General features: G+C 39.6%; 4 protein-coding genes across 8 annotated transcripts; all 4 read left to right on the forward strand.

The window, feature by feature from the left end:
* The first annotated feature begins 323 nt into the window (after window positions 1–323).
* gpr158a (G protein-coupled receptor 158a) lies at window positions 324–76,320 on the forward strand. 2 transcript variants are annotated; one of them, XM_042399908.1, is made up of 12 exons: window positions 324–1,681; window positions 16,423–16,528; window positions 36,465–36,567; window positions 40,315–40,541; window positions 43,407–43,475; window positions 59,742–59,851; window positions 63,250–63,488; window positions 66,419–66,557; window positions 68,969–69,074; window positions 69,449–69,595; window positions 69,701–69,784; window positions 70,265–76,320. In XM_042399908.1, exons 1-12 carry the CDS (start codon window positions 807–809, stop codon window positions 72,143–72,145), a joined length of 4,086 nt encoding a protein of 1,361 aa, XP_042255842.1. In that variant the 5' UTR covers window positions 324–806; the 3' UTR covers window positions 72,146–76,320. The 2 variants fall into 2 exon arrangements, with proteins under 2 accessions (XP_042255842.1, XP_042255843.1); XM_042399909.1 differs by lacking the exon at window positions 69,701–69,784.
* Window positions 76,321–85,437: 9,117 nt separating this feature from the next.
* LOC121888225 lies at window positions 85,438–95,686 on the forward strand. Of its 2 annotated transcripts, none has more exons than XM_042399648.1 (11): window positions 85,438–85,640; window positions 86,373–86,438; window positions 86,902–87,038; window positions 87,285–87,390; window positions 87,547–87,601; window positions 89,693–89,733; window positions 91,788–91,886; window positions 91,974–92,075; window positions 92,226–92,348; window positions 93,127–93,229; window positions 93,371–95,686. In XM_042399648.1, the coding sequence occupies exons 2-11, from the start codon at window positions 86,379–86,381 to the stop codon at window positions 93,391–93,393; spliced, it is 849 nt and encodes a 282-aa protein (XP_042255582.1). In that variant the 5' UTR covers window positions 85,438–85,640; window positions 86,373–86,378; the 3' UTR covers window positions 93,394–95,686. The 2 variants fall into 2 exon arrangements, with proteins under 2 accessions (XP_042255582.1, XP_042255583.1); XM_042399649.1 differs by having other exon boundaries at window positions 85,443–85,640; window positions 91,788–91,874.
* Window positions 95,687–96,110: 424 nt separating this feature from the next.
* anxa13 (annexin A13) lies at window positions 96,111–106,452 on the forward strand. 2 transcript variants are annotated; one of them, XM_042399646.1, is made up of 11 exons: window positions 96,111–96,227; window positions 98,196–98,271; window positions 98,389–98,483; window positions 98,634–98,804; window positions 98,968–99,001; window positions 101,329–101,408; window positions 101,646–101,714; window positions 101,796–101,897; window positions 102,197–102,272; window positions 102,635–102,747; window positions 105,009–106,452. In XM_042399646.1, exons 1-11 carry the CDS (start codon window positions 96,213–96,215, stop codon window positions 105,126–105,128), a joined length of 951 nt encoding a protein of 316 aa, XP_042255580.1. In that variant the 5' UTR covers window positions 96,111–96,212; the 3' UTR covers window positions 105,129–106,452. The 2 variants fall into 2 exon arrangements, with proteins under 2 accessions (XP_042255580.1, XP_042255581.1); XM_042399647.1 differs by having other exon boundaries at window positions 98,637–98,804.
* Window positions 106,453–106,779: 327 nt separating this feature from the next.
* LOC121888089 (coiled-coil domain-containing protein 106-like) lies at window positions 106,780–114,529 on the forward strand. 2 transcript variants are annotated; one of them, XM_042399401.1, is made up of 5 exons: window positions 106,780–106,957; window positions 112,052–112,269; window positions 112,765–112,977; window positions 113,078–113,284; window positions 113,530–114,529. In XM_042399401.1, exons 2-5 carry the CDS (start codon window positions 112,062–112,064, stop codon window positions 113,907–113,909), a joined length of 1,008 nt encoding a protein of 335 aa, XP_042255335.1. In that variant the 5' UTR covers window positions 106,780–106,957; window positions 112,052–112,061; the 3' UTR covers window positions 113,910–114,529. The 2 variants fall into 2 exon arrangements, with proteins under 2 accessions (XP_042255335.1, XP_042255334.1); XM_042399400.1 differs by lacking the exon at window positions 106,780–106,957 and adding an exon at window positions 107,285–107,462.
* The last annotated feature ends 17,353 nt before the right edge of the window (window positions 114,530–131,882 follow it).

Consider the following 131,882-nt stretch of genomic DNA (forward strand, 5'->3'; position numbering starts at 1 on the left):
AAAAACCCATTCTTAATCAATAACGTGAGAGGAAATCTCGATCAATTGATCCAAATTAAGTTCTTGATTTTGATAAATCAGCCGAGGCTTATACTTGATGTGTTTCAGCACCGGACAGCTCCCTCACCGCTCCACCAAACACTGCGCCGTGATTGACAGAAGAAGCGGCCATACGCGGATCAATGGCGCTTCTGGAGCCCTATGAGATGATGAAGAAGACGGGCTTTAAGAGCGCACAGCTCCTGATGTGTCTCGTCGTGGCTTTTATAGGCCTACTTAATGCTTGTTGTGGTCGGAAGAGGGCGGAGTGCGTTTGTCATCCAAGTGAGAAGCTCCCTGACTCGGTGCCTCCTAAAAAAATATATAAATATAATAATAACCTACCCCCTTACCCCTCCCTTCCTCCTCGCTTTGATTCAGTCTATGTAGCCTACACGCAGGAGGAGAACGTCCACCGCAAAGCCAAGACAGTCTAGTGAGGGAGAGAGAGAGAGAGAGAGAGAGGTGGGGGGAAACAGCTGCAAGCGGATACTCAACATCAACAAGCTGTATGAAGCATCTGTAAAGAAGAATAAGGGATTTGGCGAGGACAGCGAAGGGGGTTCCTTACGTTTTCCCCTCTTCTCTGCTTTTTTGATTTCAAGAACAGAGGCGTGGAGCTTGCGAGAATATCCTACAAGTGGTGAAGCGATGGTTTAGCGGAGCAATTTGGCAGATTTTTTTTTTTTACAGCACGACCGCCCGACGACACTGTAATTCCGAGCAGCAATCCCCCAAACATCTGTGGACGCTTTTCTGGTGGGGAGATGGCTGTTTTCCGGCTGTCGTTGCTGCTGCAAGTGGGATTTGTGATCGGATCAAACCACGAATACGCGGAATGGTCAGCGCATGGGAAAGATATCAGAGCACAAGAGGCGATTTACGGCGCTCAGACGCACCGTCGGCAGCTGGCGCATCTCCGTGCGCCTCATCCTCCCGTGGAGACGGCGAAGCTGCCGCAGAAAATAGAGGAGTATCTCCCCAGGGTGGTCACGGCGTTTCTGCACACGGGGGACTCGACCACCTTAAAGCACGCCAACTGCTCTCGGAGGTACGAGCTCACCTCTCTGCGGGGAAGGTCACACGCCACCCCGCATTACTCCATGAGCAGCGTGCTGGATACGGTGCTGCACGCCACAAACTTCCTCAACATGATCTTGCAAGCCAACAGGTCCAGGGAGCAGAGTCTCCGGCGAGACATTGAGTGGTACCATGCCCTCGTCAGGAGTATACTGGAGGGAGACGCCAAGATACACCGGGCGGTTGTCACTTTCAGCGCGGATCCGTCCGTGGAGGGGCCCTCGGTGCTTCTTCAAGCCACCAGGGCCGGTGGAGAGATAGTCCTCCAAGACCTCTCCAGCGTGGCCCACCACCATCTGCACAACCGCACTGAAGACGCAGAGTGGTACCACGATGTCAAAGACAGGAAGAAGCCCAGTTTCCATAAGAGGGTGCTGAGCCAAGATTTCAGATCAGTTGACAATTCCATAAAAAGAGGAGAAAGTTTTATCCCGGACAAGACGCATGTCAAATGGTCTGCACCATACCTGGAGTGTGAAAATGGGAATTTTCTTCCCCGTTGGCTTTTGACGTTATCTGCTGCTTTCTATGGCCTGAAGCCCAACTTGGCCCCAGAATTCAGGTAGGCACACAGATGGTTGAAATCTGAGCAGTGATGAGGTGTTAAAAAGGCTAAACATGATAAAAAAACACATTCTACAACAAGCTCAGCGTATCATCACTTTTACCCTTTTGCAATGAAAGCTGTTCATAAAGCTTGACCTGTGATGAACCTTACTTCTATTGTACTTACTTGACCTTATGTTGTAAAACTATGTGAGAAAGATTTTCAACCGAAAAAGTGAGTTCAGGTGCATTTAATCACCACTACATTCCCAATCCTCATACATAAACCTGGATATGACCCAATAATGTGCAATCTCTTTCTTCCCAAAACAAACCATAGCTTCCCAATGGCCTCCTCTTGTTATACAAGGGGGGTTTTCTTCTCTCCTCCAGTCTCATAAGGCGGCGAGATGCTAAAAATAACCCTGGATGTGACTGGATGTAGCAATGGAGGAAACCTCTGGCTACAGGCCTAATTCATTTTTTAAACTCGCTCGGCTTCATGCCTTACTACTACTGCCCTTTATTTTCCCTTCTTCAAGGAGGAGGCTGCTAAATCTGCGATGAGTCAGATCCTCCCTGAGATGAGAGACAGGCAATTTGAAAAAAAAAAAAAGTGAGGCAGCAGGCAGCATCAGTAGATGCAAAAAAAAAAGAAGCTGAAATATGTCTGATGTTTGGATGTTTTGTACAATCCATGTCCTAAAGCCACCCCTGCTGCAGCCTGCTGGTGTAATGTGCCATGTTTGCGGTCCTGATATGCACTTGAGTAGTCAAGTGTTAAGGCTCCATAGGATCCTGACCAACATCTTCTCAATGAATATTTAATCTGGATCGTTAGTTGTGTGTGTTCTGCCTTCAATGAATCATTAATTGATACACTCGAGTCGCTCACAGGCAGGCACGGATTGCAAATGAGTCAAAACCTGCAGTGATTATACTGTAATAGGCTATCAGCTACCTGGTGTTATCCCAGACCTAAAGCCTCTCAGAGCAGCTTCATACATTTAGTTTCCCACTGAAGCAATCTGATTGTAAATTAGCCTGCACACTCAACTGATAAATAGTCAAAGCTGTTTTACACCAGAATTCAAGTTGACAGCTTATTTGTGAAGCCAAAATGAGCTTTTTTTTCCAAAGGAATTGTCTTAGAGAAGCTTTGCCATCATTGCTAAAGGAGCAGTTATGTTGTCCCCTTTTCAACTGTGGCCTCCTCCATAAGATCGAAGGTGTGACACGCGTTGGCGTTTTGTATTGTTTAATGTCCCCGGAGAGTGGCCTGTTCAGTGGCACTGAAAGGAACATCCCACTGTGCTTCAAGGAGCAGGAGAGCAGAATAGTTGATTGTTGCATCAGTCAAAATAAGGACATTATCGCATTTTATCATCACTCCTAGTAACCATATACAGTAAATAATACAGTAGGGGTAGTATATAGATTTTATGGATTGCTTGTGGAGCTATCAAGGAAATATGAGGAAATGATGGCGCTGCACCTTTAAGACCAACAGAGCTGCCAACTCTCACACATTGACTGTGAGACTCACGCAATTGACACTTTTCACACACTCTCATGCCACACGTCCAATTTTCTCACGCAGTGAAAATCAAATTCATAACTGATAACATTACGGCACGAAAAGAGGACACTGACAGCGCACAGACAGACAAGACAGAGCAGCACAGCGTAACAGCAGTGGGGGAAAGTGAGAAATATAAATATGAAGGTAAATATGAAGCCACCACCAGCAGCCAGTTAGCTTAGCTTAGCATAGCCTGGCTTGTTTTTGTTTAACAAACAAGACGCAACGTGTTAATCAGTGAGCTTTAGAGGTGCTGGTTGGCGGATTTTGTTACTTTTAGACAGTCCCAGCCTAACTGTTTCCTCTTGTTTTGAGTTATGCTAAGCTAAGCTAAGCAGCTGCTGGTGGTAATTTCATATTACCTGACTGATTCATGACAGTGGTATCAATTTCCTTTTCTTAGTCTTTGCAACAAAGTGAATAAGAGTATTTCCCAAAATATCAAAACTATTCATTTAATAATAAAGCCAAGCTTCTGGTTACTAGAAAAAGTATGTTCGACCAAAGCTTATAAAGGACGTCATATAAAGAACACCTGTACCTTTTCATGCAAGTACACAAGGGAAATGGAGTTCACAACTGTAGTTTCCAAGATCCAAATACATATGAAGCTCCACAGATACGACATATCACCAAAACTGGAGGATAAATCAATACAGAAAGCAATCAAAATCAAAATAATTTAAAATACAAAGGCAAGGAAATATTGCAGAAACATTCAGAAAGCCATCATAAAGTGCAGCACCTGCAACCCTCAAAAACATTAGTAATACTAAAAAATCATTTTTACAAATTTTAACAAAGAACACATGGTCCTTTTAATAACCATCCATCGAAGTGGATCGTCATGCAATTTCGGTGCCCTACAATTTTAAAACCTTGATAGTTATTGTGTACATGCCTTCTGAAATGATTAGTCTATCAACAAAAAAAAGAATCTGCAACTATTTTGATGATCAGTTAATTGTTTAATGTCATTTATCAAGCTAAAGTGCCAAATATTCACTAATTCAAGCTACTCAAATGTCAGGGTTTTAATCATTTGTTTGTCATATGTGATTGTAAACTCAATGTCTTTGGCTTTTGGACTGATGGTTGGATAAAACGAGTCATTTGAATACACCGCCTTGGGCATTTTATGCAACTTTCTGACATTTTTTGGATATAATTAATCATGAAAATAATTGCAGATAGTAGATAATAAAAATACTTGCCAATATAACCCTAATTTCAGGCCACATGAAACATCTTTTGCTTCTTAGATTATTTCTTGACAGCCATCTTTCAGACGCTCATATCAAAGTAGCAGGCGGCTCATCATGCTTCCTCTCAGTGCCTCAGCACCCTGTCAGATAAAAAACCAGGACAGGAGGGGAAACGCTGGCTAATGTAGCCGCCTCAGACATCAGCTCTCCTCCGTTTCCCCTCTAGATGAATACACAATCAATACAACAATGAATTAATAATGAAAGATGTAGAACAACAACCCTGCATGGGCCATCTTGATGGGCCAGCCTTCTAATGCTTCAGTCACTTCCTGTTCGGTGTGATGATGCTGCAAGAAGAAGAATGACTCGTTTTGAGTTTATCATGCATCTGGCATATGGAAATGAACATAAGTTGAGCCCTTTTTCACACTTCTCCTTTTTGTTTTTTGTGCTAAACAACTAATGTGACTTGTTAGAGCAGGAGTGTGTGGACATGTGTTTGTGATAGATCGACCTGTTGTTTCTGTGAAGGTGTAAGAAATCGCACCTCTCACACTTCATCTCGTCTCTTGCCGTCTGTCTCTTCAGCTGCACTCGAGGCACAGGGGAGGCAGCTTAGACCACACAGAGAGGACTGGCTGTTTTCAAGCGTGCAGTGTGTGTGTGTGTGTGCGTACCGGCGTGTATGAGCGTGTGCATGCCATTGTTGGAGGGTGAGACATTCTTCAAGAAGATACTGTACCATTCTAATTGGCAGATCACTCGACCTTCAGATACTAGTGACTGCCCAGACACACAAATGCTAAAAACAGTTTGAACAAACACACAAACTGAGAATAAGCAGGAGAGAAAGGAAAGGAATGGGATGCAGGAGGTGGATGTGCTGGGTGAACACACACAAACTCACCTTTCACAATACAGACTGTAATTGCTGTGAGGCTGAAGCTCAGGCAGCAGTGGCAGTATAATAAGGCAAAGTAATTGAAACTTTCTAAAAAGTACAATAAAACGGTTAAGATGTTTTTTTTTTTTCCAGCACGTTTCTCTAAAGGTGGAACTAGGTTCTAATTAGGTGGCAGAATCCTCTCCATTTACGCTTGGCTTTGCTTTCCATTTTGCTGTACAAGCAGCTCGAGTCTGGGCAGCCTGAGTGCTGTGGGACGCCCAGCCGACTGCAGAGCGGGAGGCCTCGAGCTCCAGGAGGAGCCGGCAGCATCTGCTTAGATGGACACCATCCAGAAACAAACAGGATGGAAACCCCACAGTTCCCAGGGCTAAACGCGATAATATTTGATGCTAAGCTGAGATGAAAGAGAGGAAGAGAAAAAAAAAAAAAAAAAATTGCATCCAGCAGGAAAATTAGTGGCTAAGCATAACAGCAAGAACGCTGATCTCAGAGCAAGATCTTTTAAGGACACTAAAATTATAAGTGCACCTGAGATGAGTCTAACCTTGTAGGTTTTCCACAACCTGAAGCATGCAGGGGTGAAAGATCCCTAAGGTGCTCCTTCTCTCCCTGCTGACGTCACTGGGACTCCACCGCTCAGTAAGGTGGCCTGTCAATACGATGCCTTCAGCCAGTAAATGTCAGCGTTATGGAAAGAAAATCCAACCACCCAGCCTTCCTGACATGCTGTAAAGAGATATTTTCCTAATAATACTGCTAATGAAGGGAATAATCTGGGTGATTTTGATAGTATTACAGTACGCTGGTGTAATTCAGTTGCCCCTCAAAGGATTATGAATCTGTAATATTGTTACTGTAGGTTTATCCTTTAGTAATCTGGTGTGAGAGAAATAGAGCTGCGGTATAATAGAGGAGACCTCAGAGTGGAAAACTGCTTTGTTGGGTTTGACGAGTATGCAGAGTTATGGGAGAGGAGTTAAGGAAAATTTAGGTTTAAAAAAAAAAAGAAAGTTGACCAAAAGGTTCTGCAAAATACCAGCTAATGTGCAACTGTGCAAAACTTACTTATTCCTTCAATAAAGTATACTGATTATAGTAGATGTCTCATAATAAATGTATGAAGGAGGATATACCAGTAAGGGAAGTAGACGTGTAACTCAGTATAACACAGATGTCACGTTGTCCTTTTGTTCATTCAGTGTATCTTGCTTATCATATTTCCACACATGGATCATTACAGTTTCATCCTGTTTCATCCTGAAAATATCAGCGGCACTGGACATTTTTCAAATCCAGGGAAAAACTAAGGTTTAGTCAAAATTTGGGATTTTACTATGGAAAGTGGGCGCAAACACTGTGTTAAGATAAAGTTGGATATCGCTTGTTGTATGAATTGTAAGATGAAGTTATCAACATTGAGGATATAATCGGATGGTAAAGGTGGAAATGATTAAGAGCATTAGTTTTCAATCAGAATTAGACAAGAACTATTTTTTTCTGACGTGAGCTGTCACCAGCTACAATCAAACTATCAATCAGTCGACTGACTCCAGCCCTCACAACTGTCAGGTTGCTTTTGTCAGCGGCTCAAATTTATTGAACGATTGTCCGACGTTGGCGTTCGGTCTCCAGAAGACAACTTTTAATGACGAGAGTGTCAAGAGTCCAGAACTATGACCAAAAAAAAAAAAAAAAAAAAGAGAGAAGTCTTTGTTCGCTTTCTGTGACAGCTGCTTCGCCATGGGCGCCATGTCTTTTTTAATGACCAGCGACAGAACTCAATAAAACGACCCAGGTCACCGGGGACGTGCGGAGGATGTTAGAGGGGTAGTAGCCCAAAGTCATAAAAGGCGATTTTTGCAAATAATTAAATAAATTTTGCCTGGAGTGACTACTTGTCACTGTTAAAGGGATATTAAAATGTATGTCTGAGGGTGTTTCAAACACTACTACATGATAGTAAATCAATGATACAGTACATGCAAAGAAAGTGTATTTCAGTAAATTTTCCTCACACATTAAGCAGCCCAACACTTACCTACTGTAGCCCTCTAACTGACATCCTCACTTATGGAAGCTTAATACTGCTGACAAAGATGCACTTTCTCTGACTGCCTCTCTGGCCTCCATATTCGTCTCTTATCACCTCTCTATAGAAGACATAATTGCTTCACTAATAACGGGCAAAGAGAAGATGCTGATATTGTATGGCTCAGATACCAGTACCAGTGCCAACAAATTAGTTTAATATAATTTACATATTATATCATAATACTGAGGTTTGAGGACATCATGTATTTAAGCCACAATTCTAAAAAGCAACACATATGCCTTAGATAAGGTTTTTTTGACACTGGTTTATTTTTGTTGATTTAACGTAAAGATTTTAACAGTTAACATTCCTTCATCTCTTCCCTCCCTCCGTCCAAAATTCCTGAAAAAATACTGAAAAAAAGTGTGAACTTAAACCTGCTGTGTGGAACTATTACATATAAATGAATGTCCGTAACATTCAAGTGTTGCCAAACGGGTTCACGCAATGATGATTAAGCCGATCACCGCTAGATAAATCTCTCTGTATTTCACAGTATACAGAGTTTTTAAATCTGTTGTCAGTGGTGAAATTCCCGCACTGGCCGGATGAATGCATACTGTGCAATTTATTAACTATTTGCATAAATACATAATGACATTTTGTAAACAGTTAACATTCAATATTCATGTAAATGTAGCTGCATTCACTCCTTATACTCATATACACTTGTTGAGCAAACATAATACAAAGAAAGGACATATTTATGCTTACTGTACATATAATCGTACATTAGGCGTTACTTTAATGTCTGACCTTAATAACACAAACACAATCACTGCTGACTATAGTTAATGCAGATCAATTTGACGCTAGAAACTTAGCTTTCATTGAACGCACCTCATTGACTGCTTTTAAAACCAACTGTTTGTGGTCTCAAGTTACAGACAGGAGGAAAACGTCCTTAATTTCACTGTATTTCTTAAGTGTATCATATCGTCATCTTCTATCTTGTGGCTTGTGGAGGATAATGATGCGTACAACTTCGAGAAACGTGTTACGTGACAGTATCCATGCACTCTTTGAATAGGATGTACAATGACAATAATAGTCCCCCCAAACGTTAGTGCACTACTGAGTTCTGTCAACGAAAGTCATTTTACCTCACGGTAAACCATTAAGACTAACATATACTAATATAAATTCTCCACCAGCTACACTCAGAAACAAGATAAGCTGGATGTAGCAGGAATAACAGGAATTTATTTATATATTTGAAGAATACACCCCAGAAAAAGGGCACTTTCTCTATAGGAGGCCAAATGGGCAGGTGCTCAAGACCCCTTTGAGGTCTATCTATGCACGTGCCTACAGATCGCATTGAAACGCTGGTAGACAAGCAGCAACCTGCCCAGCGGCTAGACTCACATTAGCTTCTGTTCCTCCTGTCAGCTTAATGCATTTCCATCATATAAGAGACATTTTCCTTGGGGGGGTGGGGGGTGGGAAGGGGTTGCACGGTTTTCACATTGTGATTGTTTCATGACATAATGCACAAACTGTGCCCTTCTAAAAAGGAAAGTAATGTGTTCTTGTCAAAGCTGAGGCAGGAGAAATGTACATATGGGTTCAACTAGGCATGCAGGTCTTCTGGCTACATGGATATGCCAAAGGAGAATGATGAAGCTTGTGCCAGTCTTCCATGTTCACTTCTCCTTTACATTATTCCTGGTTTATCTGCATAGTCATTGTAGCTGGAGATGCCAAGGCTTATTTTTAAGAACCTGGTTGATGCACTTACCTTGCGAGGCAGCTGGATTCACGCCAATCAGGATTCTTGCATGATCTTGCAAATCTAGCTGCCTCACAAGGTAAGACGGTGATAGACAGATGATTCATCCAATCACCTGCCAAGTATTGTTTTGAAAGTGCCTGCTCTTTTCCAAACAGTTTCCAAGGACAACTTTGCAGATGGTTCTCTGTAACTGTTGGTCAGTTCTGTTAGTACTGAACCAGTGTTGGGCAGCTTACTCAAAAAATTGAATTACTTATTACTGATTGAAAGAATAATTACATTTATTTGATAATTACCTACAGTAAAAGCAAAAGTAAGAAGTGTCACATCTTCTGTAATTAACATAATGTAGTCATAAAAAACGAGACTTTGTGGTTAGCTAGCCCACAGTTTGAAAGTATTTACTAACCATAAACAGCTAACTTAGCTTCACCTCTGTGACTCCGTCGCAAACTTCTGTCCTCACAGTGAAGCTATGTGGCGAACAAACCCAGATTTCAGTGGCTAGCTAAAGGCAAAAAAGAAACAACATGTAAAAACAACTTTAGACTTACAGGAAGGTGTAACGTTATTCCTCCATTTTAGTAGAGGCTAGCTGCCTCTTTCTCACCTCTTGTCCCTGCGCCAAACTAGCTAACATGTCTTGGACCAGTCTCTCCCCCGTACATTGATTTTTTGTATTCAAAAACCATATAAACTGAATCCCTTAATTTTTTACCTCAAAATTCCATTAATTTGCCCATTAATAATGATGGAATTAAGATATTTATTAATGGATTTTGAGGGGATAGTTAAGGGTTGAATTAATGGACTGAAATAAATTAAGGATTTTTTAAAGGATTATTTGCAGGGGTAAAAATCCCTTAAAATGTTGCAAAAACCATGAAAACCAACCTCTTAATTTATACCTTAAAATACCTTAATTTTCAATTTGTTTTGTTTTATTTTTGTCGGGGTAAATGAGGGAGTAATTAATGGTATTTTAAGGTATTCTTGTTTCATAAATGACAGCCTCATGTAATTATTTAACCTTGTATGAGATATCTTATAATTGCTGTTAATAGATTAGAGTTATTAGATTAGATTAGAGTTTAGATTTTTACTAGGTTTAATCTATTCACTGTGCCTCACTATTTTACCACAACATTTTTCCAGACCAATTGATTTAATTTATTTAACTATGACAAAAAAACATATGAGTCTCTTCACAGAACTTTTAGATATCTCTTCAATGCCACGATTAGTGGAAATTCAGACTTTACCACGCCTCTCTTTGCCACACAGAGAGGCTAAATGGGCTAATCAATCTCAGAGACCATTTTCTGGGCCTGAATAGAGACATACAGCACAAAGCGCATCGGCCTGACATTCGGTATTCATTCACGAATACATCAAAGACTGACTTGTAACAAAGAGGGCACGTGAAGGCCTTCATTGCGAGCATGTTTTCATGAATATCCTTTTGTAGGCCTATAAAGAATTACCAAGATATATCTACAGTCAACTTCATAATGCTGGGGCTAACATTAGAACAGTCTGACTGGTCTGTCAGGAAAACCAGAGCCCCTGCTGGTGGGATGCTCCGCTCTTTGCTGGCCTGGCCTTTAGACCCACAAAGAATGGAGGATGAAAGGAGAGAGTGCTCTGTTTCCTGGGGCACCACCATCTCCTGCTCCCTGTGATAATCCTGTCTTTATGCCCGAGGGCCTTGATGGCCACCATGATGCCTCTGCTCATGCTCCTCTGCTTTTGAATTACGACCCGGTCTTTGTGCTGCACGTATATATTCAGTCGACAACTCTGTTTCAAACCCTGCATACTTTTTTTTTCTCAAGCTATTCTGTACGCCATATGTCCACTTCAGCTGGGATACTAAAGATTGCTCAGGGAGCTGGAAGCTGATGAAAATAATAGGTGATTGTTGGGGGAAAAAAGGAGAAAACAAGCAGGAGAAAACATTCTTTCTTTGTACAGGCTCTCAATTTGAGCTGCCATTGAAGCGGACATTTTGATGAATCCTGCATCATAAAGAAACGGTCATATTCTGTGTGCATCGGTGGACTGTTGTATTTGTGTGTTTCCTCCCCTTATTACATAACGGTGAATTGAAACAGAGGTAATTTCTCAGCAAAACAACCAGCAGTGCAGTGGAATACAGCGGGGTCAGTTTGCCCCGAGGCAAGACCGGAGCAGCAGTTATTAATAACAGAAGTGCAGGCAAAGAGAACGTTGCGCTCGCCCGGCGTCCACTGGGAGCCGAGTATAGTAAACCACCTCCTATACACCTGGAGAACATGCCACACCAGCAGTATTTGTAGATGTGTGTGGGTGAGTGCATATGCCTGAGAAAGAGAGCAAGACAGACATAGAGAATATTGGCCTCTCAGCGATGTCAATTATATTTTATGTCATGTTTTAAATATGAATAGATTTTAGCATATTCTTGAAAAAAGATGATTTTTACATGTTTAGCAGTAAGATCTCATTGCTGTAGTGGGTTTATTTACATTCACATTAATATTCCTACCAATAGCCTTGGAACCAATTTACTCACATATTTATATCCACGTAATTAAGATTTTCTTCATTTTCGTCTGCTTGTTGTCACCAAGGAGCTTTTGTTTACCCTGCTGAGAAAGCAATAATAGTCAAGGCATGATTACCAACTGGGCAAAGCGAGCCTTTACTTGTCCCAGATCATGTGTCAGTTGATTGTGATTTTGTTTGGGAATATGCATCACTAAAGCACAATATTAGATGAAATCCTTAAGGTAGATCCTGCTTTACCTGACTTGTGTAATGTACATGGTGCATTTACCAAACTAAATTTGTGTTTAACTGAAGTTAGAGGCCTCCATAATGGGTTAATTTATACATAATAAGCTCCGAAATCTACTGATATGAAAATAATGGAAAAGTAGAGTTAGAGAAAGATATCTTAGCACACCTGAATGTTTGACAGGTGTGTCAAAGGGCATCAGAACTTGAATAAAATTTACCATTTACCGCAGACAAAAGAAAAAGGAGTTGTGTTTGTATTGTCACCCATGTTTTAAAGTTTCTAACTCATGGTTGGCAAAAGTACTGTTGGTTACCTGGGGTTTGATAGACAAACTGTAGACTGGAACCATGTTTGAGAGTTGCTGTTATACATTTTTAAAGGGAGATTTAGTATTGAAGTGGGGGACTTGCAAGAGACAGATAAAAAAAAAAAGCTAAAATCAAAACAGCGAAGGCTAAGAGATCCTGATTTTTAGTCCCTAGTATGGATCCAGCTCTAAAAATACTGTATCCTAAATTTCCTATAGTGTAAATTATGATATTATTATGGTTCATGTCATCTCGGAATGACTGTAATTACAAGATTCCGACTTATAAATAATAATAATTATGACTAAGAACCTCAGATTTTTCTGAAAGCTCAGATGTATCCAACTTTTTGGGCTTCATAATATGACAGTGCCTGAAAATCAAGAAAATAGGGACACGTCACATCAGCCAAAGTCCATCGTTCAAAAAGATTAAACCTATATTTACTTGATATTATTTATTGTCAATGCACACTATATTAAACCCTCATTCGATCAACTTTGTAATCATACAACTTGTCATGAGTCTTGTGAGGTGAATGTGGCATTAAACCATATAAGATCCATATTATACACTTCCTAACAAGGAAAAGTGACACAGCCAGTCATAAACAAACATTTATCATAGTTATTTAAAAAAAAAACCATAAGACTGTGCAAGATCAGACCTTTTTCACGGCAGAAATGTTGACACGTCATTGCAGGAAATGCACAGGTGTAACCAATAACACTGATCATGGCTCCATTCTATTTCAGCCATGCCAATTAGCGAGTGTCCATGATAGCGTGCTTGCTCAGGGCTCAGTGATTAACGTTATTAATCACACCTGTGCTCTTCCTGCTATGACACGTAAAAAATGTCTGCCGTTAAAAAGGCCTATTATAGATCAGTAGTGAGTTTAAACTATCCTTTGGTACCCACCGCTTCTCGCAGTCTCACAGTTTGTCACAGTCACAGTTTTTTCCGTGCTTCATGTCGTCTCTCCTTTTAATTATAGAAAGCATGAGCGGTGTCTCTTCTTCTTCCTCCTCTTCCCAAAAGCAACATTGACAACATCCTCTGCCGCTGTCTGTTTTATGTGTTGTTTAGCTAAGTTACCACAAGAGATGGCTTGACTAAGGTGTTACTATGGAAACAACACTTTCCTTGTTCACAAAACCCAGCAGTAGACGGGACGAGGTGTTTACATGCCTCACTGTCCCAGCTAATATCAGCATACTGTATCCCAGTTGTCAGATATTATTATGTTACAGATATTACTCACTACACAGATATTCAGCGTCATTCTCAGACGTCACATTGAACTCTGTTTTATTTTATGGTTTTGTGTCCTGCTAGTCAGTGATATGATGGAAAACCAAAGGACTGTATCATTCCCATAGTAGTTTATCCAGTGTGAAAACCTGTAAATCAATCAAAACTGTATAGAAAGAGGTGTGAATAGGGTTGTTCAATTTAAGAACATTTGCCAGATAATAGTATAACTTGCTGAGATCACTAAGGGCTCTTTAACAAAGTAGCACTGGGGGCAAAATGCATTAATAATACAAATTATAGCACTTGAACTGAAGCCTTATTAGCCAATGATCACTTGTAGAAACTTGCACAGTCTAAAGGGGAAATCAATCAAGAAACAGAATTGAAATATATCTTTCCTATTGTTCTTGATAGAAATCTAAACAAAGCCAAATAAATAAATGTAACAAAGTCTGGAAATTTGAAGACCAATTTGAAGTTAGTGGTGAATCCAAGTGAATGTCAAAGTGAGAGTTAAAGGTCATGACAAAACCAGTATAACAGATTACTGCACGGATTCTTCATGTTCATGCTAGCTTTGCCAGAAGTTTTCTATTCTTTTCATACTGGTCAAACTTTACTGGATTTAGCCATTCATAAGTTCAAACTTATCCTTGTCATAACATAAGAGTTTAATAAGTAGCTAGAGATTTACGTATCACTAAATTAAAACCGGTTGCACCACACAAACTAGTTCTTATGTAGAGATTAGTTATCACTAAATATTTACACCCGCTAACTGCCAGGTGGAACTGTTGCGTTAGCTTTCTGAATGAACCAACTGACAAAACTAACGTTAGCTTGCTAAAATGTGGTTGAAGAGTAAAAGTGGAATATGGTTGACATATCTGACTTGACACTTTACATTTCACAGAAAAAAAGACACTTAACCTCAAATTACAAAACATTATTCCAATATAATTTAACTAAATTAGCAAATAACAAAAGTTAGCTTAGCATAATAGGATATTTCCCTCTCACTGTAAACTGTGTGAATACGACTAATTCTAAAATGCACATATTTTTCCAGGTAAAAACATAAATAAAACAAAGTCAGAGCTACATTCACAAAAGATTGGTATTTAAGTTTATTTCATCTTTTGGCCCCAAAAACTGTTAATTTTGGAAATTATGTTACAGCTTCAGATGCTACAGACTTCCTGTTTAACATTGTTGGTTGCCTCTACAGATGTTTCCTACCAACTGATTTACACACTACTGAAGTGTTTACTAGTGAAGACATTGATTTTAATAGTGAAACCTGATTTAATAAATCACTAGTAGTTTCTAACAAAATAGGACTTGTCACGAATATAGTGATGGCTTTACGAACAGCTGGTGCAACCCTGTCCTGCAGTTTTACTTCTATTTACAGGTTTTCTCTTCCTCTTGTGCCAGTTGTCTTAATGCAAATGATGCACATCTGTATGTGAGTGTGTTCTGTATTAAGAAATCTGTACATACTGAAAGCTGGAGCAGACAAACTTACTTTTTTCATCGATGAACATTATGGTGTCATGACATACATCCTGCTGAGCTTTGTAACTCTCGAGTGTCAGGCACCTTGTATTCCACAAAGTTTAAAGTCAGTATAGATTTTCTAACAACACGAGGCCTCGGGCTGTGCTCCATTTATGTGTTTGCCAGGAGGGAAAGCCAGTACGTGGGCTGAGGTTGCCAAGAGACTGTTCAGGGCTTCTTGTTGAATGTTGCATATGTCTGAAATGTATACTTTCTTGCATTAAACAAACAGAATAAAGAAGGGATTGCTTGTTTTCCTGTTAGTTGTGTGCTGCAGCTGTCAGCAAGAAAAGACATATGCCACACCTTTGAAAAGAAGCAGAATCAGAGAAGCTGACCTTCAAAATCAGAGGCTGACCTTCTCTTCATAGAGCTTTAGGCAGCTAAGTAAGTGTAAATCCTCTGCAGCCCCGTTATAACTTCCTCGCTGGCTCAGCTGGCTGAAATGGAGCAAAGACTGCAGCCTTTCCGAGCTAGTTTTGTTGTTTTTTGCGATCTATCAGCAGTTTCTTGTCTCTGTGTCAGACTGACTTTCAGCTGAGCAGGAAGTGAGGATATTAAGGTGTGGATGAATTGTCAGTTTTTCTAAAAAAGCACATTTGTTTTACAGTTTTCACGTTACTTAGCAATTCCTGAATTTTGCCTGGGTGCGCCTGTGTGGCCTCCGTAGTCAGTAGCAGCTTCAGTTCATTATAATGGACGCGCTCATGCTGCACCACGTCCATGCCTGGTGTATTTTGGCAGGAACATGATTTTGTGTGTGTAGTATCAATCTTTTACATTTGTATACATAAATACTTTAATACATATCTTCCACTGTGGCATGAAAATGGCAAAAAAAAGCCAGTGTCTCTACACAAATAGAAACATGGAGTTACTAAATTTGCGCACAGCTAAACATGGTTTATTGACCCTAAAATGAAACTAGATACAGTACGCTGATGGGCTTTTTTCCATCGTAACTGGACTCATTTCTGGGTTTAATTGCACCACTAGTTCAATAAGTAGTTCTTGTGTATATTATCAGTAATGCTTGAAGTTGTAGTAGAGCTATTATTGTCAATTTGGGGATTTTATGTTTTATTGGTTGCTTGTTTCTGAGGTGATATCACTATTTTTGGCCATTTTTTATGATTTACTATCTCAAGATTTACATCAATTTATTTTTTTTCTCTTGAACCTGACAAATTATTGGTATACTTTTAGGGAATACAATCTGTAAAAATGCATATTGTAAATCTTTTTTCCCCCATACATGCTCAGTATACATGTAACATGTTTTCAATTCCTCAACAGTCAGGTTAATGGTGTCCTCCTGTCTTGCAGGGGCGTGGTGAGAGTGGACATTAATCTACAGGATGTTGATATCGACCAGTGCTCCACTGACGGCTGGTTTGCTGGAACCCATCGCTGCAACCTGACCACTATGGAGGTGAGTGTGCCGAACACGCGGATTAGACAGAAGATGGATTTGCTCTGTGAAACTGAACTGTAATGTACACACATTCTGTCACATCTCCACGAGGCACTAAATGGAAAAGCACTAAATCCGGACGTCTCGTGATAAATGGATGGTGATGTGATTCTTCTTTAATGATACTTTTACAACCAACTACCACTAAACACTACAGGCTATCTTTTAGATATATGAATGTGTGCTAATGTCCCTCTTAACATCTCACCCCACCCCACATATCAACATATATATATATATATATATATATATATAATAACAGCTGTGATAGTAGAAAGAATCACTTGATATTTATCCTTATAAATGTATCCTTCAGTATATCAAGGTTACAGCGAAGAAATATGTTTCGGTCACACACGCTTTGTTAAACTCACCTGCACCTCGTCTGGGTTATTACCTCTATCAAGGTTATGCTATGAAGTATGATGTGTTTATCTTTTAAAGCTGAATGCACAGCTGTGGGTGAAACTGTATGGATTCATCGGCCCAACATGAGCAAGGTCCACTTAATTGTACTGGTGATCCAGACAACCATCTTTTTAAAAATTTTTTAGCCATTTGTCCACTAACAAAGACATAGAGACTTGACTCCAAATCTTCAGGGTCTGTTTACAGGGTCAAGAAATACATTAAACTTAAATTTTGAGTGATGAGAATGGGATTGGAGAGTTGTTCAGCATCGACAGAGGAGAAAATAGCCCCGGCCGTTTTTATACTGATGAAAAATAAGTGCAAGGCCTTGGAACATGTGGGCAGAGGTCTTGGACAATATGATAAAACTCTCAGCACTATGCTTTTTTTAAGAGAATGTCATATACATGTACTCACATCCTCCATTTTGAAATGAGGCAAATATCAAAATGAAATTATTAAGTTTGACTTTCTGCAGATGCCTCATTTTCAACCTTTCTGTAATTGAGAATATTGGTAGATGAAGCACTCAAAACTTTAAACAAATTAATACCACACTAAACATAGTATGTTAACAGTATTCCTGCATTCAAAAATGTACTTAAGTAAAAGTGAAGTGAGTATTATTAGCACAATGTAGCTAAATTTACGTAGCGTATGTTTCAGGGGGAGCAACTGAACAGCAGATTACGTTTTGGAGTTTTACAATGATTGCTTTACTTTTCCTCTTTGCTTTTTTCTTTTGAAATGCGCACTGTGATAACTCTGTTTCACTGTTTCATGTTGTGTTGAATCACATGTTACCTTGAGGAGTCTGCGTTCGTAGCGATTAGTGGAGAGGTGTGCAGTGGTCCATCAGCTGTTTCAGTGATGGAATAGTCCATTTATCTGTAGAGCGCGGGGGGGTCCTACACTGACAATTTTTTTTTTTAAAGTGCTTTAGGGGCCTTTTGTAAGTAATTACAAGGTATAATGAGTTAGAATAGCAACATAATTTTATATGTTTTATATCTAAACATCATAATAAATCTATAGTAGTTAGGGGCCCCTATTAGTTGGGGGCCCCAAGCAGTTGCCTACCTTGTCTAATGGTAAAGTCCGCCCCTGATTATAGCAGCTTTGAATCACTACAACAGGAAAGAAGAGCAAAGCCTTATGACTTACTCTTACACCACAGAAACAACTCACAATTAATTATGCTGTGTTATATGCATATTAGAAGCACAATTGACTAAAACTTTATATATTATCACCACATATTCATTACTGACTGCTTTCATTTGAGTCTTTCAATTGCCGAGTGCCGCGCTGTCTAGCTAGCAGCTAGTCTCCTGGTCGATGCGCCCCGATGCTTCCTTACCTTCCGTTTCACTCTCATCGTTAAGAGTGATAGATTTTAAAGAGATGCTGTAGATCAGACTGCTTCATAATTCATGTAATGGATTGCATTGAGCCTCTTTGAATAATTAATCACTCTTTTTGTCTGAGTACTTCCACCTCTCTATGGACAGTCAATGCCAGAGACATTTGACATAGTGTGTGTGTGTGTGTGTGTATACGTGTGCATGTGCGCGTGTGTGTAAACTGGCTAAAAGGAGAGAAATACATTGTTGCTGTTATAGATTTTAGCTGGGTTTGCAAAATAATGATCTCTGTGTGTTTACAGTGCAGGGGTGTGTGTGTGGAGTATGCTTGCTTACAGCTGAATGATGAAAGCTGTTGTGGTCATAGCGTGTTGCAGGATGCGCCTTGTCTTGCATGACAGGTTCATCATGCAGGAGTGTGCTCATTATCGTCATATCTGCTATATAAACAACATAGATAGAGAGAGGTGTAGAGGTAGAAATATACATATGGAGGTAAATTTAACGAGCCGCAGTGATTTCAACAACCTCATTATCTCAGGGGAATTTGTATCGCAAAGGTTGTGTCACAATCCATAAATTACACAAGATCCCCTCACAAAATACTAGTCTCGTGCATACAGGAATTACAGCGTGGCATATTTATATCTATTACAGCTAACAATCTGCCTAGATGGTCCTGAAATGCATGACCAGGTAAATAAGAGGTGACGTGGGAGGCAGATGTCTCTCCAGCTATGAATAGAAAGCACGACTGCAGTGTAATCAAGTCTTGTAGAGCCGTGTGTGTGTGTGTGTGAGTGTGTGGTAATGTGATAAAAACAGAATTGGGAGGGATGCCCCGTATTTGCAAACAGGGATTCATTTTGTTTTATTGCTGTATTTTTTTTTTTTTACCATGCAGGTATTCCCTCTGCATGTGCAGCAATTTGTTGTTTAATGGGTTCTTTGGGGCCATTTAAATAAAAAAAGACAATCATTTCAGGCTGCTATAGATCTATGTAAGGGGTATTTTCTTAGTTTTATTGGAAACAAAACAGTTGGTTCAGTTGGTGTTAGAGCAGTTTATCTACTCAAGTGTTTCATTGACGTAGTCGCATTTCCATATCACCCTCAGATGCTCTTTATAACAGCATTTACAGCAGCACTGTGCTACTACTGAAGACTCCACATTCTGTTTTGCATGCACCGCTCTGACAGGATTTATCCAACATCTATGAGTTCCTTTCATCACACATTCACTGTTGTTGTTCTTCTGCTTCTTACTGTAGCCCCGTTTTAAGTGCCACCATTCCAGCTATTGAATTTGACAAAATGCTGTCGTTCCAGCCAGCCAGCCAGTCAGTCAGTCAGCCAGCCAGCCAGCCAGCCAGCCAGCCAGCCAGCCGGCTCCCTGGCCTCCCCGCACATCCTGCCTCTCAAGCTGCTGTTTGCCCAGCCAAGCATGTAGGCAGTCCAAACTCAGATGGAGGCAGATGCTATGGATGACTGATTCACCAGGCAAGCGAAGGCTAAACAAAACGAGGCTCTCGGACTGTTGACAAGAAAAAATACAATAACCCAACAGCTTCAAAAACTTATGGTGATTTGAAGGAAGGAAATGCTATTTTAAAATCTAACCAGTGTTCCTTGATTCCTCACTGATCATTTTTCACAAAAAACCTACCTTCATTTGTTTTTCCTGTGGCGCCGCATTTGACCTGAGCTTTAGAAAAGTCCTACCTAAACCCAGCAGGATGTGTGTGTATTTGGGTGTTTGTAATGCTTACAAGCCTGGGAGTGTGTCTGTGTCGTGAAAAAAAGACAAATCACTGCATTAAAATCAAGTAAAATGTGGATCAAATTAATTTTTATTGAGAACAAGTTTAAATATTCTTAATCTAATGGTAGGATTTTTCAATAGCTTTTTTTAAAAAAGAAACTTCTTGGACTTAATTATGGATAAAAAATACTTGGTAACATGCTGCAGTGTAGGAATGGAAGTATTCACCATTTCCCTATTGTTGTAAATCAATTTTTTATGTAATTTATGCCATATACTGTATATCAACGTTGAATGGAAGGAACGTGCCACAGAGAAAATCAACCAGACTACTTTGGCCAACGCCAACGCTGCTGTCAAGCACAATGTATAGCAATCACATTTATTATAAACTCCGACTGCAGACCAGTCGCTGCATGCGTTAAGCCGAGAGCAAACATTGTATTTCCTTTGATTAAGGATGCAGCTCTGACTTCTACCAATCACAGTGAAACAGGATGAATCATTACAGAGCCACGCATGGAGCCCAAAGATTATCAGCTACAATCTCGACTTAATATCCTGCTGAAAAGGTGTATACATGCTGTTTGAGGTTGACGTTTCCTCGTCTTTTTTTCTACCTCTATTCTCTCACTAATTGCACTTCCATTAGTGTGTTTCACCGTTCTTCAAAAGTCTAGGACTTTGCCGCCCTGGGGGCACCTTTCATATGAGAACGTGGCTGTGGATGATAATGAATGTTTCAATCAATTAGCTTATTGCTCAGAACAAGTGGTGGGGCCCTGAGGGACTGTAGCCTGTGAAAGGCAGTGACACATAACCTGAATGATTACTCCAGCCGGCACGTCAAGGACTCCTGACTGTGCGCTGTTGAGAGTGGGGGCTGCTGGTTAGAAATGCACATTCATAGACCAAGAATGATATGAAGACCGATGTTGAGTTTTGACCATAAATACAAGAACGTATTATGCGCTTAAGATATTATTGATTTTAGATTATTTATTGTGTCAATTAGTCCTATTTTAAATCTAAAAAATCAATACATTGATTTTGTTTAAATATCAATAAACGGTGTCTATCCTCAATAAAGTCTGTAGACCACCACTGCTGCTCTGAAGTCTAACATCACAACATCTGTTTTGTACCTATTTTCTGAAAATGGTAGCTGTTGGTCCACCACTTTGGTCCAGACTGAAATATCTCAAAAACTATCAAGTGGATTTCCATAAAAACAAAATTCATGCTACCCCACAGGATTAAGCCTGTAGATTTTGGTGATCTCTTGATTTTTTTTTGTCTATTGCCACCATGAGGCTGACATTTTTGGTTTTTAGTAAAATGTCTCAAAACTATTGGTTGGACTGCCATGAAATCTGGTACAGATATCCACCAGAGGAAGAATCCTAATGGCTTTGACAACCTTTTTTTCACATAGTAGCACCACTAGCAGGTCTAAATTTTAACGAATTTGAAGACATATCAGAGAATCTACCAGAGATTAATTTCCAAAAGAAAAAAAGAAAGAAAAACTACAAATGATGAATCCTAATGACATTGGTGATTCTTGATGTTTCCTCTTGCACTACCATGAGGTTATTTGTCTTTTTGAGTGAAATATCTCGACAACTATAAGATGGATTACCATGAAATTTGGTACAGAAAATCATTTTTCCCCGAGGATGTATTGTAATAACTTTGGTCATAACCTGATTTTTATTTAGAACCATCATGAGGTCAACATTTCAGTTTGTCCAATACATTGGTTTGGGACCAAATACCAAAACAAATGTCATTCCCATCAGCCTCAGTTGTACTTTCTGTTTAGTGCTAATTAGCAAGTGATAGCATGTTAACTTGCTAAACTAAGATGGTAATAACTATACCTGCGTAACATCAGCATCGTGATTGTCATGCATGTTAGCATCGCGCTTAAAGGACCAGTGTGTAAGATTTAGTGGCATTTAGTGGAACAAACATGGAATATAATATAATGGAATATAAGTATGTATATAATCACCTGAAAATAAGAATAATTGTTTTTGTTACCTTAGAAAGAGCCCTTTATATCTACAGAGGGAGCGGGTCCCCTTTCACGGAGGCCACCCTGTTGCATGTTGCCATGTTTCTACAGTAGCCCAGAATGGACAAACCAAACACTGGCTCTAGAGAGGGCCTTTTGTGATTTTCGCAAGTTTCGTGGCCATTGTAGGTTCTGCTACATGCTTTGATGGGGAGGATGAGGGGAGAGGTATTCATCTGGTTGCAGTCTGCAACCTCACTGCTAGATGCCACTAAATCTTACACACTGGTCCTTTAAAGCACTACTAGTTTACGGGTTGAGTGTTGGTCTCATTAGTTAGTTAATCATCTTGTTAGCCACTTTAGATGAGCTAGAATCCGATTCATGTAGTGAATGACTACAGTGTAGAACCTGATAGTAAAACTATGATGTCCTTTGTTAAGTTTTCTTCTTCATTTTCTGTCTTTACCTCCTTTTCTTGCTATTCCAGTCCACATATTCACACCAGTTTAACTACAATCGAAATTCTAGTCATTCTAGCACTAAATCTAACAACCCAAAGGCTGCAAAAGCCTGACTCTCCACACCAAAATACCAAAAATACAACCGCCCAAACATCCACATGGTGTCAAACCACCGCAGTGGCAGGGGACATTTGATGGTGTTGATGTTTCGTACACTCAACAGCATGTGTGGTTTATTTTTGCCCTTCTGTGTTGCTCTTTCTGTTGCAAACTGAGGTGGATATTCCAGCTCTGTGTGTTGAATCCCTTTTACATCTTGACCTTGGTTCACAAGGTTGTCCTGGCCCAGCCTGCTATCATCTCAATCACACGCTAATTTCTCCGCCGTGTACCTTGTGCTGCTGAATTAATAACACCATCAGTGTTAAACAACTGCTGCTTGCCTCCTGGTCTCTCTGCTCTAACCTTCTGTCTCTCTCTGGTTTCCTGCCTCTCTCTCTCTGCTGTACTTGCAAACAGGCGAGTACACAATACAGACACTTGTTTTGCCACTTGTGAGGACATTTTATTGACTTAAACTCAGTGCCTGGAGGCTTACCTTAGCCCATGGGGTTTTCAAGATCTGACTCTGGGGGTTCCTCCTCAGTCAAGATCGAGACATCTTCTTTGCCCAGACTTATTGAGTTTCTGTCCCCAAAATGTGACTGAACAGATTTACATTTTTGCCCGTACAGTGACTACTGTATGTATTTGTCCCAACAATGCAAAAAGAGACAGTACACACAGTCATAACAGGGAGAAAAAAATCAGTTCCTCCATCCATTGACAGAGGTCTTTTACATTGATTGAGACAATAGTTGGATCAAATAATGAAAGAAAGAAAAACAGCTGATTGGCGTTGACCCCCAGCGGTGACCCTAGCTATCCGTGTCACACACTGTGTCTGTGATTTACATTTTCATTGTCTCTTGTCCTGCAATCTTTACTAGCAGCTGCCTATAACTTACAAAGATCACACAAAGGTCATGTATGTATTAGCAGCTATGATAACAAATCCTTTATCTACAAAGCGGGGGAGCGGCTGCAGACAAACATACATTTCGAGGATCCTGGCACAAGAGGGTAATGTAAACATTAGCTAAATACCAGTGCTTGTTTTGAATGAATTGAGTGCTCAAGTATATGGTTCCCTTATTTTGGTTACTCCATTCATTCAGCCTGAGAAAGACATATGACAGGTTGAATTGATGAGGTTCACTTTAAAACACTTGATTGCCAACTGAAATTCATTAATCAGTGTGTCACAAATAAGATTGAGTTGTTCATCAAAAATGTTGCTTCATTTGCATGCAAAGGTTTTAGGCCTCATTCTGTCCCATAATGAGTTGTCTTTTGTGCTAGCAATCATTTTCTATGAGACATTGCCATTTTTTTTCCCCCAACTGGTGCATATATTGTGAATAAAACGCTTGGGTGAAACTGTTGAAATGCACTCTGAACACAACATAAAAAGCAATGAAACATGAAATTAAATGTTATTTTCATATTTAATTCACTTAGTTTAATAACTCTCTTAAGCAGCTCTCAAAGGTAGGATTTTAAAAGTGTTTTTTAAGGGTTTTACTGAATTAAATTTTCTGCCATTTTGTAAAAAAAAACACGATTGCAAAACTCATCTTTCTTCCAGATAAACACCGAACAATCAGGAATCAGTTTATTTAATGCACCATTTGGTCATGGTCTCTTATAGTCAGGCACAAATGCCTAAGATATTTCATCACTGTATTTCACATCCAAATATGACATTCTTTGCTGCGACTTGATTTTTCACTTGACATGCTGCATGCTCTGTAAACTCCCCGAGTCCCCTTTGTGACTGTGATACACATTAGTTGAGCAACGGTGAGTAACGTTTATATGCTTGTCTCTCTGACAGCTTTCCCCGTCCAAGTGTTCCCTCTACACTCATTCAACAAAAATGCTTACCCCGTCATCTGCAGGCCCAGACGCGTATTGTAAGATAAAAATAGCAGTCTTTTTAGCATCTTGGGAATTCCCCCTGCTGTTAAACACGGCATTATAGTGGGGCAGGGATTCCCACAAGGGACCCATGTCAAGAGCAGTTTCACACCAGGCCACGGCCCCTTTTCAACCTGCTGATCTTGTTTCAGCAATTTGGGTGGAGAGAAAGGCCTTGAAGCATCCTAATTAACTACGTTCATTGCTATGTTGCCTATTAGAGTATGTTCACGAGCCTATAAATAGGGTAATTGCTAATTATCTACAGTGATCTCACCAAAGCTGTGATTATGCTTCAGAGTTGATAAGGGTGCTTGATAGGAAGGAAATAGAATACCGCTGTGCAGCAGCAGATTTAAATTCACCCTTTAATTTTAGCAAATCCTTTTGTGCTGGGTGAATTACGCAGCATGGTAGTAAGGTAGTAGAGAGACCAGGATGTAAAATTTAACAGCCAACAGCGTTTCACACAAACAAGCTCTAGGTCAAAATACTTGAATATACATGCAATATTTTCTGTGGGAAAATGTAACATTTCATCATTCAACATGCCGAAAATATATTATAATTCAATTTGATCCATGATGTCATCCAAGGATAAATGTTATTCATCTTATAGGACATTTTTGTTTATCCAGTAAATTAAAAATAATATTTATAGAGCACTTTTCAAAAACTCACAAGGGCAGCAAAATTAAACATCATAAAATCCTTAGATTTAAAAACAAACAAACAGATAAAACCAATTCAGTGTAAGATAAAATGAGATAAAATTTAAAAGAAAAAAAACAGTTAAAAGAAAATACAAATTCAAGTAAAATCAGGAAAAACTTAAAAGAAATATGTTTAAACCACTGATATAGAAAATGTATATCTCACATTGGACAGCACTAAGATGCTATGTATCCTGCAGTCCTATGTCCTCGGGGGTGTTGCCGATGAAAACATCAAGGTTGAGGGCTGTTGGCCATAACGCAGTAGGACGAGATATCACAAGACACTTCTGGTTTTAACTCTGGCCTCTGGCCCTTGGCAGTGCAGCCCTTCCTTAAACCACTGTTCCCGCTAATTGGCTCTGTGGATAATGCTGGAACTCAGAATTTACATGGAAACACTTTGAAGACTTGAATACACTCGCCCCCGGGTGCAGTCTTACATCCGCTCTGCCCAGCCTTGGCGGCACACCGTAAACCGAGGCAGAAAGCAAACATTCGGTCCAGGGAGGACAGGAAAAGAGTGGAATATAGAGGTAACATTTGTCTAGGGACCCATGAGATTGGATGGGAAATCAGTACAGCCTCATGCTTACAAAGGACCAAAATAGACAAAAAAAAAGAGTGAGCGATAGAAAGAAAGGGATGGAGAGACAGCAGCTACATTTACATGCACAGAAATGTCCTCTAGTTTAGGCTTTACTTTACTGTTAGCATTAACCTTATCCTGCAAATTGGTGTTTCCATAAGTAAACTATCTAATAGCAAATTGCTGTCTGCCCGACAGAGATGAAATTCAACAATCAATCATTTTTTGGGACCGTTCATCCATTTTCCATTACTCATGGTGGGAGGCACAAACTCCAGCTCCCAGACCATTTGGGATTTGTAATTCCTCTGGTGTGTTCTGGGCTGCTGCTGGTTATGATTTACAGTCCATTTAAGCAGGACTGATTCATTGACAGAAGAAACCTGGACTTGACTGATCCTCCTGAAATTCTGTTGCTGCTGGTTATGATTTACAGTCCACATAAACAGAACTGAGTCATTGACAGAAGAAACCTGGACTCAACGGATCCTCCTGAAGTTCTGTTGCTGACGTGAGAGTCGCCAAGTAAAGAGGGTGCCCACCCGATGACCCCAGTGAAGCGTTTACCCTTACAGCTGCCGATTACAGTACGGGATTGTAAAACCAAGTCCTGTGAGCTCAGGAATACTTCCACAAGGAGGCATCCAGAAGAACCAGATGGTCAAAACATCTCACCTGGGTCTTTTCAACATGAAAGAGCAGCAGTTCTAGTTTGAGCTTCTTCCAGATGTCGGAGCTACTCTCCCCGTCCGTAAAGGGGCCGGTATGTTTCAAAAGAAAAGCTTGTCAGATGGTCTAAGAGAGTCTGAAACTCCCTCGCCCCAAATCTTTCTGACAATGGAATAGGGAGGGGATGCATCTGAAAACCAACAATCTGATATAGCCAGATGTGCGGAGATAGAGACAGTAGGAAGGGGTTGTTCTTCACACAGCTTTTTCTGTTACTTTTCATGTGTACAACCGAGAGTAACACTATGAACGCCTTCCAGGAGAGACAGTCTGAAAGAATACGCCGTTATTCCCATATGTGATTATCGCATGATGATTTTCACTCCACCTTTGAGCGTGGCTGTTCAGAACAGCTATAAACACTGTCTGTTGTCGTCGGGCGACACGTACATACAAATTATTTTCGAATGTACTCTGGATCCTAGAAACCCTGCGAAGGAAACTGATTTTGACCACTTGCTTACAATTTCTTTCATAAAGTCAATTTTTGTATCGCCCAATATCACAAATAAAGGGGACATAACATTCTGATTTTCTATCATTTATATGTTATAATATTAGGTGTCTATGTTAAACATAGTCAAAATTCAAAATGAGGTTAACATATAGTACCAGTCTAAAGTTTGGACAGTGTCTCCAAACTTTGGAGTTAACCAACCAGAACAGAGAGGGCTCATCAGGAGGGCAGCTTTAATGAGACAGGAGCTACAACGATTAGACAGAGGCTGAACTGAGGGGCCACATAAAGGAACAGTATAAGATAAATTAAGTAAATCATGCAAAAATATATTAGTAGAGCCCTAAAATAAAAATATACGCCTGGCAATGCATGCAGTGCCTTCTTTAAGGTGACCAGAGCTAATGAACATACAGTAAGCTACTGACTCAGTAGTTGCCTGCTACTGCAACCGTTCTGATATGGGAAAACTTAAAAAAACAAGAAAATATGGGTAGCTGGAGTTACTAATCACTCCCACGGTAAGAAAGCTACAGATTAGAATGATTGCTTGTAAGTAAGAGCTGCTACTGTTTCACAAGTATGAGGAGAGAGGAAGTGTAGGGTGAGTGGAAAGCAGAGGCAGATTTCGTTGCCCTTCATTACCCATGACACTATCTGTGCCTGTTGTCCAAGGAAGCTGCTGCAAGGCTGTCAGAAAACTTTGTGCACGCCCGATCTCTTTTTGTCAGTGCTCATTGTCCCTCTTTGTGCCCGAATGTGCTCATGTATTGTACGTAAGTGTGTATATATGCTGTGTGTACTTGAAGGACTGTCTGTTGCAAGTTGCAAGAGTCAACATTACTGTGCATTTGACCATGTACACATGGAATAAATATGTGCCCGGCCAGCTTACTTACACTTACATAAGCTCTGAATGTGATTATGAGAGCAATATCCCCATAGTGTCTGTTGTGTGGAGCTCTGAGGAGCAGTATGTATTTACTAGTCCTAGCCTGATGGCAATGTTAAGCTCCCTCTAGGCCAGAGTGTTTATCTAGCTGGTGTTTAGTCTTTGGTCTTTGGACGGCACCCAGAGCAAGGCCCTGCTGTCCGGGCAGCTCTGCTGTGGATAACTCCTGCTAGTTGACCCCGTTTAAAGGCCTGGCTGGCTGTCTAACTGTCCCTCTGAGCGCCGAGGCTCAGCCATCCAGCACTCTGCTGTGTCTCTGTGACTGAGTACTGAGTAATTCACAGGACTGAAATTTTGGTCTGAGCCAGACCCAGCACCGATTTATTTAGCCCAGTCCCTGCCTGACAGCTAAAAAAAAAAAAAAAATTCAGCACAATCCCAGCCTGAAGCGATATATTGACGTCAAAACTCTCTCTTCTCACTCACCATCTCCCATCTCAGTCTCTTGCTCTCTCTCGTACACAGACAGATGTTGGTACACTCGTCACTGTCTTGCTGCTTTGTCCATCATGAAGCATTAGGTAACCAGTGAACGGACTTTACCTCTCAACCCAGTCTCACATCAAAATGTGTGATAGTTATGTTGGTCCACAGTGCAAAACATATTAGTTTTACAATAACGACTCTAAAATTTTGAGATACCTACGTATTTTTGGCTTATTCTTATCTATTGGCTTGTGTCCACGTCACATGACTGTCAAGTTTGCGAAACAGACAAAATGGCTGACTTTACTTTTATTTTCAGTGGTAAATGAAATCTTTAAGATGGTTTCGGCATTAAAATGCATTTTGATAACATTTTGTAGCGAGAAATGTGCTTTTTACTTTTATAATCTTGGTTCAGTGAATGTATATGATGTTTAGTTTGTCAGTTATTACAAAGATTGTTTCAGGTCCCGCCAGAGAATTGTTGGAATGCAACGTTTTCTATCGTTGACATGGTGGTTGATGTTGCTATAGCTGAAAACATGTAGCTTGCATGTTGTTTGAATCATTGTCTTTGCGTTGTGAAGTTATGTGAGCTGTTATGTTATTTATGTTATTTTATGTAACTGTTTGATGATGCTTTTTCAATAAAAAACATAGATTTTAGAGCGCCCCAGGAATGACGCATTTCGTCTTTAGATTTCCAACAGACCACATCAGTCCGGTGGGCAGAGGTGGCCATTAAGTAGCCCATTTTCCTCACTGTCTGTTTTAATGATATCTCCTACATTTCTCGAAACAAAATACAACAATACAATAGGTTAATGTTAAGGCCATCCGTTTTAATTATTTCACCTATTATATCGGCTATTTACTTTTAATTACTGAATTTATTCCAAACTGATTAAGATTTTCGTGTGCAGCTGGTTCAGCCCCCCCCCACCCACCCACCTGCACCTGCGCCTGCAAATCTGCACTCTCCAAACCCAACGGGGAGGTAACCCTGGTGACATCATCAGGGTTGGGTTGTTTTTTTAGACCTGATAAAGCTTCTCCCAAGCCACAGAAAACATTATACAACAGTTTCCAAAGGCTGAATAGTTCTCTCGATTAAAAATAAACTGATCTTTATGTATAAAATTGGTGGATTCCTCTTTAATATTTATCTATATATGCATTTATTTTATTTTTGTGTGTCTAAGTGTCACAAAAAACATTGCATGATGCTGCAATGTTTAACAGAGCATGTACAACTCCAATGTTTTTCTTCCTTTAAAACAAACACCGGCTCATCGTCTAATTTCCCTGGTGCCTGAGCTGGCAGTTCACAGCACGTGCAAACACACACAACTGTACTGTACAGTATATGCGCAGAGTAAACTGTCTTCTCCTCTTTACCTCCTTTCAGTGCATTCTATAGTTCAATCCTTAATTATTGGATGATAAGCTTTCCTCAGGGTTTATGTTGCACTCTGAAGGATCATTACAAATATCTACAGAGGCCTATTAGCGGTTGATTAGGCACTGTGCTGGACCGGAAGAGCGTGGGCTTATTTCAAGAAGACGGAGAGTCCTCGGCAGGCCCTAATTAGCCTGCAGAATTGAGCTACTCCCTGATTTCCTGGTCAGGTGGAAGACGCCTGGCCTCCACATCAATTAGTGCGACTCTCAGAGTTGGTTTTATTCCCCTGTTTCATGTCACAGAGAGGTGACGGAGAAGAACTGTTGTGTTTGATGTCAGGAGAAAGCTCATGTAGTGTGCCACAGTCTAATGTATATTAATGCAATGATCTACAGTAGAACTATATTTATAGTCGGAATTCGTTTGTAAAGTTATCATTGTCTTGTTTGCACAGGATTTCTCTTTTATGCAGCTTAAAACAAACATATTTTTTATGCTCTTCTCATTTTGGAATTTAAATTTTATTTTTATCTTATTCTGTAACTTTGTGTGCAGAAAATTTAAATTTAAAACATCTCTGCTAAGGCATACAGCATGACTTTTATTTAACATCTGTCAGACATGAATAAAGCTCAATTTTGTATTATAGGAAATGTATTTAACAAAAAAGAAATGTAGCGGTAGTAAAAATTGTAGTTCCAGTACTGCAAAACCATTCAAGGCCATTATCAACCACAATAATTCTGTTAACTTACTTGTAAATGCCTTTTGAAATCTGAAGTGGTCTTAACTGAATCACAGCTGCAAGTGGCCTTATCATCTGGCACTGCTTCACCAATATGAATAAAACCTTTTAGGCGTCTCCATGCTCGATGCAGATCAACATTCACTGTCAATGTGCAGTTCAGAGGTCACGCACAATATAAGTTGGTCTTCCAAAGCGAGGTCGGGGTCAACAGTACAGCTCCCAAAGTCATAAAAACAAAAAGCCAAGCCAGTAATTAGAATCTGCATAACTCATGCTTCTCACAGCACCACCACTAAATATGTCTGTCAGCTGGTCTCTTTTGAAATTTCTAGTGTCAGGCAGGGTCAGGCAAATGCATTCTGGGAAATGTAGTATATAGAGTGAATTAATTAAAAAATTTAAGAAAAGTCCTTAAAATGTACATGAACTGAAGGGCTGCATAATGAGCCAGTAAAACATTTTGAACTGTAAATCATGCAAAGATATTCCAGTAGAGCCATCCATACATCCATCCATCCATTTTCTGCCACTTATCGGGTGCGGACCGGGTCGTGGTGGCATTAGACTGAGTAAGCAAACCCAGACATTCTTCTCGCCGGCAATGCCCTCCAGCTCCTCCTGGGGGATCCCAAGGCGTTCCCAGGCCAGGAGAGATATGTAATCCCTCCACTGTGTTCTGAGTCTGCCTCAGGGTCTCCTACCAGTTGGACGTGCCCAGAACACCTCCAGAGGGAGTCGTCCAGGAGGCATCCTAAACAGGTGCCCAAACCACCTCAGCTGACTAGCATCGAAAGGACTCCGAGCCTCCCCTGGATATCCAAGCCCCTCACCCTATCTCTAAGGCTACGCCCAGACACTCTCTGGAGGAAATTCACTTCGGCTGCTTGTATCCGCGATCTCATTCTTTCAGTCACTACCCAAAACTTACGACCAACTGGTGACTGACTGGTAGATTAAGAGCTTTCCCTTCTCTCCAGTAGAGTCCCAGAATAAAAATATAGACCTGGAAATGTGCATGATATGTCCCCTTTAATATATGTTAAATTAAAATTTAGGAATTACCATTCAGGCAACATTAAATCCTGAAATGAGCACAACTGTGTCACAAGCAACACTGATGTTGCAAGAAATTGCGTAAAAGCAAGCAAGAGATGGAGAGAGAGACTGAATGTGTGTTTTGTGTCTATTTCTGAGTCCTGCGGCCTGTTGTAAGTGCTCTGTCGCAGGCAGACCTTGCTGGTCTGACAGCGTGACGCACTCCAATAAAAAGACTCTCGCTCGCGGTCACACACATGTCACCATGGCAATTAGCATGTCAGAGTGTGTGTGATTGACAGCTGCCACAGCTGGGATGTAAACAACAATGAGCGGTGCCGGTAGGGAGACCCGGGGTGTTGGAGACGTACAGTACAAGCTCTCTCACATGTGACTGTCATAAAGAATAAATGAGGCAGATCATATTTACTTATCTCTGCATAGATAATGTAGGTCACAGGAATAGATGGGCTGAAACAGAAACTATTTTTAAAATATTATCACAGTTAATATGTTACACTGGTAATTATCATCTCAGTTTTAAAGGGCAAATGGAATTATATTTCATACATTCATATCATCTCTAATCAGAAACAACAGACAGAGATTCTTTAGTCAAACACATTATTCTCTATTATATAGACCTAATTAATTATCGGTTAACGTGATGTGAGTTCTGTTCTCTGGCAGCATAGTTGATGCCTTCAGCTCATTTATCTTAAAGCAAAAAAAGGATTTAGGTGTATATATTGTATATTTAACAATAATATAATTCTATATGGCCATGGGAGTATTATCGGTATGTTTAGTAGGGCTGCAACATTTCCTCAATGATTAATCTATGGATTGTTTTCATGATTAATCATTTAGTGTATTCATGTCAAAGAAATTGTGGAACATGTCCATCACAGTTTCCCAGCGCCATAGGTGACATCTTCAGGTGTCTTGTTTTGTCTCAACAACAGTTCAAAGATGTTTGATTTACTGTCAGGAAAAGCAGAAAATAATTGAGAAACTGGAACCAGCTGCTTCAAAAATGGCTGCTCATTATCAGAATAATTTTCTTTTGACTAACTAATCGCCTAATTGTTTCAACTCTAAAGTTTCATTTAAATGTTTTATTTGGATCTTAGACAATATCATTATGTCAACCAAGGACTTAAAGGTATCTTGAAAAATTTTGTTTACATATATGTTTCTTACCAAAACACATTGTGTGTATCTTTGAGGCTTTAGAAAACATGTTGAATGCCTTTACTTACCCATAAAACATTAGCAAAGCCTTTTAAAAAAAAAAACTTTGAAACCCGCTTTGTGCACATCCATGTTTGCTTGCAGTCTTCTACTTCCCTCCATCTTGCTCCACTTTTCTTGGCGCATTACCGCCACTTGTTGTTCAATGGCATTGTATGAAACCGTTGGTAGAAATGTGTACAACTTCACTCTTAGCATGTCCTCATGTGGATGCAGGAGATATAAATAAAACTAGGATCCACTCATTGAAACATTGCCTCATAGCACTAGTAGTGGTCAAAAACTCCACAGAGTACCTTTAAGTTGCCTACTGATATAATAAAATATATAATCTTTTTTACATTTTTTCCCCATCAAATGCTAAAAATCTCATCTTGGAAGAGAAATCTTAACATAACCTCCCTAGTGTCTCCTCAGTTCCTTATCTCTGCAGGGAAACCTTTACAGTTTTGGTCCAAGAGCTCAATTTTATGGCTCGAACGTTGAAATGAGTCTGGCTCCTGGCTGGACCGCTGCCGCTGAGATCACATGTGACTGATGGCAGGTAGCTCGGAGGCAGGCTGCGCCGTCTGGGCTGCTTCCCCGTTCAACATACTCCACATCCGAGCCCCCGCATCAATCACTGCGGCTAGCAGGAGTGGGATGCACTGCCAGGGCTATTCCTGGCTCTCTCTGTCACACACACACACACAGAAAAATATGCATACTCACACACACACACACACACCTGTCTCTGGCTGATTCTTCCAGTGTCTCTGTGAGATGGGCATATTAACAGTGGCAGGCAGTAGCTGCAACACGCTCCACCTGTCCTGAGGAGACAAGTGTTGGGGGAGTCAGAGATTAAATCACTTACCTGACTCACGTTGCACCACAGTGTTCATTTAAAGCTGCACCAGGCAGATTTTTCTCTAAGATCGTAAGCAATACCTTATACATTACACATTGTCATTGCCCCAGTGTTAATTTAAAATAATTGAAAAGCAGATCAAAACCACAGCTTTAATGTGTTGCTTGTAATTGAGTATATTGAATGTGACAGAACCACAGACTGTATATAAAAATAAACATAACAAGGTGTGACCTCACCAATTGGTTTGCATTGGAGACAGTTTGAAGCCCAGAGTTGCTGCTTATGTCAATTCCCACACAGCAGACATCAAAGCTACTATAAGTCTTCAAACCTTATTAACGGAGCTATAATTTGCAGACCATCAGCACACTTATTAGAGGGCTTGAGACCATAATGACTCGTTGAAAAAAATGACTGACTTAGTATTTCTAGAGAGAAGTTGACGCTTTTTGACTGGAGCCAGCATCTAGCGACTGTTGTTGGCATTGAAAGGTACTTCCACATTGGCTTCAGCCTCAAGATGTAGTAGTTGCCACTTGGACAAAACCCTTTTTTCTGGTTTCTATTGTGACACATTTTAAATTACTCAACAAAAATTAAAATTCATGGTGTCTGGGACCTTTTATCCATCATTAAAATCATTAGTGTTGGAGGAATACAATAAATGATGGTGGTATATCTGCAAAACATCTGGGACAGATGTTTAAACATATGTTAAATACATATCATGAAAAAAATCTGTCTTGACATAAGCAAATATTGCAATATACCGTAAGTCATACTTGTATAATTTACTTGAGAAGTTGAAATGGCAAAGTACTGCACACAGGTTTGAGATTTTAAGATCAAAAGGGCCCTTTTCAAGGCTGTCACCACTAAAACGAGGAGCCGTCTTCAACAGATTAGTGTAGTGCCACTTTAAATGCTTTGGTCTCTTCAGTGGAATTTGTTTGAGGAACTTGTTCGTTGAATCGTAACCTGGTAATTACCTTGTGCTTTTGAGCCCTGGCTGGCCTCTCCAAGGCTTTGACTGAGGACCTACACTCTCAGACTGAAAAATGCATTCAGACCTCACCAAGGACCTTGAGAGATAGTCAGAAATAGCTGCCTCTTAAGATGTGCAGAGTCCAGTCCGCTGTGAAGAGCATCACAGTGACTGGTGCTTCATTTAGACGCTGCCACTGGCCTCGCCTCTAGATCTCACAGTCAGGTCACAAACACTTCATAGCGTGTCAAGTGTCAGCTGAAGTACCGTTGCTATTCTGGGTCCCTCGTCGTTTCTCGGGACTCATAAGTCATTATCGTCTCTGCTAAGAAAAACATGTTCACATTGTGTGAAAATAAGACTGTTATGTAGTTTGAGGGAGAGAACAAAAGTGAGAAATAGAAAATAAGTAGTGACCCAAATGTGTTCATATAGAGAAGAAGATGGAGTCTCATTCCCACAAGAAAAAGAATTAACGGATCTCCTTTAATCAAGCAAATTCAGCTGTTCTTGAAGGGGACCTATTATGCTTTTCCTTATTAATAGTCCTATGTCTAATGTTACAGTGTTGGATTTTCATGTTAAAAGTGGCCAATGTATCAAATAATGGAGGTAAATGTATGTTTGAGCTCTGGACGCTCGGTTTCCAATATTTTTTTCTACTTTCAGCCCGAGCTGATATCAACTTATGACAGATTTCTTTATATGGTCATCTGCTCCACACACAGTTCACTGCTCCGCTCCAATAACATTATGGCATTTTTCCATTGTTTTGAGGGTAGTCTGCCAAGCCATGACTCGACTCGAGCTGGCATGCTGTGAGTGTTTTTCCATTACACAGCAGGGCAAAGTAAAATAAGTAGTTTACCTGTTGGAGGTGTGCTGGTCATCTGCAGCTCTTCATCAAACATCATCATCACTGTGGCTGTTTCTGCACTATTCCTCCCTGTATTATTTCTAACTGATCTGCTGAACAAAGAGCTCCGAATATGTCCATATCTTCTTGAATTAGCTCTGCTAATTCAGTGAGGAACACATTTCATTTCCTCTACATTATTCACAATAAAAGAATCCCGTTATTTAGTTATTTAAAAGCTCTTAATTTGAAGCAGTGAAGCAGGAAATGTTGGGTTTGCATCGGCGGTAACTTTACACAATATAGATTTTTTGAACTTTGAATCATGCAAAGCTACTCTAGTGGAGTCCAAAAATAAAAATATAGAGCTGGAAATGAGCATAATAGGTCCCCTTTAATTTAGATATTAATTATATCTTGTAATTTGGCAAACAGCACTGCCAAGTCTGCCAAGGATGCCCCCTGACGCCCCTTGTGTTTTTCTCAGCAGCCCTCAGTCTGTTTCCTATCAGACTTTCAATCAAATGGAAGAGGCTTTGCTAATTTAATATTGAGTGGTGAGAAGGCACGGTTAGGCAGAGAGTTAACTTATATAATTAGACCCTTGTCCTTCACAAAAGACATTTGATCCCACATTCTGTTCACTGATTCTCAGCTACAGGCTTTACTTTTGGTTTAGTATTGACATATTTTAATTGCTTTTATATTGGTGTCTTATCAGTCTGTATTACAGAATGAGCTGTTAATGACAATGTTGAATTTGTTCATTTAAATGACCGAAAATGGAGATTTAAATAGCCTTCATTGTCAGCTCTCTGTGATTGATGTTGATTTACGTTTTTTTTCTCTTCACAGTGTTTGCCGATCCACGGTCATGGATTTGTCTTAGACAAGTACAAATGCCACTGCAAGAAAGGATTCTACCACCCCAACAGAGTCGCTGTCAATGGCTTTACAAGTAAGTCAGTTACAAATCAAATCACCTGTTTCAGTGATAACAGATAAAATATATTATTCTCTACTGCATTGTAATAAGGATCCCTGCATTAGTCACTTATTGAGATAACCAATGAGAACTTTTCATTTTGATGGTGAAGCTCATTCTCGACCAGTCTCCCAAAATAATCTTGACGTAAGGTCCACTTACCAGCTTTTTTTTTAGGAGACTGTGGGATATGGTTGAAAGCTCTTGAAAAAGGTAATAAGTAGACTTTGAGTTAAGACTGTTTTTGTTTTGTTTAGTAACTTCCGACATTCTATCTAACCTTGAACAACCTGAACAAGCCTAGGAGTTTTCACATATAATAACAACAAAATGTCATATGCAAAAGCAGATGACATCTTGGAAATTTGCGTCAGATATTTTACATATTCCATTTATGTTATTGGTGTTCTCAGTTTTCCAAATCTACATCAGCTTAAAAGTGATTTTTTGAGTTATATATTGCATATTAATTTCAAAATCCAGTAACAAGGAAACAAGTAAAAGTAGCTGTTAATTAGTCCAGCTCATGTTCATCACAAGCTACTGAAGTGGGCTGGAGAATGTCCTTTATCCAGCATAAGCCTCAGGTGCATTTTAAATTTTAAATTCATCAAAATTTAGCCTATTTGGAAGACAGAGTTTGTGAAGGTCTTTTTTTAAATATATTAATCTGCACCTTATATGTTATCTAAATTTTACGTACGGTAATAAAATAGATGCCCTGTCTGAAAATTGAAGTAGCCTCAGTACCTGGGGAGGCTAATCAGGTTCGAGATGGGAAATATCTTTTTAATGGTAGTTACTTTTCCCAGTTTATTCTGTCTGCTGTGAGTTAATTAAAAAAGGCTTTTGCAGACACAGAACCCCAGTGGTTTTCACCTGCGCTCCATCACTCTCTCTGCCACACTTCCATTTCAATCCACTTTCTCTTCTGTCTCTTCCCACTCAAGCCTCATACAGCATGTTCCTCTGTGTCTATCTCAATTTCACCCCTTTTCCTCACCCATTTCCCCCTCCCTCTGTCCTTTGCTCATCTTATTGCATCTGTTTTTTTTACTCTAAAACATTTTCCTTCATGCACAGAAAAGCAAAAAAAAGGCTCCACAATTTCTTTCACAGAGAGCTGGATATCTGTGCTGTCTGCCTCTGCCTGCCTGTGCTGTTACTGCGAGTGCACACAAACTGTTCATGTGTGCAAGTCTGCATGAAAGCTCAGTGTGTGTTTGTGCATGCATGCATGTGTGTATGTGTCTTTGAGAACACAATAATAGAGAGGAGAGGCGAGCCTGTTAGCGAGGCGTAGTGCTGCAGTCTGGCCCACCATGGGGCCAATAACAAGCCTGTTAATCCACAAGGGGACATCCTTGACACTCCATTGCAGAGAAAACCAGTGCAACTCACTTTCCTGTGTCTCCCAGTGATCTTCCAGTGTAGATCTTACATATGAATATGCAGGAGAACTTACTATGAGCTAAGCTTCCTCTGACTGTCAGTCAACTGTTTGAGCAACAAACCAATGAGAATGAGCTGGAGGATGTGACTCATTGCTACGGAGATAAGTAGTCCTTTTGAAGGATCAATGATGTGCAGAGTCATAGCTTTGAAAAATAGGCCAGTTTCTTTTTAAAGGCAAAATCCCTGCAAATCTCTGAGACAATGGCTGTTTCCAATAAAGCCTCCACAAAAGCTCTATATAATTCTACCATTCGTTATCTGTCCAACCATATGGGCATCTCTCCGGGGATTTCTATACAAATAATAACAAGTCCACTAGCTTCTTGTTGTCCCCTGGGGTTGTTTGGTTTTTACCTTGGTTTACCCTGGAAGGGATTCTTAGCTACACTAGCTGCATGGCTCTACAGGGACAGCAATGTTGATCTGTCAGTTGGTTTTCAGTCCACCACGTTGGTCCAAACAGAAATATCTCAAAAACTATTGGATAGATTGTTGTGAAATTTTGTACCGATATCAATGACACTCAAAAGATGATTCCTGATGTCTTTGGTGATCTGTTCACTTTTCATCTAGTTCCACCAGCAGGTGAAAGTTCTCACATATGCAGTGAAATATTTTTTGTACAGATATCTATGGTGCCCAAAGGATGAATCCCAACAACTTTGGTGATTCCTTGACTTGACTTTTGAGTGAAATGATCTCCCGCATGATGAATTTTAATAACTTAATGTCAGAGGTGTGGTTGTTGTGAGGAACCTACAGAGAATTATCAACCGACTCTGCAGCTCCCCTCAGCTTCACAAAGGTTTATGATGAGTTTCAGCTGATTTTTTAGCTGTTTGGCTGGAACTTAACTGTTTTGGTTCACTCTCAACGCTCTCATAGTCTAATTTTCTGCCACAGCAATCAGCTGTTTTCAGAGAAAAAGCTCTAAAAACCCACTGTACACTGCCTGCCCAGCACCAAATGGCAAACAGACACAGTTGGCGACTAGCTGGTGAACATGGTGGAGCATTTAGCAGATAAAGAGCCAGATATTTCCCTCAGGAGTTGGTAGAGACCAAAAACAGAGCTAAAAGAGAGTAAATATTGGACTTACATTCACCAGGCGGACAGAAACATGACTCCAAATGAATAATATTGTGGCTCCATAACTGCTGGATGTGGAAATAAGCAACTGTTTACTAACAAGTTCAACATATCAGCTTAAAAGATTATGATATGTCAGTGTCCAGTGTAACCCAAGTTACCCGGTGGTGATTCCTGGATACATGTACTTTTCCTTACTCAGATCTTGCACTTATAGCTTCAGGAAGCATAGATTTTTATGCTTTGAGTCAATCTAGCCCTTTACAGTATCTAGACCTCCTGTCGTTTCTGGCCTTGTCAGGATAAAAGTTCTGGCATGTCTCTGTGTGCTTTTTCCAAGAAAGCTGCAGTCACTGGCATGTCTGTCATTGTATGATATGCCAGTGACTGAACAAGGTGCAGCAGTGTTGACTTTTCATGTTCACACATATAGATCCATCTCCCTTGTGTTGACACAATGTCGATGAATCCCTTGTAAGGTCAGAGCGGGATAAGCATATATATACTCAGGAAGCTTCAGTCTGTCATAGAGCCACTTCATCTCTTTGCTGTATCTTTTAATACTGGTCTGAACAGATCCTGAAGAAAATTCTATAACAAGGAACCTTAAGAAAATGATAGTTGCCGCTATACAGTATAACCTGCTTGTATTCGCTGTCAAAATTGTGGAAACCAGCTGAAATTCACTTTTTGTAAGAAAACCAACTGAATAACAACAACAGCTGTTCATTCTAAAATGTGAAAAATGTCCTCTGGAGACTCAGCCAAATATTTTCTTCAGGATTTGTTGGAGATCAAAACAGGACTAAAAGTGACAGTCAGTGAATATTGGTGGCCAGACAAACAACTTCAAATGCTGCTAATCTTGTTCCACAACTACTAGATGTGTAAATAAACAGTTTGCTAACATATTGACCATAACTACTTTAAGGTCATATTTGAATGTTGCATTTTCAGCTTGTTCTGCTGCCCTTAAGTGGCCAAAAAAATAAGGAAGGTTTTATTGCCCTAGACCCACAAAATAATGATATCTGTGGAAGTTCGATAAGCTTGTTGATCAATACCAATGAGGAAGAGATTACTTTGTCAGATTCTGAGATTTCCTGCCTTGAATATTTGCTTTTGCTACAATTTTTTGGTTGGACTTTACTAACCAATCAGTCTTGTCTTTGACAGGGGACGGGAGGAAGGGGAAAGGAGCGGACAGCAGCCCCAATGCGGACGAGGGCTCTTCCAGCGACTGCCTGCCATGCCAGCAGGGCTGTGCTTACTGTAAGGACAACACACCCTGTGTGGCACGAGAAGATGGCGCCCTTCGCATGGCTGTGCTCTCCTTCCAGTGCCTCTGCATGCTGATCGTCTTTGTTAGCATGGTGCTCATCTACCATTTTCGCAGGAATAAGGTTGGTATTATTACATGCTCCAAACAAACATTTACTGTTGGTAAACTGACTGATTTTTGTGGAGTTTGATAAATTTATTATAATTTAGTTGACACAGTAGATAGAAACAGGTATAGAGATATTGTTATGGGGGATTTGGTCTCTTACTGTTAAGTTTGAAAAGGCAGCAGTGCATTAAAGGGTACTAGCTAGATTTAATTCACAACTACAACATATTCATCAGTTACATGTTTGATGTTTTCTAAGCCATATGGTCATCAAAGCCCTTTGGATGAATAAACCAGTGATTCCATGTGTGGGTGGTCACAATAAAGCTTTGAAATCATTTCAAACAGCTCAAACACTACAGATCAACCCAACATCAGCACCTTGGACAGCGACCAGTGTGTGCAAATGAGAGCACTAAAGCGAATTTACTCTGATTCATATATCAGGCCACTGAACTGAGCACTTCATCTCTCATAGTTGTGAGTGATAATATGTGGGCTTACCGTACAACTTTGTAAAGGAAGATGAGAGGTATACTGCAAGCTCCCAAAAAGTTAATGAGCCAAAGATTCAACCTTCAAGGTCTCTTGCAAACAGGCAACTAACAGCCAATCAGATACAAAATCCATCTTAATGGTGAATAAATGTGACACTTTTTAATTTATCAGGGTTTGAAGGGTTGCACCTCTCCTGTTGACAATGTTATCACCATCTAATGACATCGTTTCCGTAAATAATATCTTTGCCACGTCTCCTTGATCGCTGATGACATTTTCACTGCATCAATAACAAGATGATGCAGCACTGAATACTTCAGCGTATGGAATTAAAAACCATAAAACCACAAAAAAGTGAAGTTAATTACAGTCTTATCCAAATGTCCTGGTCCTGCATGGAGGAGAAAGTGTTGTTTTTTGATCCAGATCATCATTTTAAAAAAAAAGATTGTTGGCATATGACTGAGTAAAGATACTCAATCTTGCTTTTAAATTTGGCAATGCAACTGGTACCACGTGGTCAACACTATGTTTCTGCAGCTTCCCAGAAATCAGGCAAACAGTTAAGAGTCTTTGGACATACTTTGAGTTTCTGTAAGTGAATTTTTTTTCTTTCAGCCACGGTGACTGTCATTTTTAGTGCTAACTGTTTGGCACTTATTCTAAAAATATTCATTCCTTCAAAAGGATTTTACCCTGTTGAGCATTACCTTAAGATACAAAAGGTTTCATGAGTTGGCTTTTAACAGAATTATTAATATCAATTAAAACAGAACGTGTCTGTAGATACTGTGAAACATTTTCCATGTGTTGTGTTACTGAACTGCTGAGCTCAGTTTAAATGAAAGTTGGTGGTAATTTACTTACTGAGTTCACTTTGTGCCCAAGTAAACTTTAGACCGAACTTATGAAATCCTCTGAGCCTCTAGTTGGTTCTGTCAGTTAATTGGCTTAATTAAAGGATTTGTCTTGAGCATTAGACGTGTGAGGATTAACCTGAGGAGTCACCGTTTTCCTGACAGGGGGAACATCTAGCTGCTCTATCTCCAAACACCTGAAGACTCTGCCATAATATCAACCAGAGTTGAACAAAGGATCGCTCCCTTTAATAAAGCAGAAGAAACTTTTAGATACTCCAGGGCTTTGTCATAATTTAAAGACTTCTTATGTAATCCTCATTAATCTTATCAAACTAAGTTTAAGAGATTACTTCCAAAGCTTTTCACAGACTTTCTGACTGATTAAAAACGGCTCATTTTCATAAACAAATTAACTTCATTTGGTTTGCAAATGTGTTTTTTTTTCATGTTTTAAACAAGATGAACACTCATCCGGTCTACATAACTAGGACTAGTGTTCTGTGTTGTCTTTTGTATGTATTTTTAAATGGGTGGCACAGCTGTCCTCTGCTCTTTGAAAGCCCCCTCAAGCGTCTTGTCAATTAGAGGATGATATGTTGTTAAATATCTTGCACAGGAAGTGCACAGAAAAGGACTGAAATGGTGAATCCTTCTATAAAAAGTCATTGAGGCGGGAGCTTTCACTGTACTTTGTTCTCTTTTAACCAACAAAAGAGGAAAACTCCATGCCCCTTTTAGATCGTCTTTTTTTTTTGTTTAAACCTCACAATATGAAGGGAGTTTTTTGTTATATTCCACATGACTCCAATATAACCAATTTGTAGAAAAAAATAGATAATTTTATCATAATATAGAGGATTATAATGTTGCAATAAATTACCTATTATACTTTAAATATGACCAATTTTTGAATTTCGCTTACAATATCTTATCTCTCTTACTGTATTTATCTTATTTTTAATGGGATTTTCTGCATGAATGAACATGAAATATTTTTATATCAACAATGCATAAAACAACTATGTATAACGTAAAAGGAGGTACTTGTAATAACAAACTCGCAGAAAATGATCAACCAACTCTGCAGTTAGCCTAAGCTTTATGCAGCGTTTTAGCGTCTTTCAGCTCATGTTTTTTGTTTTTACAGCCTGCAGCTGTGCTGTTAATGAAAAAACTCTAAAAACCCCTAGTTAGTGAGCATAGTGGAGCATTTAGCTGCTACAGTTACAAACATTTTCCTTAGGAGTTTTTTGAGACTAGACATGAGCTAAAAAAGACTGAATATTGGACTTGTTGTCGTCAGGTGGTCAGAAACTTGACTCCAAATGAAGGCTGATGTTGCTCCATGTCTGCTGGATGTGTAAATGGCCAACTGTTTGCTATCATGTTACAACTTATAATATGTCAATGTTGTGTTTTCATCCTGTAGCCTCCAAGTGGCCCAAAGATCAACTAATGCAGATTTATGATGTATGAAATTAGATGTTTAATGATTGTACTGTATCTTTCTTTGCGGGCAGAGTATCAGAGCATCGGGTCTAGTCCTGCTGGAGGCCATCCTGTGTGGAGCCCTGCTTCTCTACTTTCCGGTAAGCGTGAGACACTTGCTAGTTTGTGTGTCTGTGTGTGTGCAGACTCGCACCCTTTCATGTGCTCATTTCTCGACGTGTTTCCTGATAATCTTCATGCCGTGCTCCTCTGAGCCAAAAACAAAAATCTTCTCCTTAACTGAAGGTTGGCATTCAGTTTGACCTTCAGTTCACACTGTCGCTCATTCATCTGAAACAGAATCAGAGCTCAGAACAAAGTTTCATATCTGCAGCAGAGGCACAGAGCTTGTCAGAAAGTATAAACCTTAGTCCATAAATCATACCGTTTGGTTGGTTTTTTGTGACAGCTGCACAGAGCTGTGATAAGCAGGGTTTTCACAGCCAAGGTGTGTGTGATAAAACGGGACTGGCAGAGACAAACATCCCAGGGCTTGTTGGTGACCCCCCCGCTAACTGTACACAGAGCTGGCCAATGAACCCTGCAGCCTGTCAACACTACCATCTGTTGACCAGCCACTCACGCTGCTTTATACAGACTGCGCTCATTCAGACCTTCATGAAAAATGAATTCCTTAAAATGTTTCTGACCTCAGCCTTTGAAGACTTTTGATTCCCAACACAAACTTTTTTCATTCTCGTTTTTCATTCTTTCTTTTTATTTTGGGTTTGTCAGTCACACCTTTCCACAAAGCTTTTAACACCAATGTCCCCTTTTGATGGTCAACCTGAACCAACAGTTACTCAGTTAACTGGTTCCAGCTTCTCAAATGTGAGGATTTGATGCTTTTCTTTGGCACATATGATAGTATAAATACTTTGGGTTGGTTGGTTTTAAGCTGTTGGTCAGATAAAACAAGCCATTTGAATATATCACGTTAGGCTCTGGAAAATTATAAAAGGCATTTTTCACAATTTTAGTGACTAAACAACTAATTGAGGAAATACACGACAGATTAAATCAACATTGAAAATATTCGTTACTTGCAGTCCAACCATTTTTGATCATTAGACCCCTGTGGTGAATTTGGACATCCCATTTTCAAGGATTTATCACATTGTTGGGCTGCCAGCCTGCCTTGAAAGAAGGGATAAACCATATTTTTAAGGTTTCTGCTGTAACACCGCCAAACATTTTATTTTTTACAACAGGGATTTATTTTTGAAAATATGACCAAGAGTTTGATCTATCTACACATATATTGCAATATCATGCTCATATAACTTTTCATAGTACTAACAGTCTGTTACTTTAAAGTTCTACATAGTGCTTGCATCCGGAGGGCAGAACAGAAGGTTGCACAAGGTTAAAGTGAAAGCAAAGAAAGTTTTATTACAGAGCAGGCAATCAATGAAAAAAAAAGTATTCTTAACTTTTCAATTTTTCACTTTTTCACTTCTGGCATTGGTTTCAGATTGTTTCCTTTGGCCCCTTATTGCTTCTTGGTGTAAAGAATGAAAGACGGAAAAGTAGCCAGAGGTTATATACTTATAGTTATCATTTAAAATACTGAGAAAAAACCCCAAAAAAGCTCAAAAAAGAGCTCAAACATGTGGAGACTTTGGGATGTGGATACAATCCACATGAGTGAAAATCAATCCATGCCAGTAAAAAGATCAGACATTGTTTGCCAACTTCTGAAGCACCTCATTACTTTTGCAGACGACCAGACTCTGTCCAACACCCACATACACTGATTTACATGAATCCACCATTATGTCCTCCTCTTGGGTGCTTGGGGCATTGGCTAATTGCAATTTAGTTGCAATCATGTGGAGCTATATGCTTAGCAAAGCAATGCAAGGTAAATGGAATTAAAGCCAACTGATTTAGGCCAACTGGCTAATCAATGCAATTTCCTGCGACAAGGTCCTGGAAAGTAATAATGTTTGAAATTTGTAGAGTGAAAGCAAGCCGGGGAGTCGGTTTATTGCTTAGTGAATGAACAAATAGCGGATGATATTCCTGTATCCAGCTGGTGTAGAGATGGCACCGAATGCTAAAAATAGATGGCTTGTAAAAAGGTTGTACAAAGGGAACTTTACTGTATAAATCTCACCCAGTTTAGAGATTACAATTTCATGACTTTGAAATACCCTTGTACATAAATAAGTAGCAGTTTTGATAGAAATTCTGTGATTTTTCTGTGCTGAAATGGTCACTGTGAACAAGACTGATCTCGGTTTGATAAAAAATCTCAGCCAGATCATGTGAAAATAGCGTCTCTCTGCACGGCTCTGTGCGGCACGCTAGATTGATCTCCACCCTGATGCATTTCCATGTCTTTCCCTGCGAATCCCACATGAGCCGTGGCTGCGATGGTGAGACGCATCACTCCCAATCTAAATATAGATTCAGAAATATTCCGCCGCCGCTGCTGCTTCTATTTTAAATAATTCCACTGTTATTAAGCAGCAGGAGATACATCTCATCCCATTCCCTTGGCATTCTGCTTTGTGGAGTAATGCAATTTTTTCCCCCTTTTTCTCTCCAGAGTGTGTCACATGTAATAACTTCAGCCCTCCTGCTTTGAAATGAAAGGGGAGGAGGGAAGAACAGGGAGTACAGAAGGATAGAGGCAAAATTATGGCAGTGCCAAAGCTGGCTATTTCCGTCTGGCTGTGGAGATGAGAGAGGAGGAGAGCGGACGCGCATTTGTGATTCACAATGTGATCCCTGGATTAGCTTGCCAGGCCCGCATTTGTCTCTTTGCAGCTTCTTATTGACGCTGCTGGGGAGGCTTAAAATTGGAGTAAAGTGACAGAGTTTGCATTGCTATTGCTACTTGCTTTTTTTTTTTTCAGATGCTACCAGCTCCTGAAGTCAAGCCAGGAATACATTCAGATGAAATAATGAATCAGAGGCGTTGCATTGTGGTGGCACCTGGGCCCGACTTGCCAACAGCCACTCTGATAGGTGCTTCACAATAATGGAGGAAATGCACAAGGGGAATAATTAAACATGATTTTGCTTGTCATAACAATATTTTTAGAACCTCACTGTCCAAACTGCTGCTCAACCTGGCTGAACAATAAGGGAGATTTTGGACCGACATGTTGTATTCATGTTATTGCAGAAAAACAGCTTTTGTGTGTTCCTCCTCCATTATTGTACATGACGTCTGTTGTCCTGCGCCGATGTTTTCGGTGTGCAGAGCAGAGCGGGCTTCACTGAAAGATCAAATTTGTTGCACTTTGAATCTAATGGATGATCTACTGCTTGCACTACAGTAAAAGAAAAGAGGATAAATTAATAAGGAGCATTTCTGTGTGTAACTACACAATAACAAATCATCATCACATTTAGACCGAACTTAAAACGTTTGGTGGGTGAAATTTCAGCCTCTAGATTCAGTTACAAAAACCCAGTTTGAGTCTGTACAGTGTTAGCCATTATATTATATTGTAACCAGTTCTGTAGGTCTCTGAAAAAGTAATTTAGCCTGGTAATCAGAACAGTTCAGAAGAGATGATGATGATTTCAGCAACTAAACTATTGCAAATAGTTAAAAAATAACATTAAGATTCTTCTAATTGCAATTTGTCAAAAAAAGTGAGAAGTATCCTGCAAGGAGCAGCGCAGAACATGATACTAATGAGCCTCATTTTTCTGCTATAATGTGCATACAGCTTTACACAGCATGTTCCACCATCATCATCAGACCACCAAATTAGGGAATTTTGTTTGGAGGAATCATGTTCATCCATCCAGTAGACTTCCAGAGACTTCGAGAGTCTACATGCCAAGAAGCATTGAAGTTATTCGGGAGGCTTGTCATACATTTCTATGTTGCTACAGTCTTTCCTGTGTGTGCACATACCTACATGTTTGAACAGTCGACTGTTAGACTGGAAATGGACCTACAGCATGTATTTTAGTTGCACTTCTAGTCAAACTTTGCTGTCACAGATGGCTGTCACACACATACAGTACCCTACGCACATGTGAAAATCTTGTCAGAAACCTGTGTATACATGCCCAGGAAATCAGGTTTCTCTAGCAGAAATCCCACCAGGAGTAAGAAAACCACAATGTTCACTAAATCAGGTTATTGCAGAAAGCTGAGAACAACCAGGTTACTGAACTGCATGTAAACACACCGTATGAGATTTATCTTTCCTTCCCTCCTTCCCAACCCATCTGTGTGTGCACCAGTGCAGGCTGCCCCAGAGACAGTTGTCGTTCTCTACCCCGTACGCTCTCCCCTGTGAGACATGTCACGCCTCCTGCTCTGCCGCTTATGCATTCATAAATGTTAACAATGTAAACGTGGTAATCTGCAAGTTTCTATCTTTTAAAGTTGGCGACGACACCTTTTGTGCTAAGTATTCATTCACATCTCAGAAATCGGTTGTTATTCATACTTTGCTGTGGATTCTCTTCGTGTAAGATGATCAGCTGATGAGTTTCTGTGGTTCGCTTTTCTATGTCTGTGCAGCTGTGCTTATGTTCGCTGCTCATGATAATTGTTATATATTCCATACAGACTTTATTGTTATTGTAATTGGTGATCATGTAAAGAGGTTTATTTTCTGGTTTCTTTAGTTTTCTATGATAGTAAACTGAATATTTTTGGGTTGTGGACTGTTGGACAGGACAAAAGATGTGTATGCAAGGTGCGTCCTGGTATTTACTTATAAAATCCTGGCGGACCACGGAGCGTCTCTCCTACCCGGCTGCTGACGGCAGCCGAAGAGTCAGTCACACCGGATGGTAGAGGAGGTTGTACCAGCGTCTGCTTCAGAAAGTAGTTTAGCCGACTTCGTTAACATTCAACACCAGAGCTGAGAGCGTCGGAGTCGGAGCAGGAAATGGTGTCTCTCTGCTCTGCCTCACGCTGTCCTCCGTCTCCATCACTGTTATGTATTTAGGTCATTTTGAGACTCGACTCTGCAAAAGTTTACAGCCTGTCATGCTGTCACCCTGCGTTACTCTGCCTTTTTTTTTTTTTTTTTTTTTTTTAGCTGCGTCATTGTATACAGTGATTCGACTGACAAAATACAAGTTGACTCAGAGGCTTCCCGTCTGATGCATCAAATCATCAACGATTAAGGGGCAGCTCTATGACCCATGACGCTGTTGTTTTTCTGATTGCTGACCTAGCAAACTCAAAACTGTCAAAAATTGTGAAAATACTTTGAGAGGGATTATATCAGCCTGTTGTCCCCTTTTAACCTAATCCTTTTGTTGGAGGGCAGAGTGTCCTGCTCAAGAGAACCTTTGTGGTTTTCAAAAGACTGGTGGTCTTTGGGGTACTATTCCCCCATCCTGTTTCTTGTCTTTCCACCTGTCAAACCACATTGTCTGAGACTTTTGGTGCCAAGCTGGGCCAAGGTGCCACCTCAGCCCAACTCAGGGATTTGTCGTGCATGGCAGGCAGGCAGGCAGGGCTTCACAGCACATCAGGGGGCTAATGAGAAACAGTATGGCCAGGGGATAATGTATCCTGACCTGACAGGCCATGAAACACAGTCTGCCAGCCATTTCTCTCCCTTGCTCTGCTTCTGCTTTCCATCCAAGCTGTTCTGACACTTTCAATCTGACTTAAGTGGATCTGGAGGGTGCTGTGTGCATTTCCAGCCCTCCCTTCATGCTCCCTTTCCCCTTTTGCAACACGCTGAAGAGTCTCCCAAAACATAAGTTGAAGTTGAGGATGCACTGCTGCAGCTGGAGTGTTCCTTGTATCTATATGAGCAGAGAGACAGACAGCACAGGGAATTGGAAGAAGAGCAATAGCATCACGACCTGTGGGCTGGATATTCCCTCTCCGTCTGTCCCGTTGTGCCCTGGCAAGTTGGGAATATCTCTCAGGATCTAACTGGTGATGAGGAGGGAATGAAATTGTGGGAGGCAATCGCCAGCCAGCTCTGGTCTTGACTGTGCAGAGGCCGAGCTGGATGTAATTTACACTCGGCCCACCTCAGGGAGCAGAAGCCAGAGAAGAAACCATTACCTCCCTCCAGAAAGCTGCCCTCCCCATGTGGCAGTGAGTGTCGGCTTTCATATAAAAATGGATCCATTGCTATTACAACAACCCACCTCTCCTCTGCTCCCACCTCCCACCGGTGTTTCCTCCCACTCTCTCATACTGAAGGTGTTTCGCAGATTAGAAAAAGAAGAGATGGAGGGGGGGTGGGGGGGAGAACGAGCAGGAGATGATGACCAGAAAAAACGGGGCATGGGCGGACCGGATGGCTGTCACTATTTCATGTCAAAACATTAAGTAGCACAAGAGCTTTGTTGTGACAGAATGATTCCCGAGGCTGCACCATCCCATTCTCTACTCAGATGGAGACAGACACACTAAATGGCTGAAAGTCATTTTTTCCCCCTTTAGCTGGTAGCAGTTTCCAAAGAAACTGTAATAACAAAAGGCTGAAATTCAGCACCGTTTGTTCTTTTGACTGGTACCAGTTAACGTTTTCAGCACTCTGTTTTAGTCATTTTTAAATCTTAAAAACTTATGTGTTTATACTGCATCACTGACAGATGACTAATATATGATATTTTATTTTGGCATTTTCATTTCAGTAAGTGCTCCATTAGTATGAGATTGCTCTTTTTACCCATCACAGCTGCCAACCCTGATAATAATTCATCATTCAAACCGTAATTTTGAATTTCTGCTAGGCACAATTTAAATAAATTAAAATCATTTGGGTCACACTCTCAGCATCTCAACTGTATTAAGTTCTGACCATATTTACTTTTAAGATATTAACATAATTAATATAAACAAGGGTACGTTTCTCAGAGTATGGCAGTCACAAATCAAATCACTGAGTTCTACATTTCATTTTCTCCTTGGTCACCAGGTCAGAAACAAATGCATGTTAGTGATACAGTATACAGTAGTCGAAGGGAGGTTTTGTTTTGATTTGATTTGTTTGGCATATCAAAACAAATATATATAAAAATGCCATACACTGTGACAAATACATATGCATTTAGAATGTCAGGGATAACACAGTAATGCTAAAAGACAACTTACTTCCATTGTTTTCCTCTTTCAAGGCAAAGATAGTAAGACAAGTCACAGATGACTAAGGTACCCTGTACCATCACATCGGCTACAGTAAAAAACAATACATCCTTATACATATAAAGTTACAAAGAAAGACAAATAACAAAATAAATATTTCTATCTATCTGTATATATGCACACATAAACACCCTTATTGTACACACATGCATACTTATATACATACCTACACACATTCCCACCTATTGCATCTGTATATTTATACATATATACATACCACCCCCAACAAAGTGTCCTCCAAGTGCACATATCTACATACATAAAGGTTTTATCTTTGAAGTAGAATGTTAAGTGATCTAAATTTTGACCGACATTAGCATTAAGAGCACCACTGGTGTTAGATAGACAAGAATTGATTCCACATAGGTCTCATTCATTTACAGTAAGGCATCAATTAATTTTATAATGATGTGTTTATGTTTAGAAATGCTACATTAAGCACATTAAGCATTATCGAGGATAATTTGATTGTTTGTTAAACCAAAGAATTCAGAACCACCATTTGGACTTTCATTGTCGTGTTTTGGAAAATGAGTTTGGAAAAAGTGATGATGTTGAAGTTGTAACCAAAATATCTTAAGACTTGAAGCTGCACTAATCAATATTTATATATTAACAATGGATCAAATTACTACATGCAATGTGAAAGTAGTTACTTGTTGTGACAAACCAACATATAATAGATCAGATCTTCTGAGCTTTTTAGCTTCATTCAGCTCATTGTTTTGGTTTTGGTTCAGTCTCACCAACCTTGTTTCCAGCAGTAGCGGGCGGCTGTTTTTAATTAAAAATCTCTGATAAACGCACTGCACGCTATCTGCTCAGCACCAAACAGCAGATAGACAAAATCAGAGGCAACTCAGTGAACACAGTGGAGCATTTAGCAGCTGAAGAGCCAGAATATCTACCCAAGGAGATGGTGGAGACCAAAACAGAGGTAAAAGGGGAGTGAATTGTTATCCCCCAGATGGCAAAAAACAAACAACAAAAGAAACAGTTAATATAGGTTTACGTATAACACTTAAGAGTAACTTAACATCCAATTTTGGCTTTAACACGCCTTCTTCATGCAAAAAATGAATTTAAATCCAGAGGCCATGAATAGCATCAGTTGCACTCTCTTTGCCAGATTAGTGTGACCATGACAGAATATAAAATGATAGAAAAATAAAGTGGTTGTACATCAAAAAAGTAAATATAGTGTTAAAATACTCTAAAAGCATAATCTTACTCACTGATAACTACTATAGTTTCGTATTTTTACTCACAACCGAGTGTGGAAAACTCATTTCATGGCATTTAGGGAGAAGTCTGACATCGTATGTGATCAATACCCTGTGGGACCCTGACCTTCACAGGGAAGGGATCAATCCCTGAAGGATTCATCCTCTTCATCGACCCTCCTGCACACACAGACACATTTGCATTTTTATCGTCTACACATTACAGGTTAATTACACACTGCTGCTTTTTGGTGCTTTTTTTTTTGCTAACTGTGTTATTCTAATAAAAGAATCCACCCACTTTCTTTTTTTTGAGTGTAATTTGTTGAATATCTCCTGTTTGCCCCACAGCGATAGCTAATTATCTAAAGCGGTCTAGCACAAAATGATTTGTGTATGCTCTGTGGTGCATCCACTTGGGCGTCATATTTTGGTTGTGGGTGGGTTACTGTTCTCACATGAAGCCTTCAGGGACTGAAGAGTGCCAGAGTTTCTGTTTTCACAACTTTAAAGTTAGGCGCTAACTGGCTGTGTTTATATTTAAGCAGTGAACTCTGCTATTAGCTCAAGGTAAGGTCACAGTTAAGGTATATTTCAACCAAACAAAGTTGTTTGAATCGTACAAACTTTTGAACAGTCTCTCCTCAAAGATTTAGGAATAGAAGTAGTTGTGTGAAGAATGAAAAAGTAGCACTTGAGAGAGAAACTTAAACCCACCCTACTTTAAACTGCATCTGTATGCCTTTAGTATTTTTTAACTATGTTTGTTGCAATTAATAAATCAAAAAGCAGAAAATTATTCTCTACCTAAAAAAAAAAAACACCAGCACAGTTTACAGCCAACAGTTCTAGTTTCTTCCAAACAATTTTGACTTAAAAACCAAAAAGTCTTCATACACATAAGACAAATTTGGCTGCTTGTCAGTGTGTTTTTCAAAAATTACTCTCTGATGTTCTGCTTCTTTGGTTTAAGTTTGGTTACATTTATCCAATTAAAACTATGATAGGAGTTGGGATACAAACAGGGGTCTTTCGATTTGGAAACCAAACACTTACACAAGAGATTGCTTGTCAGGAAACCAGTAACAGTTACAGTTATTAGGAAAAGACGAAGGCATGAGTAAGATTTTGATGCAGCTTTAACTTGAGATGGAAATTTTTGCTGGCACCACCTGGCTGCTTGTCAGTGCTTATCCTCCTCACCTAAGCAAGACACATCAAACGGTGCAACAGGCTGCTGTCCTCATGTATCTCTATGTTACATTTTTAGCATTTCTGTCGTGTAGAAGGCAACAATAAAGAGAGGAGATTGTCCACGGTCTTTTTCAAAATGGACATAATAATCAGATAACTCCTAACAGAAGCAAATGCTAAGTTTCACTGCGTAAAGCATGAGAGTCTAAGACCGAGGTATCCAACATCAAAACAGCTCCCTGGATAGCTGCTGCTCACACCACAGCTGGCTGGCTTGCATCATGGCCGTATCAACAGGGACACTCTCTAGCTGGTAACCAACCCACTGAATCTCTGTGTGGAGCCAGCAGGTGGCTGCTGAAATGACAGATGACGAGGAATGAAAGATAACTGCAAATTAAGCGACTGAGTGTTGATTGATCGGTGAGCGTGTGAATCTTGCTCTTGTCTGTTCTTTTAGACTCCCATCACTCCCCGTTTTACCTTGATCATGGTTAAATAATCTACTGGGATTTAGGACTACACATACTAAACTTTCCGTCTTCTCTTTCTTAATCATTGTTAATTAAATGAGGTGTTTGGCGACATGTATTAAATTTCACACCAATAAAACTTTTATCACAAGCTGGAAGCATTTTTACATATGTTTACCTCAAGTTTTAGACCTTTGAATGTGTTCGACATAGACATCCAACATGATAAAAAATAACTGAGAGGGGCAACACAGTATTTATAAACTTACTTGCTTAAAGCTGGAGTCCGGGTCTTTTGTCTCCCCCTTCTTGCAGTCAGAGTAAAGGGGGGCGCTCAGCCGTGATAGCCTGACACATACAGCACTCTCATGCGCATCCTGTGTGACTGGCACACAGAGAGGGCCGGTAAAAACCGGTATGTTTTGACCAGCCCAAAAATGTATTTTTTGACGGTCCACTGGCCAAATGGGATTTGTCCCAGTACACCACTGGCCATAACCTACTGTTGCGGCTGTAACATGGTGGATAAATTGTTTTGAGCATCACACAGCCCCCCATCAGAATTTGATCCATTCAGTCCGATAACATCTGGAAAGTCTAGAGGAGCCGCATGATTAATGGCCAAACGGCCAGAGCTGGAAAGTTGCGCCCGACATGAGATTTAAAAACTCTGTATACTGTGAAACACAGAGAGATTCATCTGCTGGTGACAGACTTCATCAGCATTGTGTGAACTGGTTTGGCAAGGGCTTGAATGTAATGGTTCATTAACACCTAAACGTTCCGCACTGCAGGTTTAACATTGATACTTGCTTGGTCACAAGATGAAATAATCTTGCATAAAGCTCAAGTAACCATTTTTGCATTCCCACTTTCCTAAAATTAAAGCAAGAGATAATTATTAGCATGATAGAAGGTGAAGGACACCATTATACAGAAATTAGGTAATATTTGTAAACTATACTGGTCTGTAAACTGGTCTAAACCAGCTGTCCTTACTGAATAGTCAGGGGGAGGTTTGATGGGGAAGAAACTCCTGGACATAAAGTTGCCTTAAAAGTAATGCACTTCCACAGCTTCAAAAAAGTTTCAGCTGTCTACGGGAGCTAAATGTTACTCTTCTCAGGTGTGCATCTGCGGAACATGTTGTTCTGTTTGTTCTTTCCACATGACAAGATTTCGTTTTGGAGTTTGGACGCAGAGTCTGGTTTGTGTTCAGTTTGGTGTCTGGGGAGCCTGGAGATGGACACCATCAGCAGGGCAGACATCCAGCTAGGACGTGTTCACCTGCCTGCCTGCCTGAACCCCAAATAAAACTCCCAAAAATGTCTTCACTACCAGTTAAAAAATCTGTGCCACTTGAAAAGAGGGACGCTGTAAAGAGCTTCATTGAAACTGTTATTGAAAGAGGTGACATTTCTACACGTCCATCCCACTGATCTGATGCTAATGAAACCCAGAATAATCAGTAACATTTAAAAACGTTGGATGCTAAGAGGGCTGCTTGGCAACGCTCACTCAGCATTTCCAGAAGCCTTTACTCATGCTGTAACTGAGACGAGACAAACGGGGGGGGGGGGGGGGCAGGCTGAAGAGTAGTAAGTGTGTTGATAATTGTCTCCTCGGTATTGATGTCCATTAGATAGGTATGCAGCACCCTGACCCTCTCAATCCCGTCACGCACACACACATTCACCAACACCTGATCCCCTTCCTTTCCCACAGCGCTGAATCCAAGATTCCCAGCACTTAGCATTGATTATTAATGGTAGGTTTCAAAAGAGAAAGGAGGCAGAAACTGATCTTACTCTTTATGCACACTGGCGTTAAGAGAAACCTGTCAGAGGTTCAGGGCCAGTTTCTTCCCAGAAACCCTACTGATGGGAAGTACAGCTGCGTAATGAATCAGCATTGCCTGGTCTAAGGGTCACGGCAACGTCTGAGGACAATGACTGTGCTGGTTTTTACCCTAAAATATCACTATTGACATTGGTTTGAGCTTCAATTGGGGCACTGGGGATGGGGATATACCTCATGGTATCAGATGAACTGGGGAGAGCTGAGAGTCCAAGGGGAATGCATTGTTCGCTTTATGTTACAGTGAGCACTGGAGCTATCATTTGATCCTCATCCTATTCTGTAATATTTTCTGAATATCCTCTTTACAGACAAACACTACAAGCAGATCAAAATCTTTTTTTTTTAACGTATTTTAAGCTAAATGAACATCATGCATTTGTTTAGTAAAACTCTGGTGAATTTACTTCTTGGGACAGGACACAGAAATGACCAAATCACAGTATAGAGGCTGCCTGAAAGTGTCAGTATTCTTCCACTGCAGTTCGACGTTGTGTCGTTCCGTTTCTGGTCCCATAATTCTCACTCCAGCAACTACTGAGTGGTTGTTATGTGTCAAGTTGTCGTGTGAATCTTGGCATCATATTTGTTTGTGTTCTGCTTTGAAGAGCATGAAAAGATCATCTTATTAAAAATATATCAAACAAGTATCAATATGCATAGACATCTTTGTTTTATATGACCACATGGAGGGCTTCCAACTTCAACTCTCTGTGGTGTAAAGACACAGATGTCATTACTAGTGGTTATTTGTGCTTGGAAGGGTTAGCTTGACACAGCTAAGATTGTTAAGTAAAGATAGAGTGTCTGCTCAAATTATGTGGGCCGCATGTAAGGGAACACATCAGGATCAACGGCAACTACCACGGCTTGAGGATGAAGTCAGTGTAGAAGTACCTTAAAGTGAAATGCCATCGATGGCCAATAGATGCTGGCTCCAAAACGTCCATGGCTCCAACTGAATCCCATTCAAAAAGTGTCAACTTCTCTCTAGAGATACTTTAAGTTAATCGTTTTTTTCAACAAGTCATTATGGTTTCAATCACTAGATTCTGGCCCTCTAATAAGAGCGCTGGTGGTCATTTTGGAAATGATTGCTCCGTTGATAAGATTTGAGGAATTATAGTGGCTTTGATGTCTGCCGTGTGGCCGTTGATTGACAGCCATGATTGACAGTTCGCTCACCTGCTGCTCACACTGAGTCGGACTATTGTTGAATTATTTCAGTAAGTTTAATGTTACGTAACATTAAGTAAGTAATGTTAGCCCAAGTGTGCACCGCTCAGTGTTTCCAGTAAGCTAGCATTTGCCTCAAAGCAAAGCAGCAACTCTGGACTTCAGACTGGCTCCAATACAAACCAGTTTGTGACATCACACTTCGCTACATCCATATTTATATACAGACTATGGTCGGGACACATTTAATTAAAAGGGATTTCAAGAGACAAAGCCAATGCTGCTTGAAATGGAAAAATTCTGACAAAAAGTCAGGAATGTCCTCTCTGTGATGTTAGCTTGTGTAATGAGCAGCTTATCTGACACTGGCTTGTTTGTTGGCAGGAACCTGTAAATAACTAAATACAAAACTTTTCCACTGTGGTTTTGACCAGTGAAAATGAAGAGTAGGTGAGATCACACCATTAAAGAGAAGCTCAAACTGCTAAATGGTTTGAAAACTTTTTTATGACGACTCGTTCGGATCATTTGGAGCTGGGCCTCGAGGGAGCAATGCTGCTGATAACACCTCCCCGCCTGCCTCTATCTCCTCACAAACAACACCAGCCTTGAACTGGCACGTGATAGAGATACAGCCGCTATTTTGTAGTTTATCTAAAAAGGAGTCATGAGCTGTGTTTTCCCCTGGTGCATTTTTACTCATCTTCCTGTGCCCTCCTCTGTCCCTGTGGACCCAAACGTGCGTCAGCAAGTTGCTCAGTGCCTGCCCGGCCTGCTATCTCTTTATCAGCTCCTGTGCCTCTCTATTTGGTGAAAAAAGAAATGCACTAAGGAGCGGTCACATATTGTTGTTTAGATATTTTCCTCAACCCCACTGGTTCAGGTGAGGTTTAGTTTCCGATGATTCTCTGAAAGGTAGTTTCAGAGTCTTTTTCAGCCTGCATAAAGCAAAATTCAGGACAAAACCTTGTATGCATTTAAGATTAACAACTGAGCATGCATCTATTCAGTATTTGTTCTGTTCCACGTCTCTGTCACAGAGCTGAGTCAACTGGAGCAAGCTCTGTTTGAGTCAGAAGTTGCTGCGTACGGTCGTCCAGCGACTGCGAGCAGATGAGGATGTGGGCCACCCTTTTTCCTGTGGGGTCCTCTGTGTCCCTTAACTGATTCAAACCTAGTGAGCAAAAATATCCACATGCCTGCGTCTTCGCTGTTGCCTGAGGGAACGTATTAATGCCTCAGCTAATCCGATTAACATTAACAATCCCACAGGGGAAATCGCTGCACATCTGCAACGGACAGATAATTATGTTGCCTCAGATGTTTGTTTCATTCTTTTTTTGTGTGTGTGTGTTTGTTTTGGCGCTTTTTATGTCTTTGGAAGACCATCAGTGTTTTTTTTTTTGTCGACTGGGATGGGCACCATTTCAGTGTGTTTCTAAGTCGTTGTAGCAAACATGGGTGAATGCCCTCCTCCTTGTCTCAAGGGCAAGCTTTCTATGATGTTAGCAGACTGAGATGGATTTGTTTTTTTTGAGTAATGCCAAGGATGGCAACAGAGCTTCGCTGTCCTATCTTGTTTTTAGCTGTAAATCATGAATTTTCGCTTTGACGTGTCAGATGTGATTTATTGAAAAATGGTCCCACAAATGGAGCTCTATCTTTATTATTTAATTTAAATAATAGCTGCAGTAACAGTTGTACTACTCATAGTAATTACAATAAATAAAGAGCAAAATTCATGCAAGTTATACTTGTTCTTTTCTGTTTCCTAACATGATTGAAAATTAAGGACTTGTTTACTTGTACGACTTGAAAGGATATCACAGCACTGGCTGCACCCCACCGATGTATGTGAGGCAGAGAAGCAGTGAGAAGCAGTAAGTCATTGTGAGGGAATAGTGCAGCTCACTCTATGCCTATTAGAGCAGAGCCTCTCACAGTGTGGTTCAGACAATGAACTCCTCTGTGTGTTTACACCGAACATACTGCGCAGTATTGAATAATTGCTGATTTATTTGATTTTTAATTAATTTTATTTTCTAAAATTGGGGAACAACATACAGTTCTTGCATGAGTTTGATTCTGTTTAACTGGGGTAGCTATATAATAATCCAAATTCATCAAATTATCCATAACGTGGATGAATATGTTACCAAATTTACCATCATCACAGTTTTAATAAATTATCTGCATCCAATACAGTATATTTAAACTTAAAATAACTACAACAACCAAACATTCAACTAGGCATTAATCCAATTAATGTAATTAATCCACACAAACATAAAAACTCATGGAAAGACAATGTCATGTACTGATGTACTAATTTACTCATCCTTACATTTTTCGTTATCAATATAAAACTTACAGTATATCGTTTACTTTGTGTAGTTGCATTGTGTTACTGTAACAGGAGGCGACATCATGCATCTGATTCTACCCGTCTGTAACTTAACATGTTATGTGGGTGACGTCTAAAATATGCCATTTGGGGAAGTTCGAGTTGCATGAGTGTGTATATTTTCCAGCATACTGGACTCTTATGTGACTGGTGTTATTGCCCTTCCTCTGGAGGACTTTGAGTAATGATCTGTGGCACAACTTCATCTACTTCCAAGGTGCACAGAGGAGGAAACAAGTCTGAAGAAGTCAAAACTCCAACAACACTTGAAGTATAAAGACTATACTATATTGCTGTATAATGACCATGATGTCATTGGGCTCACAATAAAGTTGTTCTTCGTACTACAAGTGTTTGCTGGAGTTTTGACTTCTTTAATAATGGATGCAACACCTGCTGTAAGCTTTTGTTTTTATCCATAGACAGTTTGAAGTATGTCAAACTTTACTTGACACTGAAGAGAAATAATGAAAGCTTAAACACCTGCTTATCCACTTCAACCTAACAGATGGAAAATGTTCTACTGAAGGTTTTGTAACATTTAGTTGTTTAGCATTCCTTTTGAAAGTCTAATGGTGGCAACAGGAAGTGGAAATTGTTGATACCGTCTGTGTAAAATAACTGTATAATTGAGTTTTTGAGGAAGTAGAAGAAGTTAAAATACTCTGGAGTAAGGGGGGGCAGGTGACTGATGATGGAGTGAATTAATGAATGAGTTTACATAGTGTACATTAAACTAGGAGACAGTTTGAACAAACAATGAAATTCGATTACTTCACTGTTTAGAGAGCTGTCCATTGGGGCGCAATCAGGGAGCAGCTTCACACGACTTTGTATTTAATTTGGAAAACTCACAGTGGAACGGCTCTCTTACTTATCATTGCTTCTGTTTCTTTGCACGTCCTGCGTTATTTAAGGCTTCTTCTTTCCTCTCGCAGGTCGGGATTCTCTATTTCCAGCCGAGCGTGTTCCGCTGCATCCTGCTGCGATGGGTTCGACTGCTGGGCTTCGCCACCGTCTACGGGACACTGACTCTGAAGCTGTACAGGTAATACACACAGCACACACACACACACACAACTACACAAAACCCATTTGTCCAACATCGTTATCCATCCCAGGAAACGACTATCGGATTACACTGACCTCTTTAAGTGCAATTACACTGTGTCTTAGATCTTAATTCCTTGTAAAAGTAAGAGCCGTATGAAGTGTTGAGGCAGCATGTTTCTCAGCTTCTTCATCACCAGACTACACTGCTGTACATGTTTAGGGGTGGATTTACTGCCTAATTAAGTGGAAGAGAGAATTGCTAAGTAAAAGTAATTAAGAAAACCCCAAATGATATATAATGTAGTATTGAATGATGGTTGGCAAGAGACAAATGCATGTGAGAGCAGAGGAAGGGAAAGGACCTCACTGAGAGAGGACTGCCAGAGGATACAGAGGAGAGCGGGGGGGGGGGGGTTTATCCAGCACCGAACAGCCGATAATGAGACAAGGGTCTGTTGTATTTAAAGTAACACACTTGGAATTGTTCATCTGTGGGGCTTTTTGTCAGGTGAATCTGTCAAAAAGGCCTAATGAAGATGCTGATTAAGAGTATGTGGGTAATGCTAGCGGGAGCTGAGTAAACCCTTAGAGGTGCAAGTTAACATATTGCACAGATCAATTTTTGATGGGGGGCTCATTAGTGGGGAGCACAGTGGACACTTCATCAATGTGTGTGAAGGGCAGAGCCTAATAATAGCGATGGCTGGTCATGTGTTTGGGCATAGTTTAATTCCTGGTTATCAGTGTTTGTCTGTGTTAGAAGCTTGTAGAAGTGCAGCGAATGAATAACTGCTTTGAATTATGATGCGTTTAACATGTTGGAATTTTCTGCTGTTTTGTATTATATCAACACTAAAAGAAAAAAAAAGCTTTTAGACAATCTAGCTCTTTTAAAAACAGCTAAAAGACATGGACCTTGTACTTCGAGGGAAATTTGTAGTAGTTAAAAGTAAATAGTGTGACATCATTTCAAGTTATATGTATCTTCAGCTTTTTATTGTTCAAATGGAAAGTTCTCCAAACTAAACGACAAAACAGATTGATTGTCATTGCCTTACAAAATGAATGAATCATTTTTTGTCATCTCTGTCACAAATTATTCATATGACTGTATGTATGACTTTTCAGTACTCACCTACCATTTGCACACTGAGACAAATACTGATTATTGTAATAATTCCTGTCCATACTGGCTGTGAAGAGTTCCTCGTGTGCTACACTAAACTGTAAGAAATATGGGCCAAAATCCACAATCCTTTTTCTGTGCAACAATGCATTCCTAATTTCAGCCAAGGGTCATATGAGACTTCAGCAGTCTAAGTTAGACAAATCAAGTTGCAGTCTTGTCCTATAACCGTGGTTGTCTGTGATAGACTGAGTGAGTGATAAAGTTTCACCATTGGTCAACCGGCGGAGTGTTGGAGCCTCATTGGCCATTGCTCTTTCAAAATGAAATGTTATGTGATGATGGAAGCAGAGCACAGCAGCGCGACACAGAGTGACTGTGTTTCCTGCTGTAAGCTCTGACACTCTCACTCGATATTAAATACAGCAAAGTCGGCTAAACTCCTGTTTCGACAGACACATATCAGCGTCTCTGCCGTCTCCTCCGCTGACGTCCAGTGTGATCGACTCTCCAGCTGACAGCTCCATCAACAGCCGGCAGGAGAGACGCTATTTTATAACTGAACCAATACCAGGACACACACTTTTTATTTCTCTGATGTGTTCACATTACAAATGATGAACAACATCATTAAAACACGAGTCTTGCAGGTAAAACATGAGACTCATGTAGGCTGTTATATCAGGTTAGTGTGGGGCAGCTGCTCTGCAGGTGCGCTTGATTTGACTGTAACTGCGGTAACCAGGTGGAGATGAGCCTCCTGAATTTGCGCCTAAAGTGCTGTGAAAACTTTAATTCATAATTATAATAAATAAAAAATCATCAACCAAGAAAGAGGTAGAGTGAAGGTACATAGAGGCATGAGAGAGAGCGCACAGTTAAAGCACCCCAAATCACCATCACTCTGACAAAACACCCAGTGCAGAGTGAAAAACGAGACATCCGCCAAGTGAAACAGATGAAAGAGCAGGGGGAGTTAACAGATAATTAGAATAGTTATAATTAAAATTAAAATAAGTTCTCTTTCAAATCAAACATCCCAAGATATGAGTGGAGTGTATTGTTCTTGCAGCTTCATTTATAACCTTTTTTTTTTTTGCTTAACCACCAATATTACTGGGACCACTACAGAAAATTGCAGATGAACATTTAATATCCAGGAATTCACATTCACACAGACACCACTGACTATCCCTGTAACAAACTGGCCACGATTTCACACATTGACCATACACGGTCCAGCAATATACTAGTCTGCACTAGTTACTACAAAGTTCCCTCTTTGTGTTTCACTGGACGGGGTTTTGTTGCTGAGCTGCTGTAGGGGCATACGTCCTGTTAGTTACATAACCGAGACAAAACATCAGCAATAAAACTATACACGACTGCCAGGACGAATAGATCAACTTCAGTTGGATCATTTAGACTGTGCAAGACTTCTTAGACTCAACACTCTACACTCAATTTCTTCATGACCAGTATGGACAGGGGGGATAATTACGGTGACCCAACTCTCTCAACATACATATGTGTATGTGAGGATTGTATTAAGATGGACTTGAAGAAATCTGAGCCAACTAAAAAAGCAACTAAAACTTCCTAGTTTAAGTTAGGGAAAGATTGTGGTTAAACTGACATTTTCTGTTGGTAAGAAAAGTGATGTGAACTGAAATCTGGTATCACAGTCACGCATTCTGTTGACCCAACTATCCACCCTCATACTCGCAATATTTTGCAGCAATATAATGTCACACTACTTTCGTCATGATTTGCACAGCCACAACAGGCCCTTGTCAGGAAAACGTAATGAAATGTCGCTGTAAGTGTTTTTTGTTCTTGTTGATGAATGCCGTTGTTTTTATGGTGAGGACAGTCTCAAAGTTTTAGTGGTGGACCCTAGGGTACTTCCTACTGTCGACTCATTTCACACTAATGTTCAACAATCATACAGTGAGAGATTTATATGGGAAAAAGTAATACCAGTTTCTCCACCAATGCTATCCTCAATAGACCACAGTGATTTGCAGCCACAAGAAATGTTGACTTTTACTTACTTACTTCCCTCTGGTGCTGACAGCATTGAATTCTGGGAAATGTAGGACATTACTAAGACAAGTAGGCTCAAGTTAATCATTAAAACTCTCATCAATGATGATTTGGAACAATGTGAGAGTAAACAAGGGGAACATTTCCCTTTAATGGATGCTATCTTTTACTGTCCAAACATGATTCTGTTCCCAAAGTGAGCTTCTCATCTTCCCCCACAGGGTGCTGAAGGTGTTCCTGTCCCGTACAGCCCAGAGGATCCCTTATATGACCAGCTGGCGAGTGTTGCGTCTGCTGGGCATCATCCTGCTTATCGTCCTCTGGTTCCTCGTGGCTTGGACATCTGCTGTCTGCCAGAACCCGGACAGGAAGTTGGCTCTCATCGATGTGGGCTACACGCCTGACGGACTGCAGTTCAGTATGTGCCTGCTGGATCGCTGGGACTACATGATGGCTGTCGGTAAGCCCTACAACCGCTCTATGCCTGCGTAGGGTGTTGTGAATAGATGACACACTTCTGCGGTGTGTGCACACCACAGTTAGAAAACATAGGTTATTTGAGGTATTTGTGGCATAAAATCAAAAGTAATTTGTTAGGAATGATAGCATGAGTTGAACGAGAACTTGGAAGACAGTTTGCCTCCATCCACATTTGGCAATGCTTTTCCCACAAGACATTAATCCTCTCAACTGGTGCTACTTGGATGTTTTCCTGTGTTGGAGAGGGCAATCAGCACCAGACAAAGACAGATGATAAATCAAAGACGCACAGAGGGGAGCAGCATCTCTTGCATTTAAGAAATCTGTATGTTGTTGCACATCTGCTGACTCAGGCTTCATGACAGGAAACTATGGTCCTTTTTGACTTCTGGAGAAACAGATGGACCCCGAGCAGAGCCTTCATGCTGTGATACTGTACACTGAGGCGGCATTTTCATTATGTTTATTAGGAGGTAAAAATAGCTCGGTAATAGGGATGTGTGGGTCAACTCTGACGTCACCTGCGTGCAGATCATAAACCACACACACATCTTCCTGAAAGACAGAAAGTCAGTCTTGTTGTAATACATTGTACTTTACTACTTTACACTCTACTTTATTTGCACCACACAAAAGCCAACATGGAAGAGTGTAGTTTAAAATCAATAACAATTTATCATTAGGCCTAAGTATGCACAACAAAAATGCAATTTAATGCATATAATCTGCATTATATTTCTCTCAAATTCTTGCTGACCCATCAGCACACAATTTTCAATGACAAACTGATAGGCCTTCCTACAAAAAAATGTTTATGTTAAAACTTTAAGTTGAACTTATGTGAAATTCTCCCTGAAAGTCAAAAGCCAGGGCTTCAGCCTGCTTCGAACGGTCCGCAAAGTTACCTCTACTTCCTCCCTATGATGACATCAGATTGTTCATGCATGCCCACAACCGGCCGTCTGTTCTGTAGCCTTTGTTGCTAAGGTTGTTCCACAGGTTGTTTGCGTTGTCCACTCACATATTTTGGCTCAGATTTCGGCTTGAACATGTACGGGTGTATTTGATAAGTTTATATTTCGAGTAAAGAATGAGTAAAAGAAGTGAAATCCTACTACTACTGTTTGTTTACGTAGCCTCAGAAGCCCACAAAAGTCTCCTTAGGGGCAGCTTAAAGAAGCTAACCAATCAGAACAGAGTGGGCTCCTAGGGAGGCGGGCTTTAAAGAGACAGGAGCTAAAACGGCCTGTTTCAGACAGAGGCTGAACTGAGGGGCTGCATTGGGTGTTGTGATAGATTAGTATACACTGCATTCTGGGTGTGCACACCACAGTGAGAAATCATGTGTTACTTTCATGGCATAAAATCAAGAAGTAATTTGTTAGGAATGATAGCATGTGGAGTTCAAAGAGAGGGAAGAGTGAGTGATGAGTTGAAGGAGAACTTGGATGAGTAAGACAATTTGCCTTCATCTACATTTGGCAATGCTCTTACGTTTCCCAGAAGAAGACATTAATCCTTTCCACTGGTGCTACACTTTTGGATGTTTTCCTGTGTTGGAGAGGGCAACCAGCACCAGATCAAGACAGATGATAAATCAAAGACGCTTGGAGGGGAGCAGCATCTCTTACGTTTAAGAAATCTGCATGCTGTTACATCTGCTGACTCAGGAAAACCGTGGTCCTTTTTTGTCTTCAAAAAGCTAACCAATCAGAACAGAGTAGGCTCATTGGGAGGGGGGCTTAAAGAGAAAGGAGCTAAAACGGCCTGTTTCAGACAGAGACTGAACTGAAGGGCTGCATAATTTAACTATAAATCATGCAAAGATATTCCGGTAGAGCCCCAGAATGAAAATACAGACCTGGAAATGTGCATGATACATCCCCTGTATAGGCCCAATGTGTAACTTTAACTGCATTAAAATATCTAAGAAACAACAAGACCTATGTTATATATTTTGTTGAGTTTTGTACTTAGATTATCCCAAATGTTTCCAGCAATGTTCAAACCCAGTATCTCTCGGTCAAAAAAACCCTGAACGGTGAAGCTGACTGTAATGACGGCAATGGTCGCTGTTTAGCAATGAAGACAACAACTCCCATGATCCCACGCTACTTCACAACTTCAGCAAACTCCCTCTTTTTTTATTGTTTTGATTGAGAGACCCCTAGTCAGAAAATTACATATTATGCAGCAACACTATTTCAACTTGCTTCCAAAATAAAGTTTTATTTATTTATTCTAGTGTAGTAACCTGCCTTATTCTTTCAAGATACAGACCCTAATTTACAGATTTTTTTTTAAAGATTTAAGGTTTTAGGGAGATTCAGATTTTTTAGACCTAAAAAATTTCTGATGTACTGTAGATTTGTTTCATTCATTCAAGCTATTTTGATCTCCATATGCCCTCACACAACCCTAATAAATAATTCTGTGAGTGGGACATTGCATCTAGTGTTCACTGTTGTTCTATTGTGAGCCAAAAATGTGATTCACTCAGACCTGACAGCCCCACAGTTCAAGCACACGACTCCATAAATGTCAAAATAATGGCAAAAGGTTTCCATAGAAAAAGCAGCGTGTTTATTGCTGTGGAGCTGGCTACCTGGGAAACATTAGATGGGGTTGCCATGGTGGTGCATGGGGATTTATTTAGTACCCAGAGAATACAACCACAGCTGTTACAAATGATTTTAATAGCTTCTATTGAACAGGGTATTTCCCTGTATACCTGTGTTGTACAACCATTTGCACCAGCTCCATAAGAGCATTGAACTGTGAAGTGCCTGCTCAGTGGGTGCAAATCCCTTTTTTTTGGCCTGTATAGCCTGCATGTGCACTGCATAGAAATGATTTCTTGGCCTGTGCTTCCATTGTGTTCACCACTTGTTCCTCTTTCTTGCTTTACAGCTGAGTTCCTCTTCCTGCTGTGGTCAGTGTACCTGTGTTACGCTGTGAGGACGGTGCCGTCGGCGTTCCACGAGCCTCGCTACATGGCCATCGCTGTTCACAATGAGCTTGTCCTGACAGCGATATTCTATGTCATCAGGTAACAACTCCCACCAGTTGCGCTGGTTGATTTTACCTCCTTGTTCTCCTTTAACTTGTTTCTCACATCAAGAAACGGCACCTCCATATTTGTCTTCCCTTTACACTTCACAGTCTCCTCTTGCCTCAAAACACACCATTTTCTCCTGTGATGATTTGTAAGGTACCACATGATCAGAACTGATACCGCATACACTTGGGTCCATTCAGATCCACTCTGGTATTGGACACATTGACATACAGACTTGAGACCTGCAGCAGTAAAGCAAGACCCTACTTGACCCAGTTAGTCTGAGTAGAATTTGCCATGGCATCATAATATTAGAGCAAGTACAAAAGAGAAGTCGGAGAACTAATTTCTGTAATTTCAGTTACATAGCAATATAACTGACCTTACTAAGACTGTAACTACAAAACTACTGAACATTTTATGTAAATTTTGTGAACTGAACCTTCAAGCTTAGACGATCACAGCAAAATGTTTAAATATCAATCCCTGGCCTGAGCATAAGTACATAAGTACTAACAATTACATCTCCTTCAACATGCAGATGCTGCTCCACATTTACCAGCTCCATTTTTAATATCACAGCCTTTGATTGCTCTGCGGTGCTGTCATTTTGACATTTACGTCTCCCACCACACTGTCTCATTTTCATCACATATAGGCTGTGACATGAAGCTCAACCCCTCTGTTCATCTGGGAGTTGTCTTTTATTGTAGTGAAATCGCCCCTCTCCCTCCAGTGTACATGTCAAATAGCTGCACCGTGCAGTTTATAAATGAGACGTTTCAGCTGACACCGCCACAGCTATTCCTTGTTGGAGTCCCCCTAATTGAGAGCTCAGCTCCATCACATCATTTACTAATGAACCATGTCAGAATGATTTATGTTTTTTTATTTCAAGACAGCATAAATAGCTTGAATTATTGGCAGCCATATTTCAGTTATAAATTAACATCCATTACCAATAAATTTTGTATCATCAACATATAGACAGTTTGTCTGTTATTTGAACATCTGGCTCTTTACGGTTACTTTGCTACGGACCTCTTCAGCCTTGTTGTGAGGCTTTTCTCTGTAAAAAAAAATAGCCATATGAGACCCGTAATAAATTGGAACAGTTGCCTGGTGCAGCGAGTTGACTCTGACTGGCCGACACTAGAGGCTACACTGTACACCGGGGCTTGTTAGAGGCATCCGGTGTCCATTTGTGTTACTCACAGAACCTGCTATTTGATCCCACAGTGACCAGTTAAAGCTCAGACCTTCTTGTTTTCTGTGATAGTCATCAGGTTTTAGTCAGGTCCAGGTGCGAATGGGATGCTGAGAGAAAATGAAGGGAACGTAATAGCTGGAGGTCGAAGCATGAAGTGAGACACTGCAGGCTGTGAGGAGACAGCATGCCAAGGTTATTAAATCCTCATCTGCACAGAAAACTTCTCACAAAACATGAAGGAGGGGAGACTTCAAAGCTTTGGGACATTTCATACGCTGGACGTTTGCCTTCATTTGCGCCTCTAAGCTATTACTGCAGTAATTAGCCATTTGCCAACTTCAACAACGTAATGAGCCTGGTAGATGACATTTGCTTGGATAGAGGCTCTCCAGTGGTTGAATTAGCATCTGACAGGACATGCCTTCATATCCTTAGTGCATGCGGGGTCTCACTGTGCTGAAAGCCTGTTAGTTCATTTTAAATAAAAGGCTGGAGCTACTCCTCACACCACTATTGTTTCAGCCAGTAATTATCTCATTTTCCTCCAACTGCTACGCCACAGTCATCCCAGTGTATTACTGTCTGATGTATAAATAGACCGAATCTTGTGACCAGATCAAGGTCACTCCCCTTTATTGTGAATCCAATTCAAAGAATGAGGGAAATATTGTGTCCTTGCTGGCAAAAGGATCACCCAAGTGGAACATTATATGAGCCTACTTAAAGCAGGGGAACTGACGCCTTGACAGATAGTGTATAAATCAACTTTGGCTGCTGCTCTATATCTCTCCCATATGTATCTAAGAGGTTTACTGTAGACAGAACAATGTGTATGAATATCACAACATAATTCAGTCATAGTTCACAGCATTTACTGTATTGGAATCAGCTCTCTTAAAGATGTTCAGTAGGTGTTTATTAACAAAATTCTTGTACTAAAAGAATATACGAGCATAGATACTAAAATACACTGTCAGTGTTCACAGTGAGGTTGAGCAGCTTGAGTAATGATCCTGCATAACATTATACATACTGTAGTATAACCAGTAGTAATGCTGTCTACAGCTGCTTAAATAAATCAGCTAAACATTTGGGTTTCTTCGCCTGGGTTTGATTTCTAGTTTTCTGATTCCTGGTTCTCACTTCCTGTTATTCTTTGCCTCGTCTTTCTTTTTTCTTTACATCCTAATAGGTTTACTCTTGCTCCTGAGCTTCATCCAGACTGGATGCTGCTACTGTTCTTCACCCACACGCACTTAACTGTAACAGTCACACTGGGTCTACTTCTCATCCCCAAGGTAAATTACCCAATTCATACTGTACAAATATGAAAAACAAAAAAGACAGTCTGGACTTTTGTTTTTTGACCAAATTTTAATTTCCAGCTGTACAATTCAACTGTTTCTAAATAAAATGTTGCATTCTTACTTTTAATTTGATTTATTTTAGTCTGATCTATGTATTTCCTTCATTTCATGTAATTTTTTGTAAAGAACTTTGTAACTACTTCTGAAAAGTGCTATTTCAATAAAGTCATTATTATTTAATTTACAGTAACATTGGGTATATGTAATATGGCTCTTGACAGCCATATGACATTCTATGGTCAGATTTCAATAAGGTAAACATTCGAACAAACAAATTTTGTTCTTTTTTAATGCCTTCCCACCAGTTCCTTTTTGCTGGCACCCACATGAGAGATGATATTGCCTCGGAGGCCTATGAGGACGAGCTGGACATGGGACGTTCTGGGTCGTATCTCAACAGCAGCATCACATCAGCTTGGAGTGAACACAGTCTGGACCCTGAAGACATTCGGGTAAGCACCATTTCCACTTGTTTGCCTTTTATTTTTCATTGTATAACCTGGTAATACTTTTTGAATCCTCCAAAAATACTGAGCCATGGCAGTTTTTTATTGCAGACACCAGACGAAATGGGCCATCTCAGTTCTATTAATGGCTGTGGCGTAAGGTCTTACGACAGTCTTTGGGAAAAACGTACCAACGTGAGCAGAGATTTCTGTTTGTCTGTTAGAGCTGAAGAAGTCTTTCTACCAATAATTTTGGCACTATGTCCCCCTCAAGCCTATTTAATCAAGGGAGTGGTATTATGATGATCCTGCTGCTTGAGAAGGTTCACTGCATACAGACAGAAAAACATGAAAATTCAAGACCTGAGCTTAGAGGCTGTTTCAGACCTAACATTAAACACAATCCGTTTCCTTATTTGATGCTGTCCAAGACTGTCCTGTCTTTGCTTGTTTTTCAGCATGTTATATTCCATAGTGCATCATTTAAAAACCGTTTGTTGTCACGTGTCATGAATTTGTACTGCATGTTTTCTGTGCAGTAGAACGTTGGCTTTTTTTCAAGTGTTTTGATCAGATGTCCATTTTTAAATGTGGAATAATACACTTATTTATTTGTAAATGAGTGACTGATCACTTTACTTCTGTCTTTCCCCCCATTCTTTCATGAACGTGTAGGAGGAGTTGAAGAAACTCTACTCCCAGTTAGAGATTTACAAGAGGAAGAAGATGTTGGCAAACAACCCTCATCTCCAGAAGAAGCGGAGCTCCAAGAAGGGGCTGGGTCGTTCTCTGATGAGGCGCATTACTGAGATTCCTGAATCAGTGCACCGGCAATGCAGCCGTGAGGACAAGGAGGCTGGAGAACATGGGAGCAATCGTAACAGCATCTGCATGTTGAAGAAGAACCCATTCGATCCGACTCACCCGGGAAAGCCAGCAAAGGAGGAGACACTGAAGAACAAGGTTTTCTCCCTGAAGAAGTCCCACAGTAGTTACGACCACGTCCGTGACCAGAGTGAAGACTCAAACAGCTCGGCGACAGAGAAGATGGAGGTGACCACAGCTGAAGGGTCCCTCCTGGATACACTTATGGGCAAGAAACTGGTCAAGAAGAAGTCCAGTGAGAATATAAGTGTCCCCAGTGAATCTACCGAATCAGTACCCTTGGTCTGCAAGTCAGCCAGTGCCCATAACCTCACTGCAGACAAGAAACCAATTCATCCTAGAGCCTCCATGTTGCAGAAGTCCCTCAGTGTCATTGCCAGTGCCAAAGAGAAGACTTTGGGTTTGACAGGAAAGACCCAGAGTACAGAGGACAGCAATAAGAAGAGTCAGCCAAAGAGCAAAGACACAAGGGTAAATGCAGAGTCAGAGAATGAATGCCAACCCAAGATGATCATTAGCCAGTCAGTTGAGTACAAACAGACCACAGCAAAAGGCAGAATCATGAAACAGCCAGTGAGTGGCAGCCAGCCCACAATCTGTTCTGATCCAGTCAAGGGAAAGGATCTCTACGATCTATCAGAAGTGTGTCCCTGGGAAGTAGAGGATCTTCCAACACCTTCTGAAAACAAAGTCCAAAAGCATGTATCCATAGCTCCAAAGGAAACCACAACAGTTCACGGAGGTGGCACCAAGGGGGGCAAATCTCAACAGCAGAAGCAGAAAGTTTCTGATCAATCTCCATCGAGTGCCCAGCATTCAAAGGAAATCCAGAGGACAACTGCTGTTCGAGCAGAGGTTTGTCCATGGGAGGATGGAGGTGAGAGTCAAACCAGTCAAGTGGAAGGGTTGAAGCAACAAACATCCAGTCAGTCTAGCCAGCTTGCTAAGACCCAGCAGCCTCTTTCTAAAGTAGAAAGCTCCCAAACAAATCTGGCAGAGGTTTGTCCTTGGAACTTCGAAGAGGCACAAAAGACGACAGAGTTAGCTTGTTCACCAAATATGACAAAGCAGAGAAAAGGCACCTCTCCAGTGGATGGGCAAGGGAGAAGTACCCTTTCAGATCCATCCAAAATAGCAGTCTCACTCCAACCACCAACTTCGAAAGCAGATGTATGTCCCTGGGACTATGAAAGCACTGCAGTATCTCCGAATTCTGAGAGAACACCTAGCCCCTCTCGAGGTTCCAAAACCAAGGAATCCCCCTCAAAAAAGACGGATACCCCTTCCACAAGAACAGTTGAGAAAGAGAAATCAAAAGACACTGATGATGAAAGAAGTAGAACAAAAGCAAAGGACAAGAGTAAATCGTCAGAGAAACAAATGAGCCAACAAAAAATGGCTGAGGTATGCCCCTGGGATGTAGAGAGTCATCAGGAGGTGCCAGTGGTAGAAAAAAGGAAAAGTGCTAATGTTGGAGCAGCCAAAGCAAAGCCGGCTGAAGTCTGTCCATGGGATTTTGAGGATACATCAGATAAGAAAGGTACTGACAAAAGTGCTTCTGTAGTGAAACAGAGCAATCCAAATCCTAAAGGCGGAGTTGTAAGTGCTCCAAAAAAGGCAGATGTTTGTCCCTGGGACTTTGAGGATAGCACATCGAGCAAGAAGGCGTGACACTCAACCTTAATGGACCACTGAAATTATAGTTATTGATGTATACTTTTTTTCACTTTGAAATCGTTAAATATTACCTTTTACTATTAGTACGGTGACTTGGAAGAAAAGTTGATCAAGTTCCACAAGTTGCCTTCCTTTCCGAGGTTTTGTTCCGGTTTTACCTATTTTGAAAATAAGTAAAATGTATAAAAACAAAACAAAGTCATGACGAGCATTCCAGATTATTACAGGAAAATCCTGACGATGAATCTTAGACTACTTATGCAACTTTTGATTCAGCCTTTTCACTTCATGAGCAATGTTGAAAATCTGCATTTATCATATTCTGTATTCCGCCAACGATTCTTACATCGATTTTTTTTTGTCCATTAACATCATTACTTGGACTAGGATATGGCATGATAGATGTGTAGAGAAAAAATATTGCTGTGTATAGGAACAAGAAGTATGAAATTAAAGACAAAACAGAAAAAGTGAAAGCCAAAGAATAAGGGAACAATTGCAAAGAGAGGATGTTGGTCTCAATATTATAAAGTTAATTTATTAGTTTGTGTCCAAACCTTAGCACAGAGGGAAGGACTCAGTGAGGAAATCAGCCTAAAGCACTTTAGCCAACTCCATAAATTAAGAACTGAGGACAGACTGTCCTTCTTGTACATTTCATCTTCTTACTTTCAACGTCATGGCACGATATCAAACAGGATATCATACCAACCAAGCTTAGGCATTTTTTTTGTTTTGTTATTTTTAGATCTATTTAATTGTAGTTCTCCGCAGATTAAAATGCTTCCAAGTCTGCCGAGATGTACTGTATGTGCCTAACTAACTAGCATTGTCTTGTATCAGTCTGAAGTGAAGCAAGTGACTTCCTCTTCAGCATTTTGTGACGGTGAATTATATAAGCAGCATGCACAGCCAGGTAACGAGAGTTGTTGGTCCCTACTGGTTTGTCAACTAAAGCAGTTAATGTGTTGACAAATATAATGTCATTATAGTTGACTTTTTTAAATATCAGAGGCACTCACTTTCCTGCTTTCATATTTCTAAAAGCTCCTTCAAGGCGGTAAATATTATAAGAGAGCAGCATTAATATGAATGTGTGTCAAAATGGCTCATATGTACACTGTAAAAACTAAGCAGAGAAATACTGAGGGGATACTAAGGAAATAATTTGCACCAGCTTTGTTCATGAATCCAGCATGGATCTTTTTGTTGGCAGGTTTAACTGCAGGTTTTACAAACAGCTGGTACATACAACCTGCAGCTTGAAGGATAATATTGGTTTGTTACAGCTTGGGTGTTATTTTCTTTGTTTTAGCCATAATTCTTATCAGTAACAATAACATTGAATCAGAGAAACTACAACAAAGTCCTGTTGGGCAAGAAACATGAGCAGTCGGACAGACATATATGTGTATACTTATTTGGAAAAAAAAACCCCAAGGGTGAACTGTAAAATAATATTGTTTCCCAACTTTTCCATTGTAAACGTCAGTTATAGTTTATCGATCGACTTCCTGGCCAGAAACAGAGTTCATCATCAGCCAGTTTTGATGTCATTTTCAGTCAATACGGAAGTTGTTGTATAGGGGCTGCTATAAGCAGCACATCTATCTATAAAATAAATATGCTGATTTAAAAGTTGTTTTTCTGTAAGTTGACTTACAACAACTTTTATAGCTGCATCGATCTCATCGACCCCAGGAAGATGTCCCCATTTCATATCCTGCCCTCGAAGAGCTGATTGTCCAATTGTTCCTCCAACTGAGAAAAACAACCGTCAGTAACACCAGAACTATTTGAATTGAGATCTGGGTCAAGTCAAGTACACTTACTCTCAGTTTTACCTCCAAATAAAGTGCTTTATATAATCTAAACTGCTAAACTACTGGTTTGTTTACCATGTTGCTGTGCTCCCAGATCATAGCAATTACTAAAATGTTATCATAACAGGTTTAAACAATGGTCAAAACTACGAAAAATAAGACACAAGCTTTTATAAACTGGACCTTTTCTTTAACAAGCATTATACTGCCATCATTTTTTTTTTCTTTTTTTCTATATTGCAAGTTCACAAGTAGTGTAATGCATGTTTTGTCCCGACTTAATACAAAATAGGCTAAAGCCCAATTGATTAATTACGGTAATCATTTTAGAATTACGCTTAGCAATGTGGTTATCAATTACTTATCTTACTAAACCTTTTGAAGGTTTTGATTCATTCAGTGTTTTGTATCAAAATGTCTAAATATTCATCATGCACTATACATCCTGGGATCACGGTAAAAATAAGAAATCTCCCACTTATATATCAAAATATTAACTGCTGAATACCTGACAAGAATTGCTGTAATGTGAGGAAAACTATGTATCAATATAGCATCTACAGTACTTTATGGTATCTTGTGAGAATTACATGGTATCACTGAATGTTGTCACTGATTGTAATTATCTGTAATTGCTGTCAAATTCCTCATGATAAAATATCCGAGCTCTGTAGGAGTCCTTACTAATTGTCATTAAAATCAGTGCTTGTCAGTGAGAATTTTACAAAGTCCTTATTTGATTAAACAGTTCTTCAACTGCTAAATTTGACAAATATTTGTAGCCGTTCTTATGCGATTTTGTTTAACATGATTCTACAGCTAGACTCTATAAACATGATTTAGACGCTACGTCTTATATCTGCCTCCACCTACTGAGAAATTACCTCTGCCATTGACCTTGCTTGTCTGAAATATTTCAAATGTGGAGTGTTTGCCTTACAGCGTGGATTTGTCATCACCTCTGCTTTATGAGCTCCTTTAGGAATAGTATCTGAGAAAAGCTGTCACCGTGCATGGATTGATTGTAATGCTTTGATGGATCTATATGATATTTATGAACCAGATGTAAAACGTCATCCATCATCTGCATCGTGGTAGCGGATGCGGGATCCTATTACACGGGGAATCCTGACCCCTGGTATGACAACAGCGACATTTCAGAAGCCCTTTCCGTTTTTTAACTGACTTAAGTCTTTGGAATCACTGCCGCATTGGATTTTACTGCCCTGGGTGATGAATAATATGCTGTATATTTAAAAGAAAAAAAAACTTACCTCTTTTTTGTCCTTGTAGGAAAGCTATTTTAAATGAGGAGATGAGTTTATTTCATAATAATTATTTTCAAAGACGACATGACTTGAGCTCACACAGGCTCTAAAACAATTATGATCTGGGTGAAATTTAAACCATTTGTTTCAAAGAGAACCAACACAAGCAATATTTTATGGCATTTTCCAGCGAAAAAGGTACTTTTTTCTGGTGTCGAAACAATTTTTTATTTATTTATGTATTTATTTATGTTGATTTGAAACTTTAACGCCAGATTAGAAAGAGTTGGAGCACAAAGGATTACAGTTATACTGTCTTAGAGCAGAAAATAATAACAGTGCAATATCCCACCATTATATTATGGAATTATGTCACATATTTTGCATAAAAATCAATCTGATCTGTTGTATTATTTGCATAATTTCAAAAAGAGTGTGTTTGCCGTAGCTTTCCTCAGTTAAGTCAGTCCATAGCTGTCTGTGTATTAAATTGTGTATGCATATCCAGTGTCTGATTGTCTGTTTCTCTGGAGACATTGTATTTTAGCCGTATCATTGATGAATCAGTGAAAGTTTGAACCTCAACCATTTACTCGGGTGTGCAAACCAAGACCATTGTTCTTGTACCATCTTGACATAGACAATACTGTGTCCTGTAGCTCTTTATCCACCAATTGGATCTTTACCATGGTGCGTTCTGTTGGCTAGCTGCTCTCATTTCAAACCTGACTTCTCTCTTGTGACCAAATCAAGTCACCCGATGGCAAATACAACTACTACTATTGCTACTACTACTATTCAATGCTGTAACGTCGTAAATCTTGCTCTTGTGGCTTCTGCATGAATTCAAGAAATTAGTAGGACCGATGTTTCACTGCCCTTGATAGAACAAAAAAGAAAAAAAATTGATCTTTTATGGACTGTTACAAGTTGTATAGTGAGTGATTCTGTCCCTAACCCACTGTATTATGTGCTTGTTATAACTATTGCTCTATGACAAGCTTATAGCATCAATATATGGGAATATTTGGTAGATTTATATTGTGTTATATTGTGATAGCATGTACATAAAAGATACCTCCTCTGCAATAAATATTTATATGAAAATGAAGTGCGTGTTTAATGTGTTTCTGAATATTCTTTGTGCTATTTCAAATTGAAAACTTGAGAAAACAAAGATCACAAAGCATTTTCATTCTCACTGCAATAATTGCAATCCCATGAGAAGAAGATACAAGACACTCCCATGATACATTTGTGCTTAGTAATCATCCCTGCCTCAGGTTTGTTTGCTTATTCCTCATGTAGACATGCAGTTGGAGAAATTCAGGCCTTTAAAAGCCTTGTGCATCATAACCACTTTAGGATATGCGCGTCTTGGCGACTGTCCTGAAATGCTTTTATGGCTTGTTGTGGTCTTTTGGACAGAGATCAATGGAGGCTCTGCAGGAAGCAAAAGATAGAAGATGGTATCAAATACTGACTCCAGACCCCTGCAGAAAAAAAAAAAAAAAAAAAAAAAAAATGAGCGCTGTTATTTTCCACTTCCAAAATAATTACTGGCCAAAGTGATTTTTTTTTCCTATGCCAAAATAAATTATATCCAGTATTTGTTCTATTAATACTTTTTCAGTCTCATGAATTGGGTCTAATGAACATTACATAAAACATAAAGTGTCAGAAGTACTTACAGTATGTCTCTGTGAATGTACACACAGTGATGCATCCAAAGAACACTGCAAAAGGGTATTGTGTAAACCAAACATGTTAGCATTGATTTCTGTTTATAAGAGCACTTTCAAAGCCTTTCTAATAAATAGAAGATCAATATGGGCTGCTGCAGGGAACTAAAATAGAGAAACGTCAGAGGAGGAAACAGTTAGCTATGAGAAATAACCTGTGATGAGGAGATAAGTATTGATGTTCCATTTGATATTCATTACTGTTAGAATAGCAGTGTGCGTCATCCATGAGGGAAGTATAACGTTCAAAGTATTGAACATGTCTTATGTCCAGGATCATGACAGGTGTGATTAGAGGGCTTTTTGATGTCCATCCGAATTTTCAGAGTCATATCATGCATGACTGTACCAAGGAGCATTTATGTTCTGGGTATTTGCCTTGTTTAAACTTTAATCCACCAAAGTGGGTAGTTCAGACGATAGACTGTATATAAAGATGGATGTAGTGAGGTGTGATGTAACCTGTTGGTTTGCACTGTTTGGAGCCAGGACTTCCCACATTAAGAGTTCGGGGTGTTGCCTTTCCTGCTCTGGAAACACGCACCGCTAATTTGGACTTGGGCTAACGTTAGCTACTTTAGCTAAATTGTGCTAGCATGGCAGGTATTGGAATCAGGTATCGGTGTCATTGCACTTTAAGGCACTTCAAAACTGGCATTCAGCCTCACAGTAGTTAGTGCTTGATTCTGCTCGGTCACCTTGCTCATTTACACTTTACCATGACAGAATGTGTTGATAAAGACTTTAGCCATTAGGGGAATTTGAACCCATGACTTTCCATTTTCTCTTTCTGCCTATGTTCTAAGACTGTCTCCTGCAGTTTCAGTTTTCATATAGGCATTTTTGGTATCTGTACTTAAAACAAATGAGGACTTTATTTAAAACTACTGACAAAATCACTGCCACCATACAAGTAATCTAATAAAGTCATTTATTGAAAATTTAAGAAATAAAAATATTTTGTGGAAAAACTCCAGCAAATCAAATATTTTCTAAGTGAATTAAGTAGTTTGGTACAACACTGTTACCTTGCACTTGGTGTCTCATATTGATCCAACATGAGCTTGAGTGTGAATTTTCACTTAATGAGGACAATCAAGTGTTCAGGGGATACGCATTCAGGTTTTTAAATCCCATAAAAACACCAGTCACTTGGAGAGGACTCAAGTTCTTCAATTTCTCCTCCACTCAAATCACCATGTCAGGTTACTGCCTCTGTTTACTGTCATAAAGACGAACAGAAACCAATCCCAGTTTACTGTCTGCACAACAGTCGTCTTAAAGTTTCACTAATAAGCTCTATAGCCAGAAATCTATATTTTTGTGTCAGTTAAACCTCATAACTGCAGGACACAAACTCCTGTAGTTACTATACCAGGTGGCTGCAAAAGACACACCCAACATCCACTGCAAACTGAGCCCTCTGGATCTCCCATGGTGCATGTGAGAGTCACAGCTGGATGTTTGTGTGTCTCTTTGTTGTCTTTATGGGACAGCGGGACACATCTTCCAAACCTCAGACGGTGCTCGGTGCATGAATCACAGCCTTTTGTGGTAGGGGCCATGTGGGTAGAGATGGACGGCAGTGGGGAGGAGGACGGACAGGAGATGAGAGGAAGCTGATCACTTGGCACAAGCCAGCATGCTCCGTTGCTGACTCATCTGTCTTTCTGATGTAGGGACGGCTAAGGAGGGAGGGGGTGGTAGTGATGGTGGTGAAGGGGGAGGAGTGGGAGGGGGCGCGATGTTGAGGACATCTCATGTGTCACGGTGGACTCATGACTCACAAAGCAGGGTTGCATGCGTGGGATACACTGAGCGGGAGATGTGTACGGACGGACACACACAGGTAGATGTACACATGTGGAAAAACGCAAGCTGTTCCTCATAATTACAAGTGCAGAGGTGTTTTTTACTTATAGTGCACTTGACAACCCCATGGACTTGAATACTCAGAAATCATGTAGTTTTTCCACTCAAACATTTACATTTAGTGCTTCTTGCACCCAACATTTTAAAGAAATTAGGACATCTTTCTCTGCTGCAGCCTTAGTCCAGCATTTTAAGGTACACAAACTAAAAATTTCATGTCAAGGGTCAGTTCACCAAAATTTCACCAAGCCAATTTCACAAGTTTTTAGATCTCTGGGGACTGAAATGGGCATCTCACAAGAAAAAGGACAGCATTTGAAGTTTGTTTAAATGCCTAAAACAACCTATAGTGATGTTTACCTGTCAAGGACTACAATTGGGTGTCAGGAGCAATTGTCTCAAATGGTTTTGGTTTTACAGTCTGCAACTTTAATGTTTTTGGTTTTCTCTTACTGCTTTTATCAGCATCATTTCCAGATGCACCAGCTGTTTATCAGAATATTGGACATCTCCAAATGAATGATAATGTTTTGCTACATGTCTGCTGTATAAATATGTAACTGTATGCTAACAGTTTGCTGATACTTATAAGGTGATAATGTGTAAAAGTTGTATTTACAGCTTGTTGCACTGCCTCCCTGTGGCCAGAAAATCACTTGATGCAGGTTTAACCAAGTAGTTTGGTGCCTAAACATATCACCATCAGAAAAAGTCACATGAATCATTTTGGTAACACTAATTTTAAACAGTTTTGGAAGAAACTGACAAATGGCACCAGATCAGAAAACACTTGTATGTGTCATCTTGTAAGGCAATGCCAAACAACTTATTTTGTTGTTTAGTTTGGAAGACTTGATAATTGTTTCATTTTAGCAGGTTTGGGGTGTCTCTAGCTTTTCCTGTACAAATGTCATTTAAAACATTGAAGAACTCTTCTCTCTTCAAAGTTGTTTTAAAGAGAACACAAGTTCTAAGATACTCATGGGGTCTTCTTCATCTGATAGACATTCCAATAAAAACTATGTGACCTTTGGACACTGTTTTTGGAAAGACATGTTGCTGTTGAATTTTCCAAATGCATTTTTTGATCGCCAGGAACAAAATCCCATCACCTCCACTGTGTTGGTGTGGAGGCAAAAATGTCAGACGCAGACATCTCAGAACCCAGAGAAATAAAATGGTTAGATAACACCAAAGGTAAGTGAGAAAATATAGAAAATATGTTTTTGTTTTTTACATGATGTGCAATGGCTGTGGTGATACATCAAGGGCATCAGACTGAATGAACACCAGAAACAGACAACATCAGCTGACAGTGAACACCAGATCAACACCGTATTGTCACAGCATCGACTGCGAAGTGTCAGTATCATCGATCTGGGGTCATCGGACGGCCGGAGAAAGATCATTGAGGACATGCACGTTGTTTTCTTTAACACCCATTTAGATCACCTGACGACACCTGATTCAGATCCATTTGCAGAAGAAGATAATGAGAACAGTTGAAAGCTCTTGAGTTCAGATAATTTACACGTTACACTTTCTTTTATTGGTGAATTGGGGTGAACTGATCCTTTAAGTAATCACTCTTGCACAAGCAGCTTTGGTATGAATTTTCTCCTAATTTTGAGAAAGTACAGTCTCCTGTGATGCATGATTTATTGTAGCACCTAGCCATTGATGTTTGATATGCTGGAGACCACAGCCAGTAGCCACCCACAAGGTCCTGTTCCTCTGAAGCCACACTCTGGTCTGGACTCCTACACAGCCTCAATGGTGGCATCATCATTAGAGGAGCCTCTGGTGATGTGAGCATCCGTGACTCACAGAGAGCCTATGCTAACGCTCCTCCGCCACCGCTGCCACCTCCACAACTGGAGGGCTTACAGATAATCCACAATATACACATTAACACATTCACATACTTGCAATTCAGCATTCAAGTACACACACACACACACACACACAGACACACAGTTTGATTACTTACGCACTCATGCATGAGTAAGATAATGAATAGGTCATTCAATGAGTAATTTCATACCCTCGTCAAAAAATGTCCTCATTTGACTGCAGCAGTGACGAACAACTGGAAACGCAGCTCATCAAAACCTTGAAGCTGCTTAGCTGCTGCTGGTAAATCAGCACCTACTGACGCATCTCTGGAGGACTGACTAACGAGGCTAACGTCATTTAAAAAATACCCATTAACATTCCTGTGCAATCGACTTCATCTTCATCTTCATCTTCATCTTCACACGCACCTTCTGGACTTTTTAACTCAATACTGAAAAGCTGTAAAGGATTATTACAGGTGATCAGTGTCTTCCTAAGGCTTTTATTTTACAGGATTTACAGAGCAAACTTCCCCCTTTATTTAAACAATGGCAGGTTATGCATTGTGTTAAACATTATGACTGTGTAGTTTGACTTTACAGCTCTGATCAGCTTGGATAAAATTTCACATCCAAGTCAAGCTCAGTCAATTTTATTTAGACAGCCCAAAATCTCAAATTTCTCTCAAAGATGTCACAAAAATGATGTTTAATAAATGAAGTGTTGAATTTTAGTTGTCACAAGATCCCCTTGGGTTTAGGTTCCAGTAAGGCATCAAAGAGAATAGTGGTTGGAGTTACAACTAAGGTGAAGTTGAGGTTAAGGAAGGGGGAAACAGTATCTGGTCACAAAATCTGATGAGTCACAAAATATGGTGTAACACTGATAGATACATCAATATGACAAAATGTACTTATACCGTCTAGATGTCACAGAAAAGGACAAAAACGTAATCCCTATATACTGTTCATGTCAAATTTGACCCATTTTTGCATTTGAGAGCAGTAAAACACCCTAAACACCATTTTTTCAGCCTGAAATGTGACTATGTCATCTTTTTATTTCTGTGCAGCTGACACACATTTTTGAACATAGAGGGTGTTCTGGGTTAAATTTGACCTGTATTTATTCAGAAGTTTGGTCGAGACTAATTATGAGGTACATGTATGTACATGTAAGGGTTAAATGAGAACTAAAATATGAGCTGAATAGAAAAAAAAGACAACATACCAATATAAAAATTTGTGCTGAAACAATCAGTAGATTCGATTTGTCAAGACGTCCGCAAGTAGACTCAATAGTGAGGAGTAGTAGGATAAAAGCAGGATTTAGTCAGTCAATAAGGGATCATGAAGGCAGGCAAAAGTCCAAAAACTAGCTGGTGTCAAAGTCTCAAAAATAAGTACGAGGATACAAGAAAACAAGGCTGAACACTGTATAAAGTAGATGTTTTTTTGTTGCTTTTTTTGTTGGGTGTGTGTACCTCTCACTTTTTGCTGGTATTTTATAGATTAAACATTTAATAATACTAATACTAATAATAAAGGTTGCCTGCCCTAATCAAATAACTCCTACACATCTCCCAAAATCAAACACACACAGCCTCCATATTAATACAGCTGAGGACAGTTTTGTAATAATGAGATGAGCCTCCATTTGGCACCTATTCTTACAATATGATTGATTGCACAAAATTATCATAAATCCAAAAGGCTAATAGCCAATTTATCTTCCTGGTTGACAGGATGAGGCCAGTTTTGGCTCCCCTGTGATATTGAATGACTAACTTTAGGTAATGGCTTTGGCCCAAAATGATATACAGTATTTTTGGAGATGAACTCCTCAAATATTGGCAATCAATGTTGTTATTAGTGTTACTGAAACCCAAGATGTCATTAATCGACAGGCTCCTCCTCTGCAACCGGGGATCATTAGATATTTATGAGCCGAATTAGCTCTAAACTGCCCAGCAACGTCACATGATACCGGTAACAGCAGAGGTGGACTCAGGCTGTCTGAGGGGGCAGGGGTGAAAAAAATATAAAGGGCACCTGATACATTCAATGGGCCCCATCAGCAGAGAACAATGATGCATGTTTGGTAAAAAGGCCACATCTCCAATTAAGATGAACATTTTATAGGGTGACTCAGAATATAAGGAAAACAAAACCTCTATTAAAAATGATTTACTTCTTAAAGATTGACTTTGAAAACATATCTGTAATAAAATACAGGGATACAGTCTTGTCAGGGAAGTGAGAAGCGAGATTACGGTGAAATCAAAGAATTCTTTGTTAGTAACATAAGTTTTTAAATGTTAATGACCTTGTTATGGTTAGTTGGGATGTCCCTCTCAATGGACAAAAGAAGAAGATCTGAGAGCCTTCCTCATCCACATCTGTTTCTATGCTGGGTCTTGATCACCTTCAGTTTCGAGAACAAACACTTGACTGATCCAGTTGTCACTAGCAGTTTAGACTACAAACACCCAAAGACAGTAGAACAATCTAAATACTATTACTAATAATAAATACTAATAACTACAACATGATTTAAAGGGTACTTTATTTGCCTAATGGTCAGCCGACATAAAGGATACATTAATTTCTACCATAATGGCCAGTTTACTCCATTATAAGGGCATCTTATAGGGCAAAGTATCTCATGTTCTTCACTGGAAGGGCACTCCACCATGTTTTAAGTGCATCTTTTAGGACACACTCACCATTTTTTTGTTCATTAAAAGGGGACTCATGATGGCATCATGTTTTGTCACACCTGGGGGCACCCTAGAGGGCACCTAATCCCCTTTTTTTAATTTAAAGGGCACCCAATTCTGCATTTCACTATGTTAGACTTAGGGGAACCCTAAATGGCACTTTTTTTTCACTAGAAGGGCAGCAATACAAAACCTCCAGCTCACCCCATTACAGCGGCAACTCATCAGATACCACATTATATCTTGTGGTTCTTTACAGGGCATTATCACATTTTCTTCCACTGAAAGGGCACCCATGAGGGCACTTCATTCCAGATTGTCACATATAGAGAAACTCTATAGGGCTCTTCATCCTGATCTACTCATAACTAAGACAGCGATTACAAAACTATGTTTTCTCCTTTGTGTGGGCAACTTAGAGGACATTTTATAATGTTTGCTCTACTGTGGGGGCACCTTAGAGGGCACTTTCACAGTCCCTGCAGACATGACACGGAGTTGTGAATTTCCTGGGCCCAATGTGCAAACACTCGTAGGGACAAGGAGTGGCGTTTTCCCAAATGATGAGTTCTCCCTGGCTGCAATTCTCACTTTCACATTGCTGTGATTAACTGATGGGGAAACCGATGACACCTCTCCCAATTAGAGAAACCTTTCAGGCCCTGTGTGCTGAGAGGAGCCCGTTCCTCTGAGAAATTCCTCTTCTTGCTGTGCTGTCAGACAATATCCTCTGCCTTTTGGAGGACACAACACCCCCGCCGATCCACATAAACACACACACACACACGGACACACTCCAGCTGTGAACTTGAAAATGTGTGTGTTTCTGACTGTGACTGTGCCATGTGTATCTGTCACTCTGTCTCTGCTGATGTTGCATTTGTGTAATGCATAGTAATAAAAAATGTGTATCCTACACGTTCTTTCAAGTGGAAATGCTAGAAATTAAAAAATCAACAGGTCAGCAACCTCCTAAGGGTCTTGGTGCTGCCTTTACCTTACTCAGCATTAGGGAAGCTGTTAGGAAAGGGGGAAAGAAATGAAAGAAAGGACAATAAGGGAAAAAAGGATGAAAGACAAGGGGGGAAAGACTGCTTGGAGCTGAAGTAAAAACTCATCTTCACCCTTTTTGACTCGAGTTTGTTGTCCCTAAAGGAAAATTTGTCTTGCAGCGAGGTGAAACATACATAGATCACACAAACATTTGAACATAAAATAGAAAAAAACATACTTAAATAAATGAAATATCTAAAATAAGAACAGTTTCTTTCCACACGCAATCGCTCTGATGAACAAATCAGTAATGTGACGTCAGAAGCAATCGCTGTGCATAAACCTGCAACACTAAATCATCTACTGTACATAAAAATGATAAATATTTACATTAGTTTTAAATAAATATTGTGCACTTTCCACTACTTGTATCCTTGTTTACAGTTTACAGAAACAGTTTTACTTGCAGACATTGTGCATAGACATTGTATTTAATTTTTCACCTACTTGCTTGTACATAATTGTCATGTGTTTATGTTTTAATTATCTTCCTTGAGCTTTGTCGTCTTTATTTTGGATGTATGTCCATGTGTATCTTCCTGAACATTGCTCTTCCAGCTGTGTAAGCACATTGTACACACATTTAAGCACATCTTTTTTCTTTTTCTTTTTTTACAATAAATTTATTGTTTTTCTCCTCATTTTTCTTATTATTATTATCGAAACTATTATTTAATTTTTCATCCTTGACATGACACTCTTTTTCTTTATGTTGTTGTGTGTCATTAATACTGTAATACTTTAAGTTTCACTGTGAATGAAATGTGTGGTATTGTATTGTTATTACGGTCACACACAAGGAGTTTCAGACTGTGCTGAAACTTACATCTCTGTCTGTTTGTCTCACTTAAAGCACGTTTGTTGTGTCGTGTCTGCCTTGTTAATTACCTGTTGTTAAAGGTCACATGTCTGGTTTCAATGAGCTGAAAGCAGCTCAGACAGCAGAGTGGACCGTCGGCTGCGCACCGCCCCCTCGTGGCGGGAGAGCTCCGTGTCGTGACGTCCTGAGGTGATGATGACGTTTGATCCGTCCTTCGCTCCATTCTGCGGATTTTAAATGTTTACAAACTAAATTCACCGCTCGCCTTCTGCTCTACTGCTCCTCCTGTGACTCCTGTTTGCTCCCCTCACCCCCCCATCCTCTCAACTCACGATTTAAGAGTCATCACCTTCAAGGTAAATAAAGCAGTTAAATACGTGTTATTGCCAGTTTGGGGTAATTATAAGTTTATCTGATCTGTGCGGGTTTAAATGTAAAGTTTATTTTCGGAGTTGTCAATCACATGCTGTAAGGAAACACAAACTCATCACAATGAATGACTCAAACTGCAAGCAACAGTTAGCAGAAGTTGCATTTATTAATCAATAATTTATTACTGTGTAAGCCTTTAACTTACATTTGCTACCAAAACTGCTGTTACATTTATTTTGTTAATTAAGTAAGTTTAAAGTTAGAAATGGTGGCCTTCTGTAGGTGTACATAGCCTTATACTGATGTTTGCCCACATAGCTACATAAAATACATGTAGAGCTGCAATGATTAGTCAATTAATTGATGCATAATTATCAGCAACAATTTTAATAATAAATGAGAAAAACAGTTGCATTAAATATGTATATTTCCTGGCTTTCTTAGTCTTTTATGATAGTACACTGCAAATGTTTGACTGTTGCCAGACTATACAAGACGTTACCTTGGACTCTGGGACATTGAGATAGGCATATTATAGACCAAATGATTAATGGGTTGATCAAGATAATAATCAGTAGATTAATCGATAATGAAAATAATTGTTAGTTGCAGCCCTAATTGCATATATATCTCCAAGTGTGTCACTGCAATTGATGTGTATAACATCTATCTATCTATCTATCTACCTATCTATCTATCTATCTATGAATGCAAAGAAAACCATGGAAGGTGATGAGGAGTCACCGACACATCTTCCTCAGTGCCCAGCTGGATCAGCAGTGGTGTGTACAGTAAACTGTTGGCTATACTGCTCCTGTATTCATGTGTGGTGGGATATTGAACAAAACAAAAGGCTGCTGTGAAGTCAAAAAAATCTGAGAAAAGTTCACTTTCTGAGTTGTTATGCTTTAACCTCTCCACTTCTCTCAGGTCTCTCCAAGCAACTTATATATACTGCAAAGAACAACCACATCTACACACAAGATGTTTATTGATTTTCTTCATGGTTTGAATTCTGACAATTTTAAAATAAAACTAGTGAAAAGGAGATAGTTAGCAGATGACCGACCTTCCCAGCAGCCCATGAACACACTGTCTGTTTTACTTCAAAGACTAGAAAAAAGTCCGTTTTTGCTCCCCAAATATTTACTGTTATCACACTGTTGCCTGACTTAGATTGTAGTTTGGAGTCAAGAGTGCCTTAAGGCTGATTTTTTGTTATGAGAATCTGTCTGATGTCCACAGGGTAGGAGAAATGTGAAGGTTAAAAGTGAGGAGTCCAGCAATGAGAGAATTGAGTGGACGGTGGGGGTGAAAACATCCAAACCCAAAATATCAGTTGAGCTTTCTTCCTGTGTTTGTAAAGACAAAGGATCCTGCATGTAAGTGACATAGTTACTGCTGTTTAGCACTAAAGATCAACTTAATGTTCAGCTTAACAATTGAATTTGATTACTTCAGGGTTCATCACCAAAGTGACGATGAAGACGAGGATGATTCTGACAGTAATAATGGCCCCAGAACTGTTTACGCAAAAGTGGAGGCATCAAAATAAAGGCATTCAGTGTGGAAAGGACAAAGGCAGGTCTACTCATCTAATAATCCAATTTGTTTTGATTTTACACTAGGTGCAAAAATGGCCTTTTTGACTCACCATCATCGCTCTGTCTCTCACCGGGGACTACTGCAGCACAAACACAGATGCCGAGCCCGAAGCCCAAGGCCAGGATGTTGGTGAGTCACAGTCATGCCAACATGCGTAAATGAAGGCTGAGCAAATGTTCATTCAATAAAAAACGGGCTTTCATTTGACGTCACCGGTCTTAATCACTCAATTATAGCAATTTCCAGACGGTAACTGTGCTTTATCTTCACCATCTCTGCCTCCAGGTAGCATGCAGGCAGCTGATTGATGGGAGCGAGGCGGCCTCTCTCGGGGACCAATGTGAGATCATTCACACGCTGTTAGTCATTGAGTCACTCTCAATCATTTGTGCTGGAATCTGAATCATACTCTGTGTGTGTGTTTATGTGTGTGTGTGTGATGGTGTATTCATGTTGGTACCCTTAAGATGAAATAAGGTTTAACAAGATAAGATAAGGCAAGACACAGCAAAATAAATAAGTATAAAATGAGCAATGTTACTGAAAGTAAGAGGACCAAACAAGGAAAACGAGTATGATATGAAAAAGCAAGAGTCCACCATATGGCCAAAAGTATGTGGACACCCCTGTCCAGTTTTGTGACAATTTGGCAAAAACCTAGCTGTGTTTCAACATGACGGTACAACCATCTATGAAGAGAAGTCCATAAAGACGTTGGACATAGCGCTATCTTGGTAAAGTGTAAATTGTGTTGACTCCATATATTCCAAATGTCTGTGTGTTGAAATCTGACAAATATATGACTCTGATAAAAAGGGCTGCAAGTGCCAAGCTACTTTTCTCCTCCTCTATGTTTCCACACTGGCACCCGTATGACGTCTGCGCTACAAACGACCACTAACCTCGACCTCATCCAACATTTTTGTGATTAATTGGATCACCAGCTGCGAGCCAGGCCTCATCGCCCAACATCACCTCGCTAACAGTCTTGTGGCTGAATGGGAGCAAATCCCTGCAGCCAGGCTCCAAAATCTGGTGGTTTAGTCTTCCCAGAGGAGCGGATGCTGTTATAACAGCAGATTAATGTCACGTTTTATTCATGATAATCAGATATTGGTGTAATGTTTGGGTGTCCACATACTTTTGGCCATGATGTATATTATAAACTAGGTTGTTTGTTCTATATTTGTGGCTTCACATAAGAATATCCTGGTGACAGTTTAAACATGTGAGTATGTTGAGAAATCAGTCACACAAGGTCCATTTAGTAGCAGTTCCGGTGCTTTCTATCATGTCACATAATCTTCATCAGCAGTTGGAGTTTTTGTGGTTGAAATCGTAGCTGTTCAAAAGGCAAATATTTTCTATTTCTTTTTTTTTTTTTTTTTGCTGATGAAAATCATGTGATATGATCAAAAGCTCCAGGATAGTTACTAAATGGACCTTATAGTTTATTATTAGACTTTGTTTTCTCAACCAAGGTCAAGAATAAACTTTGAACCTCATGTGAACATCAACTGCACAATCATTTTAAAATCAACAGCTGTTACGTTTCCTATATTTTAGTTTTTAATTCTAAAATGTTATTTATGTATTTATATCACATGTCTTTTGTGTTTTCTCTTACCTTCTGTTTTTTGATTATTTGATTATTTGATTATTATGCACCACAGCACCAAGGCAAATTCCTTGTATGTGCAAACCTACTTGGCAAATAAACTAATAGTTTAGGTTGACTTAAACACAATTGTCCTAAATATGGACTGAGATATGCTCACTGAAGCTTGTACAAACATAACACGATGAAGCATAAAATCTCATTATGGATAAAACAGTGAAGGCATAGTGAAAAGACAATATGTCAGTATGCTGCTGAATATAACAATTATGTATTTTCCATAATGTGTTTCCTCTGTGTTTTAAAGTAAAATAAAGAAGACAGGTGTTCATAGCTAAAAGAGAACAGAGAGGGAATTAAATCCACATTACAGAAGCAGTGGATTAGTTAAGACTCCTTAATATTGTAATGACTGCTTTCATGACAGTACAACCTCCACACACACACCTCCACTCATGGGAAGCCTGGGCGAAGTACCGTATAAGAGGAGCGTGTGTTTGTAGTCACAGCCTGAAAGGGAACGTGAGTCATCCTGATAGTACAACTTATTATGAGTGGGCTTCACTACAGTGGGAGCGACTCTGGCTCTCATAAAGAGGCTTTTTTTCCTTTCAGTGGAGGAGACTGTCTGGTTTGCAAAATAGATTTATTGATTTACTTTATGTGAGTAAAACAGAGCTCGTGCTTACTCTGGGAAACGCTATTAAGGTCTGGAATTTAAACTGTCTGTTATATGTTCAGAAAGGGTTCAGTTTAGAGAGAAGAGAAAGAACAGTTGAATTAAGTTGATTTCTGCCTATTTTTCTTCTCCAGCTCATCTGCCCTTACTAACACTGAAAGGAGCTGTAAGTTTGGTAAGCACGGACCCCAAAGGGATCACTTCAGTTCATGCATCCATTGCTGTATGTTTTATAGCAAATGTAACAAATTGCTGCCATATTTTATTTCCTTAAAGAGGACATAACATACACATTTCCAGCTCTACCTTTATATTCTGTGGCTCTACTGGAATATCTTATACTGGCCCTTTATGCAGCCCCTCAATTCAGCCTCCATCTGAAACATCTTTAAGTTCCCCCTGGGGCTGTTCTGTTCTGATTGGATAGCTTCTTGAAGCTGCCCCTAGGCAGACTCCCGCAGGCTCCGGAGGCAAACAGTAGTAGTGGGATTTCACCTCTTTTTCTCATTCTTTATTCAAAATATAAGCTTTTCAAATAATCTGTACATGTTTGAGCCTGAATCTGAAATCTGAAATATGCAAATAGACCATGCAAACAAACCATGGCACAAGCTTAGCAACAAAGACTACAGAACGGACGCGTGTTTGTTGGCATGTATGAACAATCTGATGACAGCTTGATGGGGAAGTAGAGGTAACTATGCAAACGGAGCATTCAGGGCAGGCTGAAGCCCTGGGTTTTTTCGTGAAGGCTGTGTATTCACCATAGACTGTAAAAAATATGGACGTAGTCACCGTGACGTCACCCATTGGTTTGTGAACTGCCGTTTTGAAGCCTCGAGTGTAGCGATTTGACCATCGCCATCTTGGATTTGGCTGTTACCATGTTTGATTTTTGGAGCCAGAAGTGACCATATTTGAACGAGAGGTTGGAGCTGACCATAGCGCTAGCTGCTAGCTTGGTTAGCACGGTGAAATTACAATCTATGGTTAAAAGTGATCATGCTAATGCTAATTCTAATTTTTGCTGCAAAAAACAGGCCTAAAACCATTAAAACAAAATGTACTCACCAGAAAAACTGATCATCCGACTCATTGATGGGTCTTTTATTAAAACCAAACGCTGAACAAGACTTTTTCAGGTGATCACAATGTTCAATTAACTTTAGTGAACTGAAAACACTGTGAAATAGCAGCAGTTACGCCTATACGCAATGTTTACATTACGTAAGCAACAATGTCGCCGTGGTAGCGCCTTGTCAATCACAACGTAGCCACGCCCTAAATCATACCCTGCTTTATCGTCAAATTTAAATTAAATTGGACCATAATTTACAAAATGAACATCGTGATGTATTGAAGAAAACTTGAAATTAGCGATTGAGATCATAAACTAAATCAAGAGAGAAGTAGAGTAATTTTCTCAAAGACTTCCATACAATCAGACTTCTTTTTGCAGCCAGTGGAGTTGCCCCCTGATGGCTATTAGATAGCATGCAGGTTTTTGGCACTTCTGCATTGGCTTCATTTTTCAGCACCAGAGGTTGCTGCTTGGTTTTTACACACGTTCACCTCAAGTTTTGGAACTTTGACATGTTATGTGTTCATGTTTAACATCTGATACATGACATTATAACAGTATAAAAATAACAGAAAATCACAAAACGCATAATATGTCCCCTTTCAAGGATAGGACTGGCAATATTCTATATTTATGCTATTATCAGCAAATCTCATGAAAAGACCTAAACTAACAATGTGTTAGTCCATCTCTTAATACTTTTGGACTTCCCGAGATTGTCTGTGCTTTCATTAAAAAAAAATAAGGCAGAATAATGCTGGGCTCTGCAGTTAATAAAAAACACTGCTCAAACAGGAGTAAAAATGTATTTGTTGTGCATTAGAGAATATTTATGGTGCAGTCTATATGACCCAAAATAAAACTAAAGTGACAGTGTACTCTATGGCACAGATGAATAAGCTTTATCAGAGTTTGGATACATACAATAATTGTTAGATGGATCACTTCATTATTGGTTTTTGTCTTTTTATGGTTTTTGCTAACAAGAAGAAAAATATAGAATATTACCAGAACAGTCCTGTAAAGGAAACTGTAGTTGGCAGATGTAACCACTAGATGGTGGTATTGATCCGTGTTTAGCAGTGATTAAAACTGGTTCATAACATCATCAGCTCAGTGCAAACAGGTTGTCAAATTGTTTCTTTTAGGGAAAAGCTTCAACATCAGCTGCTCAGCAAGAAACGGTCATCAAAGACCCAAGATTGAACCGGAAGCTGTGTTACAACAACAGTGAGGTCATAATAAACGTGTGCTGATGTTCTCCTCTGCATATTCAAACCACAAAAAATCAGTTGCAATGTTCCTGTGTGATACTTACTGTATGTTTTCTTTAGGACGCCAAAAAGCAATATTACAGAGACCTTTGTCAGCAGGTAGAGGAGAGGAAACAACTGACAGAGAGGGAGAGAAGAAGAAAAACCACTGATGAACAAAAAGTTAGTTTGTTTGATATTGGTGATTTTAAAGATCCAATTAATCACACTATTTGGTCTCATTGTATATAAGCATTAATATGGTCTATTTTCTTCCATGATACAACTGATGATAAATTACTGTGTTTACTAATGGTTTCACAATTCTCTTAGCACAATGACACCATGCAACACTCTATCTGGGGGATGCCAGGAAGTGGCGCACCGAACTACCACCTGGGCACAGTGAGAAGGAGCAAAAACCTCTACGCCGCAGGGATTTTACCTCAGGAGCAGGTAAACAATGCACCATTTACTAGCCCGGCATTGTTCCATGCAACGAAAGCTTTGTGTGCGCAGGAGGTCCCATGATCATTCTGGCGGTGATGGAAAAAAGAACTGAAAGATGCCACATGTATGCAAATCTGTCTAGTAACAAAGATGATTTGTGGCGCTGTTAACATGTCATGCAGAGTGCTTAAGGTCTCTTTTAGCAAAGATTTTATATAAATAATTCTGAAGCCAATGTGCTCTTGAAGCAGAATTGATCTCATTGAATAAATTAAACCTTAATAGAGGTCAAAAACACAAAAAAGGGCTGTGCCAGATCTCAAGTTATTTTAGATATAAAGAGGCAGCGAAACAAAGCAGATTGACCAATGGAATAAAATCTTTGTGTTGCAGTCCTGCACTGTGGAAACAGAAAAAGTAAACATGAAAGAATCTGTTTGGCCTTCCAAGACAACTTCTTGTCCAGAATTTTTATTTACTTTTGCTCCAAGAAATTCCTGTTGACACTTAAGTCAATAAATGAGGCCATTGCTGCCTCCTGTAGTTCTTTGCAGCCCAGAAATGTTTTTGCAAGTTAAACTCCAACCTGGCCTCATTCACACAAATTTCATTAGTCTCATAGCAGCTGAAACTGAAACCTGTGTCTGTGGTTATTAACAGTTGGAGCTGGTCAGACTCTAAACAAGTTGTGTTTGAGGTCATAACATGAGTTTGGGTCCTGAGCCAGCATGACATTGCAGCCCATTTCTTTGGCTTCTGAATGCTGCCTTTGTTTTCTCCCCAGATCCGTGATAAAGGCTTGAGAGGGAACCCCCTGCACCATAACACCCCCAAACTGAGACAGCTGGGGGCGACAGAGCAGTCAGGAAAATATACTCCCGACTCGGGTTAGTTCAGGAAACCTTAAGATATTTGGGCTTTTTAAGCAGCAATGTCTTAATGGAGAAAAAAAATAAACTTACCGAGAAAAAAAAATGCAAGTATGAGCAATTTGAGAACACAAAAACAAGTGAGACTTCTATTTTTAGGTGCATATGAGTTGCTGCATTAACTGGTGCTTGCAACTGCGTCCCCATTTTCCACTTTGCATACCAAGAAGAGGTTCATGGCCTTCATTGGTTCTTCCCATAATAGAGGAGGCGTCTAACAACTTAAAGGGGTGCTAAATGGAGCACATTTTATATAGCAGTTTGTTGGTGTGGGAGTTGCAGTATGGTAAGTTGTTTTTAACTCCTTTAGGGCAAGTCAACTTTGACATTTTCATAAAGAGGCAATCCAGTGATCTAGTATTACACTTACATAAAGTTGGGGGGAAAGAATGGTAAAAATCAAAGCAGCACAGCCAGATATATCCTGTCTTTTAGTCTCTAGTATGAGTTAATCTCCAAAATCACTGGGTCCTTCAATTCCCACAATGCAACTCAGTATCTTTCACTAGACCCTCATCCTGCATCTGTAAATGCCCACAACTCTCATAAACCACACCTCCAGTTTGTAATGCAGTCAGGGCTTTCTGTAAAAAATATATAAAAAAATCAGGGTGACTTTCTTAAAATTCAGGAATTTCCCTCCAAAGCAGCAGAAGAAATTATCTCATATCTCATGACGAGTAACCTAAACTTCATTTGTAAAATCTGTGATTTCCCTACAGTCTTAAAGTGGCCATCTACTGTAAATTACAGTATTTGACAGTGTTTTCCTTTCAAGTTAATAGGTGGTTAAATAGTCAAGCTGTGTGGTTATGCAAGGCCTGTCTGAATCTCAAGTCAGGTGGGTAATCTCTAGAAAGTAAAGTCTCACAGCAGTCAAGTTCAAGTCAAGCCTTAAGTCCTCATTTTTGTGATGCAAGATTGAAATCTACAACCCTGCTGTTAGGCAGAGCTGGAGATCGAAACCCCTATGATTACTGGACAACGCAGCCAACAAGTGAACTCTATGACTGGGTTGAATTTAGATTTGTCAGCAAAAAAAACAGGAAAGGAAAGTTTGATTCAATAGCTGACTCACATAAAACTGAAAAGAACTCGTATAATTGCAGATGATGCAATTATAAGTTGCAGAGAGTGAGATTACAATAGCCTACACAGGTCAGTTAGACGTTTTGAATAAATGTACACTTTGGTTAAAGAGTACTGGTAAACAGGAAGAAAAAAGAAAATGTTGATGACTCATATCTTGTCACAATGTGTGAAACTGTGTTCATCATAGTGTTTGACAGTAGCAACAGCTGCATTGTGTGAATAACTAATATAAACACTTTGTCCAAAAACTTTCCCCTGATTGATCTCTCAGGTACTCTTCAGATGATTATATAGTGAAGAGAGATGACTCATCCCCTCTAATTGCATGGCTTTGTTAGCGTGACGTTAGCGAGCTCCTAATTGGAACAGTTTACGCAGACGCATGTGTGCAAGTATTCAGGTTTCATGGGCTACTGGGGCTCATGGTGAAGGGCAGCAGCAGCTTTGTCCCTCCGTGGGTGAGTAATTATGATGTAGGGATAGTTAGAACGGACAGTGGTTATAGTGTAGGCTGGAAGGGTTGGTAATTACTACTGTGGAGCATTAAACTCCAATTATAGTCTCACATACAACAGAGAAACTAGTCATAACTTTTACTTGTTGGTTTACCAATTTGTGAATTAAAGTTGGTTGATTTGATGAAAGAGTACAACAAGCTGTACAGTTAGTTTTAAAAATATTTCAGCCATTGTAGCAGTTTTTCTCCACAGTCATGGTAGCCTGGTTTCAGACCACTAAATTGCAGGGTTAAGGTTAAGGTCAGATCTTCTTAGCAGTTCAAACGGTCAAATTGTGAAAACAAAATGGCAAATCAGTCCGCTTAACAGGTGAGTGTCGTGGAGGATCTGGAGCTTATTTCAGTGTTTGGGCACAGAAACACATATAACCACATAAGTTAACCACAAAGCAGAGCAGCTGCAGAAGCACTTACAGTCTAACACATCCAGGAAGGTCAAAGGTCAAGAAGCTGACAGTTATTTTTAAAGACATGCCTGAAAAATAAACAAAATCATATGCATGTTATTTTTTCTTTTGATTTCTTTGCAATGTGCATGTTTAAATGAACTGACATTATCATTGTGGTTCTGTTTTTACTTATCAAATCCAATTTAAATTAAAATTGCTCCATTTTTGGTGTTTTAATTAGGCCTTTGTATAGTCCTCACGCAGTTTTATTGTTGGATGCAATGGAAATATTGTGACTATATTGTTTATTGTACAGTATGAAGTGTTAGGACAAACACTGATTATATGTATTTTACTGTCAGAGTATTTGTTGCTGAGGCAGCAACTAATGGGGATTCAAATAAAACAATAAAGACAGTTGTCAGGAGTGTTAAAGCAGGTTAGTAGGACATTAAAGCAGTGCTGGTGGATGCTGACTGCCAGGTCATCTAGTTTATAAAGGATTTAACAATCACTAGTCTATGACCATTATTCTAAGTGGTACCATATGAAGCTTGCTGTGTTTACCACTATTATATTCTTATGACTTTTTGTATTTACATATGTATATTTATTCTGCAATTCATAGTAGAGGATTAGACGACAAGCCTTGCAAAAAAAGGAATAAATAACAGATTCGTTTTTAAATAATTAGCCAGATTATGATTGTAGAGACACCGTGAAGCCTGATGAAATCAGTGTAAAGTCAGTATTGTGTAACACAGACATACTGTGACATTAACAGTAACTGAGACTGTAAATAGTTAACCCGGCGGTGTAGCGGTCCGTGGTGACGTCACACTCTGGTTTCTGCTTGCTTTGGGCCGCATCTTGGTCAGGAGCACTAATACCCGAAACTACTCAACGACTTTCGACAGCCTCCTCCGGACAAACATCCTAAAAAATGGGCAACTGTCAAGTAAGTGGCTTCCTGTTTTATATTTTTGCGCTGCCAACGCGTCAAATAGCGAACAAAATCTCTACAAGAAGCAGCAGTTTGGACTTCGCTCGAACTGTGAGCGAGAGTTTCGGGCTGGTTAATTGGATTGCCTGTAAGATTTGTATCCAGCCATTCATAGGATTAACGTTAAGTACGGAGGTTAACATTCATTTCCAATCAGATATTATATGTATTGCTTTTTGCGCATTGAAGAATTGTCATTATTACCACCGTTACGCAGTGCGCAAGGACTGAACCTTGCGCACTGCGTAATCGTGATATTTTCTGTTTTTTAAATATTGTGATAGGGAAAATGAAAGGGTTTCAAATTCATAATATTTGGTGTTTCTTTAAATGTAGCCGATGTAAACGTCGCAAATGACGCCGTGTGACAGACAGCCGTGTCTGGGTTCACGCAGAGGAGAGGGCCACTCCCCTGCGGAATTCATCACAGCCCCGTTAGATGTGTGTGTAGATGAATGAGTAGAGCTCAGTATGCAGGCTAGACAGTAAGAGTCCAGAGGAGCAGCGATGGGGGAGGGTGACCGGTTTTGTTCTATACATTTTGGTGTCTTGCTCCTTTATCGTCATTTGTTCATTGTCCTCCTTTACACACCAGACAACTAACATATTGGAAAAGAAAGCAGATATCCAAAACTTCCATCTCTATGTTTAAACCACCTTTATCCTACTGTAATTAACAACAATCAACTTTTTTCTTATAGTGTTTTTTAGCTGCAACAATTAGTTGATTAGTCAATCAGTCTGATTAGTTGTTCCCCAGAAAATTACTTTTGGGGATCATCAACAATTTTGATGATTGAATAGTTATTTTAATCATTTTTTAAGAAAAAAAGCAAAACCTTTGCTGGTTTCAGCTTCTCAAATGTGGTGATTTGAAGCTTTTATGTGCCATACATGATAGTTAAGTGAATAACTTTGGGTTTCTGATGAGACAAAACAAGACATTTGAAGACATCACCATGAGCTCTAAGAAATTATAACTGTATTTTTACCATTTTCTGACATTAAAGATTGATCAAGAAAATAATGGTGGCCCACAACATAAAATAATTACATAATAGTATGAGCAGGTAGGGCTGGGTATCGGCACTCGATAACTTTAAGGTATCAACCAAAATAACTCAGTGCCAAGTAGTATCGAAACTTCTCCAGTCAAACAATGCCTTCGATCCTTTTTGTACACAGATGTAGAAAAAAATGACTATTTGTATATATTTGCAGCCAATCACCACAAGAGTTCTTCGATTTAATGCGACGTGTGATTGGCCCACTACAGCAGCAGCTACAACCCATACAGTCTGTGGTGTGGTGAAGAATATTAGTGGTGGCATTTTATACAACTGAATACTTATTCTATACTAATACTATAATACTATATGATATATTCTAATACTATTCGCATAATGGGTATCAAATGAAGTACTCTATTGGTGTCGGTATTACTTTAAGGGTACTGGTATTGTAATTTTTTAAATGACACCCAGCCCTATAAGCAGGTCTATCAAATATTGGAGAAGTAAACATGATTCTGTGAAGATTCTGATGTTATTCCAGTCTTACAACAGTCAGCATATTGTTCTGGAAAAGAAAACAGTTTTATTGTTAGGACACGTCGGGGGGATTTGAAACCTCTACCCAGACCGCTGTTGGACAATGAACCGCACTTTGGTTACTGCTGACCTTATTCATGTGGCCCCCACCAAGTTTGTTTAAAGACTTCTGCCCCTGAATTCCTCAACCAAAGCATTGTGTCACCATCCTCCCCACCCCCATCTGCCAGCTGCTCCCGCACCGCTATCATGAGTCCGTCTGCATTTCATTTACCTAAACAATGATCCGTTTGATAAAATCAAGAAAAGGTGGTTTTAATTGTTTTCTTCTGATAATTATTTCTGATGTTTAATCTGTTTCTCCTCCTTTCAGCCCACTATTGTCCCCTATGAGGATTTTGATGTCGTTGCTGACATCAAGGCCATCCGCAAAGCCTGCAAAGGGCTCGGTAAGCTGGAAATACTGGTGAAAAAGTGTTTTTGAGCTCTAGTAATGTCCCTGTATGTTATTAAATGCAAATTACATTGTTTACCATTGTAATGCTTGTGTTTTGTCTTCTTTTCAGGAACGGATGAGCAGGCCATCATTGACATCCTGGCGAACCGCTCTTCATTTCAGCGTCAGGAAATTAAACAGGCCTATTTTGATAAGTATGACGATGTGAGTACGACACAGAATAACGCATGATTAACCACATAATTTATACCACGCGAATCATTTATGATTGTTATTCAAATCTGAAACATATGAGAACATTTTCTCCTTTCTACCAATCAAGTCAAATCATTTCATTCTGCCCCTTTGCTCCAGGAGTTGGTGGACAAGCTGAAGAGCGAGCTGTCGGGGAACTTTGAGAAGGCCATCCTCGCCATGCTCGACCCCCCCGTTATTTATGCTGTGAAGGAGCTGAGGAAGGCCATGAAGGGACCGGGCACTGACGAGGATGTCCTGGTGGAGATCATCTGCACCGCCACCAATGCTGTCAGTCTTAAATTTTATTCATTAATTCAATATATCAACAATCTGTGTGCCATTGTGTTTAGAAGCCTTAAACAGTGATATAAACATGAAATGTGCTGAATTTTATATGTTTTATGTAGAATATTCAAACTTTATATTCATTGTATCTAATTGTTTTCAACAGGACATTGCCCTGTTCAAGGAATGCTACTTTCAGGGTAAGATAACAAGCACATCAAGCATTCAAAAAGTTAAAAATTATTTTTTTAATGCATACATTACTTGACCACCATCTTCCATACTGTTGTTATCAATTTGTAGATATCTTATTGCGGCATATGAGTTAAATCTTTCACCCATAAAGTTACTAAAAGTCATATTTTCTTTCCTCGTGTTATGAACCTTAAAGGAAATGGTGACTCATTTGAGCGTGCATACAGTTCACCACACAGCACTATTCCTGTCCCTTTAGCCATGTAATGTACAGTCACACATTGTTTAGTCAAGGCCCATCCGGCTGTAACTTCCTGTACACAATGATAACATGATATGATAGATGATTATATTTACCAACATCTTCTTGTAATACTTAAAGGTCTCTCAGTCAATGACCACACTAAACTTTATCTCTCATTCTCCCTTTAATCATCGTCACTTTCTAAAAATGACACAGTTTACTCGCTGATAAGCTATTATTAATAACAACATGTGGTTTGTCACATTGTTGTGGAAAAATACCTTTGGCTGGTGTACATCTTCCTACAGCGTATTTTAGTTTGATAAATGATTTGTTAAGCTGAAATAAGGCAATCAGTTACAATGTATATACCCTAATAAAGTAGACTATGTCTTACTGCTACTAGCTTTTCCAATATATGTCTTAATATCGAACTTTATGTCCTGACAGGCATTCAGAGTGTCTCATTTTGATAGGATGATAGTAAACATGCATTGAATCACTTAAATATACTTTAAATATATGTATTCTGCATTACTGAGGCAATTATACATTTGAATTTTGTTGCAGAACATTCTCAGTTATCTAAAAATATCAACTTTTGGTGTCAGTGTCTAATAATTGAAAAGTGAGGAATGGTTTCAAGACTCATACAGGCAGGAATCCATTCATTGAAAAGGTTCAGATATCAGTTAAAATAAAAGGAACTGCAGTCACAGGACTTTTTGAGAAGTAAAAAAAGGTCAAACTTTGAATTGCAGGATAATTACTAACTTAAAGTGGAAATAGACAACTTGTTTGCTTTAACTTATCATTTTGAAGTAAATGTTGATTGCACAATGTAATGGCTATAGAATAATGACACCATTGGCATTTAGATTGGTTCCCTATAAGCCTCGCTTTCATCGTGCATTTCTGTCTGCCAGCGTCTACGATCTCCTGGGAAAATGAAAGCGCAAAGGAAGTGCGTCAACCATTGCGCAACCAAAAGAGGAAGAGGATAGTGCTTTTGTTTTTCCCAGTAGCTATCAGTAGCTTTTTCTCATAATAATTTGTTAGGTGGCCAACCTCTTCCTGTTGTCTTACTGCTATATGATAAATGTGGAATATTGCAAATCTGATGACACACTACTTATATCTGCTTACGCCATGTTTTAGTTGCATGTAGTGTACTTTCTGAATAAACTTGTCTTCTGATTTATAGAGGACTTTCTTCCCGTTAGCTACGGTAGCTAAACGGACAAAAGCCCTCTAGAAATCAGTTAGCTAAGCTAGCAGCCCTACAACCACAGAATACTGGATCAGTATCCAGTCAGGCTGATCTACACTATCGGTGTGTATGGTATATGAATCATATGATATACTTGTTCTTATGAAAATCAACAGACAGAAAATGTTATCACCGTCTCCGTTGTGCAGTTTCTTTCATTTTGTAAAAACATGAAGATGCTACCAGCCCAGTTCACTTTTCTCAACACATACTAAAAAAATTCTGCTTTTATTTCTCCATTATAGACTTAATGAATGAACAAACTGATACTTTTTCTCCTGTTTTCTTCTAACGTTACTCCCCCGCCTCTTCCCCGACACCAACCTCTGCTGTAGTTACTTGTTTGTGCGAAGCAATAATGTTACTCAAACTACGTTATAACTATTCAATGCACATCCTTACAATAGCTTTTACTTGTTCACAAATTCAGTATAAAATTGTGAAAATTTCAATTTACCTCCTCAGTGAACATGCGTCTTTCTTCTCTCTTATTTCCGAAGTGCTGTTGATCATTTCTTTACGGGAGCTTCAGGCTCTGAGGAAAACAGAAAGAGATCTGATTGTCTTTGCGACAGCTGCGCGAACAATAATACCACTTGGAAATGCTAGGAAGGGGGGGAAGTTGAAAAGTTCTCTGTTTCCCCTTTAACTGAAAAAGCAGGTTAAAACAGAAAGTACTGAACATGACAGACTTGTATCTCATAGAGTATATGAGGGTTTAAATGTTTACATGTTTAGATATAAAGTAAACATTATGACTTTTATTTTTCATCATTGTATCTGACTGTTCTTTGGTTCACACTGTATTCCCCTTTTAGTGCATGAACGTGATCTTGAAGCAGATATCGAAGGAGACACAAGTGGGGATGTGAGAAACCTGCTCACATCTCTTTTGCAGGTAAATGGCCTTGAGTTTCTACTCCACTCGTGTAACTAGATTCCTCGAGTCTGCCATCAGACAGAAATCAAGCTCTCACTCTCCCTGTGCCCAGTTCTTTCCTATAAACACACACACACACACGCTGGCCACATTCCAGACAGCCTTTCATTAGTAAAACGGAGGCCAGATACTCTTGCTTGAGTCAGACAAAGGCCTCACTACACAGCAGAAGTGACCTTTTTCCTCTTCTTCCAGGGCAACCGAGATGAGAGCTACGAGGTGGATGAAGGTCTGGCTGAAGAAGACGCTACCAGCCTGTTTGAGGTACTTTGTTTCTTTGAAATAAAGTTTTATAATACTTTTATAGCAGTTTAATTAATCCTCCAAAATTTGAATCTGATGCAGGCTGGTGAGGGACGTTTTGGGACGGATGAGTCCACCTTCAGCCACATCCTGGCCAGCAGGAATTACCTGCAGCTCCAGGCCACTTTCAAGATATATGAGCAGGTAGGGTTTGGTGTTACAAATAAATAGCCTGCAGTGATACTCTGTATCAGTTAATATGGCTGGGACATGCCATCTTCAGTTAGCATCAATTAATAGGGATTATATCTTGCTTTACCCTTCGTACGATTGTTGCTTCTCGTGCAGGTGCAGACAGACTTATTTGTAATGCTTTCATGTCTGTCGTCTTCATGTCCTCCTTTTTTAGGGATTAAGAGGAAGTTGCAAATCCAGAAAACAAAGTGTTAACGATTTAAGGCATTGCCGGAAATTGTATTTATTGAGGCATTTTCTTTCTGTAGCTCTCTGGAACTGAAATCCTAGATGCCATTGAGAATGAGACTTCTGGGACGCTGAAGAAATGCTACATTGCTCTCGGTTCGTAAAATACAGTCTAGGAATTATCATTATCATCCATATAAGATAACACACGATGATGATGTCAGTTGGTTTCTCACATACTGTAGGTCACATTTAAAGTTAAAAGCATCTCAAAATCATAACGGTAGAACATAAAATATTAAGCAACTTTTGGAAACTGTGTTGCTTTTTGCACATTTCATTGTTAAACAACGCTGGGGGTGGATAAAGTCAGTGGTGGATGCCAGAGGTTGGGGGAGGTTTTGAATAAAGAGATTGTATTGTATTCTTTAGTTTCACTTAGAGAAAAGTTGATAGTATTGCAACAGAAAGTTAACTGCTGTGAAAATGTAATTAAAAGTCTTTCTCCCTCCCCTCAGTGCGAGTTGCTAAGAACCCCCAGCTCTACTTTGCCAGACGTCTGAACAAGGCGATGAAAGGAGCGGGCACCGACGAGGACACCCTTATTCGCATCATTGTGTGCCGCGCTGAGGTAATGCAATCATTTTTTAAAATTTCTTTGATAAGTGAAGTCAAAGCTCAGTACCAGTGAAGCAACCAAACTCTGTTTTCTGCAACAGCTTTCTGTCTACTCTGTCATAGTACAGACACAATATCTTTTTATTATCTGGACTTAAAAGGAATTTAATATTGAAAGTTGGGGAATAATAAAAAGCAAACCATTTTTAGTAACACTTCATTTTACTGGTCTGCAAATTTCATGGTGATATCATGGAAACTAGTTTCTGCCTAACTTCTGCTGATCATGCCAACTTAATTTCCAAGTAGTTTCTGTGTAACTGCTGAGCAGAGCACTAAATTGAAGTGAGTTGTTGCAGCTTAATTTCCAAGTAGTTTCTGCCTTCTGCTTCTGCAGGCCACTTAATTGAAGTACATTTAACCATTTACCAATTTCTGTATTATTTCAGCACGTCAGTCCAACTTTTTACCAAATTTCCTATATGTTCATTTATTATTGTAGCCACCATAAATTGCCAATTAGAAAAAAATACAAATTCATAATCAAGAATCAAGTTAATAATTGCCAATTTTAAAAGTCTCATTCCTTGCTTGCTTATTGAGGTCTGATAATAGTGTCTTCACACCACTCAAGTTAAAAGTCAGAGACAATACATTAACAAATAAATTAAACAGGGGGTGGAGTAATTTTTACAAAGTTTTTGACATAAAAATAGCATTTTTGTTAAAACTTTTACACCTTAAATAACACTAATGTCTTTAAAAAGGCATCCAACCACTCCATCACAGTGTTTTTTGGCCAACCAATGGTTCCACTCAATGAATGCGGGGTTCATCTTAAGAGCTGTGGGCGCTCGGTCTTCCTTCAAGTGGTAGACGTTCTCCTTATAAGAACACCAGGCTCTTTCAATATGTTGTGTATGAGACCCTGTCTGCGGATGCACAAAGTGTTGCCTATGATTGACAGGATAATGGATGTAACCATCTTTAACAGTCTTTTATACACTTTCCAACAATCTGTGATAAAAACAAACTACTGAAAACTAAACTGGAGCTAAACTGAATTGGACATGAAAGTCAAAAATAGTATAGAAATAACAATTAGGCTAATTGAAAAGAGAAAACTATAATAACCTGTGTGTGTGTGTGTGTTTGAATATATGCTTGCCTAGGTTTGGTAAGGAGATTAGTGATAGCAGACTCTACGAAAAGAGAAGTAAGACCTCCAGCCCACAAAAAACACACATGACCGCTGACTCAGGAAAAATGACGGAAAATATATTTATAGAGGCATTCTGTTCATGTTTCTTTTTCCTGATAGCTTCTTTTTATATAATCAAAGCATCTCTTAAGAATGAAAATGGTTAAAAAAAAATGTACTTTGATTTACTGGCCTGCAGACAGAAACTACTTGGAAATTAAGCTGCAACAACTCACTTCAATTAAGTGGTCTGCTCAGCAGAAGTTACACAGAAACTAGTTGGAAATTCAGCTGGCATGACCAGCAGAAGTTAGACAGAAACTACTCGGAAATTAACCTGCAAGAACTCTCTAAACATGAGATTGGAGGTAAATGTTGGGTAATTTGGGGGTAATTTCAAAGAAATTTTAAAGGAATTACTTGCTTATTATACCTACTTACCATGAAATTCAAGGTAAATTCTGGAGTAATTTCAGAGTAATTTCAAAGAAATTTCAATGAAGTGACTTGCTAATTATCATGTAATTACCATGTAATTAATGATTTCCCACATTTTTTATAGAAACCTGGTGTATATGTACATCTATATGTGTAACATGTCAAAGAAATCAGCTTTATCCAGGAGGAATCAAGTTTCTCTAATCCCCTGACCTGATTATAAAAAACTATGTTTCCATATCCATGCCTTTTTTTTGTTGGGTTAACAATTTTTTAATGATTTAAAAAAAAAAAAAAAAAAAAAAATTTTACACAGCAAAAATGTCAAGTTACAGCGCTCCAATACATGATGTGAACAGGTGGTTAAGGGAACAAAGAAAAAGAGAGCCCAACACATAAAAGAAAATGTCAAATAACATAATATATGCTAATGAAAAGTGGTGTATAAATAATGTAGTAGACTGTAGTAGATCATAGATATAAATATAGAGTTCAGACTGTAACCAGGTGTGTTTACTGGATGTAAGTGCTCTGATTGAAACATGATTGCCTTTCCCAGCCTGACCAAGGCTTGAGCTCTGGTGTGATCGGGCACAAAGTGTACTAAGTGTACTTTTTTCCCATTTTGTCAACAGTATGATTTGGAGACCATCAAAGACATGTACCTGGAGAAGTATGACGTGTCTCTGAAGGACGCCCTGAGGGACGAGTGCGGCGGAGACTTCAAACGTCTCCTCTTGGCAATCTGCCACTGAAAATCGGGGAGGCAGTCAGGGCTAGAAGATAGAAAACAGTGGCAGAAACAGCCGAGTATGTTGGACCGAGGGCGCTGCTGTTTTCTGTCTAACACACTAACACTACTCAGTCTCTCCATGTGGCATTATGTAGGGAAAAGGAGGGTGAAAGTGATTAAATAATTAACCTGGCTCATGTCTTTTTTTTAACTCTGTGAATGTAGGTGGCTCTCAATTTTTAACATTTTTCACAGACATTAATAACAAAACCCTCGAACTGGATTTACTCATCTGTGTGTGAATTGGGTCTACTATGTCTGTTAATTACTGCCCATTTCTAGTGAATTTTTAACATCTGTACCAGCGTTTATGTAGTAGCTAGTATTCGCTGTGAACAAGGACCAAATTTATACATTTCCAACATTAACAGGAGCCGACTAAAGTCACACTGATGCAATTACAGTACACAGAGTGTGATGTGATCAGGAGGTTCAGGAGTTGATGGGATAATCACATTATAAACGTACGACATGTTCACTTGGAAAAAGATGCTGCATACACTTAAGTAATCACAGTAGTGCTGCATTATTACCATCTTATAAGTATTATATTGTTTTAGATTAAATAATTCTGTATCATTTTTTTTATTTTCCTATTATCTTTCACCCTCCATACGCCAAACTCAGTGACTTCACTGCTGTTACAACTAATGCAATCACTCCATATGGCTTGAAAATGACATAATGTGCTTTTAAATGAAGAAATGTGAAAGTTTGTACTGAAAGAATATTAGCTGGAATCATGAAGGATATGCAAAGTTATATGTGAATGGATTCTCCGAATTTTCCTCGCAACTGACTCACAAAAGAGATTTTATATTTTGTTGGTTGCTTATTGAAAGAAACTATGTATTGATTTACACTATGTTGCCTTTTTGTCCTATACTAAAATTAGAAAGACTTGACAAATCCACATGCACCTCACCTTGTTATATATTCGTTTGTATTTTATGACTAACGCAGTAGAGTGTTTAATATATGGCATTATTTAGTTTGTTTGAAATAGGCCAGATAGTATATGAGAAGAAACCTGATGACGTTTAGGTGAGCTGAACATTTACAGCAACACCTGGATCGTCTGATGTCTTGTGTCATTTATGTGTCTCTATTAAGGCAGCTGAGATTTGTTCAAATTACCACTATTGTAAACATTTTTGGAACAAGCTGAATAGAGTGAGATAGTTACAACATCAACCAGGACATCAGTGCAGTCATGGGACTAGTGTTTGTCTCTCTCCAGCCAAAGAATTTTGGTCTAACTGCAAATAAAGTTCCCTGTAACGTCATGTCTGCTTTTCTTTGACCTCCGACTGTCTTTGATAATTGGTGGACTGACAGAAAATTAATTATTTCGATAACTGAGCAGTAGTTTGTGTCTATTGTTAGGAACTTATCAATAATGAAAATACCAACTTCAAAACCAGTTTTCCATTTGTATGAAAGTTATTTGTGAAATGTGAAAATACTCATCACAGCTGCCACCGAATCATTAAAACATAACAATCAAGTTGTCATGGCAACACATCAGTCTGCCCACAAGTCAGAATATGGTTTCTTTGACAACCTCATCAAACATTCAGTGGCTGTAAATGTAAAACTTTATAAAGTGTATTCTCCAAACAACTACTCAAGACTAGAGATGTGAATGGGGACTTCACATCATATGAGAAGACACGCCCCCCTTCAAACCTGTCGCTGCTTTGTCGCTGCCTTCAGGGACTGGCGGATATTTTGAAATTTAAACTTGAACAACCCACAAAATGGAAGGAAAATATCCCAGGGTGAATTCAGGTAAATTGGAATAGCATAAAAATGAAAGAAATGTAAGAAAAAAGATTAACTATATAGTTTGAAATGTCAGTTGTGGCTGAAAATGACAACAGAAATAAACAAGTTTGCCGATATCACACATCGCTGCAATACAAATCAACTGCTAATTGTCTACCAATTGTTGTTAGATATCATGCGGTCTTTATAGGACAGGCTGGCCCCGCTCCTGCGATCTAGGTAATGATTAAAAATTCCCAATCGCGTCGGAATTGTCCTTTAACGTAATATCAGAAAGTACGACTCTCCGTGGAGCACGTGAAGGCGGCGTAATGTTTGAGTCACGTCAGCGCTCGCTAACACCGCCCCTCTCTTAGACATGCAGGTTGTAGTCTCGCATTTTTCCACTCGTCTCTTGTTTATATTTTTGAAAAACGGGGCATTTCACGCCGAGTGAGACTTCTGCGTACAGCAGCAAAAACACAAGAACATCATCATCATCAGTTTTGTCCGCTGGACTCTCTTGAAGGTACGTCTTTCTCTGGCTTTGTTGCTCCTTTTTACCCCCGTTTACTGGCAATTACAGTCATTAGCATCCATCTTGGTAGGAGCTAATTAAAACCACTGCAATGAGAAATGGTTGGCCCTTTGTATCCTATGAGACATTATATCTCTGTAAGTTTTATAACATTATAGCTTCTGTCATGCTAAATATACTGCTTTAATATTTTTCTACCAATTAATACACTATACAGCAGTATTAGACTTGTTACATTATCACACTTTATTAGAATTTTGCCTCTTGTTATATAACTGTAAAATAAACATTTCAAACATAGCAGTTATGTTTGGTGTGAGTTAATAGCATGTTAATCCGTTATGCCAGCTGTTGAGGCAGATTGATCACTGCAGCACTCACTACTTACTTGTGTTTGGATGCTGCAGCCTGCACATGTTAAAAGAGTCCATCAGCATCTCCATGGAAACATTGAGTGATACAGTGATGTCCACTTCCTGCATTGACAACACGCAGATAAACTACTGCATTTACATCAATTTAGCCATTTAGAACATAGCATCCAGTTATGAAGCACCTGAATGCACCACTACACAGTATACTCTGTAGCCAATAGGAAACACTTTATAGTAAGGTAACAAAATGCTAAAGTAATGCAGGATGTTGCTATCAAGACTTTCTCACATTTAAGAAATTAATTAAGAAATCACGCCACTATGAGTTGATATTCATTAAAGGTGCATGCCACCTATTTTTCACATGAAGTTTAGTTTGCTATTTACAAGGAATGCTACTCAGCTTCTACTTTGGCTGTAAACAGAATACCAAGAACACACTTCAAAGTCTTCTAAATTACGAGGTGCGTGTCTGCACAAGCTGCCACCTCTGTTATTTGATGCCACTGAAGTCCTGCAGTAGAAATTATCTTCAGCCGATAGATTTACAGTGTGAATTGTCCCACGCGGAGCTTAAGCCAGAAAAGCTTTAAAAACAGCATGGAGCACCATGGAGATATTAACATTTTACAATCTAGGAGACATTCAGAGGGCAAATACATTTCTGTAGGTGACAGTTGACTCCTTTCTGGTGGTCACCTGGTTTTGTACTTCATTAAATTAAACTTAAAACAAGCACCAGTCCAGACCAGTGGTAGTTATTTTACTGATAATTACATCTCCCACCTTAAAGCTTTGGACATTGAATGTTATATACTTGACTCATCTTGTAAATGACTAGGAAAAGACACATTTACAGTACATTCCCCCATATTCACAGCTAATGACGATACTTTATGTATGACAAAATGAAAAACAACTCAACAGGGAAATATTTCTTTACTCCTTCAAGCAATATAACAAACTTCTGAAGTCTGGTTGAAGAATAAAATTAGTATGTAAGCACAAAGACAATGGTTCCCTGCTCATGCTTGATAATGCTTAACTAATGCATGATTCATCATGTTCTAATGAATGTATTAATGCATGATATATCTTGAACTCATGCGGCTCCAGATTAATAAATGATTAGGTCACTATTAGCTTTATCATTAATTCAGTACAAAGGTAAAAGCATTGAACGCTGCAGTAATTTAAAAAAACACAAAATTGAAGCAAGGATTGTTTGTCAATCATTAATAAACTTAAATAGAACCTTAAATCATAAATTATGATGCAATAAAGATGACGAAAATACCTCTGTCCTTGCAGTGATAAATGTGTTGTTCCTATATTTAGTTATGCATGAGTTGCTGTTAATTCATACAATATGCATTTCACATAATTCATGAAGTATCCCGTACATAAATTAATGCTATTTATGCAGAAAATCACACATGAATTAATGTAAATTAATGTCGCCTACTTAAAGCTTAAATTGCAGCCCTTATTTAAATTATACTAATTAAATACATTGAAATCTTTGTTTCTTGTGAATAGTATTTTTTGCAAGTAGACGTTCATGTTACACATTACATTCACCAAGTTTTTCTATAATGAAAAGTGTGCTGTTGAGATCAGGATCTTGTAATTACGAAAAAAATATCTTGTAATTATGAGATACTAAAGCTGCAATCCATTGCAGGTTGGAAGGTGATAGTTCCGAGTCGGTATTCCTGACTTCCAATCTGTATACGTCACAATGCATCTGCTCGGGAAAACATCAATGCTCGCAGCAAAGTGATGTTTGGAGGCCCACGTAAATGCAGCGTTTCATTTCAACCCAACACTACAGCAGCTGATTTAACAGCTTAGCACCCTTTAAAAGAGACAGAAGTCTTTGCGAGCATGCTGTACTAGCCTACTCCTCCTATCGAACACAAATCAACTGAATGGAAATGACAACTACAAAGTTATTACATGAAGTGCAAACTGATGAAAAGACAGTTATACTTACTGTTCACTGTGTGTGCCACCATATTGATATGATGTCAGGTGTGTTTCTGTTGGTGAACTCTGGCCAGATGGATCTTCCCCGAGTATCCGACTTGAATTACACTTTTCCGTGTCAGAGGTCATTTTATGAGTTCCAAGTACAGTGAATTGCAGCATAAGTCATAATCATGAGATCTTTTCTCCTTATTATAAGATACTAAGTCATAATTATGAGATACGTAAGTCATAATTACGAGGTGAATGCAATTACGTCACCAATGTGTTCTCATAATTACAAGATTTTTTTTTTTTGTAATTACAAGATCCTGATATTGTAATTATGAGAAAAGGTTAAGGGTTACCAATCATCATTTGAGAAGACAGAGGCATGATGATGCTACCTGATTCAATTTGCTTTTATTTCCTCCTTGATTTGAGACACTGGGAGATATTAATGTCACTGAATAATGTGGATAGTATTATATTGTGGATGATATTATTATTATTAGTTTGATCAGACGTCCTGAGGTTGATATGTTGATGGATGTGAAATACAGCAGTAGTAGAGGCAGGAAAGAACAAGTCACAATGAGCAGAATCGAACATCTCAACAACACACTTTTCATTGTTAGCAGTTTCAGGAAGCAGAGACTGTACAACATGTCATCATATGCAGGAAATACACAGAGGAAAGACTGTAACGGTTACACATTACAGTAATTAGGATTATCAGAAATCAGTATAAAAGGTAGTGTGGAAGTATATGGTACCTTTTTTAACACAAATCAGTGTTCACATTAATTTTAACTCTGATTTATAGATCACTGATTTATGATGGTTAACTTACAGTTGAGTCATGTGTTAATTGCATTTCTTCAATTATTTGAAAACCAGTGAAGTGTAAAAAAACAAAAAAGCTTCTTGAACAAGTGCAGAATGACAAGTGTCAGTTATACATTACTGCATGTCTCAAACTTGCTGCTTTTTGTCATTGTTTATACATTCATACTGTATATAATATCTACTAATGTATGTAGTAACTAATGACTTGATGGTCCACTGAATGTTAAACAATCATATGAAGTAATACGGCCTTTATTATTAAATATCAAGTGACAGCAGCTCATGATGCATTAATTCAAGCAATGAATGAATTTCAACATGAGCATTATTCATGCTTTAATGAACGATGAGTCATGCTTTAGTTTTGCATTCTTTGTATGGAAGCACATTGCTTTCACCAAGTAAAAAAGTGGCAGCGTTATCTCCTAATTATGTGGACTGTATGTCTACTGTACTGTATCTGGTAATTATAAACTATCTCATAATTACAAGATCTGTATCTTGTAATTTTCTGGCTTTTATATCCACGTTTCCACATTCTCATGGAGTGATTTCTCATACACTAGTTAGCTATATTTTAACAGTCACAGTTTGACAGTCTCATACTCCCTCTACTTTTATACTATCTTACACGGTCTGCTGGCCAGTAAAATTGCCCATAATTCAGAAATGTGTTATTTATATTACTATATGTTATAGTTACCTTTATGATAACATTTATCTGAGGTTTTTGGAGAAGTTAGGGGTGAAAATGATTTTGGGTTTGATTCTGTAACCTGTATTAACCTACACTATAAACATTTAGAACTGCAAATATATAAACACGCTTTTGAGAGGCTAATCTTACCATTTGTGAATAAAAATTGTAGGTTAGTGTACAAAAGTTGAGTATCTGATCACAATACTTTGTTCGGGAATTTCAGCCCCCCCCCTCAAAATATTACACAGAACCATCTAAGAAGTCATCCAAGGAAACTGTTTGGAATAGGGCAGGAACTTTCATAGAAATACTTGGCAGGTGATTAGATGAACCATCCGTCTATCACGTCTTACCTTGCGAGGCAGCTGGATTCATGAGATCACACAAGAATTCTTATAGGATGCTGATTGGTTGGAGCCACCAGTGGTTCGGACACAAGAACATAACTTGAAGCCTGACAAGATGGATTCCTGCCTGATCTCGCGAATCCAAGCTGCCTTGCAAAGTAATCAAAATATAGTTCTTTGAATGTAGTTTTGGCAAAAGGGGAGCATCAATACTTTATTTTGACAATGCCTTTCTTGCAGGATACCATCCACAGAATATAAAACCTTTCATGAACTGTCCTTGAATGTACAATCACTTCAAAGCTACGTGGCTCAAATAACCCACCTCTTGTCCTCTTCCAGGTTTGAGGAGATGTCGTCCGTGTGGCAGCAGGAGCCATCAGGTTATTCCCCCTGCATAGAGATTGACTCCAGCTCCGTGAGGACCAAGGACAGGTTCGGCTCCCCGGCCAGGCTGAAGCAGGAGCAGGACGACCTCCACATCATTAAGTGGGAGAATTTTCAAACAGGAGCCTCGGCAGATGCTGTTCAGGACAACACACCCAGCAGTGCCATGTCAGGTAAGTACTGTAACAGTGTTGCATTAATAACCATATCATGGTGTAATGAAACAAATGAGACCATGTTTCTGTGACTGATAGATTGTACAGTCTCAGTCCTAAAGCAACCATTTAAAGGGGACATGCGCTTTTTGTGATTTTCTGTTATTTTTATACTGTTATAATGTCGGATGTCTATGTTAAACATGGTCAAAGGTCCAAAACATGAGATGAACACATGTAAAAATACTCCCCTGCAAGTCAAACACTCTGAACACTGAATGCAAATCATGCAAAGATATGCCAGTAGAGCCCTTGAATAAAAAATACTTGATACTGAGACCACAAGCGGTGTACGTCACCTTCACTTGTCCACATAATACTCTTGTGGACCACTAAATGCAGTTTGGAGCTCCAAGTCTGTAGCTATTCCAATAAGCATGTACGGAATATTGCCAGTGAAGTACATAACCAGTGTTTCGTAATGCTTTCCCATGCTGCTTCGCCTTTCTGTAGCGGCCTCACATGTAGAGAGCCTGCCCCCAAGAGTCCTGCTGACCATCACCAAGCTGCAGTGTATGCTGGAGAACAAACAGGAGCGCATCGCTGCACTGGAGAGACAGGTGGAGGATCTAATGCAGGACCGCAAGTTCCTACGGAGCCAGATTGAGAACCTCACAAGTAATCGCTCCATGCATACCTTTGCATCACCCAGTCCAGTGAGTGAAGGTCAGTGCCTTGAGTGAAACAATAGACTATGTTTAAAATCACAATATTAACATTTTACGGATGCTCTTATTCATGTCACTTCCGTATTGACCACACACAGCTCCTAAACCCAGCAAAGTGCAGCACTCAGAAAACAAATCTCGGAAGAGAGAAAGAGCTTCTTCCAGTTCCTCGGCCAGCAGCGACAGTGGCTCCGAAGCGTCTGACTCATCTGAAGTGTCAGCGGCCTCAAGTGAACACAGAAGGAAGAAACACCACAAAGACAAGAAAAGATCAAAGAAAGGGAAAGACTACAGTAGAAAGAGAGGTAATGATCATGTCGATGTGAGCTGGAGCAGAACTAAAGGGTATAAATGTTTGTTTAGTATGCTTTGCTGCAAGAAAAACATTTCTTACCACATTTGAAAATGAGTTTTAAAGTCTCTAGCTTTATCACTCTGGTACATGCTAATCAAGAGCTTATCCCTGTATTGGCACCATAGTTTCACCACTTCTGTAAAAACCACAGTACCCATTGTTATATGTACTCTGCCTATCATTTCTTCCCACCAGCCACCGGTGTCCAGTACGTCATCCACCGCTACAAACAAGTCCTGTCAGCCTTCATCAAGAAGAAAAGCATGAGTGAAGCCTTCCGCCATCTCGGTATCGACCGGAACACCATCGCCAACACAGCTTCGATCGCCGAGCTCCACCTGGCCGGCAAAGACATGGTCCCCTTAGTGGGCATGTTCCGTCAAGGAGAAGAGACTCTGGTCAGCTACGCCCAAAGGTGCACCTTGGTCATTGACAGCGATGCTGAACTGTCCAGGAGAATAGACCACATGAAAGCTAACGGCGAGCTGCTGCCCATCTCAGGGAAAAGGCCGAGGGTGTTGCATTCTCACATCCCGCAGCTGGGGGGACCTGCAGAGAGCATTTTAATAGGTTGATGATAATTTTATTGCATTGAGGAGAGGTGACATACAACATAATTGCATCACAAAATTATGTTCTTTTGTTTTCCTCCAACCTGAACTGCTGGATTTAAGTATTTTTATGTAGCATTTTTGCATATCTTTTAGTTTTGCTTTATGTCTCAAGGGGAACAGGGCAGCGGCATCATTAGGGCCAATCATTCAGGACTTCAGCCCCAAATATTTTGAGCCTTGATCCAAATATTTTTGGTCTTGGTCTTTTTTTTTTTTCAAGGTGGATCTCCACTTCAGAGGGATGTGGAGTAATACAGCGCTGCACATGACAAGATGCATAATAATTAATAATGATTTCCCGACAGCACAAAAGCCACAATTTGCATTTTTAGGAGTGTGCACACATAGTCCTCTCCAAAACTCCATGTATGCTGAGTTATTCAGACCAGCTTTTACTCAGATTCAGGCAGGTCTGTAACATGTTAGATCAATCTCTGAATATGAACAGTGATGTCGGTCATGTGTCACTGAATGAAATCAGCAGAGATGATAATGTTCTGTGCTCTTCTACACATCTGACAGGTCAGTTTTTACACACATTCCAAGTTTATAGAGTGAATTGTTTGTAATAAAGCTGCCCGTCTCAAGACGAATCCTGAGCTCCATCAGAGCTGTTGGGACATTTTTATTTAAAGTATTTAAAAGTCCAAGCTCTTCCTCTAGAGTTTCCTCTGTCCTGTCAGGTTCATAATTACAGTTTTGCTGATTAAATGCAATGTCAATATTTGCTGCAGTGACATTACTGTGCATAATTTAGTTTCTTCACCTTTCCATTTAAAGGGTCAGTGGACCCCAGAAAAACACTTCCTCTGTTAGGCCTACCTCTATTCATTGAGATAGTTTTATTCGTTCAGGTTTGGAGATTTCCATCTCTGGGATTGTTGCTGTCATCTCAATACTGGGAATCCTTAACAAACTTTGTTAGTAAGGTTGACTTGCTTCCCAAAGTATGACTACAAATAGCCTAACTGTTGACATTGATGATGCATGTAAATCTACAAAGATTAACACTACCCCCCTCCCCCTCCCCTCCCACAACTGGGAATATTTATTCTTTGCTGTTTATGCATTTTACAGATACACTTTTTGGATGTATGTTTTGTACTCGATAGCCATAAAAATTATTTGCAGCTGCTTTCACTAATGGAAATAATGGATTTTTTAAAATTATTTAAGAGCAGAAGATGTGTAGTGTTAGAAACACCCACAAGATGGCAGTGCTTACACATAAGATGATGTTTACAAATCACTGTTTCCTGTCCTTCTCCACTCCAAAATGGTGGATAGTTAATTTCCATTTTCCTGCACATATTTTTTTTTGTTGTTGTTGGAGGTGTTACTTTATGTTCTTGGTTTTTGTGATAATAATTCTGTTGACATCATACTGTGATATACATGCTGTAAATGAACTGAACTGAGCATTTGTTGCAAAGTGTGTTAATGTTTCTGAACTGCCAACACATGAAAATGAAAACACTGTTTGTTCATACAGAGATTTCAGTGAGTTTTGTTTTTATGCAAGGACTTTAATATGTGCCAAGATGATATGATGGGAAACTATGTGCATGATCTATTGAAGCTGTAACCTTTCCGAGAAAGATTTATTGTCGCTTGATCCCAGGTGAAAAAACGATAAAGGGCCTTTTCAGTAAAACTTCACCAACACCCCAATCTTAAAACCTATGTCAGGTGTCATCTGAATGTGATCGACAGTGTAGTACAGCCGTATAGTGCATTAAATATGGTGCTGCTTGCAGAGACATATTTTTAGTCTGTCTCTTGACCAGAGGAGTGGGCAGCACCAGTGTTTGTAGACAGATGGGGAAAAGCTTGGTAAGACATCCTTGGGCGATGGTAAGTGTCAGTGCAAAGTGTTGCCATCGCCTTCCCTGCTGTTTGCTTTTCACATGGAGTGACAAATTACTTGTGCAAAGCCATTACAGGGGCTGCACCCAGGCTGTTTATCTTTGCATGGGACTCTGTCACTGTCACTCCCATTCACACGGCGGCTTTCTGCTTATCTTTCACTCTCACATCCCAATCTGTCTGTCCCCCTCCACTTTCTACGCTCCCATCCCCCCGCCCTCTTCTGTTATGAACTCATTCAGTCATGTCTCATTACCTATCACTTCTCCATCTCTCTTCATCCTTTCTTTTCTTTCCGTCTCATCTTTTCACCCAAGTAATAAACCTTGATGTCGGAGAAGCTGGTCAAGTTTCGGACAGTGTAGGAACATTTTATGCCAGCAGAGGCGACCTGAAGTTCCCCTCAGCCTGTTAACAGCCAGAGGGGACAGGTGCATGCTGGTCTGCTGAGTGGCATGAGGTAGAAAACGTTGGGCGATTGTCTGCCAGCATTCATCTCTTTGTATATCCTGAGGCATACAAATGTCACTTCTGCTCTTCTTGTCACTGGTCGGAAACGTAATGGTAGGTTTTCTGCAAATCCTGAAATGAAAATTTTATTTTTGAGGTATGCGAACTCACCTCACCTCCATCTTTACTCTTGTTGGTCAGCATGTCCCTAAAAAAAGGCAGGGAAATGCAGCCTCCACCTGCTAATACTCAAGTGGCAGCTGTGAATTTGATGCTAATGAGTCAGGGTGATGGAGCTCAGAGCTGAGGATGGAGATAGGATGTGGGCCCAATTGAGCCTGAAGCGCTCTCTCCTCCTCCCCCGGCCTTTTTGACTCACACTGGTGTGGGGCCAGCTGGGGCTCCATTTTGTGCCTTTCTTGGTTGCAGGTGCCACGTCACTGCGTGGGCTCCAAGTGCCTGATGGGTACAAAAATTCAACCCCCTCCTCCTTCTCCTCCTCCTCCTCCTCATCCTCTTTGTCGGGCTTTGATCCTGACCTTGACAAAAAGAGCATCTGGACATTCTCACAGACAGTAGCCTGTAATAACCACCAATCATGCTCTTAATGGTGCAAGTGAAATGTGTTTGAACTGGCGGGTTCCAATTGGCCAGGGTTATGTTCTGTTGTTATACTGGCAGACCTGCGGCATAATAAATGCCTCAGACATATTATATTACATATTATATAAAGGATTACAAGGTTTGTAATGGAGCGAAAGAGCTCAGACTTGAGCAACTGATTTTATGCTCTCTGGGGAAAATAGTTCTTGGCTCAAAAACACCCTGAGTGTAATGTCACCTTTCCACAATTACTGAGATTATTGCTAGATATTGAGTAACAGTGCTCCACTTGTGTTGGCATTTCCTTTGGCCTATTGGGGCTGTTGTTTGTCCAACAGATTGTTAATGGTGTGTGATAACATTTGGCATTCTGATGAATAAGAGGAATTATGAAACATTTGGTTTGGCTGCATAACAGCATATTTATTGGTCTTATATTTAATTATCAGTTTTTCTGTGTTGTTTTCTGTCTTTTTAAACTTTGGCCTTTAACAGAATATTGTTGTCAAAACAGAAGGAATAGTTTAACACTTTGGGAATAATTCACTTTTATTGCCAGGAATTAGAAAAGATTGATACAACTCTTGTGGTTGTATGGGAGGTAGCTAAAAATAAAGTCACTAGTTAGCTTAGCTTACCACAAACACTTGAAAAAAGGGGAAACAGCTAGCTTGGATAGAGCCAGGCCAGCTGTTTCCCTCTTTCCAGTTTCTGGGCTAAGCTAATGCTAACCAGCTGCTGCTTCATATGTAATGGACACATGTAAGCTAGGTATCAATCTTCTCATGGTGTTGCAATGTGTGAACCAAGAAAGCCGATCAGGTCCTTTGGCACGACTCTTTTTGTTCCAAAGTACAGGACAAAAAGTTTTGGCGAGGCAGCTTTGAGTTTTTATGCTCTGAGCTGTTGGAACGGTCTGCCTGCCAGCTGAAAGTGCTTATATATTTAAACATAAACCCACTACTTCTGGCCTTTGATTAGAATGATTTATGGCCATTATTTATTTCATTCAATCATTTATTTTATTGTATTCATGTTTAAAAATGTTTTATTGCCCCTTATTTTGTTATTATCTTTTATCTAATTTACTGTTTTTAATCTATTTTATTGGTTTCATTATTACATTTTCATTATTTTTATTCCCCATGTACTTTAGTCTCTAATTGTTTTATCAGCCTGTCAGTCATCTGTAATGCACTTTGAATTGCACTAACCTGCACAAAATAATGTTTGACTGATGGATATTTCTTTTAATCTTGGCAAGAAAGTGAATAAGCATATTTCAGAAATGTTGAACTACAACTAAAACTTATGTAGCCCTTCCTACCTGATGTGTGATCCAAGTTACCCCTGCTATTTAAATTGGTTTATATCTTAAGCATGTTTGCAGGGTGTGTCTGGTGTTTTGTACAGTAGTGGTGATCACACTCAACCCGATGATACTTTCCCCTTGAGCAAAAAATGACACTGACATAAATAGAGGATGTGACATCAAACTAGTTGTCATCACTCACGTTTTGCCCCACACATGGAAGCACACCCTCAACGGTACATAAATGACAAATTTTGTTGCAGACAGGCAGCACAGGTGCTCAGACAGATTTGAATTCCCTCCAAAATAACGGACAGTTGGTCTGAGTATGCGTCTGAGCCCCTTCACCTTTCGTTTGCCCTTGGTCCTCTCGCTAATGAAATCTTAAAATAACCTGCTAGCTTGCTGAAAAAGTGGGTCAGAGCACCAATGTGACGCCAATTCCATACAAAAGCATCAAATGGTGCATTATGGGTATTTCCCCCTGTGGTAGAATTGAGGTGGGGGCCGGAGTCTGCACACTGGTTGGTGGATGCCTATTCTTATCCTTTTCTGCAGTGACATCAGATGGCTGCTGGAGGAGTCAACAACCGTTTTTGTTCATGGACAGTCATTGTTCCATCTTTAGCCTTTTACTGGGAGAAAAAATAAACATGCATGGATACCTTTTGTCCTCCCGGTTAATGTCTTATTGCATGAGAACACTGGATAACAGCAGGGTCGTCTCAGTGTAGTCCACCATTGAGCTGCTTGTGGTAAGAGGCACTAGAGGACAGTGTTGTATCCAGTACACACTCTTGTCATGTTCTATTGTTTGCAGCCAGACACATCATGCAGACACCCCTCGATGCACAGTTTGCTCTACCACAACTGATTAGACTCAGTCTGATGGGTTAACAGTACATTGGCTCCGTCCATTAAGCAAGTGTCTTGTTAAAGCCTTTATATATGCACCAGCACATTACATTGAACATATATAATGAAAAACAAAGCTCTTCTGATCAGACAATCTGTTTTTCTTCCCTGCCATTTTTTTTTAAAACCTTTCAAGCTGTCCAGATTGGCAAAGAAATCAAGCCAATGAAATAATAGGCATTAATGAGACTTCTCTTGGTAATTATAAAATAGAAAAAAAAGGGAGATGCTAATCTGAAACCACAGAATCTCTCCACAATGACAGCCTTTCTGTCAGCTCTGCTCGATCAACAAGTCTTGAGGTATTGCTGGTGTGCTCTCCATCTGGCTGCCACTGATAAGAACTTACTGGGGGCTGCTAGATAATAGTCTTGCAGGCTTAAAAGCAAGAGGGGGGGTGCATAATATATTCTGGGGGAATCCAGCAAAACAGGACCCTAAACCAAACCTCATCTTACCCCCCTGTGAGCCCATTCGGGCAAAGACAGCCCTTTCGATAAAACCAGTGAAGGTGGAGGGGTGGGGTGTGGGGACATCATGCTGCCAGAATCATGATTTGCCTTGAGCATGATTTCATTCCTGGAGAAACAAGATGGCTGCACTCAGCCACGACATACGATCCATGAGCTCGCACGTTTACAGTGCAACAATCAAGTCTCATCCAAAGCTTTATGTAGTTCTACAATAATTTCTGATGCTGCTACAGTATGTGGCTGAACAGCCACACTAGAGATGATCTATTTCTGTGTACAGCACCTCCATGGCCTTGTCTCTTTGCACTGAAGGAAATATGTAAAGCTGGTGCGACCTCTATTTTCAGGGTCAGAGGCACTGAGTGTTTTTTGTTTCTTACCCCCCAGGTGTCCTCAGAGTGACTGGGGTGCCACATGGGAGATGAAAGAGCAAAAAATGATAAATGGATGTATGCTATAGGCTCAAAAAGGTTGTTTGTAATATTTGCCATGCCAACTGTACCTTGTATACATTTAGTTGAAAATTTACCAAGTGGTAGCACATACAGCAGTGGTCATTAGTAGTCATATGAATGGTTTTTTTGGGGGGGTTTTGCCACAAACTACCAAGACAAAAGTAAGAAATTGCAACTGTGAATAAGATTTTTTTTCTCTGCTGCCCAGAAACTAGTAGATTGGGGACTTATGTGACAGTTGCGTTCATGAATGCATCATTTGGACACAGAGGAGATGATGCTATGTGACGTAGAGCACATACGCAAGATGACAGCATGAAGGAACCCCAACCCCACCCTCAAATCCAGTTGGTTGCTCGTCCAGTGACGCAGGACCAGACGTCTTTGGCACAAGAAAGAAAAATGGGTTGAAGGAGACTAGATGCAGGCAGACACAACCCTGAATGTAAATATGTTTCACAATGTTTGCTGAAAACCAGGAATGATTTAACATTCAGATTTTGTCAGATATGTTTCAGTGTGGCCCGAATGCCTGAGTGTGTGAGTGCTCTTCATCTCAGCGATGTTGTCTACTTCCTGAGAAGGTTGTTTGATTTGGATGATTCAGTCACAGTCCTGTGAGTCCTCTCTTTGAGGACTAATGACAGGAAAAAAAGTGTGTGAGGATAAAAAAAATAAAATAAAAAAAAAAGCAGAAGAGTGAAATGACTAAAATGCCATTGGCCATTAAGTGTCGATCAGAGCTGTCATATTATCTGCAGACACAGATAGATGGAAGGTTTGGCTGTAGGGGAAATGCTTTGGCTATCTGCCATGAAAATAGTCTTGTGTTGCCCACTAGAAGTCAGGGTTTGGTGAGAAAAACATGTTTTGGAATATGATGATACCACATGCCACACATTGTCTCTGCAACTGATCTGACAGTCCAGGTCTGGTCCGGTCCGTTTTTTTCCCCTGACAAGGAAGGATTTCGCCAGATTAGGGGAAACTGGGATATTCTGTGTATTCTCTTCTACTTGACCTCTATTATGATAACAGATGTTAGTTACACAGTACTGGGCTTTCCAACGAATCTGTCTATTGTTTTCACACATTGCAGGTTCCCCCTGCTTACCCTTCCCCCTTTTACAGATTTGCAAAACATGCATGGAGGTTTTTGAGCAAAATACATGTTGTTGTGGATGATTTTATTTGTAGTGTACCCAAATGTGAGATGCTTGCATCAGTGGGTGGGTGTATTTGTTTGTAGCTGTCGGCTCAAGCTGGCGGCACTACTGAACATGGAAAACCGTGTCTGTGGCCATATGGAGCAAAAGCCAGTTCAGTGTAATCAGTGAGTTCAATATGTTTGCTCCATCAGGGAATTTCAGCACTACACAAAAAGCTGAGATAGTGGAAACTTAAAGTAAAACTCTAGAGGTTACATTTAAAGTCAAACCTGTTTTCATTTTGTTGCACCCTGGTGGCCTAGGGGCTATGGTGGGGACATTTATCTCCCTTATGTCCTGTCATCTCCCTAAGTTTCTCTAATAAAGGTTTAAAATTCCAACCCAAAAACATTATATACAAAAAACCTGTTTGTATTTAAATGTCAGCTTTGTTATTATGCCACGAAGAACTGAGTACTTTACATTAAAAGTAATAGCCATCATGGCCGAGCAGAGATAAAAAAGAAGACTTCAATAACTGTCCAATAATGAAAACAGGTGATCTGTGGGGCCAAAACACCACAACAACACCACAACAATTATCATTTTGCACCAAAGATGTCCAAGAGAAACTGCAGAACTCTGGCTTGGTCTAATTGCTGAAATGGCACGAAAGAGCCTAAATAGAGTTACATACTGTAAAAGTGTGAAAAATGACAGTGTTTTGAGTGGTGGTCAATGTGTGTCTACAAATATTTTGGCAAGTCTTATGCAGTGCTTCTATTTGACTTTAAACCCACTGTTTTTAAACCCCTCCACCCAATAACATTTATACTTTTTCAAAAACTTCTCCACAGATGCAAAGACGAACACACATACAAATCAGGGGAGGGAAATGTATACTGAAGAGCAACAGAGGGCATTTGCATCACCACGTTATACAACTCCTCTCCACTGGAGAAGAGGACCAGCTCTATTTTGACGATGAGTCACTGTTGGGACTACAGCATCATGTCATGAACGCTGATTGTACTTATGTGGGATGGCAGAGAAGTGGGCTGGAGTGGTCAAAAAATGTTTGATGTTCACATTAAGAATTTGTGTTTAATGCACTTACTTACCGATTTACTTGTGCTAGAGGATTTTTAGCCACGTTAGCTTTAGGATGGCGATATTTGTCTGTCTGTTGGTCCACCACTTCAGTCCAGACTGAAATATTTCAACAGCTTCTTGATGGATTGCAGCAGAAATGCATGGTCCTCAGACACTGTATGTTAATAACTTTGGTGATCCCCTGACTTTTCCTCTAGCACCACCATGAGGTTGACATTTGTGGTTTTGAGTGGAAAACGTCTCGACAACTATTGAATGGATTTCCATGAAATTTGGTAGAGACATCCACGGTGCCCAGAGGATGAATAATAACTTTGGTGATCCCTTTGCTTTTTGTCTAGCACCATCAACTGGTCAAAATTTTTATTCGTTTATGGGTAAATATCTGGAAAACGAATGGAATTTCCATCAGCTCCAGGTGTACCTGTGTTTCGTCACTGATTAACGAATGTTGGCATGCTAACATGCTAAACTTAGGTGATGAAAATCTTGTAACTGCTAAACATCAGCATGTTAGCATTGTCATTATTATCAGCATGTAAACATTCTGATGTTAGCTTTTAGCTCAAATCACTGTTGTGCTCAAGTAGACTCCCGGATGACTTGAGTTTTGTTAAAATATTTTGTTGCAAAACCAAAAAAAGTGTATATGTCTATAAATGCATCAAAATCAGGATCAGCTAATAAACCAGAGAGAAATTAGATTTTAAATCCCCAACATTATACATTTAGCCTATAGAACACAAATAGTTAACCACAAATTGAATGTCACTTAATTGAACAGGTTGAATTAACATTTGCAGAGCCGCAGAGGGTGCTATGAACAAAATGTCTCAAAGGAGCCTTGTGTTAAGATCTGCAATTATGGAGATCTGAATGAGAATTCAATTTTTGTATATCAAAGGCTGCTATAAATACACTGTCATTCGTCCGACTTACATCACACAACCGACAACAAATCCATTAACATCACATGCAAAACAAGGCTTAGATTAATCATGTGTCGAGCTGTGTTCCTCACTGCTGCATTAAACCGAATAAATGTATGCAAACATTCATTTTTCAGTTTCACCCGAAGGCACTTTTGCCTTCACAGAGCTTAAATAGTCAACAAACAAGGTGAAAAGCTTGACGTTGCATTGTCCTCTGCACAAATGACAGAGAAAAGGAAAATGGATTAAGAATACAAATGATGTACATTATTTTCACTCTTCCAAAGCTACAGTAAAATGTCCCAAAATACACACATAAACGCTGTAATAATGAGAAAAGTTGTCAGGTCAGCTGAAATAAAAGGGTTTGCCAAAATGGAGCTTCATGCACATATATGGTGTTGCCAATAATAGGCTAATGATCTTTCTATCAACTGCACTATCCCAATACTCATTTAAGTGGCTCATGATATGCTCTATACCACAGCTGGGGAAGTCACGGCCCAGTGGTTTGCCACAATGGCAGCCAGTCATTGACGCCAGTCATGGGCCTGTCAAGCATTCACACCACGTACCTTAGGCCACAATAGCCTCATCAGTAGCTTTATTCAATCAGCCTTCACAGACGGAGTCGACTCGGGTGCTGCCTGCGGACCCAGCCAGCCATCCACTGATCTGCATCACAGAGGCATCAACAATCAGAGCGTCCCTCCTCAAATCTCCTTGAAGTGATCTCTGATTTTGCCTGATTGTGTCCAACACTATGCCATTATTCCACTCAGCGCTTTCAAGTATGACCATGTGATTAGTACAGGGGAGGAGGGGGCAATGGCAAACTGTTATACTGTTATATGAATTGTTTTAGCAACAGTGTACAAAATAGGCGGACAAGGAAAGGCGTTGGAGTCAAGGGTTTTTGAGTTAACTCTCAGCAGCTTTCAGCACCTTATGTAGGTCTGTCTGAATAAATGAGAAACGCAAGATATTTACATGAGTGTTTTCCTTTCTGTGATCTCAAAACTGAGGATTGCAGGATATGATGAGAAAAATAAACTGAGGCATGAGTACAGTGAAGTCATTCAAATTGTAATAATGGTGGAGCAGGAAAGAAGGTCGCAGGAATTGGTGCAGCATTGATGGTGTCAGGGGCGACACTGTATGTGGCTGATATCGATTCCCACATGTGCACACACAACAAGAGGGAGAGACCACTGTGTTAATTGATACCCTTATCAATCAATCAATCAACCTTCATGAATTGCTGCTTGTCCTTCAGGCCAGTGTGTCACCACTGCAGCAAAACATGAACAACAGTTTGAGGTCATGCAAATATTTATCCCTTTTTTAAAGGACCAGTGTGTAAGATTTAGTGGCATTTAACAGTGAGGTTGCAGATTGCAACTAAATCAATACCCCTCCCCCTCTCCCTCCTCCTCTAAGCATGTAGGAGAACCGACATTGGCTGTAAAACATGTAAAAAGAGCGAAAGGCCCTCTCTAGAGCCAGTGTTTGGTTTGTCCGTTCTGGGCTACTGTAGAACATGGTGGTGCAACATGGCAGCCTCCGTGGAAGAGGACCTGCTCTATTTTTAGATATAAAGGGCTCATTCTAAGGTAACAAAAACATAGCGATTCTTATTTTCAGGTGATTAGATGCCACTAAATTCTTCAAACTGCACCTTTAAAGTGTCCCGCTTTGGCCTGAAGGGCTGCAGGAAATGCTGCCCTACTAATTTAATCAGAAAAAAAGTTTTTATTTCACAGCCATTTATCTTTTGAGACATCAAAGTCACTTTCGCTGAAGCTGCTTTATAGAAGAATGATTCTTGATTATGTTTTTGTTTTGTTGTATTGATCAAACTGCAATGGCTCTGCATTGCGTAAAGCAATTATCTAACCCATATTTAGTTATGCTTTCATATAGAATGTTGATTATTTCTATCTAAAGCTAAGAAAGTTCACTTTATGTCTTTGACACAATACAGAAATATTCACAATAACAATGCAGGCAGAGTTTAATGAGTGGGCTAGAGGAGACAAAGCTGAATGACTTGCTTGTCATTCCAGTGCCACTTCATTTTCAACAACATAATTGTGCTCAACCTCTTATACTGTTCTGAATCCTAACACATTTCATAACTTGTCTGTCAGCGGAGTAGGTATGTCTGAAAACAGCTTCTTTAATTTCAGGTAAGACAATTTGCTGAATTGTTCATTGTTCATTAAATTGCACTAATTCTAATTTTATATTTACATGTTTTGTTTAGTTAGTGTCAAGCAACTTTAGCAGTCTAAGCAATTAATTTGTTTTTAGAGCTGTTTCTGCACAGTGGTTGTTTGGGTAAATCATGCACTAGTGCATACGAAACAGGCTTTAGGTTTAAGAGAGTGTATGTCATACTTTAATTATCACTGAATGGCTAAAACTATGTTTTATTGAGTCTGTCCTTCCAAGAAAAACGGCACAATAGGTTGTAATAGGTTGTAATGTCAGTCACCAAAAATGACCTATACGTTTGAGTGGCGCCATCTAGCGGCCATAGTAATTATGACCCGGGGAAGTAGTGCAGTTCAGATGATGTCTATACAAGATGACTAATTTCCATATTCACAGGTGGCAGTTTGGGTGGCTGGTTAGATCCTAACTTGCAAAAAGTGGACTTAGTGGACCTTGCTGCAGGAAACCGCTATTCGCTTCATGTTTCCAACCACAAGTGTCACATTTCCAACTGCAAGTCTGGACAGTTTTTAAAAAAACGTAACTACAATTGTTGTGGTGTTTACTGTTGCCATGATAACGAAGGTTGCCTAACTTGAAGAAAGTGGTAACTTTAATCCACACCACATATCAAGCGATCATTTTAACTCAAACCATGATTTTTCCCTAACCTTAACCAATCGGTTTTGTGCCTAAATCTTACCAGACGTTAACCACAGCGTTGTCACACCATAAAACATAATTATTACAACAGTGTTGGAAGGCACAGACAAATTATGTTGTCCTGCTGATTACTGCTGATAGAGGCGCCTGATTAGAAAAGGCTCTTATTGGTCGTTCTGGAGTGCATGGTCAAACGACCTATTTGGTCATTTAATTTGGAGGACTTCTTAGTGTTATTTCTAGTTTCTGGAAACAGATACAGCTTGTGTTTGTTCTAGCCTAAAACTCAGTGGATACTCTTCATTTCATTAAAATGCATTCAATCATCCTTTTTTCTGACAATCACAAAACGTGCTTTAACTAAGATGACTCAAATAAGCACGAGCCAAATCAAAGTAGAAGGATGTACAGTTACATGCAGCATGTGAGAGGGATTATTTGATTATGCAGCCATCTTATGTGTTTCATAAGATGAGATATCTTGGCAGTACAGTGACAGTCAGAAAGGATGATTCTTCCCTAGCGGCTGATCAGTGGGTGAGGAGCTTGGAGTGCCGTAGAGCAGTATGTAGGTTACCTGTGAGGAAATTAAGCCTATTAACTGCTTATGTAACACGTCACACATTTGGCTTTGTGTCACACTTGGGTTCTCATCCAATATTTCATATGTGGCATAAGGTTTTTATTTAGAAGTTTCTGCAGAGCCCACATGTGTCTTAAACTTTGCTGCAGAGATGTTAATGTTTCTATGTTGGCTAAGTTGTAATGTAATGTAATGCAGGTAATGATCTTTGATATTTTCAATACAATAAATTTCCCATTTTCCACTCAAATATAATACAATGATTCAATATATCATGAAAGATTTACTTTTGCTTTGTCTCTGAAATATACATTTTCTCTCAGCAGCATGAGTGGCTTAAAATTAAGACTCACAGTCTACAGCTACGCATGCTGCTCTGTAGAGACTATAGGCATAGTGATGCTTTGAGCCAAATGCTAATATGATCACAATGATGATGCTACTGTGCTTATGTTTAGCAGGTAATGTTTACCATGTTCACCATCAGAACATACTGTGCTAGCATGCTAATATTATGCTAATTATTACTAAACACAAAGCAGCCCACAGCTGGGGCTGATGGAGAATCAAGCACCAATACAAATTTTGAACAGATAATGGTGCTTGATGAAAAGTTAAGGGACTTTGATTCAAAATGAGGGCAACATGAATGTCTGAACCAAATATGGAGGTGAAACGAGCCAGCCAGTACCACATATTTCACCCTCATGGTGGTGCTAGAGGAAAATCAGGGAACAAAAGTCATTAGGATTCATCTCTTGGGAACCATGAAAGATTTGTGCCAATCCATAGATGGACCCAGTGGTAAACCGACAGACGAACCAACAATACCATCCTTATCCATGCCAGTGGCATAGCTAATAACAGAAGAACTAAGCAATTAGCATAATGAGGCAGAAAACAGTGCCACCTTGAGATGCTCAAATATCACAACACTGGATCTGAAAACCCAGAAAAATGAAACAAATACTGGACATATAATTTTATTGACAAATGATCTACAAAGTGCCAAAACTAATGGCTGCTTACCATGAAAGATATTACAGAAATAGGCTAAAAACAAGAATTTTGATCTTAAAAGATGAATGGTATTTGATCAATACTTCCTTACTTCATGGATTCCTTGCATAGACATCTTCCACCATTTGTATTTTTCTGTTGTCACACAGTGAGGCTCAGAGGTGTGTCCAGTCTGCACACTGAGCTGGACCCATGCCCACTCTAATCATACGGCTATTATAGCCATCAGTGCATCTCCATCCTTGGTCTTGGTTCAGCTTCCAGGAGCCATTTGTAAAGCAATGGAGCAGGAAATGAGGTTGGTTTGCTGCAGCCACCCAAGCCTAGAGGATGTGCTTGGGGGAGCCACAGTTAAGTCGGCACGTTGATCATGTGGGGTCCCTCCCAGACGGAAAGTACTGGGGGTCATCAGTGGGGGGACGGGGTTGATGACAGAAGTAGGATTCACAATGTGTTGGTAATGGACAGAGACATCACTGGCCCCAAGATTTATTGTTGGCAAAAAACCAGGGGCCCCAAAGCTGACTGATTGATGAAGCTTTATGGCTCGGTCAAAGCACTGGACCTACTGTAGTTCTTCTTTTAGAAATGAAATATTAGATCTTCTCCACAGCCATTCAACAGAGAGTTTTTGAAGGATATCTTCTAAATCTTCTTTAAAATCTACTTTTCACTCTTTCTCCTTTTCCTCTTTATTCTTCTTTCAATTGGGAAGACAATACAAATCAGTACTGTCTCTTTGACAGCCATCATTACTGACTCTTGCAGACATTGCCATAATCGATCTTTTATGGACTTGTTAAGATATCAGAAACAGCTAAATACAGTATAAGCATCAGTTGCTCTTTCATTTGTTTGTTGGTTGTCAGGTCAACACCTCCTGTATATATGCAAACCATTGCCAGGATCACAAACTTAGTCATAAAAAAGATTAAATTACTGCTCCATAGCTCGATTGCTCAGTAAGGAGCAGAGGCAGCCATATATTTGTTATTCTGAGCTGATAATTGAGAAGCTGCCATCAATATTTCAGCTACTTGAGGCCTCTAAGTGTAAAATTATGCAAATGAGTTCAACCTTTCTTGCAAAATTGGGTCATGTTCCTCTGTACTCCCTGTACTACTTGATGTCATCAGCCATACCTGGAGGTACCTCCCACTGTCACAAGGAGCTCCTGCCCACCTCTCTGTCCAGCCTTCTCCATACATTCTTTCACCACGGGTGCAATTTCCTCCACTGATTACTCCCCCTGCATCCATGCTCATTATTGGAGATTGACTGATATCCTGGTTAAGATTCCCAGCATCCTGGCCGAACACCCACTTGCCCAGGATGTTGTCGTTCATGTTGGCTGCAATTATAGTCCCATTTAGTCTTCTGAAATATTAAAACGTGACTTAAGCAAACCCCTTGACTCCCTCATAGTCCATAATAAACAGATCTTATTTAAGGTCCCCTTTAGGGGCATTTTAGCTGCACTGATAGCTTCCACACCTGGCTGCAGTTAACCTGAACAGCCTGCAACGTAACTTTTATTGACAATTTTAACCTCCTCTGGACCCTACCAGGCCAAACTTAAAAGACCCCTCTGAGTCATCTCTGACTGACTTTCTCAAAACAGAAAAGACAAAATTACTGACTAAGGAGTATTTGAGCACGGTTTTAGTGATCATTGTCCAATAGCTTGCATTAGAAGTAGGATAAAAAACTATGTCCACGTTTGGTGATTAGACAGAATTTCATTCAACATTTTGATGAACAGGCATTCTTGACTGATCTCTGGGCAAGTGATATTCATGATACTGCTAAGATCCTAGATGTGGAATTAGCTGTTGACCAGGCTTGACTTAAGCTTTTGTAAGACATTTAAGTCTGTAGTTGATAAGCATGCACCTTTTAAATATATATAGAGTACAGAATAGGTCAAGTCCCTGGATCTCAGCAGAAATTTCATCCTTGCTTAAAGAGAGAAACAGAGCCTGGGCTTGTACTAGGCGTACCGAAAACCCTGGTCATTGGCTTGTTTTCAGGTACCTTTGAAACAAATATACATCTGCAATAAAAAAGGCTAAATGTAATTATTATTTGTTTTTAATTCCAAAATAATATTCAAATCCAGTAAAATTCTGGGAGACACTGAATTCTCTTAACCATAAGTCTTCACTCTCATTTCCTCCTCTCGCCACAGCTGATTAGTGTTCAATATCAGACCCTAAAGAGATTTGTGTAGCTTTTAATAGACATTTTGCAACCTGTTTGAAGAAACTTATACAGGATCCCCTCTGTCCACCAATGATCCTGACACCCAGGTAATGCCAAGGCCTCATTTTCCGCTATCCCCTTCTGGAGACCTGGCCAATGCATTACTAGCTATAGATTTAAGAATTCGGTTGGCAAGGACAGGACTTGATCCCTGCTTTTTAAAGCTATATATTTTTAACCATTGTGTTTTATCTAGTACAGTTGCTAAGGTCCGGCAGGCTGCTTATGTAACTCCATTACACAAAGGCGGTGGAGCAGCCTAGCTTAACAATTACAGGGCCATCTCTGAATTGTCATGCCTAGGAAAATACTAGATTCTCTAGTAAACAATCAGCTTAAATCATTACTCTCAGCACACTCTATTCTAAGCATACACCAATCTGGTTTTAGAGAGCACTGCACAGCACTGTTACTGCCGCCACTCTTGTTTTAAATTACATCATTTCGGCTTTTGATAGAAAGAAACACTGCACAACTCTTTTTATTGATCTTTCAAAGGCATTCAATACAGTTGGTTGTGCATTGCTTTTAAAATGGCTTCATATCAAATTTGATGAAATTGCTTATAAATGGTTTCAGAGTTACCTCATGGACAGACGTCAATGTGTGGCTATTGGAACTGTTAACTCTGAATTTGTTCAGATTGAAAAGGTGTCTCACAAGGCCCAGTCGTTGGGCCTGGTCTGTTCACTCTTTACATAAATTATATTGTTTCTGCTGTAACTGGATGTAATATACATCTTTATGCTGATGACACTATCTTGTATTGTGTTGTGGATGCTGTACATTCTGCTGTAATATCTGTCCAATGCTGCTTTGCTGATTTCAAAGTTGCACTACAAAACCATAAGTTAGTTCTAAATGCAGATAAAACTAAATTCATGTTTTTCATCAGAGCCAAAAATATTGTTTATGATAATCTCATCATCTCTACTAAGAATAGTACAATCATTGAAAGAGTCACAGAAAACAAGTATCTTGGATTTTGGATCAATGAGAAGGTATCTTTTAGATATCATGTGACTAAACTGTTGTGCAAATTAAGACAAAAATTTGTTTCTTCTATAGGAATAAAACATGTTTTCCTCTGCCTTGTAGAAGGACCCTTATTGAGGCAACTTTTTTATCAGTCTTGGATTATGGTGACATTTTATACAAGCATGCTTCAGCTGTGACTCTGAAGCCCTTAGATGCTGTTTTTCACTCTGCACAAAGATTTATTACCGGTAATAATTATGATACTCATCATTGTGAGCTGTATGCTAAGGTTGGGTGGCCCTCCCTCTCTATAAGGCGTGATGGACACTGGGTTTTATTTATTTTTAAAGCCTTCACAGGTTTTTTATCCCCTTACATCACGTTGTTGTTGTCTATTAATGCGGGCCCTTATCGAACATGCTCATGATTGGATTATGTTGCAGGTGCCAACTGTTTTTACAGAGCTTAGAAAATCTAGTTTTTCTTACTGTACACCTACAACCTGAAATAATATGCAGAACAATCTGAAGCTTACCTCATTTTTATTGTTAGGGAAATTAAAATTTTTAATGTCAAACTATTTCATTTCCAGCTGTTCTTGTTTTAGTTGACTCATTTGTTTTAAATGTTAACTGTTTTTATTTGCTCTGTTAGGTTTCATTATCTTACTAAATGAGTTCAACAGTCAATCATATGAAAATCAAGGACACAAAGCATTGAAACTTCAAAATATTCTTTTAAAAGAGCCAAAGACAGCAAGTGAGTATCAAAATCCCTTTTGAAAATGTAATTTCAAGGTTTCTGGCATTGCATCAGAATCATTATAATTGAGACAATAGAGGGCATTCCTAACTTTTCCTCCTATAATTTTGAATTCAAACTGTTAAATTGAGTTGGAGCAACAATAATTAGATGAATACACCAATGTAATAATCTTTAGATTC

Source organism: Thunnus maccoyii, chromosome 21 (assembly GCF_910596095.1).
Source record: "Thunnus maccoyii chromosome 21, fThuMac1.1, whole genome shotgun sequence".
NCBI classification, from domain to species: domain Eukaryota; kingdom Metazoa; phylum Chordata; class Actinopteri; order Scombriformes; family Scombridae; genus Thunnus; species Thunnus maccoyii.

Coding starts and splice junctions, on each gene's coding strand:
- LOC121888089 (XM_042399401.1), top strand. CDS start 112,062: ATGTCGTCCGTGTGGCAGCAGGAGCCATCAGGTTATTCCCCCTGCATA. Junction 112,270..112,764: donor ACCCAGCAGTGCCATGTCAG/GTAAGTACTGTA, acceptor GCCTTTCTGTAG/CGGCCTCACATGTAGAGAGC. Junction 112,978..113,077: donor ACCCAGTCCAGTGAGTGAAG/GTCAGTGCCTTG, acceptor GACCACACACAG/CTCCTAAACCCAGCAAAGTG.
- anxa13 (XM_042399646.1), top strand. Junction 98,805..98,967: donor TCTGCACCGCCACCAATGCT/GTCAGTCTTAAA, acceptor TGTTTTCAACAG/GACATTGCCCTGTTCAAGGA. Junction 102,748..105,008: donor TCATTGTGTGCCGCGCTGAG/GTAATGCAATCA, acceptor TTTTGTCAACAG/TATGATTTGGAGACCATCAA.
- LOC121888225 (XM_042399648.1), top strand. CDS start 86,379: ATGGAAGGTGATGAGGAGTCACCGACACATCTTCCTCAGTGCCCAGCT. Junction 89,734..91,787: donor TGAAAGGAGCTGTAAGTTTG/GTAAGCACGGAC, acceptor TGTTTCTTTTAG/GGAAAAGCTTCAACATCAGC. Junction 92,076..92,225: donor AAACCACTGATGAACAAAAA/GTTAGTTTGTTT, acceptor CAATTCTCTTAG/CACAATGACACCATGCAACA.
- gpr158a (XM_042399908.1), top strand. CDS start 807: ATGGCTGTTTTCCGGCTGTCGTTGCTGCTGCAAGTGGGATTTGTGATC. Junction 16,529..36,464: donor GCAACCTGACCACTATGGAG/GTGAGTGTGCCG, acceptor TTCTCTTCACAG/TGTTTGCCGATCCACGGTCA. Junction 43,476..59,741: donor CCCTGCTTCTCTACTTTCCG/GTAAGCGTGAGA, acceptor TTCCTCTCGCAG/GTCGGGATTCTCTATTTCCA.